The 102,265-nt window shown below is 45.2% G+C and overlaps 15 protein-coding genes and 1 non-coding gene across 43 annotated transcripts; 10 read left to right on the top strand and 6 right to left on the bottom strand.

Moving 5' to 3' along the window:
* Positions 1-1,361: 1,361 nt before the first annotated feature.
* LOC108151438 (peptidyl-prolyl cis-trans isomerase D) lies at positions 1,362-2,963 on the top strand. Its single transcript, XM_017280048.2, has 4 exons — positions 1,362-1,559; positions 1,639-1,883; positions 1,954-2,274; positions 2,333-2,963. The coding sequence occupies exons 1-4, from the start codon at positions 1,478-1,480 to the stop codon at positions 2,837-2,839; spliced, it is 1,155 nt and encodes a 384-aa protein (XP_017135537.1). The 5' UTR covers positions 1,362-1,477; the 3' UTR covers positions 2,840-2,963.
* Positions 2,964-2,987: 24 nt separating this feature from the next.
* LOC108151436 (protein furry) lies at positions 2,988-52,552 on the bottom strand. Of its 12 annotated transcripts, none has more exons than XM_033386724.1 (30): positions 52,129-52,552; positions 42,810-44,473; positions 42,081-42,421; positions 40,623-42,019; positions 40,315-40,549; positions 40,073-40,255; positions 37,595-37,738; positions 35,903-36,070; positions 35,685-35,834; positions 35,432-35,601; positions 35,197-35,351; positions 35,018-35,128; positions 34,795-34,949; positions 32,556-32,719; positions 13,025-13,144; positions 12,799-12,932; positions 12,614-12,712; positions 12,409-12,543; positions 12,172-12,343; positions 11,999-12,104; positions 11,600-11,935; positions 7,109-8,708; positions 6,535-7,041; positions 5,843-6,463; positions 5,513-5,542; positions 5,239-5,286; positions 4,166-5,125; positions 3,862-4,107; positions 3,431-3,797; positions 2,988-3,369 (listed from the first exon to the last, which is right to left on the bottom strand). In XM_033386724.1, the coding sequence occupies exons 1-30, from the start codon at positions 52,205-52,207 to the stop codon at positions 3,185-3,187; spliced, it is 10,782 nt and encodes a 3,593-aa protein (XP_033242615.1). In that variant the 5' UTR covers positions 52,208-52,552; the 3' UTR covers positions 2,988-3,184. The 12 variants fall into 12 exon arrangements, with proteins under 12 accessions (XP_033242615.1, XP_033242619.1, XP_017135529.1 ...); XM_033386725.1 differs by having other exon boundaries at positions 3,185-3,366; XM_033386726.1 differs by lacking the exon at positions 52,129-52,552 and adding an exon at positions 48,486-49,069 and having other exon boundaries at positions 3,185-3,369.
* LOC108151440 (serine protease 1-like) lies at positions 8,941-9,865 on the top strand. The gene has a single exon (XM_017280049.2). It carries the CDS (start codon positions 8,967-8,969, stop codon positions 9,747-9,749), a length of 783 nt encoding a protein of 260 aa, XP_017135538.1. The 5' UTR covers positions 8,941-8,966; the 3' UTR covers positions 9,750-9,865.
* On the top strand, positions 10,427-11,355 carry LOC108151441 (serine protease 1-like). Its single transcript, XM_017280050.2, has one exon. It carries the CDS (start codon positions 10,455-10,457, stop codon positions 11,229-11,231), a length of 777 nt encoding a protein of 258 aa, XP_017135539.1. The 5' UTR covers positions 10,427-10,454; the 3' UTR covers positions 11,232-11,355.
* Positions 13,690-30,357, top strand: LOC108151437 (galanin-like G-protein coupled receptor npr-9). The gene is made up of 7 exons (XM_017280047.2): positions 13,690-15,344; positions 20,583-20,725; positions 20,840-21,069; positions 21,497-21,621; positions 23,696-23,814; positions 23,888-23,958; positions 30,038-30,357. Exons 1-7 carry the CDS (start codon positions 14,631-14,633, stop codon positions 30,133-30,135), a joined length of 1,500 nt encoding a protein of 499 aa, XP_017135536.1. The 5' UTR covers positions 13,690-14,630; the 3' UTR covers positions 30,136-30,357.
* A 166-nt stretch (positions 52,553-52,718) lies between the features above and the next one.
* Positions 52,719-54,177, top strand: LOC108152983 (UPF0046 protein C25E10.12). The gene is made up of 3 exons (XM_033386733.1): positions 52,719-52,833; positions 53,033-53,092; positions 53,154-54,177. The coding sequence occupies exon 3, from the start codon at positions 53,161-53,163 to the stop codon at positions 54,070-54,072; it is 912 nt and encodes a 303-aa protein (XP_033242624.1). The 5' UTR covers positions 52,719-52,833; positions 53,033-53,092; positions 53,154-53,160; the 3' UTR covers positions 54,073-54,177.
* Positions 54,114-56,219, top strand: LOC108152982 (tubulin alpha-4 chain). The gene is made up of 3 exons (XM_017282708.2): positions 54,114-54,354; positions 54,419-54,448; positions 54,751-56,219. The coding sequence occupies exons 1-3, from the start codon at positions 54,232-54,234 to the stop codon at positions 56,140-56,142; spliced, it is 1,545 nt and encodes a 514-aa protein (XP_017138197.1). The 5' UTR covers positions 54,114-54,231; the 3' UTR covers positions 56,143-56,219.
* Positions 56,220-56,548: 329 nt separating this feature from the next.
* On the top strand, positions 56,549-57,723 carry LOC108152984. The gene is made up of 2 exons (XM_017282710.2): positions 56,549-57,547; positions 57,613-57,723. The coding sequence occupies exon 1, from the start codon at positions 56,650-56,652 to the stop codon at positions 57,523-57,525; it is 876 nt and encodes a 291-aa protein (XP_017138199.1). The 5' UTR covers positions 56,549-56,649; the 3' UTR covers positions 57,526-57,547; positions 57,613-57,723.
* A 532-nt stretch (positions 57,724-58,255) lies between these two features.
* On the bottom strand, positions 58,256-70,911 carry LOC108152532 (ribose-phosphate pyrophosphokinase 2). 8 transcript variants are annotated; one of them, XM_033386730.1, is made up of 9 exons: positions 70,805-70,911; positions 68,704-68,929; positions 63,647-63,830; positions 62,775-62,840; positions 60,512-60,622; positions 59,393-59,517; positions 59,126-59,324; positions 58,934-59,068; positions 58,256-58,870 (listed from the first exon to the last, which is right to left on the bottom strand). In XM_033386730.1, the coding sequence occupies exons 2-9, from the start codon at positions 68,919-68,921 to the stop codon at positions 58,778-58,780; spliced, it is 1,131 nt and encodes a 376-aa protein (XP_033242621.1). In that variant the 5' UTR covers positions 68,922-68,929; positions 70,805-70,911; the 3' UTR covers positions 58,256-58,777. The 8 variants fall into 8 exon arrangements, with proteins under 8 accessions (XP_033242621.1, XP_017137428.1, XP_017137429.1 ...); XM_017281939.2 differs by lacking the exon at positions 70,805-70,911 and adding an exon at positions 69,771-69,822; XM_017281940.2 differs by lacking the exon at positions 70,805-70,911 and adding an exon at positions 69,771-69,822 and having other exon boundaries at positions 60,512-60,610.
* Positions 59,556-60,197, top strand: LOC108152535 (sperm flagellar protein 1-like). Its single transcript, XM_033386736.1, has 2 exons — positions 59,556-60,039; positions 60,103-60,197. The coding sequence occupies exon 1, from the start codon at positions 59,596-59,598 to the stop codon at positions 60,037-60,039; it is 444 nt and encodes a 147-aa protein (XP_033242627.1). The 5' UTR covers positions 59,556-59,595; the 3' UTR covers positions 60,103-60,197.
* A 1,760-nt stretch (positions 70,912-72,671) lies between the features above and the next one.
* Positions 72,672-74,130, top strand: LOC108152534 (ubiquitin-conjugating enzyme E2-22 kDa). Its single transcript, XM_017281943.2, has 3 exons — positions 72,672-72,977; positions 73,244-73,396; positions 73,457-74,130. Exons 1-3 carry the CDS (start codon positions 72,915-72,917, stop codon positions 73,838-73,840), a joined length of 600 nt encoding a protein of 199 aa, XP_017137432.1. The 5' UTR covers positions 72,672-72,914; the 3' UTR covers positions 73,841-74,130.
* LOC108152531 (uncharacterized protein KIAA1841 homolog) lies at positions 74,019-77,587 on the bottom strand. 2 transcript variants are annotated; one of them, XM_017281936.2, is made up of 5 exons: positions 76,686-77,587; positions 75,678-76,629; positions 75,380-75,617; positions 75,102-75,324; positions 74,019-75,045 (listed from the first exon to the last, which is right to left on the bottom strand). In XM_017281936.2, exons 1-5 carry the CDS (start codon positions 77,570-77,572, stop codon positions 74,694-74,696), a joined length of 2,652 nt encoding a protein of 883 aa, XP_017137425.1. In that variant the 5' UTR covers positions 77,573-77,587; the 3' UTR covers positions 74,019-74,693. The 2 variants fall into 2 exon arrangements, with proteins under 2 accessions (XP_017137425.1, XP_033242620.1); XM_033386729.1 differs by having other exon boundaries at positions 75,395-75,617; positions 76,686-77,491.
* A 341-nt stretch (positions 77,588-77,928) lies between these two features.
* Positions 77,929-80,773, bottom strand: LOC108153133 (eukaryotic translation initiation factor 4E1). Of its 9 annotated transcripts, none has more exons than XM_017282922.2 (8): positions 80,612-80,773; positions 79,856-79,891; positions 79,225-79,305; positions 78,737-79,122; positions 78,578-78,677; positions 78,425-78,512; positions 78,201-78,360; positions 77,929-78,126 (listed from the first exon to the last, which is right to left on the bottom strand). In XM_017282922.2, the coding sequence occupies exons 1-8, from the start codon at positions 80,633-80,635 to the stop codon at positions 78,123-78,125; spliced, it is 879 nt and encodes a 292-aa protein (XP_017138411.1). In that variant the 5' UTR covers positions 80,636-80,773; the 3' UTR covers positions 77,929-78,122. The 9 variants fall into 9 exon arrangements, with proteins under 9 accessions (XP_017138411.1, XP_017138410.1, XP_017138414.1 ...); XM_017282921.2 differs by having other exon boundaries at positions 77,929-78,113; positions 80,612-80,771; XM_017282925.2 differs by lacking the exon at positions 79,856-79,891 and having other exon boundaries at positions 77,929-78,113; positions 80,612-80,771.
* Positions 80,774-82,330: 1,557 nt separating this feature from the next.
* LOC108153134 (sentrin-specific protease 1-like) lies at positions 82,331-83,422 on the bottom strand. Its single transcript, XM_017282929.2, has 3 exons — positions 83,317-83,422; positions 83,094-83,256; positions 82,331-82,955 (listed from the first exon to the last, which is right to left on the bottom strand). Exons 2-3 carry the CDS (start codon positions 83,211-83,213, stop codon positions 82,341-82,343), a joined length of 735 nt encoding a protein of 244 aa, XP_017138418.1. The 5' UTR covers positions 83,214-83,256; positions 83,317-83,422; the 3' UTR covers positions 82,331-82,340.
* A 3,588-nt stretch (positions 83,423-87,010) lies between these two features.
* On the top strand, positions 87,011-101,581 carry LOC108152915 (elongation of very long chain fatty acids protein 6). Its single transcript, XM_017282592.2, has 4 exons — positions 87,011-87,181; positions 88,498-88,772; positions 99,096-99,233; positions 99,401-101,581. Exons 2-4 carry the CDS (start codon positions 88,591-88,593, stop codon positions 100,017-100,019), a joined length of 939 nt encoding a protein of 312 aa, XP_017138081.1. The 5' UTR covers positions 87,011-87,181; positions 88,498-88,590; the 3' UTR covers positions 100,020-101,581.
* On the bottom strand, positions 96,482-96,696 carry LOC117186845. The gene has a single exon (XR_004471719.1). It is a non-coding gene; the product is annotated as a U12 minor spliceosomal RNA (small nuclear RNA).
* Positions 101,582-102,265: the final 684 nt, after the last annotated feature.

The following is a 102,265-nucleotide window of genomic DNA, read 5'->3' as shown; positions in this document are numbered from 1 at the left end:
CCCAAAAGATGCACCCCTTGTTTTAAAAGGTATATTTAAGAACAAACGGTATAGAAACTTCCATACGCAGGTTTTTTAATTTTCGCTCTCATACCGTATTTCAGTGCATCATATATTCCACTGGATCGCATTTAAATCCTTGTCGCTCACTTCACTTTCAAACAATTTCTATTTGGCGCTCAAGTTTGGTGGGGACTCTCTTTGTTTTGGGATTTGCTCTCTATTTCGTAATGGGATATCCTTTCTTCGTGGAGGGATTTTTCCTCGCCACAATGTCCATTTTCAGCTCAACAATGTCCCTACATTCCATACTCACTTACGACCTTTTTTGTTTAAACCTTGTTTTAGACACAATAAAACAAAAAAGAGTACCTATAAGTGACTAATCTTGTAGAAAATTGATTCAGCAATCATATAAAATTATCTGGGAAAAACTGAAAGATCTATATAGCTGAGAATATTCGACGGAAGAAAGAATAACCAAGAATTAGTCGTCATAACCGGTTGACAACATTGAGTCCAATTCCATGCACACATACCCTGGGGGAAATGGATGTTATAGAGTTGTGAATATGTTTGTCATCCCAGGCAAAAACAATTTATTTTCAATATATTTTAATGTTATTCAATATTATTTAATATTATTTTCAATATTTCAACGATTTTTCTTCTTGCAGAGACCAAGAATAGGTATCAGGATCGAGATCATATACTCATCACTCATCATATACATGAATATGTCTAAAAAATGTCAATTTGAGAAAAGGTCTTTATTAGTTACGTTTTATTTTCATATCAATATTTATACCTTCATATAAAATTAACAAAATAGGGTATACAAAGGCCTATACTACGGCTTACACGCAATATAGCGACTCTTTTTTTGTTGAACTTTTCGTTTAAACCTTTTTTTACAATAAATACAATAAAAGCAAGGATTAAAAACTATCCAATCTTGTAGAAAATTTATTCATCAATGGGATAAAACTATGTGGGCATTGCTGAGAAATTTAGTTAGTCAGCATTATTCAATGGAATAACAAAATTGAGCAATTTTCTTTTTCGTTTGTCTTGATTGACCTATTTCGCTACTTGTTTTTTGTTTGACTTATTTCGCTAAAACCTCTTTTTACGCAAAATGCAATAAAAGCATGTATTAAGAATACACCAGTTAAGTAGAAAATTGATTCATCAATCGTATAAAATTATGATGCCATGGCTAGATGTTCTATATAGCTAGTAATATTTGACGGAATATCAAAAACGAGGGATATGTATAACAGAACTTGACTTTGTCAGTATATTAACGGTATATTTTTAAGACGACACGGTATATGTCGGTATATTTCTGAAGGTTGGACGGTATCTCTTATCGATAAGTCCGCTAGCCATTTAGTTTTTAGTTATTAATTATATTAATTTAAATAAAGCACAACAACAATTCCTTAAGTTGAATTGCCCGCCGGGCAGCACAAACATGGATGGACGAAAATTGCTGCAACCTGTCAGGGCAACCAATCCTATTGTCTTCATGGACATTGACATTGGCCTGGAAGATGGTGAGCTGATATTGGATATTGGGCCACAGATGCAGGACATCTCATCTCCATGCCAACCTCATTTTTTCGTATGTCACAGCGGGACGCATGGTAATTGAGCTGCGCAAGGATGTTGTGCCAAAGACAGCGGAAAATTTCCGCGCTCTGTGTACGGGCGAGTGCGGCATCGGGCAGCTGGGACAGCCTTTGCACTACAAGGGGAATCGCTTTCACAGAATTAAGCGGGTGTTCGCTGCGCAAAGCGGGGATGTGGTGAAGAACGATGGCACCAGCGGCGAGAGCATCTATGGGCCCGTATTCGAGGACGAAAACTTTCAGCTGACGGTGAGTGAACAATGAATTCGAAGAGTATCTTAGGCCCACTAATGATGTAACGTTGAATCTCCGGTCGCAGCACAACGAGGAGGGGGTGGTGAGCATGGCCAACTACGGCTCCCCAAACACCAACAACTCGCAGTTCTTCGTGACGGCCGTGGGATGCGAGAATCTAAACGGTATCAATGTAGTTGTGGGTCGCGTTCTGCGAGGTCTGGGCATTGTAGCCGAAATGGAACTGAATTGCAACAATGAGGGAGACCCCACGACGGAGATTGTGATAAGGAACTGCGGTGAGCTGGATCCAGGAGAAGCCTGGGGCATCGAGTGCAGCGACGAGACCCCAGACAAGCTCCCGCCCTACCCAATGGACTGGACGGGCAAGCTTGATAAGTGCACAGTAAGTTAATGAAATTGCAATGCTCATTGGATTCCTCACTCACTCCCTCCCCTTGCAGTCGGATGAAGCGGTGGATCTGCTCACGGGCGTTCGGCAATCGGGAAATCACTTCTATAAGCTGGGTCGTTACCAGGAAGCTCGTGCCAAATACCGCAAGGCAAATCGTTACTATCACTATCTGAGCAACCAGTTCGGCTGGCAGCCACTGAGAAACCTTAAAAAGACCTCCTCTGACGATGCGAGTATGAGGAAGCTTGAAGCGTTCTTCACTGTTAACAGCATAAACTCGGCCGCTGTCGATCTTAAGTTGGGAAACTATACGAGTGCCAAATACGATTGCTCCGAGGCCATTCGATTGGATCCCCGATGCAGCAAAGCCTTCTACAGGCGGGGGCAGGCACATCGCGCCTTGCGCAACTACGAGGAGGCCATCAACGATCTTAAGAGTGCCCACGCTCTCCTTCCGGAAAACAAGCAGATCCTAAATGAACTGAATGCCACCAAGCAGCTCCTGGCTGAGTACAACCGACAGCAGCGAAAAGCGCTAAAAAATCTCTTTGCATAGTTTCGGGAATGTGTGTTTTTGTTGATGGCGCGGCGCTCTTGTGTGTAAATGTAAATACTTATTAATAAATCTTTTTGAGTTACGAGTAACAAAAGTCAGTGGACTTCCACAAACAAATACGAAATCCCATGTTCTTCTTTCGGGAGAGTAAATTATGGATTGCGCTCTTTAATTGATAAATATATATGCATAATTAGATCGTACCTAAAACACATTTGATCGCACACAATAATAATGATCGCTTACGTACATTGTAGTGTCTACAATGCTGCTTACGGGCTAACAGATAAAAAAAAAAATAAGTAGCTTAGATATGCTTTATATTTAGTCTACGTATAGTCATATTTAAAGATTTGTCACAATGTCCTGTTCGCTGCGATGCAGATTGCCGGAGGCGCTGCTTGCCGAGTAGCTTTTCATGCTGATCTCCATGTTGGTCAGGGCGCTAGATACGTGATACAAGTTCTCCGAGAGAATTGCATATACCTCGAACAGTTCCGAATCCGATTTGGACACGATAAAGGCTTCTGCTGAAGGAGAGAAAGCAAGTAAGTGTGGTTCATGGAGTTGGTTTTGGATTTCTGGGCATACCCGTGCGGTCCTTCATGATGCCATGCGCATAAGCATTCAATATAACCGACATCTCATCGCATTTCATTCGACTGTCCAGGTTACTATAGCTGAACAGGGTCAGGTTCTGATCTCCGGCAGCGACCAGCGTCGACACCCGCCGATACTGACGCACATGGGCAATGGCACTGGGCCAGCGCTGCAGATCAATGTGCTCGTGCAGAGCCGACTCGAACTCCTCCTGAGTCATGGGCAGGCCGGGCGAGGGAGTTGGCGTGTGCTCGCCCTCCGTGGATGTTGAAGATTCCAGGCAATCCAGCTCGGCTTCGCTGGTGTAACGCACCAGAGCATCGCGAACCAGAGCATAGAGATCGGATATGTCATGCATCTGCAATGAGAATGATTAGAGATTATATAACACCGATCTTCGTTTGGATCTCTCGTTCACTTACGTCTTCGTTGATGCGGAAATGGTTAACCACATTCGAGGATATCTTGTGATTCGACTCAATAAGCAGAAGCAGCTGAAACATCAGCTTGTACAAAGAGCGTCCCAGGTCCAAGACCACCTCGGTGGAGGCTGGATCAAATGGCATGTACGCTATGCTGGAGCAGCTGGGTAGCTCCAAACCGGAAGCAGCCACATCGGATTCGTTGAAGAGCGACAGCTTACAACTGGTCTTCACCGCGTCCAGGCACTGGAATAAACAAATTATAATGAAAATGTCTCTATTGGTAAACATTTGATTACATTACCTCCAAGACCTGGTCTTTGCGGTCGAAGAATGTCTCCAAATGCTCTTGCACTTCCAGCACATTGAAGCGCAGCGTCTCGAACAGCTTTGGGGTAGTCGCTTGCTGCTCACTGCACCACACCTGGGGAGGATCAGCCCGAGAGCTCAGCAGGTCGGTAAATAGAGAGATACGATTGCCCAGCTGGGAGCCAATGCCCGTAAAGAACTTCTTTGCCTCCTTTGAAATGCTAATCGTCTTGAAGGTTATCTCCTTGACCAGCCTGTAGAGCTGCTGCAGAAGCTCCGAGGTATGAGCCGAGGGCTGGTTCACCAGCATGGCCTGCAACTGTCGCCGCCAGTTTTCCTCCGCCTCATCCCGAATGGCGGCACCGAATCTTATGATCCCCGGTAAATGCGGCGAGGCGTTGCATGGCGTAATGTCGCCAAGGTCCCCGGCGCTGGAGCCACTGGTGTCACTCCGCGAGACCGAGTTGCGACGCCTCCTCTCACGCAGACTGAGGGATGTTGGCGGCACAGCACTGTAGCCGGACTTTAGGAACGACTGGCGATGATCCTCATCCAGGGGGGACTCGGATTCGGCTTCTTCATCGGAGGAATCGTCCGCAGTCTGTCGTTTGCGCTTGCTCAGTATCGGTGTCTTGTCACTGAAGCTGTCTTCCAGGGCTGAGGAATGGCCTCCCTTGATGGAGCCGCCGATGCCACTGCCGCAGTTCAGACGGTCCTCATCGCCCTCGAACAACTGATGGCGACGCACGCCCCAGTTGAAGTTGTCTGTGGACTCGCCGGCAATGCTGTCCTCGTACTCGAGGAAGTCAAAGTCCTTGAAGACGGTAAAGTCTGGCTGGCCATCGTCGCGACGCGAGCCGCTGCTCAGATCGCCCTGGGGACCCGAGGTCTCCTCGGTGGAAGAGGCGGCAGACGACTGCCGTTCCATCAGATCCGATGACTGGCTAAAGATGACCTGTGGGACAGTGGTTAGAGTGGCAGAGATTAGTACGACTCTGAGCAATACGGGAGGGTTAAACATTCAGGGATTATAGTAGAGTAGTAGAGTTAAATAGAGATAAAGCTTACGCTTTGTCTGGTGGCAATCGATCCGGTTAGTAGTGACGTGCTTAACGACTAAATGTGTTCCCAGATAAACGAACAGAGTAAACAAAAGGTACAGTTTGAAACAAAACACATGCACAACATGGAAATGAAAATGGCAATGGTATAACGATCAAGCGAATGGCGGTTCGGCAGGCAGTACGAAATAAAAGCTACTACATGCGATCTTATCGTACATATATCATACACAGAAAAGCAAAAAAAAACGAGTCGCGGCACAGAGAAACGTGTCCTTTACCTTTGAGCAAATTGAGTTTATGAAATCGTCCTAGGATTGAGTACGAGTATGTTTCGATTTGGTATCGATTTGGTTTGATTGGTTAATGATGATAATGGCGTGTTAATTGGTTTGGTTTTTGGTTTGGATTTTGATTTTTGTTTTGTTTTACATGAAAGAAAAAGAGTTAGAAATAAATAATCGCATATGCATGAAGGCCACATCAGAGAGTAGAGTACAGTAGAGAGGGATTAGGATAGCTCTAGGGGAGCCTAAGGCATGCACCTGGCTATGTACAAGCAGCAGCCGAATGCTGAAGCAGCTCCAGCTCCCTTCGAAGCACACACTTACCGATGGCGACTTGGGCAGGCCGACACGCTGGCCACAGGTGGTCAGCAGGTTGACCAGACACTCACGCACGCGACACTGCGACATCCAGGGCCGCTTCCAACCACTCAGGGGCACGGTATCCGCCGGCGACAGGCTTGCACTGCGCCGGGGCGAGTTCGGGGTGCCCACCAGGCTGCTCCCGGCTCCGATCGCATGCTGCTGCTGGTGCTGGGCAGCAGCCGCCGCGGCAATGGCCGCCACATTCGATTGGGCGCGTTGCTGCTGCAGCTGTGCATTGGCCTGCTGCTGTGCACTGGGCGCCACTGTCACCGTTGTGGCATTGGTCAGGGTGGAGTTCAGCGAAGAGCTGCCCGTGGTGGAGGCAGCTCCGACCGGGACGGACTCCTCGTTCTTGAGCAGGATGCGGCGGCCGATGAGTGGCGTTTGCGAGACGTCGAAGGTGAACTCCATGGTGCGACCGGCCAGTTCCTTTTTACAGAACATATCCGAGTCCGGATATGCGCCATAGAAGGAGAACGATAAGCCGGCGCTGCTGCCGTCGCTGGGCGGCACCACTTGCAGCGAGGAGCTGCGCGTCACGATCAGCTTGAGGATCTTCAGCGAGTCCTTCCAGTTGACCGTCTGGGAAAAAACATACAGCAATAATATGAATATTCAGCTCTTGGGAGAACACTTTTCCATGACCGACTTACATCCAAGTATTTTCCGATGGCTCGCAAGAGATCCGCATTGATGGTCTGGGCCTGGGGGGCCGACAGGTCGACATAGTGCAGCATGCAGTGGATGACATTCAAAACGGGCACCTGCACCTGCTGCGGACCCTTCTCCAGCACCTCGATGAGGAAGGCCACCATGTGGAGGCCCATGTGGGCGTACGTGTCATGCAGATACTTCACCACGCACTTTGTCCACTGGAAGGACTCCTTGCAGAAGGTCTTGCGGCTGTACAGCAACATCACGGTGCCCAGGTTCTCGAGCTTGGCCCCCAACTCCGTCGACACCTGCGCAATGTTCTCGGCACTGCGTATGCAGATCTCGTTGGCGTCCTCGTAGTGCAACAGCATGTACGGCAGTAGCGCAATGACGTTCATGGGGAAGGCGCAACTCTGGGTCGGATCGCACACGGGCAGGGTAAGCAGTGGTGCAAACTGGGAGAGCAACGTGATCGTCGGCTCGTAGGTGGCACTGTGAGTGCAGCCCTAGAATACAAATATAATTCGATTAGTACTTTTCTAGTTACACCTTTCTACTTTTGAGAACACGTACCTTCAGGAGCAGCGCATGCACACCCGGATAGGCCGTCCACTTGAGCTGCTGCTGCAGCTTCTCCACCTTGTCCCTCGCATCTGGACGGTCGAGCGGCAGGCGGTGTAGCACTCTGGTCAGCAGGCGCAGAGCCAGCATGAACTCGTGCTCGTAGTCCGACTCCAGCAACGACACCGATAGCCAAAATAGCTGCGCCAATATCGTCATTTTGTCGTCTTGCGTGGCCGTGTCGCCCAGCATCTTCAGGCTCTGGGCGCTACGGGATCGCGACAGGGCCGAGCCTGCGCCCATTCCCACTCCGCCGACACCGAACTTGCAGACAACGCTGCGCTCGAGGTCGATGCCGGAGGCGCGGTTCCTGAGCTCCACCTGCTTGTCGCAAGGCGAGTTGTTGGCCTTGCGACCGCAGTAGGAGACCGAGTAGCTGGTGCTGCGTCCATGGCTGGGGATCGAGTAGTTGGACGACTGAGGCGTCATGCCCGAGGGCGATTTCTTGCCGGGCAGGATGGAATTAGGACCGCCGTCCTTGTTGTTCAGATTGGGTGTGCTCTTGAAGATGTCCTTCATCACATCCAGCGGCCGGAAGTCCGAGTCCAGGCTATCCACGGCCGCTTCCAGAGTGAGCAAAAGCTCCGTTACATAACCCTGCATGTCCTCGCCCTGCTCGGCCACCGTCTCCACCAGCCTGGAGAGTATTTCCGACAGCATGCGCGAGTTGATCGGGACATTCAGGGCCCGGAATATCTGCAGGCAACGACCGGCATAGTGGCGCGAGGAGCACGAGAGTCCCAGCTGCAGGGCGGTCTGTGCCCAGCGTTCGGGGATGCGAGCCTGTGGATAGCTGTCCGCGAACACCTTCACCATGTGCTTGAGGAAGCAGCTCAGCTGCTCCGCTGACTTGACGGCCCACACCTTGGCGGTGATGTCCTCGTAGTTCCACAGCGGCTGGCACGTGTCCTGCGCAAGGAACTTCAGCAGGCTCTTGATAACGTGGGCTATGGGCATGCTCGGGCCGGGCTGGGGCGGTGCATGCTCGTCCGCGTGGATGAGCGGCACCTCCGAGTTCTCCGAATTGTTCGGGTTGATTTGCAGGGCGGCAGGTGTGGCTGCCAGACCCGAGGGCGTGGCATTGGCGCTTGTCTGGCAGCCAGATGCCTGCTGCACGTTATGCGGCGTTTGCGGCAGATTCTGCTGATTGGAGCTGGAGTGCGCCGCAATGATGGTGGAGCTTGACAGATTGTGCTGCAGGGCATATGCCGCTGCCTGGGGGCTCACGTGCAGCAGATAGCTGTCGAACTGCTGGTGGAGCTCCGTGAAATTGTTGTCGATCACGGGCAGGGCGGGCACGGTCAGGCCCAGGTCGAGTTTGCTCGTCTCGCTGTTCAGCAGGATGCGGGCCACGGTCAGGTGATCGTTGTGCTCGGCCAGCACGATCAGCAGGTTAACGCACAGCTGCTTGCAGTGCTCCCGCACTATGATGCGCGTGTGGTCCAGGCCCAGGAACAGAATGTGCAGCATCAGTGGCAGGTGCAGCGTCCAGTCGATGCCCGGAATCCCATCTACCACGATGTCTGTGAGCAGCATCACGGCCACGTTGCATCTGCAAATGAGAGAAAGATGAGGATGAGATGGGACTCTGAGTTTCTAAAGAGTTTCTTCCATTAATTACATTTGCAGAATGTCATTAGGAGCCATTAGGGGTCAAAGATACTGATATCTTGCGGTGTCAGCTTCTATCGCTAATTACCCCCTAGCCGAAGTACTTCCCAGACAGAATATACCATGTTAAGAGAACCCTTACCCAAATCGTATATAAGCTGGGAGCCAGCCCAGTGGATATCCAAGTTCCTGTGCAATCATGAAACTATCGTTGGCAGTTTTGTTTTTGGCTTCTGCTTTAGCATTCGCTAAAGGCAATCGTACTGAGGATCTAAGCCCGGATAACGTGATCGTCAATGGCTATCCAGCCTACGAAGGCAAGGCTCCCTACATTGTTGGCCTCTTCCTGTTCACGGACGGCAGCAACAGCGCAGCCGTCGGGGCAGGCAGCGTGATATCCCATAACTGGGTCCTGACCGCGGCCCACTGCCTCACCACGGACTCAGTGGACATCCACTACGGATCGAATCGGGGCTGGAACGGCCTGTACAAGCACCACGTCAGGAAGGAGAACTTCATCCGTCATCCAGGCTTTGGCAACTCGGCTGGCCACGACATCGGCCTCATCCGCACTCCGTATGTGGAGTACACCAACGTTGTCAACAGGATCCCCCTTCCGAAGTTTGGACAAAAGGGAGAACGCTTCGTGAACTGGTGGACCGTCCTTTGCGGCTGGGGTGGCATGGCCAATGGCAATCTCGCTGACTGGCTCCAGTGCATGGACGTGCAGATCATCAGCAACGACGAGTGTGCCAGGAGCTACGGCTCTGTGGCCAGCACCGACATGTGCACCAGGCTGTCGGATGGCAAGAGTGCCTGCGGTGGTGACTCTGGTGGCCCTCTGGTCACACACGACAATCCCACCCAGGTGGGCGTTATAACCTTTGCCTCCGGCAACTGTAAGAGTGGACCTTCCGGCTACACCCGTGTCACCGATCACTTGGACTGGATACGCGAAAAATCCGGAGTGGCCTATTACTAACTTTGGTCATAGCTGCTCGACGAAACATGCTTTCCTTTATTTTTTTTCTTTTCTTTCAATATATAAATAAATATTTTTTTCGGTGTAATTGACACCGCGAGCATTCAAAAACAGTACGTAACTTTGACGGTTCATTGGGCTCTGGTGCACTATGATGGATCCATGATTCGTACACGCATACAACATGGCACACAAATTCGTTCGGACAGCGGTTGAACATATGAAAAGACTTTGTTCAAGTGCTTACATATTGTATATCGACTTATGCTCAAGACACACACAATCAGCAAATATATTTCATTCTTTCATTCACTTTCACTCACCGATCGCCAAAAATCTTTCCATAGATTTCCATAGTGATAGCGATTTTTGGGCGACCACACTGGAAAAAGCCAAAGTAAACCAATTCTCGAGCAATTAAATGTATAGTGAAGAGTCTCTATGGTGCTTATAGTGCTTATCGGCATAAAAATCAATGAATTCTAAGTACTGGTGACTAACTAATAAAACTTTGCTTCGTGTACTTCAAAAGAGACCACACTGGTCCCAGTAGAAACACCACATTATTAAATAAAATAAAATAAATAAAAAAATAACGTTATCTGCACAGATAAGAGGCAAAATACTTATAGCCTCCGGTAGCAGCTACCAAATGGTATATAAGATCGCACCCAACCCCATGGAGATCTAAGTTCCAGCTTAACCATGAGGCTATCGTGCGCAATTCTACTGTTGGCCTCCGCCTTGGCTTTTGCTAGTGGAAGTCCCACTTTCAATCGTACCGAACGAATTGTCAATGGCTATCCAGCCAACGAAGGCAAGGCTCCCTACATTGTCGGCCTGTTCCTGCTCAACGACGGCAGCAACAGCGCAGCCGTCGGGGCTGGCACCATAATATCCAACACTTGGGTTCTGACGGCGGCCCACTGCCTCACCACGGACTCCGTGGACATCAACTACGGCTCAAACTGGGGCTGGAACGGCCTGTACAAGCACAACGTCAGGAGGGAGAACTTTATCCTTCATCCAGGCTTTGGCAACTCGGATGGCCACGACATCGGCCTCATCCGCACTCCGTATGTGGAGTTCACCAATGTGGTCAGCAGCATTCCTCTCCCGAAGTTCGACCAACAGGGAGATCGCTTCGAGGGCTGGTGGTGCGTCGCCTGCGGCTGGGGAGGCATGGACAATGGCAATCTCGCTGACTGGCTCCAGTGCATCGACGTGCAGATCATCAGCAACAATGAGTGTGCCCAATCCTATGGCTCTGTGGCCAGCACTGACATGTGCACAAGACAGTCGGACGGACGGTCCGTCTGCGGTGGCGACTCTGGTGGCCCTCTGGTCACGCAGGACAGCCCAATGCTGGTGGGCGTGATAACCTTTGCCTCCACCTCGTGCAAGAATGGACCTTCCGGCTACACCCGTGTCACCGATCACTTGGAATGGATTCGCGATAACTCAGGAGTGGCCTATTACTAACTTTGATCATCTGTTCTTGTAATAATTTACCACGTCTCTGTGTGGCTATACTAAAGTAATGAGTATTTCGAAAGACCTGCCAATTCGTTACATATACCACTCTTTTCTTTGATTGATAAATGAATGATTGATGCGTTGTTTCTTAAGGCGTATGTAAACACTAGCCAGTTCTTAGCCATTGAAATGGACGGGGCAGAATATTACACATATTTCTCGGTAGAAAATTCCAATTAATGACTTATCGAGTAGCCCCCATACTTCGAGGGGCCACGAGGCTGCAAAATATTCCCTATTCGTTCTACCTTGGTAACAAGAACACAGAAGACCTGTCTGCTTGTCCGCTACCGCTACTGTGATTAGGCACTCACCGATGGAATCCGCTGATGGGTAGACTGACATCCGGCAAGAATTCGGTGAGTGGTGCAAAGTATCCCCCATATTCGGGCATGGGCAGCGGATGTGGGTGGGCATTTGTTGGCGCATCCGAGGTACCGCGCAGCTCCACATTCTCCTCCTGTCGCAGTTCCGGGTCGTTGATCAGTATGTCCTCCGGTCGGGGCAGTATAGACGGACCAGAGGCGGCCCGTATCTTGTCTGCACCGCGCGGCGGGCGACTTCCACCAGAACCGGGCGTGACTGCAGCGGCGGCTGCGGCAGCTGCAGCTTGGGTATAGGCTCGAATGCCGCTGTCCGACTTGCAGGTTCTGCGGGTGGGATGAACATTAGTTGGAGAGCCTTAAAGGAGATAACATCTCTCAGAAACTTGCCCAATTTTAATGGGATCCTCGCCGCTGTGGCGTTTGGTGTGTATGGTGCCCTTTTCGACTGCCAAATCTTGAATCCGGGAGTCATTAATACCGCCCACAGCTTGGCCTGCCAGTCGTGAATGGAATAAATGTTAATATTGAGAAAGAGAGAGAGAGCTGATTTCTAGAGCTACCATCGGCACTGTGACTGGAGGCCTTCCGCATGCTGGTCAGCCGGTAGAAGGGAGGCGTCTCCGTACGCTCAATCAGACAGTTCAGAGTCTCGACGGTCTGCAGCTCGGCCATGAGCTCGTCCAGCAGTCGATCCGGACAACTCCGAGCGAGATAGAGAGCCACTCGCTTTGCCTGGTAACAGAAGACGAAGATAAGCGTCTTCTCTTTTTCAAAACAAATCCTACAGAATATCTTACATAGGGCAGCAGCTCGGTGGGGGCCATGCCGCTCATGATGACCAGATAGCGCAGGATGACCTTCAGATTGTTGGGCCAGAACTGACACAAGGTGCCCCACAGCTCCTCGATGTCGCGCGGATGGGCATCGGAGAACTGCAATCCCGCCGCGGAAGATTAAAGGCGATTAAAGATTGAAAGCGACAACGACAAGAGTCTGTCCTACCTTGGAGGTGATGTAAAAGAGATTATTCAGAATCATTTCCGTAGCCTCTGTGGAGCCAGTGCCCTCGCGGCGCCCTCGTGTGCCCGAGTCCGGAAAGTACTGCCGGAAGAGAGCAGGAAACGAACGTTAGAATCGAGTCGGAGAGCATTTCGGAAGGAAGCAATTTCGTGCCCCCACTCGCTTACCATAATGTAGGAGAGAGGCGTGGCTGGTGGCACACTCGTGGCCACCAGCTCCATGTTCTGCAACCAGGGCAGCAGACACTGCAGCAGCAGGGCGCGCACATCCTCGCGGGCACTCTGAAACCGATGGGTTATTTCTGCAAGCGCCAACCCAGAAACAAATACAAAATAACGATTCAAGTCTTTGCTGGAGGAACAGGAGGGGGCGTAGGCAGCCACATCCACTCACCCGATAAGATGGACATGGTGAGCTCTGGCCGGAGCTGGGCCAGCTGCTTGGAGAGGAATCGCTGCGACCGGCAGTAGGCGCTGCTCAGGAGCACATCCAGAGTTCCCACCTTGTCGTCTTCTGCAATCAAACAGGAGAAGAGAAAAGTTAGATGAGGGAAACAAATACGATAGGAAAAAGCCCAACCCAAGCCCATGGCGAAGCTCTGGACACGACCAACGTCCGCAGGCGACTGTGGCCAGCTCCCAGCTTTTTCCCCCACTTGGCAACACATGGTCTTGGGCGCATTCCAGTGCTGCCGCAAAAGCTTTCCCCACTAGCCAAAGCCGGCAACATGAATGGCGGCTTGCTATTGTTTGGTTTCCCGCCCGGCAAGGGGCCCCACAAGATGCTCCTTGTCTTGCCGCCAAAATGGCGTTCGCCTGCTAACAATGCTGCTGGGCTAATCCCCCAGCGAGGTGCCCGGACACTTGTTGGCATTCCTGCCAGCCCTGACCTTGTAACCTGTTGAATTTATGAATGAAAGCCAGCCACTGCGTCGGCGCCGACAGCAGCAGCACAGCAGCAGCGGCGGCACGAGGAAAAGAGCTTTCGTTTGGCGCCTTCCAACGGGGCGGCCCCCATCAGACGTCAGGAGTCGTTTATAAGGCCGCCGTTGCCATTGTCTCGGCTTAGTTGCGCACTCATTGTCCTGCTGGCTGGTCGAATTGGCCAGAAGGGAAACCAGATCCAGTCAAAGACTCAGAGCCAGAGCCAGAGCCGGAACCAGAGCTCAAAACTCCAGAAGTCCATTGAGAACTCTTATCCAATAAAATATCCCCTCACATTTAATTCCACGAATCCCTACTTTATCCAGCCACAAGTAAAAACTTTAATCAAAAAGTTTTGGCATTCGAAAAAATTAAAATTCAAATTAAAAATAAAAATAAAACTAGACCGCCAAGAAGCCAGCGGTGGGCCAACAGATCAGCAGGCGAGCAGAAGTTTTCCGGGAAAAACTTTGAATATGTGGCAAAAGTTTTGAAGTCCACCTGAAAATATACTTTGTTGTGCTTTTGTTTACTTCATTACGGAATTCGCGCGAAAGATTTCCCGCTGATAATGAGCTTGGGGGGGAAAAACTAAGTGCACGGCAATCGAAAGTTCGAATAACTTTTTTTTTTGGTGGAAGCATGCTACAACAGTGTACTCTATGCCAAAGAATGGAATCTCTAGAATACGAATCTCAAGTGCAGGAAACACTCAATTAAAGCACTTGGTGGCGTGTGTGGTCGGAACTCTTAATTGTTTGGCTTGACAAGTGCTTGTCTGAAGAAAAGGCGAAAGAGGCGAAAAGGTGGCGGAGTGGAATGGCAAAACCACAAATTAGTTTGCCAAAAAAAGCCAATTATCGCCTGCCAGAGAGAGAGAGAGAGAGAGAGACAAATGTTTTTGTTTGAGTTTGAGCGAAAAGTGTAAGTGAAAAATGCAATTAATTAGTTGTATCTCTAAATAAACAACAAAATAAAACCACAAGAGACCGAAGAGAACTCTCTCAAAGACAGAAAACACAGTGCGAAATGGTTTAAAGATACAGATCAAAACATTGGCAGCATTATCTAGCACCATGGACATGGATTATATGGAGGCCATAGCCAGCAGCAGCAGCGGCGGCGGCGGCGGCAGTGGCAGTGGCAGTGGCAGCAACATATCAACATCAGAAGCCACAACAGCCTTCAGCGATGGCAATGCAACGGCGGAAAACGGCGGGAACGCAAGCTTGGCCGTCGGCACAACGCCCGACTCTACGGATTACATGTCCGGCGATGATGAGGAGATGCTGCGCATCGCCTTCTTTATCGGGGACTTTGTGCACCAGTACTACATTCCGATACTCTGCTGCACGGGCAGCATCGGCAACATCCTCTCCGTGTTTGTCTTCTTCAAGACGAAGCTACGGAAGCTATCGTCGAGCTTCTACCTGGCGGCGCTGGCCGTGAGCGACACCTGCTTTCTGGGCGGGCTCTTTGCCCAGTGGCTGAACTTCCTCAATGTGGACATCTACAACAAGAACTACTTCTGCCAGTTCTTCACGTTCTTCAGCTACCTGGCCAGCTTCTGTTCGGTGTGGTTTGTGGTGGCCTTCACCGTGGAGCGCTTCATAGCGGTCATCTATCCATTGAAGCGCCAGACCATGTGCACTGTCCGGCGGGCGAAGATAGTGCTCGCGTGCCTGACTCTGGCCGGATGTCTGCACTGTCTGCCCTACATCCTGATTGCCAAGCCCGTCTTTATACCCAAGTTAAATGCCACTATTTGTGATCTCAACACGGAATATAAAGTGAGTATCGTATCCCAACATCCGCACAGGCATACGCATACGCATACGAATACGCATACGCATACGCACCGGTGTACGGTCGTGGGGGAAATACTTTTTGTGTTTGATGTAGTATACTAAACATATAGAATGTTTTTCTGGTTGATGCAGACGTCTTCCTGTCACACATCAAAATCCAACTTCATCAAACGCATTCTTCCGTTGCCTAGAATTTTTCATTTGGGCTGCCATTGGTAACGCCACTCTTTGAGCGAACGAGAGGTGCGTTTGCGGGCCACCCATACTTACAATGTATGGATGGATGAATGGATGGGTTCCTGGTATTCGTGAATTTTTGCTCTGCCATTAGTATTGTTATTGGAATTTGCCATGCATTGAGATGGGTAAGGCGCAGAATGTGTTTTCGTTTGTGCACAAATAAATGGCCTACCGAATTGTTTTCAAAATATCTCAAAATTACAATCAAAGCATATCCATTGGCTGGTTGGTAGGGGGAAATGGGGACCAGTAACCCTTCTGTCATCGCCATTTACTCCAGCTGTACCTTTGAACCGCTTATATCGTTCGAGTCCCTCGTTACTTTCGCTTCCCATGGCACTGACACTCTTGTCAATTAACCCGGGCCCAGTCCCAATCCCAAACCCAATAAATGTCGTTAAGATATGCGGCTCACGCTTCCCCCCACCGGCAGGAGACTAAGGAGACGATAATTTGGAGAGAACTGGAGCAATTAGTCAATTAGTGGGTCGAATACATATACCGCTGCGTGGGCTGTGTTGTGCGGACAAATTAACCATTTATTAGCGGAAGAAAAGGCCGCCACAAATTATCCCCCGAATATGTGTCACCAAGACAGCGTCAGCGTCAGCAAGTCAAAAATGCCAAAAGGCCAACACAATAAAAAGACTGGCGACTGCACAGTACCCTCTTCTACAAGCTCCCCCAAACAGAAACTGAAAAATAATTTCAACAACAAAGAACCATCTTTATATCTGGGCATCTATTTTTATTTGTTTTGGCTGCCATTACGATTCGCTTTTTATATTTATGATTTGTTTGTAGTTCTCTCTAAATAATGTCTATAATATGTGGGCTGCCATGAAATGCTTAAGATTTTAATGGAGGAAACTGTAATTATTGGCTGGTCATAGCTTTATTTATTCCCTGGGATCTACTACTTCTGCCTGAACCCAATATACCCTTTTAGTTCCTTGTGGTTTGGCAAAAGATATAAAAAACAAAGGAACGCTTGTAATTCGTAAAGCAAGGCAAATACTTTTCATGGACACCAGACCCAGGGAAAGGAAGCGAGGAGTGGGATTGTGAGTGGGTGTGGGTGTGGGACTGGGACTGGGAATGACAGGACAACCCAAAGCCGCAGCGCGTGTTCTCGGCCTGGGTGTGTCTTGGCCCCAGTCCCCGTCTCCGTCCCTGTCCCCGTCCCTATCCCCGTCCCTATCCCCGTCCCTGACCGTGCTCTTTTCCAGGCACATCCGATGGCAATTGGTTCTGTTCAGTGACAATTTCAATTCGCTTGCCCCGATAAATCTCGAATTTCATTTTATTTCTCAGCTGTTTGCTGTTCGTTCTTTCGGTTCGCTTCTTGCACGGTTCAAGTCACGCTTTTTAGGCGGCCTGAAATTCAATGCTAATTTCGGTGTGTACCCAGACACACTGTAAGTCAAACAGGGGGCTCTCCCACAGGACATAGGACTTGGGACAAGGACAAGGTGTATGACGTACAGCAAAGGAAACACAAGACGGGGCCTATTAGCAAAATTGGCCAAACAATGAAGCGTAAAGAGTCGCGCCTACTTACGACTTAGCGAGGACAAAAGACAACAGACAACTGACAACAGACAGCCCATGGATGATGGATGATAGACATACATATGTATGGCAATACACTCATACATCCATACAGATACAGGATATAGGGCTATAGGGATATTCAAATTCAATCAGCCGCGTGTATAGAGATATAACAGGACTCCTGCCATCCTGCCTCCTGCCATCCGCCCGACTGACTGCCAACAGATGGCGCTTCACTTGTCTGAAGACCACGAAATTATGCGCGGTTTCTCCTTTGGTCCTCTGACAACTGGCAGGATGCCAGGATTCCAGGATGGATGGGAGCAATTGAGTGGCAAAAGAATGCCTGGAGTAGACTCCCCCCCACCACGACATTTTGCGGTTTTGGAATATTGGAAAATGGGGAACACACACAGTCGCCGTGTCCTAGGGAGGGACCATAAATTTTAAAACAGACATCGGTTCTTAGCTGTAAATAGACGTTCTGCACTTGGCGGTTGGCATATTGAAAGAAACAAATCATTGGGTAATAGCATCAGCAGCAGCAGCAGAAGGGGGCTCCTCGCATCTCCCCTTGGCGGGCAGCTGATGCTGCCTCCGTTGCGGCAAGAAGCACTCCAAGTTGACACTCACGAGGGTACTGCTCTCAGTCTCAGTCGCTGTCGCTGTCTCTGACTCTGAATGGGATTCTAATGAATCGACAGACATATTATGGCACTCTTGTGGTGCTCTGAAATCATTGTTTAAGTTGACGAAAGGTAATTTTGCGATTCGTGCGAATCGAAAGCCCATATAAAAGCCTGCCAGCTGCAGAAATTTAAGAAAATGGCCTCAAATTAAATATCATTTAAGTAACAGCAGCAGCGGCAGCCTCACTTTTAGCCTCTGGCGATCTCTGGCCATCTCTGATGGGGGTCAGCAGCAGTAGGAGCAGCAGGCGCAGCAAGTTTATCCCTTTGATGTGTTACTGGGAGCAGATGCAAAGCCAAATTGAAATCGAGCAGAGAAACAGAAGGCTAAACGGTCACAGGAAGTGTCTAAGAAGTCTTATGGGCTAATTTCCAGCTCCGGCCCCGGGGCAGACCCACATGTGTGTCGACCGGCATAGATACTCTGGCTGCTCGTTAAACATTTTTGCAATTTTGTGCAGATTTTTAATGGCTCAATGCATACTACAGTTTGATAATGGAAAGGAAGGCAGGCAGGAAGGAGGGAGGGAGGGGCTCAACATCATCCATAGCGTATGAAGAAGGCCGGCCACTGGCCATCGAGGCGGTCGGTCAAAGGCAGGAGCCAATAAGAATTAAGTTTCAATTGGAATTAGTTATACGGTCATAACAGTTCCGTGTACGGGTATCATGAGCATCAAATACCAGCAGCAACATCAACGTCGTCTGCTGATTGAAAATTTACGAGCTATTACACTTTGATCCACTCGACACACACACAATAAAAATACAACAACACACGAGCCGTAAAATATTGACGGGGAGGAGCAGGACCCAGGAGCCAGTAAACCCAACAATAGCCAACAACAAATGGGAGAAGTAAATAAATTTAATGCTTTTGGTCAAGTCGCCCGGCTTTTGCCTGCTATGACAGTCCATTTCAGGACCGTCCGAGATGTTTACAAGCCCTGAGGACTCCCTCCCCCACCTTCCCATGGGGGAAATGGTCAAAGCCAAATAAAATATCCAATCAATAGATCATTCAGCCTACGGTCAAGCCCCCCCCCATGCCCCCATGCGATGCCGAGAAATAGCACTCGTATACGCAATATATCATATATAATTCATATAATAATTATAATAGAAAAATCCTACACCTTTTTGGGGCCTCACTTTTTGGCCTTTGGCTGACGCAAAAAGGACGAAGGAAATTTTGATGAGAATCATCATTTGAAAATGATTTAAAAGTTTCCAGAAGAAAAAAAAGAGACAACAAATTGGCTGCCGGCAAAGCTCCTGAAATTTATGCCCAATATAAAATGTATTTCAGCGGCAGCTCTATGATGAATGGATGGATGGATGGATGGTTACTTGTTAAACAATTTTGATTTCATTCCTCTCTGCTGGCGATTAACATATTCTGAATGGTTATGAAACATGCTTGCCAACACTTGAAATTATGTAAATGGAATTACAACAAGCCCCCTCTGATGAGGATGATTACGATGATTGCGAGTGCAGACAACGGACAAGGGACAATGGACAACAGACAACCATGTGAAGTGGGGCTTAAACTCCATCTTTAAAGTGGGTTGGCCTTAAATTTTAACCAGAGACCGAGAGACGGAGTGACGGAGAGACCAGCATGTTTAATTAGACAAAAAGCAGCAAATGGCTCCTTCCCATAGAATAATAATGCGCTTATGCTTACGCTCCTATCCATTTTTGGTTAATTGTGATTGAAACAAATGGCATTGTTTGCTCCGGACATTAGCCAGAAGCACAATGGAACAGAACAGAGCAGGACTGAGCAGAGCTCGACGGCCGGATGGCCATTCGCCCGCCCACATCTGTCCGATGGATAAGTCCCAGTGTCCTGGGACATTACAGATTGAACATTTCAGACATGAAAATATGCAGGCGGCCAGGAATTTATCTGGCTAGAACCCTGAACCGAGGGCAAGTGGTCGGGTCTCGACTGGCTTCAGCGGAGTGTGAAATGCAACGACTACTGGGTACTCAGCAATGGAATATAACCAATCTGATAAATAATATCTGTTTCATTATACCCCCTCCCTTCCAAGGAAGCACAGACTTAAATGGGATTGATTCCACCTTTCTTTTGCCCCTTAACTACGTCCCACACGAATACAATAACAGTATCCCTTTCTTCTTGATCTCTTCGATTACCGGGTATAATAAGTGGGGAAAAGCGCGGGGAAAATAGTTTTTCGACAAGGCATTCGAGCCAAAGGCTTGGCTTTCCCCACCCACCTCCCACCCTGCCGCTTCGTCGAGATGGAAAGTATGTCAAGAGAGAGAGAGAGAGAGAGGGAACTTATCAGTGGACCTAGAAATAATTCCATTTAATATCTCGCCACCAAGTGTATGCAAATTAGTAGAGGCTTTCCTTTCAGCACACAAAGAGCGAAGGAAAATCAAAAGAAAAACTCTTCTGGAAAAACTTCAAATTGCTGAGTTTCGAGGCTTCGTTTAAAGCGAAATTTTCTTCCAATTTAAGCCGGGTTTCACTGGCCACTGGTGGCCCAGTTTTTTCAATTGGATTATTTGCAGCTTTTGGCGGGGAAAATGCACAGCAAACTAGATAAGAGTCCACCCAGCCCTGTGGACTCTGGGGAGCAGTGTGTGCAGGACTAAATTACGTATATGGCCATGTTGATTAGACCACAAAGCAAATCGAATTATCACCCTGAATAACAACTCTTTCTGGCTTCTGTTTGTGTTTGCCATTTTGCAGGAGCAACTGGCCCTGTTCAACTACTGGGACTCGATTGTCGTCTATGCGGTGCCCTTCACCACCATCGCCGTGCTGAACACCTGCACGGGCTGCACGGTGTGGAAGTTTGCCACCGTCCGACGGACCCTCACCATGCACAGGATGTGAGTTGATTGTTTGGCCTATGTCTCATTCGATTTGCATTAGCATATGCCCCTGGGCAATGGACACTTGGACGTAACATGACAAATAAACATATATTTTGTTGTGTCCTTCAGGAAGCCGCAGACAACCAGCATGCCATCGAGTTCAACGAGCCCCTCGGCAGTCGCCTCGTATCGCATTTCGGCATCATTGAAGCGCCAGAAGTCCACTGGCACGCATCCGAGTGGACAGCACAGTGTGGCCAGGCAGCAGGAGGAGCACCAGCACCAGCACCAGCAGGAGCACCAGCAGCAGCATCATATAAACAGTTGTCAGCACCATTGCGAGATTACCAAGAAGTCAGGTGAGAGCGAGCGATGACTTCTCATTCGGAAAACAACATATCTATGACACTCGCCCGACACTTTGGAACGAGATTTTCTTCCCAGAAAAAGAGGAGAAAAAGTTAACAAGGCACGGGCCCGGGCACGGCCAAAGTTTCTTTTAAGCCATTTAAGTTTCAGTTGGAATTTTTTTGAGTCAATTAACAGAGAAGAGGGCACACTGTCTCAGCATGTGACATTTAAGAATCGCAAAAAACTCATCCAAAAGGGCCATCCCGTCATTCTGTGCACCAACTTCTCCCTGGCACTGACACTGACACAGACACAGACACAGAACTGTCAAACAATTTAGCAACTATTATATAATTTGCAACTAATTACAACTGCTGTCAACTCAACTCCTTAACTCACTGAATTTTTATCTTGCCTTCCCTTGTCTCTTTAAAGATCGTCGCCATAAGGTGCAGAACTCGTCGCAGCTGAAGGTCACCAAAATGCTGCTCATTGTCTCGACGGTTTTCGTGTGCTTGAATCTGCCAAGCTGCCTGCTGCGCATCGAGGCCTACTGGGAGGTAAGTAATGTGGAAATGCTGATACCTGATTTCTGATTACTTCGAATGCAGCAGAGAATAAAAGAGCTGGCTGGCTGGCTGACTGACTGACCGGATGCACTCCCACTGCAGCTTTTTTTTTTTGAGGAAAACAATCCCTCCTTAACCTTTACCAATTGTGTGCGTCGAGACAATGGTCTTGCCTCGGCTCCTTGACCCAAATAATTAGATCAATATGGGGACGGGTCGTTATTCAGGCATCCGTAATGCCTCAGAACAGGAAAGTTGTGTTCTTATTGCTGGCTCTCCGCGTCGGCAGCTGTCCTTTGTTAATTATTTGCCCACAAATGCCGAGGTCCAGGCCCAGTCCCAGATCCAGGGAAAACAGGTCGTCCCGTGGTTATGGCAACGACAAACTATTCTCAGAGCCGTATCCAGAGCCAATGGATGTGTAATATTCTTTTTCCCTAATGATCCTGCTACAGCTCCATCCTTCCTTTTGCTTTGGCCCCCAAATTCCTTGTTTAATGCATGAATTACATCAAAAGGCAAAACATACACTCGTATTAATGCCTTCGCCAGAGACAGCCAGCGACTGCCTGCCCGACAGCCATCCTGCTTTCCCGCCATCCTGCCTGACTGCTGCTGGCATGGCAAAGGGCTGGCTCCCCTCCGCTCCGCTCCACATAGGTGTTAATTAGCCTTTAATTAGTTTGTGCACTTCGGAGGCACTCGCAAACCGTAAAAATAAAATCAGTTTCATGTATAAATAAAGCCTCAACTGGGGGCTGGGCGATGCAGAGATTTATGCCCTTTCAACGAGTGAGATATGTTCATAATGATTAGCAAAAAATACAAGGGACTACTATTATTGCTTTGTGCCATAAAAGCATAATTGGAATTTATTTGAGATTTGCTCAGGCACAACACAATTTTACAAGCAATTAGCAAAAATTCATTAGAGAAATATTGTTTCCATATTGCTATTCCCTGCAAGGCCTTGGCAAAAAAAACCTTCTGCTTGGCCAGCAAGGAAATTCATCAGTTTTCTTGTCTCTCTGTCGGTGTGGGGAGGGCTCAGTCCCTCAGTCCATAAAAGCTGAGCCGTGCTGATGGGCCATTCGGCTATTTCCCAGAACTTCTGCCGCATGCCGCATGCCTCAAGTTGTCACAGCCTCTGACAGATTTTTCGTATGCAAAACACACTTTCCGTTCGGACAGTCGGTCAAATGAATAAATTTTGGTTCAGAACACACAGGATGAAACAAAAAGAAAACAATCCACACCGAAGTTTCAATCGCCACAAAAAACAGAGGCAAACTTTATCTGAATGAATCATTGAATATGCAGTTGCAAATTTGCAGGACTGTTCTGGACTGGTTCTGATTACAAATGAATCCGTGGGGGGATCGAAAACCCAATGCCTAATGTATATCCAATATCCAACAAACACATATCCTCCGGCCCAAATCTAAAGCTGTGCTCTAAAGGGCAAACAAATATGCTCTTCCGGCAGGGTAGTCGTTCAAATTGCTTTTCACACCCAAGTTCACATGCCAACTTAAAAATGGGCCAGAACTCAGACATTGATTGCGACACAAAGTTAATTGAGTGGAAGGAAAGAGGCTCTTCGACAGCCATATAAACACACTGTGTCTTTGCGTATCCCATTTGTAGTTCAACAGGTCAACGAGGGGTCCGGGCAGGGGCATCTGGCACGTGTCCGTGCATGCATATGTATGATGGATGGATGGATGGATGGGCGGATGGAGGGAAGCTGCATAGAGCGAATAGATGCCAAAGCCCTGTACCTGTAACTAATGACACAAAGCACGCATTATCATAGCCATTGGCAATTAGTGAATTATGTTCCCCATTCCCCCAACGATTCGGTTTGAACTCTGCTCAGGGCCCAAAGCGGTGCACAGTCCGTTGTCAGGGGGGGGTCAGGACGTGGGCCGGTTCATAAATATAATTGTATCCAATGGCAGCGAGGCAGCAGGCGGGGCAGCCAGCAGCCAGAAGGCTCTAATTGACGCATGTACTTCATTCTAAGGTGATTTCGTTTTTACTATCTCCCACTCCCCCTTTGCAGACCGAATCGGCCAGGAATGAGAACTCAACAATTGCTTTGCAATATATATTTCACGCTTTCTTCATCACGAATTTCGGCATCAATTTTGTGCTCTACTGCGTCAGCGGACAGAATTTTCGGTAAGTAAATCTCCCGCAAATTATCGCAAGTAAATATTTCACCGTTCACTCCCCCCCGCCCCTGCCACCACAGCAAAGCAGTACTGAGCATTTTCCGGCGAGTCTCCGCCGCCCAGCGAGAGGCGGGCAACACTCAGGTGACAGGTGAGTCGGGAATTTCAGACACATTTTAATCACACACGGAAACTGAAGTGCAAATTCAATATTCGACAAATACGATTTTCGTATTTCGACGACCTTCGAATTTAATTGGTTTGAATTTAACCGGCGAACAGATGTCGCAGCTCATTGTCTGGGCTCGTCCTCAAATACGAGGAGTAATTACAGCAGAATCATTTCAATTAAGTGGATTCGGGGTATCTTTTTAGGCATCCAATTAAAGGAAGGATTAAAGGAAAGGAAAACTCAATTGGCAAGCAGAAGATAATGCGTTGGGAGGTGGGGTGGAGCCCTCTTCTGCAGGCAGCATTGCTATCAATCAATAAGGTCCCTATCTATCTATCTATCTATCTATCTAAGAAATATAATAGAAATACCAACAACAAAGTTCAATTAGAATACAAATCCAGCGAATCTAATAGGATAGACATAGACCCCTCTGGCAATCGAAGTTCAACGCTTAAGTACACCTCAATTCAAGTTCTGAAAAGTGCTTCCCTTCTTTGGTCTGGGCTTAAATTTCCGCAAGGAAAAGCCCTCGAGTCAGAAGACTTAGCGGCAAAGAAAACTTTCTACAATTTACTTTTAAGCTTTCCTTAAAGCTGACTAAGTCCTGCAGATCCTGCAATCGCCAACAGGACTGCGTCCGACAGCTGCAGTTTAACCGCAAAAAAAAACACAAGAGAAAAAAGGCTGTCGCAGAGAGGAGGATGCGGGGCACTGGCTGGTCCTTTGGTGGGTGGCCTTTGCCGATTAGATCCGCTTTAAGATGCCGCCATGGAGTGACGAATCCACTTTGCAACTATATCCTATAGGAAATATATACAAATAATTATCATTGGAGGTTCCGCTCGCTCTGGTGGTGCCTGCTAGGGCAACAAAATTCCAGATAAACTGAACAAAAGCCAAACATATCTCAAATGAGAGCAAAATAAACAGAAACAGATGTCACCAGCAGAAGAGCTAAGGACGGAGATGGGGCAAGGGATTAAACAGAGACCACTCCAACTTTCTCCGCATCATTTTCAGTGTCAGCAGCTGGAAAATGAAATTCAGCAATGCAATTTGCCATGGGGCTGGGCTCGAAGGGGAGCCAGTAGCAGAGGCTGGGGTCCGAGGGACCCCGGAAACCCTGTTGCAGGATCACTAATTGCTGTCATGTTGTTGTTATGTTGGCCAGGGCGAAACTTTTGCAATAAACGCCCGCCCCGGTCAGGGCTTTACAGCTCCGGCTTATTGAGTCGCTGCCCCTCCACGAAGGCAAACAAATCAGCATCCGTCACTGTGCCACTTTTCCCTAGTTCTGGTTCTGTTAAGGAAATGTGCCAGGGAAATGACGCGTAAAACTAGCGGGAAGGACGGCTCCGAGCGGTCGGTTTATTGAACCCTAGTTGCTCCCTTTATTTAGGTCTCTTATTCCCACAAAAAAAAGGCAAAATTCGCAGAGTTTTAGTTTTGTTTAAGCCATTAAGGAGAGCAGCTTAAAAAGCATTTTCTTCGATGAATATGCACTAGCTTTGAACCATCCAACCCAACAATGTCTTAGAAAAGGGAAAGGCACTATTAGGAAATATTATTTCTCAATGGGTATCAATTTTTAATGCACTAAAGTCTGCCTCACATCAAATGTTGCTCCATAGTTTGGTGTGTGCCGTGCCACCGATATGGATTCAATATTAATTCAAATTCAAATTTATTCTTTTATAGCTTTGAGTGAGGTCGAGAGGCACTGGAGGCACTTGATCCCCGAGCAGACAGTGGTTGCTTCCTTTCTTTGTCTCGGTCTCCTCTCTGAGTAGTCGTTAAATTTAGTTTTACGATTCCCGGAGCCGAACCTTTGGGAGAGGCATCAATTTTTAATTTCTTACTAAAGGCAGGGAGTGCCAATCTCTTAGGCACTCATCCCTCCCCGTCCCCATCCCCGTCTCGGTTCCCCCTCCCCACTCACTGGTTTGATTGGAAGCCATCAAAATGTTCTTTATATTTATTCTAAAATATGGTTTTTCGTCGGCTGTTAATTAAAAGTGTTTGCCGATTCATTAAGGGCGAACAAAGGCCACACGGTTACCCAACGAATTGCAGCCAGTGCTGCAGAAGGAGCACCGAAGGTTGCAAGGAGCTGTAGACAAATGTGGCAAAAGAGAATGTGAAAAGCAAATCAAATTAAATGAAATCTACAACCGGCGGTAGGCTTCTGGCCTCCGAAAAAGATCAAACGGGATGGAGTCGTTCGTCGTGTGCTCGGTGCAAATATTGACAGCCTTTAAATACCCAAGGTGTCAGTGTTTGTTTGAGGGGGACGGAGTGGCAGTGGCAGTGGCAGTGGGAGTGTGTGGCAGGCAGCATTGTCGAGCAGTTGCAGTGCAGCACATGGAATTACATTCTAGAATTCCAAAACACACGGCAGGAGAGTTATTAAAATAATGGCTATTTGTTGTTTGTGAAACTGTTGGTTCCTTTGGCATTTTGTTTGCTTTTTTGTTTTCTGAACTCCAAGCCCGGAGCCGGGGGCGGAGTGGCTCTTTGAGAGCGCTTTAAAGTTGTTTTTCCCAGGAAACAGTCGCCACGCCATATCACATCCTATGCCAATGGGAAAACTGAATTGGATTCCCATAAGCGGAAACAAAGCCTCGTTGAGCTGGCGCTTTTAATGAGGAAATCGCTTTCCTGAAAGTGCCTGATGGCTACCTATTCATGGCCAATCCGCACCTAATCACGGCCCAAGGCGGGGCTCGTATCTTGAGTTTTCGCAAATACATTTTCTTCTTGGCATTTTTCGCCAGGCATTACTCATACGCCCCGCGGTACGTGCGCTGAATGCAATAGCCACAATAGAAAGACTCTCGCGGGTCGCACTCGTCGGTCTGTCCGTCTGTCCGTCTGTCCGTCCGTCCGTCTGCTCCTTCGCTCTCATTACGGTGTTGCTTATTGGCCATAAATTACCGAAGCCTCCTGTCACGTTCTCCACACGCCCCCATCCCCCCTCTCTCTGTCTGTGTCTGTGTGCCCCCAGCCCCCAAGTCAATCAGTGCACGTCTCTGGAGAAGCGGTGCGAGTGCCACTCGCTTCAGTCTCTCGAAGTGCCTCCAATGCCGCCATTCAAGCATGCCACAACTGATAAAAGTAAATCTGATGCAGTTCTAGACAATGGTGCTACCTCGGTAAGACAATCCTCGGCAGGGAGGATGTTTTCTGTATTAAAATACCAAAGAATTGCTTCAAATTTTAGACGATTGAATAACTATGAAGAAAAGACAACCGTTTTTCAAATATGAGGTCCATTTTGGTCCATCAAGTGATCGCCTCAATAAAATGCCCGCTTTTTGCTGCGTTTTTCATCAAATTTTCGAGCCTCTCGGAGGCTATAGCGATGATTGCGGCACGAATGCCTGCCTTGAGCTCGTCAAAGGTATGAGGCTTTGCTTTTCAAAAACCTCACAAAAATAGGGCCGGAGGAGTCAAATCTGAATACCTGAATAGCCAATCAATATTTCCATTTTTCGATACCAGACGTCCAGGGAAGTTTCGTTGTAAAAAGTGAACTGTTTGGTTTACAGTGTGGCATGGGGCAACGTTTTGTTGAAACCAGTAACCGTTGAGACCTTTTTCAAGCATTTCGACAACTCAAAGACTATTTCAGCGCACTGTTTCGGTGTAAAACTTCACTGAACTGACGTTTCCAACACTGGTATTCTAATGAAATACGGCGCACCCCGGCGTACATCCGCTGACGAGTATTTAAACCTTGTGAGAGGTTTTATACCTGAAGAGATGTTTCCCTTAGCCAAAACTTGTCCATTTAAAACGTTCTAATGGGCTGTAGTTTTGAAATTTTTAGAAATCATTTCCGTACCATAGCCGATAACCATTTTTCTACAGGGTACGTGGTTAGTTTCTGGAAATTTATTAAGTGGATTGCCTAATAATGCTGGATTTTCCCCTACAAAATGCTGGTTCTCTTCATGAACTGAACGTGCCCTGGGACCCTGTTGATATCCATGCCTAGAGGGCAAAGTCCACTCGCGAGACAGTCCTGGGAGAGTTCCCGCACAGAACAGAGCCGAATCGAGTGCTACACAACATTTCACTTAAGCTTTCGATGATGTCTTGCCAGCTCTTGAGAGTAGAAGTTAAACTTGTGATGACGTGAGAAGTCGTTGCCTTTTGTGTGGCCGACTGTATAATTTATATAATAATTCAGTGAATAAAAAGCTGACACACAAAAGGAGATACGTCAAGGACAGCCCGAGGAACGTCATCATTAATCTTGCCAGCCCCCAAATATCCACACACATGGCAATCATCTTAAAAAATGTTGAAGAAAACGCCACAAAAGCCTGACGACAGAAGGAGAGGCAGCAAGGAGCACCTCCTCGAGTCGCTAAAGTGGCGAAAGGCTATTTATATTCCACGGTTGCGTAAGATACATTTAAAATAATTAAAAAAGGAAGTCAGGAAGCCTGCAAAAAATGTATGTACCACAGTGTCGAGCATATAATTTTGGCTTTAATTTAGAATATTTATGAGTGTTTCGGGGGGGGCGGGAAGAGGTTTAGTCTGTCTGTCTGTACAATTGGATCGGCTGAAAATAGCTGCTGCCAAGGATAATCATGATGGCCCTGCGGCAGAGATCTTGAATGAACAAACAAACACACTCAAAAAAAAAAAAAAAAAAAAGAAAACAAACAAACAATTCGGGTGGACTGGAGCGGAGAAGCATTCAATGGAAATTGCCTTTGGCTAAATTATATTGGCACTTTTATGCGAGTATTTTAAGGGATACGTTCTATACAATGTACGGTGTACGGAATACGGATGATTGATTAGCTCAGATTGCCGTGAAATACAATACAATATTCGAGTGAAAAAAGGGCAAGACACAATGAGGGGAACGATACTGAGATATTCTTTTAAATTAGCCTCATTTGGAATATTCCATGCAAAATGATTGCCATATTTGGCTTTCAATTGGATATCACCCAAAAAAGCGAAAAACGAAAAACGTGTTTCGTACCCATCAGCAGTCAGCAGGTGAAATCACCCACAAATAAGCTTTTGGAGTGGCAATAAGCCCCCCCCCCCATTGAATCGGGATCACAATATCGGGACCAGAAACCCAAAATACCGAATTTATAGTCTGCTTTTGTGCCATTACAGAACTCCGGAAATGTGGTCGTAAATCGCGGCTTTGTGAATGTCCAACAACCAAATAAACGACACCTAAATATGGAAAAGCCCAAATAGGATTTTGGCCAAGCGATTAGTATACTGATTGATGGACCATTTCAATGCCAAATGCTTCATAAAATCCGTGATGAGTGGTCCATCAATATCAGGGGGGTGCTTGAGGGGCTTTAAGCTCTGAATTTGAAAGGAATTTCAATTAAATGTGTGTAAAAGGATAGGTTACCAAAAGGTTCAAGTCCCTGCACTATAATCCTTTCGACTAATGAGAATTGATATGGCAGAGCAGAGCATGCTAAAAATCAAATTCAAGTCCCCTCTCAGTGTGGCATAGGGAAAGAGATCTATCAACTATGGGTTGCTCGTGTCCTGGATACAAAGCAGTGCACGAGGACTTCCCTTTATGGAAGACGGAATGAATTGGTACTTCCTTAACAAAACAGCATCTGCATTGCACTTTGTGATGCACAGGAGCAAGACGTATTCTGCAAATAGTCGAGTAGGAAGCGTAACTTGGCAAACAATCATGTTTTCTAATTAACCATAACTGCATACCCAGGATCCCATTACCATAGTTATTACCAGCATCAATAGAGCTGGCACGAATCAATCTCGGAGTGTGTGATTATTGACTGAACCCCTCCTCCATTACACGGACACGTATACGACACGTGGACCCATTAAGAAAATGCCAAACCATTTAATGAATTTTCGCTTTGGAAATTTTAATTCTAGGGAATGGGATAGAAAGATTTTAATATAAGTACACGAGGCGGTATGCGGGAGGTATCAAAGGGCCCCCTCTCTTTCTCTCCCCCCCTCTATTTCTGCTTGGTTTTTTCCCAACTTTTAGTCACTTTCTTTCTGTTCTCTTTGACAGTGTCGGAATATTGCCGCAATACTGGCACCTCTACCCGTCGGCGGATGATGACGCAGCACTGCTGGAACGAAATGCACGAGTTGCATCCACTCAAGTGAGGCAAGTGAGACAAGCGGGTGCGAAGCTATAAAGCAGCTGCCATGCCTCCACCACTTGTGAGAGGCGAATAGCGAATGGCAAATGGAGGGAAAAAGCGCCCGGGGATGGATAAGCAGGAATTTCGATTTTAATTAGATCGCAGCAAACGAAACACACAAAAAATACACGAAACAAAAAACAAACAAAAAACAGCAAAGATAAAGCACACAAAAAACGAAAAGTCCGAGAAAAAAAAAATTTGTATTCAGAGGAATACAAAACACAAAAAAAAACCAAAAAAAAAGAAAGAAAAGGTGCAGGGGAAATTTGTTTGTGATGTTTGCCAAGGCCAAGTAAAAGGAAATTGCACAAAAATTAAAAAGCAAGCTAGCTAAAAAAAAAAAACAACATTAAAACAAAACAAAAGTAGACAAAAATCTCCATTTATAAGTGTTTAAATAACCGCGTAGATCTACAAAGGAATCAACTCTTTTTTTTCGCTTAATTAAATCCCAATTTTAGCCTAATTCCAATCGAAAATCCGTGAAATTGGAATCTAATTGGAAATGTCAATATCGCAAAGATGAAATAATACCAAACAAAAACCAAATATCAATTTATGGCAGTTTATTCGAGCGATGTGTAAATGTAATAAATGTTAATTTCGTTAAATTGGAAGCCGACAATTGTGTTTTAATTGGATTTCCGAATGGCCATAATTGCTATTTAAATCATTCTCATTTTCCAATTGATTTAACCTGATTAATCCCCTCCCCCGCATCATCCCACCACTTTGAATGGGGGCTCAATGGGACTTTTCATTTGGCAATTCGGCAACTTACGGACAATTGAATTGGCGAAATGAGATCTCATCCTTATTTACTTATCCCTCGAGGCTCGAGCTTATCCCCCGCCCACACAGCTTGTCCGATGGAGGCCTGATATTAAAATTTTACCTTTCTGAGGTGGATGGCGGGGCATGGCGCATGGAGCACGAAGGATGCATCAACAGCGTCAACAAGGGAGGGAGGAAACTTCATCAGCTTAGTGCAAATACAGGTCAAAAAGGTCAAAGGAGGACCTTACATTTTTCTGACAGTTTCGAATGTGTGGGTGGGGCTGCCTGGGTAATGCTATTTGGGTAAACAGCCCAAAATCCCAAGACAAGCCACTCGCCAAGTTTTGTGTTTTCCCCCCAAAAAACACAAGTAATGCTGGAGTGTAATCTATATAATTATAGAGTCGCCTCCGTCGATTCGAGGCTTAACTGGGGGCACAAGGCAAACGGAAGTTTCAATTTCTGAAGACAAAGGCTCTCAAGGACCAGGATTAAAATATACGAGTACAAGTTCGAGTGCACACTCCCACAGAAATCGAAAATCGAAAGTAAAAGCGAAATGTAAACAAGCTTCAATCCAATCAAAGAAAAAGAAAAAGAAAAACGAACGGTGGGTACAATTTACGCATCCTTAGGAGCAGCAGAATCGTATCTTATCCCAAAGCTTCTTATGTAATGCAATAAAATACACACGCAATCCCAACACACACACACACACACCTCCAGAGGAAACAGCATCAATAAGGTGTATGAAATTAAAATGCAAAATACAAACATCAGCAAGAAAAATAAACAACACTTGACGCTTGACGCTTGAAACTTGACGCACTGGGAAATGTTGCGGGGAAAATGGGATGGCAGGAGTAACCTCTTCGACTGCGGGAGACAGTCTTTAGGGTCTTTGGGCCCATCACAAGCTCGGATTTGGGCCCTGAGATGGGGCTGAGGGGCCACCAACTCAAACACAAACACATTGTGAACACATTAAGGATTACGGCGAGCAGTGCCAGTGCGAAGCCTTAATTTCAGGGGAAATAATTCCAGCGGATGCCGTCGGTTACCTGATAATATATTCTGCCCATGAAAAACCCAGTAAACTCGACTCCAAACTACTTTGACTTCACTTTAGTTACACAGCTTTGACTTCATAAGTTGATTGAGAAATAAACGAAGGCAGTTTCAACTTAATTCCAATTTGTTTAAGTACATTCGAGCTTCTTTTTCTCAATGAGGTACATGTTACAAAGGGCAGAAGCAGCTTCAAACCTGAAAGGCTACCTCTAATTACTTGTTAATTTCAAGTTTTTTAGGTTACTGTTTTAGCATCTTAGTTTATAGAAAACCCTTGCAGTTGGCTCGTATTTCTTTTCACAGCTTCTCCTCTCGTTGCAGACCCAAAAGAAAAGCCAACTGTTTGATTTACTTAGCATGAACATTGTTGCAGCGCCCACCTTTTCTCTTACAAGATCCAATCCCCCGGGACGAAAGTTTTGCGCCAAGTCTTAGACAGCATTTTCATTTTATTTCGCGCACCAGCACCAACCAGCACCATCCATCACCAGTTGTTTGTTTTGTTGCCATGTCAATAGGAAGAGCTCATACCTTTCTCGCTGTCGTTGTGCAGGGTCCCGACGACACTGCCAAAGAAGCGCTTGTCCAGGATCTGCAGCAGCTGCAGGGCGGTGGCATGCACCTCCACGCGCGGACAACCCGTCATCAGGAGCGTCACGGTTATCACCGATGTGTAATGGTCGCACGGATATTCCCTGCAATACAAAAATACCAAATTCATGTTAAAAAATAGCCTCAATAAACGTACAAGTGGAAGAGTGGCTTCCCAGAGTATTTTAATGACTTGTTGACTTGTGGACGACTGGCGTTCGTCTTGAGTTTAAGCACAATTTTAATTATCCCACAGAGCGGGCAGAGGCAATGCAATTAAGACCCATTTAAATGTCGAAGCATACCTCCAACTTATTGTCTGCGTTTACGGGTATGCACAAGTCTATGCACATGTCCGCGCCCCTCCGCAGTTGGTGCCCTGGGCAACAGCATTTGGAGGACACTCCACACGACTTACCATGCGAAGTCCCACATGCAAGTGAATATTTTACGCAAATCGATTTTCGCTTTACATTCGCACACACGATACACGTGGAGGCAGGCAACAAAGTACCGGGTTTTAATACCTATTATTAGTCGTTGTGTTTACGGGCGTGTGTTGTACTTGGCTGTCCCAGGACCTGGCACTCATAAGGAAGGAAAGACACCGAAAGATAGCGCCACCAAAGATAGATCTCTCCACTTACAAAACATCTCTGCCACTTACACACTTCTCTCGGCGAATCTCGCACACAAGAGGCGATAAATGGTGTGCGGAAGAGCAAAAACTTTAAGTTCACAAAACCAATTGGCCTTTTCAGCGCATTCCTGTTGGGCGTTAAGATCAAAGTTCATGGCCAAATTGCCGGCCATTTGTCAGACCCAAATTGCCCTTCGATAAGCCGGGCCACCACCAGCAGACCCGCAGACCCGCGAAGCCACCAGCAAGACACAATATTCCGATATAATCAATCAATTTCTGCCTCAAGTTCGTTGGAATTTGCGTTTCCTTTCTGCTCTGTCAAGGATTTTTCAAGTCTTGTTCAACAATTTAAAGTTATCCGGCCCGCTTTTCCACGCTCTGTCCAATAAAATGTGAAATATTTCCGTTTTTTATGTGGCTGCCACATGCACTCTGTTGCAGCTAGAGAGACTCTTCCCCAATCAAATGCCTGGCATAGGTCTGCAGAAAAAGTAAAAAAGAATCTTCCACGCTTGCTCTTCTCTCACATTAAATCCCAGACACGAGGTCCAGCCGACAAAGATACAAAGGCCCTGGTGCCGCAATCTTCCCTGATCACATCCTCGATTTGGAAAAACCGCATAACTAGTGTTTGCCTTGGTTACGATAAGAGGCAGGGGATTCAATGAACCAAATGCCAGAGACACATGCACAGTGGAAACTTTAAATTGCGGCGAGACTGCGGCAGAGACTGAGGCTGAGATTAATGTGGCAGACGGGCAAATAGGCTTCCATGAAATTTACATGCAAACCAATTATCAAACTGAATTGTGCTCGGCAACGTGTTGCTTCTGACTGAAACTCGTTTGCTGCGGTGTGCCGCGGTGACATCGTGTAAAATTAACAAACATCAAAAGCAAAGTGGTATCTCCTTTGCCGCAACTTTCAAAACTACACGAGACACGGCGAGTGCGTATATCTGTGGCTCCACAAACGACTGTTCCCTGGACTGTTCCGTTGGCATCCCTTTTCCTTGGATTTCCAAAGTTCATTCGTGAAACATTCGCCGCCTGTGTCTTGGCGTGCATTAAATGCAATGAGCCATGCATGCGGCTGTCATATTAATGTTTATCTACGAAATGCTCCTGTTCTCCTCGTGTTCTGGCCAACATTATGGGGGAAAGTGAAAAATAAGGAGCGGAAATAAAAATCGTGCATGGCCTGAACAAATAGGCTGTCAGACACTCGTGCCCCGCATTGTGGGCTCTAGTGTGTGTCTGCGTGCGTATAAATTTAAAGCGATTCCATTGTCGACAGACACGTGAAACGATACTTAAGTGCCCCCCAGAGCGGCCTCTGCCATGGAGGCTGGAAATGAGCTTACGAGCGATGTGGGGCACGGAGGCAGTGGAGGATAACGGGCTGAAACAAATTAAAACGGGGGCATACGGGCACGGGAAGGGGCACGTAAGGCGCTTAAACATTAAGCGCTGCTACCTCCGTCCCCCGTCCGCCCTCCACCCTGCATGTACGCCTTCACCCCCTCAATTCACTTACTTGGCACTGAAGATCGAGGCCAGGGCCAGGAAGCAGGCATCCGCTTCGCGTGGAGTCGATGTATAGCAACGATCGATGACCCACTCAAGGAGCTGGCCCATATCCGGGTTGGATTCCAGCAGCAGCACCACCGTATCCCGAGCCAATTGGTAGATCTGTTGGTGGTGTAAGAACGGAAATATGTGTATGTTTCAGTGAGTGTGTGTGTGGGCGGGGGTGTTACCTTCTCGTCCTTTGAGGTTAGCAGCAGATCCAGCCACTTGTATATGATGCCATCGTCTTGCAGGTGCGGCGCATAGAAGATATGGCCGCAGCAGAGCAAAGCGGACATGGCCTGGGGCGCGAAAACTTGGTTAAGACTTTTGGGAATCGATGGGTGGGTTCGTTGTGGATTATACTTGCCTGCAGGGCGCTGAACTGCAGCTTCTCCTCCTCGAGGGTCTGGCCAATCTGCGATGTAATGCTCAGCGGCTTGGAGAAGCTGCCGCACCACGTGGCAAACAAATTGAAAAGATTACGCTTCAGGTCGCGCGACAGCAGCGTGGCACAGGATTCCACTAACATAAGGCGAAAAGAATAGGCGGCAATCAGTCTTGCTACAGATGGGACAGATACATATATTCCTTTGAGGGCTTACATGAGAAGTTCTTAATCATTTTGCGTATGAAATTGCAAAAGTGCGCCTTCACCTCGCGTATGCTGAGGTTGTCCTTGTCCGTTTCGGCCATCAAATAGGCCATGGCGCCCTCGATATACTCGACAAAGGTCGGATGCAGCGACATCGTGTCACGTTCCAGCACGCAGGTGCTGCAAAATGACGGTTGACGAAAACTTTCTAATGAGGGCCGCACACTTCAATGCTTCAATGGGCACCAATCATGGGTACGCACCTCACTCCAAAGGTACCATTCTCGGCAATCTTCTCCAGGACTCTTACCACCTGCAGGCGCAGGGCATCGCGACGGCGTCTCCTTCTCATGTTCTCCTGCTTGCGATCGACTGCCTCACGTATGTACAGCACCAGCTCCTCCATCAGATCCCTGCCAGAGGGACAGCCAAATTGTTGAATAAATGCTACAAATTGAGGGGCAAACGATTCAGTGCTTACTTGAGAGCGTCGTGGTTTATCAGGCCCAGTGCATTGACGGCGGCATCCCGCACATCGACGACCTCGCAGCGCAGTAGGGGCACCACCAGCTTGTAGAGGGCATGGGGCGAGGCGCTGCCCATGGCAGACTTGTCACTGCGATCGGCGTTCAGGGAGTCCGGCGATGAGCTGTAAAACAAATTTATAGCCAGGGATTTTTAGTGTCAAACAGTGTTGACGGGGCGCCAAGAAGAGCTCTCCCCGGAGGGCCAGTACTCGTAATCTCTGTTAATGTGGTTCTTGTTCGACTTTGTCGTGTCGTCTGTGTCGCCTTGGCAGGGTCGTGGGTCGTGGTTCGTGGGTCGTGGTCGTGCCATCCATCATTAACCAAAGGTCCATAAAGTTTATTTAGGCTTAAAACGATGCACACGGGCCTGGCTCTTAAATTTATTTGCTGGCAGGCTCTCGACAGAATTGTTCACTTTTTCCACAGACGGACGTTCAATATGTATACATGTATATCTATAGAGGGTACAATACAATCCTTCTTCTCCTGCATTCCAACGATAAACATTATGAATATTAAATTCGAAATCTGTTTTTCAATTAAAAAGCAATGCACAAAATACAAAAACACCACTCTGGGGGTTGCGTGTGGTCTTCCTTTCTTTGCTTCGGTGAACATTTGAAAATTTACACAGACACAGAGAGGCAGAGAGAAGCATCAATAGAGGCAGCCGCAACAGAAGAGGGGCTACGAATAATAATAATAAATGACAGCAAGCAAATAACAATCTTTCTTTCTTTTGTTCATTTTCTCTTTAATTTTTCTCTTCTGGTTTTTTCACTGCTGCACACAACGCCAGAAAAACGAAACCAAAGCCAAGGAAAGCTCTTGCGGAGGATGTTTTTTTGTGTGTGTGGGGAGGGAGTGCGGGGGACTGGCGCTATTTGAAAAATAAATATACTTGTCTTAAAATTATTTTTCAGCACACAGCAAACAAGGGGGCGTGACCGGTTTGGGTGGTTGTGGGGGGGAAGGCGGCAAAGAAACGAGCAAATTGTTTGGCAAATTATATGGCAACCACTCGACACGAAATCAGGCCAATAGAAACGTGAGAGCCAAAGGAAAATACATAAATTCATATGTGAAAACAAGCAAGAAATTTAGGAGTCAAAGCGTAGACAAAATAGACAGGCCGAAGGCTTACAATACTCCCTAGAGGGGAGGCAACGTATATGATATAATAAAAGCTTGCAGAAAATAAACAACAACTTGAAGATTTTTTGAGCCTAAGCTAAATAACTGGGATTGTTAAATAGTTTTCAACTTTATGATACTAAATTATATCAAATTTAATTCGAATCGAGTAAATCGAGTGCTTTCCACCACGAAAAGAGCCACTTCTACTGCCATCCTCCCATTCCAAATACACAAATCCACATAACAAAAAACAGCATTTTGAAAACTAAGAATGGAAATTACTGGTTCGAGAGAGCATCAGAGCAAATATTAATTTCAAAACGACATTCTAAAAAATTCAATTACATGCCAAAAGCTACACAAAAAACACGGGGGAAAACAAGCACACAGAACTATCGGATAATTAAATATAAATATATAATATATTGGTGTTTGTATATAAAGGTTGTGTTGTTTATACAAGACATGGAAATTGGTATTTTGATTTTAGTTTTTATTATTTGCTTTACCCGAGTCGCTTCTGGCGCGCCTCTTTGCGTCCGTAGGAGAGCGGCAGCGTGAAACGCGTGACAATTCCCTCGGGCCCAAAGACATTGGATGGTATATTGTCCAGGGAATCGGACAGCGAACGCGAGTCCGACTGATCTTGCAAACTATAAATTACAATATTCCATATAGATATCGAAACAAACATCAAAGTACGTGAATGCGGACAGTGTTTCATGGACATGGATGGGTGTTGGTTGGTTGGTTGGTTGGTGGATTCATGGTTTTGCATGATCGACATTTTATTAACGCAGCTTTCGGCAAATATTAAATAGTTTTTGCCAAACTGTTTGCTCTTCTCTACAATGGGAATGGATGCATGGTGGGGTTCTCTGAACGAATATGCGCGTGTGTGTGATTTGTTTGTGTGAGTGTGTGTGTGGACATGGGCGGTGGGGGTGGACGTGGTCATGGGCATACAATTCGAGTACATACAATGGGGGTGTGTGTGTTTTTCTCTGAATGTGGCTTTTTCCGGTTCAGCGTTTTTTTTTTTTTTTTGTGCGTTTGTAAAATCCCATATATTTTATTGACATTTACCCTTTGGGTCAACATTTGTAAATGGATGCGGATGGAAAATGGTTTTCATGAGTGCAATTTTTACAGATTATAATCCAGTTATATTCAAATTAAATCACTCAACGTACTCTAAGATGTAAAAAACGAGACTAAAATACCAAAAATATATTTTTTACATACATTCTAAATGCAATAACGAATAGCCACATTATTTAAATCGTAAAGCTGCCTATTAATATGCTAAATAATATGACTATAAGGCTTTCGCTTAATCATTTCACTCTCATAAGCGGGAAGCTCTATTTGATTCGAACTAATCCTCATTCTCGTATGTAAACCCATCTAATGTGCGGCATCATTCAGGGTTTACACGTGACTGAGAGCTTTTTAATCCTTGAAATAAAGTTCAAAAAAGCAGTGTCAAACAGCAGCCTATCTTGCCTGAATGAACAGACAACTATAGATAGACTATAACTCTAGATCAATCAATAGTAGTTTTAAACATAAAAACGACAGTCCAGTGTTATATGTGAGGGGAAGCATATCAATCGTTAAATTCCAGTATAAAAGGCACTATACCATAAAACTCCCCATATTCTTTCCCTTTTTAAACAGAGTATATGCCATATAAAGTGTCTGTCTACTAAAGCGATTCATCCATCAACCTGTACGAATTACCTGTAGCTGACAGCATCTCTGTGTTTGAAAGCCACAACAACTTATTTTTGCACACAAGAAAAGACTTTAATTTGATTTAATTAGTTCAATTTGCTAATGAATAGCAATTAAATGATAGACCAGACTCCTTTTGACATTCACCAGAGAGATGCCAAGCCCTTTCTCACCCCAAAAGCATAGCTGGTCTCCTCTCCCCCGATTTATGCATTTATAAAAATAGGTACAAGCTGCTATTTATAAAATTGGAAGTGCATTCAGCAGGGCATAGAAATAAGCTACTGCCATTACTATTTTTAGTACCCTAACCCTAACCTTGGTGCCCTCCAAGTTTTCACTGCTGGTCATAGTTCAACCATCACCAATCCATCTATCCATCTATCTATCTATCATATTTCCCCACCCCAGCCATTTTGGAGCGTGTACTTAATTATAAACAAACTAATCAAAGCGAGTACCCAAATATTGACACTGGGACGATACTCTGTTTGCTTATCCTTCGACACACGACACTGAATGACATTAACTACACTTTAAATATGCTAATTTTATGCAGCATGCATTGTAAAACACAACAACTAAATCTACGCCACGTGGCGTGTGGGTAACATTGAAGGGCGACATTAAAATATATTAAATTGCATTCAAATATCTAATTAACGAGTAATTTTGCAAATGGAGAGGGTGGACAGAGTTGAATTAATGCAAAATCTCACATATCCCCAAATATGTATAAAACAAACAGAAAACTAATGTTTGTGTGTGTGGCTGACAGTGAAAAATTGTATGCAGATTTTTAGATAGGATGGTGTGAGTGTGTGTGGGGATGCATGATGCACAGACAGACCCAAAAACACCACCACCACCGCAACCACCGCAACCACCGCAACCACCGCAACCACTGCACTCCACACAGAACCGCAGTGAATGCGGGAGCAAAGCTAGCGAGATGCAGAGACAAATAATACAGGGGACACGGGATAGGGACACGGGACACGGGACACAGGACACTGATAAAAATAACATTCAAATGCGAGATATCAGATGCAACCCGAGATGCTTTCGTGCAGAATGTACGAGTACGAGTAATTGAATGCGCAACATAAATGAATGTTAATCAAACAAATATAAAATGAAGTGTGTCTGCTTTGTGGATCTGTTGCTGGAGTTGAGTTTCAGGTGAGAGAAGGTTGAATGCTATCGTGGGGGTGGGGTGGTGGATGCCTGAAGGCCACCCACATACATACCTCAAGCTCAGGTCGGGGGAGGCACAGCGCACCGCTACGCTGGGAATTTGCGGCACCAGGCGCATTGCGCAGGCCACCTGATTGCGCCACAAGCGTAGATAGGAATCCTTTTGGCTCTCGGTGGGCACTTTCTTGGTGGGCGCCGAGCTGCGCAGCAATGAGGCGCGATTGTCGCTAACGGGGCTGCAAAGAAGGCCAGCATTAAACGATTTTCCAGAGTCTAAAGTCATGCTGAGACTTACGTGGGATCTATGACACTGTAGAGGGCATTGAGTCGGGTAAAGCAAATGGGCCAGGCCTGGGCCACAGCTGATGGGCACTGCTGCAGGATGCGCTGACGTTCCAACAGGCCAAACAGACAGGTGGCCCAGGGATCGAATGGCGGCTGTGGAGTGGAGGCAATGGCGGCAGCAGCAGCTGCCGCTGAGCTGCTGGCCTGAGACAAGTTGAGCGTGGATGTGGAAGACTTTGAGTTGTCTGTGAGAGTGAGATGTGGAGGAAGGTTAGATTGGATTACAAAGGACTGGTGCTACCGCTCCCATTCGCTTACCGTCTGTGAGTCCTGCCAGCCAGACGCCACTCGAGCGCTCGGCTATCCACTGCAGGTCAATGCAGTTGGCATTGAGTATGGCCGTCTTCTCCGTTTGCGGCAACAGTGGCAGACACTTCTCCACAATCGGTGGCACACAGCGGTCCATGACATCGATGAGTGGCGGCTCGGTTTCGGGTATGCCCAGGGCCCGCATCAGATTCTTGACCTCCTTGAGAATCATGGCGGCCAGCTTCCGCAAATACGGACGATAGTTACAGAGCAGCACCAGGGCGAAGCCCTCGACAAAATGGAGCGTGGTGGCCAAGGGTATCTCGTTCTTCTTGTTCGCATCGCTGGCCATATTCAGCACCGTGTGCTGAGTGATGCTGGACATGCCGCTGGATGTGGTGATGCTGCTGGCAGCACTGCTTGCGGTATTTAGGTGCTGCTGCTTCGACAGCTGACTGCTGGTGGTATCCTTGCTGGCCACGGTAGCAGTTGCAGCTGCTGCTGCTGCTGCCACAGTCGGAGCTGTCGCCACTGCCGCTGCCTTTGGCTGTGCTGCGTTGGCCCCATTGGCCGTGCCACCGCTGGGGGCACTACTCTGGGCACTGGTCGTATTGTTGCCATTCACATTGATCGCACAGCGCCAAATGTTGAGGAAAACGAACAAGATGCGTGTGCAGTTCTCCAACAGCTGCGGATAGGTGTCGGTGACGTCGCGCACCAGAAACTGGGTGTAACCGTGCACGACATCCTGACGCCAATCCGGGAAGTCAATGACCAGCGTCTGCAGCGACTGGTGCGTCAGTATGCGCAGCTCCTCGTCCATGTGGACGGTCAGGCGGGACAGCAGATCGACCAGCTCGTGGGCGGTCATCGTGTCGGGTATCAGGCGTGGAACAGCGGCCACACACGTTCGGAAAAGATCAATGCGCGGCTTCCGCTCCCCCGATAACATCTCGTCCGGCTCCTTGTTCTGGTTCTGCGTGTTGGTCATCATCAGCGGTCGGCCGTAATGCACGTCCAGGGCCCGCAGTATGTCCACGAACACCCTTCGCACGTGCGGAAAGTACGTGGACATGCCGATGCTACGTGCCGTGTCATCGGTCAGCATCTTGTTGATGTAGGTCCGCTTCACCCGCAACGTGTTGCCCGATGGCAGCACCGGCACAGTCCGGGGCATCGGCGGTTCGCCGTCCTTCTGCTGCAGCGAGTCGGCAACGACCAGGAAGGCTCGCAGGCCAATGCTCATGCGCTCTGGATTGAGTATCAGCTTTATGGATCGCCCCACGCACAGCAGATCGTAGACAATCTCACGCATCGCAAAGTCCAGACGCTCCTGGGCGATGAATTGGATGATCTTCACGAAGATATTCAGCGGCGTGTCGCGTGGTACAACGCCCTTGGAGCCTCTGTTTTTGGAAGAAAGTGCAATTAGAAAAGCAAATGACTTTCGGCCGGCCATGAACTCACTTCGGAAAGAGCGAGTTAACAATGCTCTGGAGGCGGGAATGCGTGGCCGAGTTGGATTCGCACTTGATGCGTATCATGTAGACCCACAGCAGGCGGTAGAGCGACTCCAGGGCCACGCGACTCATTTTGGCATCGCGGTTCTTCAGATTGCTCAGGCACATGGCCAGGAAGTAGTGCCAATTAGTCAGGAAGAAGGTCTTCTGCGAGACGCACAGCAGGCAGGTGACCAGCGGAAAGAGTGCCAGTCGATGCTTGGACTTTGTGGAGGCATCCAACGTCTGTACATACAACAGCTCCACAAAGTTCTTCACACAAGGGACATTCACCTCGTTTTTGACGGCCTGCCAAGGGCGAGAAAAAGGATCAAGTAATATAGGAGGCATGAACATTTCCAGTCATTAATCCACCCGGTACTCGAAGTGTTTAGGAATACATATATCAGTGCCCCTTCCATGCGCTTACTCATTCTCTCTCCTAATCGTGCAGTGTGAGCATCCTTTCGGAAGGGAGCGAGATAGAGAGAGAGACATATGTGAAAGGGAGGATAAGCGAAGTGCAGGAACTAGCATTAGAACAAAGCTAGCGGTCCTTGCACCCCTCTTTCTCTCTAAGTTTTCCCCCCCCCCCCCCCCCCGAGATCGCGGAGAGATCTCTCCTTCCACGCATCAACCAACCAATCACGTAGGTATGCACTGACTGAGTACCGGGCCGCGGATCGTTATTACTTACCGCCGCTACCGGCACCAAGATCTCCACAAAGAGTCCGGCCAGGGCATGCTTGATATCCTTGTCCTTGACCTCCTGGAAGTACTGGCCGCACTCGTGCATGAACTGAAACGAGGCCTCAAACTCCTCGATGGGCACCATCTTGACGCGAAAGAACTTCATGCCCATCAGCAGGCTGATGATGCTCTGGGTGGTCGTTGGTGAGGCCTCCTTGGCGCGCAGCTCCTTCAGTTCGCTCATGAAACGCTTGCGCACCGACGCAAAGCGACTTTGGGCCAGGACGCCAATCACCTCCGCATAGAGATCGGCGATCATGTGTATGTTGTGGGCATTCGGGTTGTTCTGTAGGCCATCCTTGTACTTGAAGTGCTTGAAGGCGAGGTTCTCGATGCTGCGCACCAGATCCTCGTGCCCCGGATGGAACGGCAGCTGCTTGAGTATCTCAATCAGGGCCAAACAGAATATAAACTCCACTGCCGCCTCGCGACGCTGCAGCTGGAAGTCCAGGTCCGCGGGCTTGTTGTTGTTGCTGTTGGCAGACGCCTGCGCGCTGCTGGTGGGCGGCGGTTTCTTGAGATCATTCTTAATCTCCATGTCGGACAGCTGGCGGCGATGCCACGCAAGCAGCGTGTGCAGCAGCGAGGGCAGACAGTGCTCGGCCACCGATCCCAAGGCCGAGAGCAGCTGATCAAACTGCTGATCCTCGCCGCGCTGCAGTAGTTTCGAGAGGTTCTTGTCCGCACTCTCCAGCATCACGAGCTCGATCTTCTTCTCCGCCTGGGCGGTGAAATCGCTAAAGAGGTTCCGCATCACAATTTCACCGGGACGCGGAGCTCCAGAGAGCTCCACGCCGGCCACACTCGCCGCCAGAGCGTGCATCTCCGCCTGCGTGTAGCTGGGCAGGACGTTGATGATGGAGCTCCTCGAGTGGGCGCCCCACGGCAACAGTGACTGCCGCTGTGGTATGACCAAAGCCGGTGGTGAGGCGTAACTCTGGCGATTGGCAGGCACACTCTGGTAGGCAATAGCCGGCGATGGCGATGCCGAAGCCGATGCCGAGGCCGATGCAGATGCAGATGCGGATGCAGATGACGATGAGATTAGCTCTAGACTGCTCACTGGCAGCTGCTGCAGCTGCTGGTGCGACTGCTGCTGCTGGTACTCCAGTTGCTGCTGTGATTCATATTCGATCCCATAGGGATACTCATCGCCCGGCAGTTGGTAATTAATGGGCGACGTGGTGCCGCCGCTTCCAGTGCTGCTCGGACCATTCCGACTGGTCTTTGGCGTTGAGGTATACTCGGCTGAGTTTATGGAATGACGCTGCTGCTGTCCACCGCCACTGCCGCCCGGGGATCCCGCGTTTGCGCTACTGCTGCTGTTGTCCACCAGTTGCTGCTGCTGCTGCTGCTGCGTTGTTTCGCTGTTATCGACGGTATCGCCACCGCCAACGCTGCCGACAGCCAGAGTCGCCTGATAAGCATCTTCCTGGAAAGCAGCATTACGCTGTGGGCTCTTTGTGGGTGTTGCTCCTCCTACCCCTACCCCTACTCCTACTCCTACTCCTACTCCTCCTCCGGTTGTATTGGGACTGGCACTAGTGGAGGGCGAACCGCCGCCGACTGCAGAGTCATTTAGGTGTTGCTCATTTGGGTTTTGATTTGTGCCTAAAAAAGGGGGGAATAAGTTTGTTTTAATTTCGATTCGATTCTTTTCTTCAACTCTTTCTAAATGGATTTGCTAAAAATGATTCATTCTACGCACAAATCATACAATAAATTACGCCTAGCGCTCATGTGTATAAGAAATTATGAATTTTTGGTTGATTTGTGGCATTTTTTTGTTACCCAAACAAAAACTCTGGTCTTAGGACACGCCTATAAAATGTAATCTGTAAATAGAAATTATCATCATCATCATCATAAACATCATCATTATCACAAGATGTGGGGGTGTGAGGTGTAGGGGAGTGTCTGTAACACGCCCCAAAAACCGAAAGAATAACACTCCCTTTTTACGCGTCCGATTCTGGACTTTGGTTCTAAATTGAGTTTCGTTGCGGTGGCTATCATCCGACGTATAACTTGGCGGTTTTATATCTTAATTGGCAAGACTGTTATAACTGTTTTCGCCTGACATCGTCGTCCATATGGCCTGTTTGATTGATGGCATTCCCATTCCCATTCTCTCCAGCCCAACCCCCAACCGAAAAAACACTCTTCAAAATCAAAATATGCAAAACAATAATTACAATACACGATTCCCCCGCCATATCTCTCATATCTCTGATCTCTTTTTTTGTGGTGCCGATAAGGGTTCAAAACAAAATCGAAATTCCAACTAAAAACGAGAGGGAAAACGACATGGAGGAGGGTTGTGTGGTTTCAAGGAAAAACCAATTAAAAGGGCCAGAAACTTCGTAGGAAATTGATCATGACATCGATGTCGATTACTGAGAACTTTCTGCCTCGTATGACGCGGCGAATGACGTTAATTCGCTGTAGAAATTTCCCACAAGCGAATTGACACATGCGTTTCGATTGACACGAACAGAGATCGATGTAATAATTTTGGAAGGAATATTGTACTGCTTGAACCCAAAAAATCAGCTGTTCTTAAACCCGATGCTCAAAAAGAGTGGAGGAAGTGGATGTGCGTGACGTTCTTCTCAAAAGGAACCGTTTATATATTTTCTTGATCAGCATCAATAGCCGAATCGATTGAGCCTTGTCTCAGAGACTATCAGAGCTAGGAGCAAAGAAATTTTGTGTGCAGATTCCTGTGATATCCCACTAAATCAAGTTAATTTCAACGCTCCTTTCCCCACCCGCAAAGCACACAAATCTGTGGCATCAACAATTTAAAAGATACCATACGGATCAGATCGGATTAGTATTATAGCCAGAAGGAAGAAATCAATTTGCAGTGGCTACGCAACGCCTTCCACGTGCTTTCTCATTATCTGTCTCTCTCTCACACACTCTTCGTCGTGTAATGTGTTGCGCCCTCTAGAGGAGGGTACGACACGAAGTTTCTCCTCGTTTTTCTTTTGGAATAAACCGAAACCATTCCCATTTTTTGAGCCACTCTCATTGTTGTCCCATTTCGCTTCAGGCGTAAATAATATTTTGTGTGGTATTTTTTGTTTTTAAATGTGTGCATTTCATTGATAGTTTTAATCATATTTTCATATCAATCATTGGCCTTCATGTCGCTAATTTTCGTGCAGTTAAAGATAAAGAAATACAACTGGGCAATGCAATGAAAAAATTAACGACTTTCACGGTAATAAAATGAATAGATACGCTGATGAATACTACCTATACTTTATTATACAAGGTATAGTACTTTACTATCTCTATTCTTTAGAACATCCAATGCCTTTCATTGAATCAATAATAGCCAGGTATTCCTGCTCTTTGAGGTCAACAAAAATCATCTATAAATTATCTGTGAGGGGCTCATACATATCACATTCAAGGGCAACATTCAAATTCCTTTCCTCTGGATTGTTCCCTTTTAAAATCGAAGTCAATCAATAGAATGTCCTCTGTGGCAGCGGCTCAGAGTCAAGTACAATTGTCGCTGGTGCCCCCGGCGGATAAATAATGGATGCCCCAACGATATGCCATGTGTCATGCGGCATGCGGAATGTAAGAGCCGTGTGGCCGTGACGTAGTTTCAGCTGTTTAGAAGTTCGGTGCCCAAAAGCCAGACCAAAACGAAGGTCCGTTAAAGTTCAGGGTAAAGGTTGCTCCGTTCCGTTGTCGCTTTCGGTGAATAATTGATCAAATTGGAAGTACAAGGGCGATTGCAGGAACGACTGACGAGGGACGAGGTACATAAAGGTTTAGGGGCTTATCCTCGATTGTCAGGAAGAACAAGCATTGAAAAATGTTCAAAAGAAATAGCCCAAAAAGGAATATGTAAACGACATGAATGTTCTGTGTGCAATCATCAATGGCAGTTTAGACACAATAATGTGTGCGGGAGGGGAAAAACAACTGAAAAATGTTTGACATGTGGGAGAGAAAATGGGAAATATCTGACGGCCCCACACACCAATGAAATCTCAAACAAAAAAATGCTAAAAACATATGTATGCATGTACAAACCGATATGCATATACTGTGAGTATTCCCATTCGTATTATTAATAACGTATTAGCACGCTCGCTCCCAAATCTTCCGTCCTCCCAACGGTTCGGAATCGTTCTTATAAAAGTTCTTTGGATGTGTCATATAACAACAACGACAGCACACTCGTCCCCCGAAGAGCACACCCACTTCCAAGAGGGGCGTGCGACGAACCCGAAAACACACATACGAATGAATGTATCTCTCGCTCTCGCCAACCGATTCATCAGATACATCGCACTGGGCCAAGCTAAAACCAAAGTAAAGCGGAACAAAATAACACAAACGAAATACAAAAAAAAAAAACTGCAACAGCGTCAGAAAAACAATCAAATGTCTCGAAGAAAAGATACCTATTACGGGCTCAAAATCTGGAAATCTTTGAGATCTAAGCATTTAAAAATGGATCGTTTATTCAGACTCCATGTGGTGCATGCCTTCCGCACATCCCATATACATCTCTTCCACACTCTATACGTTAGGGTATCAAGAACCTACAAAGGAGGAATATTTTACGTTTTTCTTTTCTTTTTTCAAAATTCATTGGAAAATTGTTTTTTTTTTGTTTTTTTTTTGTTTTTTTTTAATGTCGTTGTTGAAAATTTCAAGTATGCCATAGATTTTCGCTTTGTTTTTCCAAGAGATCTTTCAGTCGTTATTTATGAGAAAATCATGAAAAGTTCAAGGGTTCAAGTGTTATTTATTCGACGATACTTAGAGGGAAATCAACACAAAAAAACACACACACACACAAACATGTCTTTTAGTTTGCCAAATGATTATAGCGAATGCAAAAATAAATAAACTATGTGTTAATTGTAAAATCGGTGAATAATAAAATAATAAATTAAATCAAAGATGGGATTTTGAAAGATCAGTGCGATATTTATAGGAAAAAAAGGAGAACAAAGATTTGTAGATAGATATGAAAAAAGGCAAAGGCAACTAATTGTCAGATTGGGGCTTTTCTAGGCTAGAAGTGGCCCAAAACAATGGCAATTATAAATCAAATCACTATATATAATCGCTATCTAATCGAACCAAAGCATTAATCCATCAAACAACCTCCCATTTGTGCCCCTCATTTAACACCATTTTGGGGAATCGATTATCTGCGTTCTATGGTGACAGCAAAATCAATTTAATTTATATGGTATTTTGAAATCATTCCGATAAGATATCAACGTTCGATGGCGAAATAACATGTAAAGAAATATTCTTTTGTCTACCTCCAATATCCCTTTGAACTTCATACAGTATATCTACGAATATATACTGTACATACTATAGGTATCTTCATTGACTTGAACTTCAACAGACAGTCGATGTAAAACCTTCGAATTGTTTATCACTTTTTTTTTTTCTTTATCATCATTTAACCCCAGCCAACACTTCCTCAATACTTAATTTTGCTTACATTCTTATTTATATTTTTGTTTTTATCAGTTTTCGTGTAAATACGTATAGTAGTCATATGCCCCACAGATGTACATACATACATACATATATATAAATATGAACGATAGAAGTACAGACCACAAACCTTTTAGTTTTTTTGGTGTCCATTGAAAATTCCATAACATGAAAGTGGAGCATAAATTTGTCAAGGAATCACAGCTGGGAAAATGATATTCGGGCAGATTTACAACGAAATGCGATCGGCGCGAGATGAGAGGGTAGTGCAATTATAGTGCTTAACACTAATTAACACAGAATTTTGATTTTGCTTCTGCTTGCAATTAGAGGCACGTGACGTGATCTGTTGTTACATTTATTAATTGCAGTCACTATCCTCTGGATTGGGGGACTAGATTGTCTTTGGGATTAATCGTATAAGGCTGATAAGGCCCGCATTCAATTGTGTCACTGGGTCAGTCAGCACTCGAAAGGTTTACTTGGAATTGAATTAGTGTTAGTCCGAAAATTTGTTTACTTTTTTGTTTATATGATTGTTATTATGGTTGTAATATTCTGCGGCTTGCTAATAGTTTTTATGCTAATCAGACAGAGAAATAATGAGCTCAGCGTTTTCGAAAAATCTAAAACGAATCGTTTTTTGTTTTTACGAGTATGTGACTGTGACTGTGGGGCTTTGCTGTGATGTCAAATTACGGAATGAGGCAATTTGAATTTAATTATTTGCCTTTAAGACCGATTTCTATATAGAAGCACGCACACGCACACACACACAAATCTATCCAATAGATAGATATATAGATATATTCTATATAGTTGTCTATATGTACAGTATATTGGGGGAGACGGGATGGGGTGGGGACGGGGCGGGACGGGACGCACGTTAAATCCAAAATAAAAAGTTCCTCAATACCGAAACCGTAGAATGCAAAAATGCGGACAGAACGAACGCTACGGCGACGACGACGACGAATTTCGACTGCGGCGAAAACGAAAACGAACCGAAAAAGCAAACGGGCGAACGTTCGGCGATGACGGCGAAAAAGTGAGCAACTCGCGCAAGCTCGAAATCAAAACAAACGATTATTTTGTCTATTTAAAATTATGATTAACAATTGCGAGAGAGACGGCGACAGAGACAGAGACAGGGAGCAGCAGAGCAAGAGAGCACTAGAGAAGAATATAAGCTAGCAAGAAAGTGCAAGAGAAAGAGAGAGGGAGAGGGAGACGGAGCAGCTAGCAGAGAGAGATTAAGTAGCGGTGCCGTGCCGGAACAGCTGTTGTTTTTGCGGCGAGCCAAAAACTGCTCATACGACGCGTTGTACGAAATGAGAGATGATTAAGCTAAATGCTGCTCATTTGTTTGTTTATTTGTTTGTTGCTTACGGATTCGAATTCTAACTGATTAGCATTGTTAGTGCTTATGGCATTCGCATTAGCTTCAATTAGGGGGAGGGAGAGATAGAGAACACAGCATGTGCTAAATGGAAAACTTTCCGCCCTTTTTTCTGTCCCGCAGAGCGGCAGAGCGGAGGCAAGGCCAACACTTTCAGGGAGCGAGCGCCCTTAACCCAAAAAGTGTGCAAAGAAATTTCAAGGAGAGATTAGGGATCTGCATATGTGTGTGTGTGTACTTTGTAACGCCTTGGATGGGTGTAACTATTGTAAAAACCATTTGAAGGAGAGATTAGGAATCTGACAGCGAAAGGGTGCAACGCATTTACAGTCCACATTGCTTACAGTCCCAAGGAAAGATTGGATATGCAAATGTTATAGTCGGTTATCCTCTCTCTTGAAGTCTCTGTTCTCAGATCCGTAACATCCTTTGCTTTATTTAATGACTAAATCACTAATTTATGTAATTTAAAATTATCCATTTGAAATTCGGTTTACTTTTTCGACTAAAAGAAATGACATCTTAGATCTTTGGAACTTTGACCACTTCTCTGCCTCTCGGCCTCCTGTGGATGTTCTCTTTTATAGAATTGCAAATTTCGAAGAAAATTTACATATTTCAAAAACAGGGAAATCGCAAACAAACCAAAAAAAAAAAAGAAACAATACAATGCCCATTTTGTAACAACAAACAACAACTAAATTGATTATGTATGTACAGCCCCAGATGGGGGTCTAAATACTGATGTTTGCGTGGGAAATTAGCACTTGGCCGGCCGGCCACTGGCCACTGCCCACTGCCCAACTGGCACTTTCCAGCCTTTCCATTTGAACATTATTGGTTTGTGAAATTAGTTAACTGCTTTTATTGCAAATTACATCACGCCCACCGCCGCATAAGCAATGGGAGAAGCAGCGCGGTGTTGAAGGAAACTAACGTCAAACACGCGATTCGAGAAGGCAAGCCACACGCGACCGGAACGCACTTTACACCCGCTATATAAGCACTTGAGAACGCACTTGATGATGGTTTTGGTTTGGCTTTGTTTTTTGGTGGAGGGGGTGGTTCAATGCGAGGGTATTGGTTGTACTTGGCAGCTCGACGGCGGGCAAACAAATGAGCTGAGGGCCCGACCCCGGCGGCACTGCTTTTGGAGCTCTCAAACTTATGCAATTTTGCACAGGTGATGGTAACGACGCCTCGACATTTGACTGTGCCAGGCGGACGGATAGGCAGGCGGAATTTTCTAATTTTGCCACACTGCGCTACAAAGTCCGTTGGATAACTGCCAGGTTGTGGCCCCAGTCCCAGACCGAACCCCGAGCACAACCCATTGACGCCAGACGTTTGCTGCTGCTGCTGCTGCTGCTGGTGCTTCTGCTGCTGCTCTTTACTCTGTTTTTGTGCTGAATGTCATTATCAAGGTTTATTTGATATATTTTCCCGCCTTTTTGATTTGTCTTCTTGTTTTTGCGTGTGAATGAAATGTGCAACAGAGATAGCAGCACAGAGAGAGGAAGAGCGTGAGTGAGGCACGCGCCAAATGGTTCGTGTCAGGGCTTAACATAGCGGTAAATCAATCTGAACGGGATAATGAAAAATTGCGTGGCGCACAAAATGTTGAGTCAATAAATTGGAGAGAAACCGAAAGGCCTCTGGAGACTCACGCCAAGAACACTCCAGACGCGAGGACAGTGGTACGAGAGTAATTTATTCGAATGTGAAAATGGGCATAGATGTAATATCTTCTCTGTCTTTCGATCAATCAGAGATAGAGTTAAGAGAGTAAATATATACCTTTATTATAATTAAAAGCCCAAGGCAAACGTTTGCTAAGGTGCGAAGTTAGTACTAGAGATATCTCTCATACATTTTCCACTTCCAATAAATGCCCTTTTTTATAATATTTACCCCACTGTTCAACAGTGAATAAAAAACCATAAATTGTTGTATTTGATTATGTGCTCACATGTCTGTATGTGTGTCTGCGAGTCGAGTGTCGTATGACTGCGTGTGTGCGTGTGCAATCAAAGTGAATCATCACTTAAGCAATGAGGAAGACAGAGCAAACAAACAAACGGATAAACAGATGCAAAAGCGCCGACGCAGACAGCTAAATGTGGAAAGAGGAGGGGAAAGAGACGACCGAAAGCTGTGCACTGTTAACTGTAAATGCGATATCACACACACACAGACAGGGGCAGAACGATTGTGGCCTGGTAGGTGGGCGTAAACAATTAGCAGCGACTGCAGCAAAAAAGAAACGCAGCTAATTACAAAAAAGCTGCACCCAGGCGGCAGACCAGAAAAAAAACACACACACTTAAGTGCTTTTGGCCAGAAATAGAACATTTACAGCCCGACCGACACTCACCTGCGACGCCGCCTCCTACTCCACCATTACCACCGTCCAGGGAAAGTAAATCCTCCTGCAGCTCCAGCTGCTCCTCCATTTGCCGTAATTTCGGGGGGGCCTGGGAAACGAACACGCCTCGTACAATCAATTGGCAATGTTACAATTGGTTTTTTCGCAAAAAACATGAGTCTGGTAAAGTTGCAGCTGCGGCCATTTTTTTTGCCTCCCAAAGTCGGGGCATGCGGATTGTTTTCCTTAATGCTGTGCACTCCAGTTGCACTCAGTTGCGGTTGGGAACACTTTTACACGGTGGTATAACTATTTTCCTATGCTTTTATTCTATTTGGGTCACCTTTTGTTTAATTTTAAATGAAAATTGTACAAATAGTAGAAGTAGAGAGAAGATCAGCTGTTTTTTGTTTATGCAGCGCTGCCACCTGGTCGTACAACAGCTGAAGATGTAATATCGATTAGTATCGTAATGATATCGTCAGCTGGTATGACGTCCCACATCTAAAAAGCATGTATGTACAAACATACATATGTAGTCGACATGTCTAGTTACCTTGTAGTTACTTGGTGATATTGCCAAATCAAGGAATATTATTATAAATAAATATGTAACCCAATTCTGACCAGTCTGTTTTTAAAATACACCCCCAAAAATTCTGAAACGTGAAGAATTTCAGCGCAGTTCAGGTGACAGATATCGGCGATTTTTTGGTAATTAAAATGGACGGATGATCTGCAAGGAGAATTCACAAACCGTAATTTAAAACAGCCCGCCTTAATCGAATATCGATGAATATCTTAATAATTATCGGCGGCCAGCTGATATGACGTCACGACACAAATTTTGACTAATACATGGACTAAATACACCAAATACATAACTAAACATTAATAAATGTCTCCTAATCAGCGTTCAGCGATGCGCTGGCGATTGCACTGACTTGCCAAAACGGTGCGCCACAAAGAAATAGTGAGTTCTCCCTGCAGTCACTCCCCCGTTTACCGGTCCTAATTCCGTGAAACTTTTGAAGAAAAACAATGGAAATGCCGACAGTGCCCGTTCATCCGTTAAGCAGCGATCCAACTGCCGCGTGGAAGGACATCAGCAAGACGCAGCGCGTCATCAAGGTGACAATGAAGCCTCCAACGAATGCGGTGGCGGCCAACAAGGCGCGCGTGGTCTGTATGTCCGACACGCACTCCCTGACGCCGTACATCAAATTCGATGTGCCCGATGGTGACATCTTCATCCACGCAGGGGACTTCACCAAGTGCGGCCAGCTGGAAGAGGTGGAGGAGTTCAACACGTGGATCGGGGCCCTGCCGCATCGGCACAAGATCGTGATTGCTGGCAATCACGAGCTTAGCTTCGACCGAACGTTCACGCATCCTTTTCAGAACAACGCCAAGGGACACTCGAGCACCAAGCACACGGGCATGTCCATCTTGGACGACCTGCCGACCCTGGGCAATGCCAAGGAGAGCATGGAGAGCGCCGTTCAGACGCAGAATATCCGAGAGGTTCTCACCAATTGCACGTACTTGGAGGACGAGCTGCTGGAGTTGTGGGGCGTCCGCATCTACGGCTCGCCCTGGCAGCCAGAGTTTTGTCGCTGGGCCTTCAATGTGCCGCGCGGTGCCGCCTGTCTGGAGAAGTGGAACCAAGTGCCTGCGGGCGTCGATATACTCGTCACCCATACGCCACCAGTGGGCCATGGCGATCTGTGCTGCTCCGGCGTGCGGGCCGGCTGCGTGGAGCTACTCTCCACGGTCCAGCAGCGGGTGAAGCCCAAGTACCATGTGTTCGGCCATGTCCACGAGGGCTATGGCATCACCAGCGACGGGCGGATCATATATGTGAATGCCTCTACATGCGACATAAATTATTTACCCAACAATCCCCCCATTGTGTTCGATGTGACGCTCCCACCTGGCATCAGCAAGGATTAGTCCAAGTCCTAGTACCAGCCATGATATTATTTACATATATTTTTAAGTTTTTGAAAATGATTTTGAAACCGATAAATGCTCATTAAAATCCGAGTTTAAAACCGATTGTACCGATCGCAACTGGATTGCAGCCCCTCCCCATGACTGCAGTTTGGATGGATGGCAGCGCTGCTGCAGTTTGATATTCCTCTTTGCGCGCAATCCGTAACGGTGCTCTTCCAAGTACTTTTCGAGCGGCGTGGACGGACAAGCAAAAGGAGAACAAGAAGATATCCAAAAGTCGTGGAAGTCATTCGTGTCCCGTGGCCCTTGAAAATTGATTTTAAATTGTATTTCTATATTTTAGCTGTGCAAAAAGTATAAAAGACATAAAATGGTGAGATTTATATAAAGATCTGTCGAATAAAACGCACAAAACATAATGGTTAAAAAAAAGTATTAATCAAGCAAAAAAATATGCTGGAAAGTCGCTTCTATGTGAATTTTCCAGCAGACCAGAGATATCTTTAATTAAATATTGATGGGATTCTAAAACAAAGTAAGATCGTGAAATCTTCAGATGATCTTCCAAAGAGCTTTCCTGCCCCGAAATTGTTGTAATTTTCCTAACCTCCAACAATGGCGGCGACCTCTCTGTTTCTCCTTCTCTATCGTTCGTTTCGCTCTCCCTCTTTTTAGCGCGAAGTCATCTCCATCCAGATCGGGCAGTGCGGCATCCAGATAGGGAATTCCTGCTGGGAGCTGTACCTCCTCGAGCACGGCATCAATTTCGATGGCAGCCCCAAGACCAAGGAGGAGCTGGTGGCCAGCGGTAGCAGCGCCAGCGTGGGGCACGACACCACGGCCAACGATGCACGGACCTTCTTCACGGAGACGGGCAACGGAAAGCAGGTTCCACGCTCCATATTCATCGACCTGGAGCCGACGGTCATCGATGATGTGCGGAACGGACCCATGCGAAGTCTATACCATCCGGAGCAGCTGATCTCGGGAAAGGAGGATGCGGCCAACAACTATGCGCGCGGACGCTACTCCATTGGTAAGGAGGTGATCGACAAGGTGACGTCGCGGCTGCAGAAGATCGCCGAGCAATGTGACAGCCTGCAGGGCTTCCTCATCTTCCACTCGCTGGGCGGAGGCACTGGCTCCGGGTTCACCTCGCTGATGGTGGAGCGCCTCTCAACCGACTACAGCAAGAAGTGTAAGCTGGACTTTGCGGTTTACCCCTCGCCAAAGGTCTCCACGGCCGTGGTGGAGCCCTACAACGCCCTGCTGACCACCCACTCGACCCTTGAGCACTCGGACTGCGTCTTCATGGTGGACAACGAGGCTATCTACGATATCTGCAACAACAGCCTGGGTGTGGACCGGCCGGCCTATCTCAATCTGAATCGGCTGATCGCCCAGATTGTCAGCTCCACGACGGCCTCCCTGCGATTCAATGGCTCCATGAACGTGGATCTCAACGAATTCCAAACGAATCTGGTACCCTTTCCGCGGATCCACTTCCCCCTGGTGGCCTACGCCCCGCTGATGTCCGCCGCGCGGGCTGCTCACGAGCAGCACGCCATCACGACGCTGACCAACGCCTGCTTCGAGGCCTCCAACATGATGGTCAAGTGCGATCCGCGGGCCGGCAAATTCATGGCCTGCTGCATGCTCTACCGTGGCGATGTGGTGCCCAAGGATGTCAATGCCGCCGTGTCGGCCATCAAGTCGAAGCGGCACATCCAGTTTGTCGACTGGTGTCCCACCGGCTTCAAGATCGGCATCAACTACGAGAAGCCAGCCTTCGTCCCCAACGGAGATCTGGCCCCCACGTCCCGTGCCTGCTGCATGCTCTCCAACACCACGGCCATCTCGGTGGCCTTCTCCAGTCTGTCGTACAAGTTCGATCTGATGTTCAAGAAGCGAGCCTTCGTCCACTGGTACGTCGGCGAGGGCATGGAGGAGGGAGAGTTCACAGAGGCGCGCGAGAACATTGCCGTGCTGGAGCGCGACTTCGAGGAGGTCGGCCTGGACAATTTGGACGACGTAGGAGGCGATGACGAGGATTTCGATGAGTACTGAGACCAGATCGAAAACACAAAATATTTCATCTTAATTATGTAAATAAATGAATATCGTCTGGAAACGAATCAAATGTATTCAGAAATGGATTTTTCAACGGCTAGGGCTGGAGATTAGGGATGGGCTATCCATAGTACCAATAAGAAGAATAGGAACCATGTAAATCCATAAATAAGTACAAATTTATATTGAAAAGAAAGAGATTAAAGAATAGTTTCTTAGGGGAATTTGAGAATTATTTGGAACCCTTTAATGAATCTCTCTAAAGATACCATCTGTTGTAGAAACCATCCAAATTGGAAGATTAACAAGGATCAGCATCAATATCTTCGAGGGAACAGATACGAAGCGATAAAACAAAATCATCTAGTGTTCATTGGGACAACCTTCGAGCGTTACGAGCATATTCATTTCAAATCATTTCGGAAGACGAAACCTAGCACAACGTTACAGAAAATTGTTACAGAAAACAAAAAATTATTTTTTTAAAATCTAAACTCCTACAAAATGTCGCACATTCGTCATCTTGGTCCCGACGAAGATAGAAATCTTAATCAGTGGCTCAAGGAGCAATGCATCTATCTGAATATCAAGAAGAGACGCGAACTCTCAGATGTCCTTCCGGTTGCCATAATTGTGAAGAAGTTCTACACACGATTGGTGGACCTGAATCCGTACACTCCCTTACGGAACAGTGTGGCTCTCAAGTTGAAGAATTGGGAGATTTTCAATGCGAGAGTTCTTAAGAAACTGAACATAAAGCTGTCCGAATCAGACCTAATGGAGCTCGCCCAAGGCAGAAAAGGGGCTATAGAGTCGCTATTCTACGACCTTTTCGTGGCGGACAGAAGCATCAAGACACCCAGAGAGTCAAGGACACCCGACGAGCCATTGAAGATACTGAAAAAGACGCCTGAGGGACACATCATGTCGTTGAAGCAACGCAAAGAAGCGTTGCTGAAACGCTTAGAATCGTTGCAGAAATCTAGCGAGTCGTTGAATTCGAAGTCACCGACATTCATCATGAGGCAGCCCGCCTCATTCCAGGACTTTACGTTGAAGTCGAGGTCACTAACCTTCAACAGCTTCTCAAGGCCAGCCCCAGTGCTGGAATTGTCGGAGATGTTAATCGTCGATGCTGGGCAAACGATCAACGGCAAGATGCTGGAGATGCCGTACCACGTTGTACCTTACGATACTTACGAGAAGGACATGCGTGCAAGCGTTGCAAAGGACGCCTTTATTAACAGACTAGAAGAGAAAACTAAATATATGAAAGACGTTATAAATTTAAAAGACAGCCGTATCGACGAACTGATGAGCCAAATGAGTAAGCTATCGGTGAAATTGTTACAGACGAATACAAGTTTTAAGGAAAATTAGGAGAAGGCCAAAAAGATGCAAGGTACGCTTAGCTCGCAGACATTCCTCAAATGATATTTTAAATCCTTTTCTACTCCTTTCTTTTAGACTTTGCGAATTCCTGAAAACGCCAACATATACTTTTCAATGTTCATTTTAGTTTTTAAAACATATTGTTTGGATCCTGTAAAAAATAAAATTATATAATACACATATGTGATGTGTCTTTGCTAATTTTTTAGAGATGATTGGTAGATCTATTCTAAATAAAAATTGTACCTTTTGGTCACATATGAATATCGGTCGCTGGGGTCAATCGATTATTGGAAATTTGGAATGGAACAGTTTCGTATCGTAATCAGCTCTTTTACCTTTCATCGAGTAAAACTATTTTTGATTAGTTTTCTGTAATATTTTTTTTGTATATTTTCTTTAGTTTTTTTGTTGATTGGGTTTTTGTTTTGTTGTTAATTATTTTTTTAACGCCTATTTGCTATTTTCTTGTTTTCAATTGTATTTTGTTTTCTCTTATCTTTTGTTTTACTTAATTTTACTAGAATTTATTTTGTTGTTTTACTTTGAACTTGCAAGTTACTTTGCGTTTTCAATTTTCTTTGTTGAGTTTGTCGCTTCTCTGCTCAAGGACTTACATAGATTAAAGAAGCATCCAAAATTTGTTGCACAGTGTAAAACTACAATATTCTTGTTGTGTGTGTGAGTGTTTGTGTATGTAGGGAGGTGTGTGTGTATATATATATCTTCTACAGTGTTTTTTTTTTTTTTTTTGTTTATCTATATATCTAAATTTCTCTCTAAGAGCAGGCCAATGTGTACGTACACCAAAATGGGGTTCCAAAATTGGAATTCTCTTGAGAATCGGAAAAAGGGGATTGAACAAAACTCTTCATTTACAAAAGGAAAGCAATGGAAATAGTGTACTTTTGTGGGTGTTTGTGTGGGTGTGTGTGTATGTGTGTTATATTTAGGCTCTATTCAGTAGATAATTACATAATGACGTTTTTCATTTCCCTCCCCCCGGATCTACTCTGCTTTTGCTTTCAATTACATTAGTTAATCCATAAAAAATATATAACGATGATGATGGCAAAATATGTATGTTTCAAGTTGTTTTATGTTTTATGTTGTTGGTGTTGCATTTGCATTTTCTGCAGTTTAAATTGTTATTCAAGTTGGGTGGTGGTTAGATTGTTGTGGTTGTGGTTGTTCTGGTGTTTCGCTGCTGCTGCTCTAAATTGGTGCCCTAGTCGTGGGTTTAGTATGGAACATTTGAGAAGAGATACGACACACTCTCGCCATTGTGTGTCCGTCTGACGGCCTCGGCGAACATCATCGATACATCAATGCACTGCAATGAGAAAAAATGATGGATTAGCGAAGGCAAAAATAGGAAACTTAGATGAGGACTCACCTGGATCTTGGGACAATCGCGCATGTGTCCATCCTGTGGTATGGTATTGGTCACAACGACCGCCTCGAAACAGGCGTTGTTGATCCGCGAGATCGCCGGACCAGAGAAAATGCCATGCGTCAGTATGGCATACACCTGAAATACGGGAATACGTATGAGACGAGACCTACTACATAGAGCATAAGTGCATACCTTCGTGGCTCCAGCCTCGACCAGACGATCGGCGGCATGGACAATGGTGCCGCATGTATCGGCCATATCATCGACCAGAATGGCAATCTTGTCCTTCACATCGCCCACCAACACCATCGAGGCCACCTCATTGGCCTTCTTGCGCTCCTTGTGTATCAGAGCGAACTCCACATTCAAGCGATCTGCAATCGACGTGACACTAGAAGGGAAATTCAATACCAATTATAGCAATAAATAAACCATATAAATCTGAAATTAACAGCTTACCGCTTGGCACCGCCAGCATCGGGCGAGACAATGATCGAGTTTTTCCATTCGGGAATGTTCTCTTTGATCCACTTGAGTACCGCTGGCTCGGCATAGAGATTATCAACTGGTATATCAAAGAAACCCTGGTGAAACGAGAGAAAACAAAAACAAATCATCGAGTGTTCAGTGTCAAATCAGTTTGGAATCGAAATTCCAACAAAATGTCACACATTCGTCAGCTCAATCCCTGTGAATCCAGAGATCTGCATCTGTGGCTCGAGGAGCAAGGCATCGATCTAAATGCCAAGAAAAGAGTCAAGTTCTCCGATGTTCTGCCGGTGGCCACAATTGCCCAGACGTTCTACCCTCGTCTGGTGGACCTGATTCACTACACTCCCTCACGGCACAGTGTGGCCAACAAGCTGCAGAACTGGAAGGTTTTTAATTTTACGGTTCTCAAGAAACTGAACATAACTCTGACCGAAACATACATGAAGGAGCTCGCTCAAGGCCAGGTGGGAGCGATCGAGCTGCTGTTCTACGAACTCTTCGTCCGTCCGGTTAAGATACCCAGCGAGGAAGATCGAGACTATACTACAGGAAAACCTGATCAAATCGAAACATCTTTCGGATCTGAATATGGATCCAAGACGACCCAAGAATGAGTAAGCTTAGTTCGCGGATATCCCTCAAATGGTGTTTTAATCCTTTGATACTCCTTTCCTCAGTTCCTGGCAATGCCTTTGGGTTTTGGGTTTGGGTTTTGCAAGAAAAAACAATATTTAGCAAATTAAAAATCAAAGAAAAGCAAATTACCTTATCGCAAATGAGTTTCTGACAAATCAAATATCGATAGGGAAAAGACCTCGAAAAAATGCGACGATAACAAGAAGACTATGTACTTTGTATACACTATATTAAAGTTTTCTTGTGAACTAACTAGTTGTAATATTGGTCTCCCCTGAATACCATACCTACTATATGTCTCCTCTTTGATATTTTACGATTGGAGATTGTATCTTTTATGAGGCCTAATGCCTAACGTCATAGAACAGTGGCATCTGAGCGGAAACTCGAACTTCTCCCCGTCAAGAGACATTTCTCAGTGTTCTCAGTATTTGTTCTGATTCGACTTACCTGAATCTGTGAGGCGTGTAAATCCATGGTTATGATATGATCGGCACCGGCAACGGACAGCATGTTGGCCACCAATTTGGCCGAGATGGGCGCACGACTCTGTGCATTGACCAGCGTAGGAAAAAGAGAGGCAATGGAAAGTTAACATTAGCGCAGCTAGTAAGGTGGGGCTGCCTCCTGAGCGGAGGAGGGTGTGGTGGGGCTTAGGGCTAGAGGCATTATGAGGAGAGTAAACCAATGAAAATCAAAATCGAACATGGACACACATACATATAGTATATAGTATATAGTACACATATAAACCAACAAAGAGGCTGAGCGTTCCAATGTATAATATAATTCATAGACAAAAGAGACTTTCGCTTGCGACAACACAAAGGACAAAACTATATATGTGTGTGCGGTGGTGCACCCCAAAAAAGATGAGCTGAGAGCGAAGACCACTGGATGGGATATCCACATACAAAGGATGAGAGTGCGACTTCAGTTAGAGGTAAATTGAATGATCGGTTAATTATACGGAAACGCAAGTACTTTTCTGGTTATCCCAATTTTCGGTTGTTGTTGTTGTTGGCATGCAAAAATACGATTACTAATTGTGATTGGAATTGGAGCTGGAATAGGGTTTGCTGGGGTTTGCTGGGGTTTGCTAGGGTTTGGGATATGCTTCTATTAGACGGATAAAATCATCCTCGGGGGGATATCAACTCAAAGGAATCAAAACATAAAACGAACGCAACAAAGCAAAAGTCTGAAGCAATTTTATTTGTTTTCCGGGCGGGCTGCAGCAGCACTACAAAACAATGCCCGGGCGGGATAAAGAACCCATTTATCCAAACATCAGCTGCCCTGGGCACTGGGCACTGGGGCAACTCACGACTACTCACAGTATATTGTTTGGCTGAAAACTCCTAAGTTTACGAGTATTTTTATCGAAATTTTGTATTGGTATTTTTTTGGGTATATTTTGTTTTTTGATGAAAGACAGATACAGAGAGACGGAGATTATAAAAAGAAAAAGAAAAAAAGAAGAGAACATAAAAATGTCAGAATAATTAAAGAATTGAATTTTAAAATTAAAATTAGCTTTTGGAAAACGGATGGGCGGGTCGGGTCGGTCGGACAGGGACAGGTTGTGTCAAGGTTGAAGGAGTGTCTTCTTCTCTTAGGCTTAGGATTAGTTAACAAAGATTGAAGAAATATTTTGGGGAAACGGCATTATCAATTCATCGACTCAGTTCCATTCTACGAGCATACGCAGATCTCCATATACTATTCAGCTGAATGTCAAGAAACTCATTTTCAGTTCAATGAAATCTGCTGTGTTTATAGATTGTTTATAGATTATTGTTGTATCAGTTACAGCAATGAACAATATTTGTGCAATTCGCGAATGTAACGACCCGGGTTCACAGCACCGCCACCCATCCGTTGACGTCAAAAATGAATAGATTATCTGTACCGAATGGAATGGAAAAACTCAATTAAATCGAAAACAAGCCTGTTGCCAGGCACCGATAGGAGGGGATCCCAAAAGTGCAAGATCACAACAATCAACAGATCACCACCAATCCAACGATCCAACGATCCAACGATCCACAGCACAACACACAAATATATGTTTATTTATTACAATATGCGGATTAATTATGTATGTATGTACATTTTCATATTTGTTTAATTAAATTTAATTTAATTTTTCTTTGTTGCAATGCAGCGCTTGCCAAAAACGAGACCAAAGCCAAAATCAAACAAACAAAACATTTTATGGGGAGGGGGGGAAAATGTGGAAAATTTTGGTTATTTTGTTGCCAATTGAAACGATTAGTTTCTTCCGGTAAGGGATAGGTCTTTACGAGGGTGGGGTGGGGAGGTAGGTTTCTTGGGTATATTACATGCAGGCGGCAGACAAAAAGCGATTTATCTCTAGAGAAACTTGTTGTTGTTGTTGTCATTGTTGTTGTTAACCCAGAGACGGCGACCCGGGTGAGAGATTCGATTCGATTCCTTTTTGTTTATTTATTTATTTATTTTTTATTTTTTTTGGGGTGAGAGAAATGAGAGATATCTGAGAGGATGAGAGAGTTATTGCCATGGTTTATTCCTTTTAGAGTTGAACTTTTTTTGTTTTTTTAGAAAATCAATTTTCAATTCCCATTATTGTTGTATTGTATATAGAACATAAAAATGTGAGATATAAGTAGGTGAGAGTTGGTTTTGTTTTTGTTTTGTTTTGCTAGATAAAAGAAGGAAAGGTAAATACCCTAAATTTCCAATCGTAGTTTTTCTTGGCTAGTTTGTTCTCCTCTTTATCCTCACCGCCAGCCAACTTTGCGAAGAATCAGAGAGTACATCAGGAGAAAAACGGAGAAACAAAGAGAGAGAGAGAGAACACAGAGAGAAAGAGAGAGAGCGAGGAGAGGCAAACACACACACACACGCAGGGTGGGAAGAGACAGAGCGGGGGGCAGATAGCGGGAGAGAGACAGGCAGAGAGAGCGAGAGAGCGAGCGTGGCACGGAAATATATAAAAATATATAAATTAAATATTAAATACTAAATGGAGGAGAAAATTATATAAAATATTCATCAAAAATTCACATAAAATTAATGTCAACAAATTTTCCACATTTTCCAATTACGTGCTTTTGGGATTTTAGCTTTTGCTATTGCTATTGCTTTTGGTTTTTGGTTTTGGTTTTTGTTTTGGTTTTGCATTTGTTTATCCAGCTTAGCTTTCTTGCAAATTGAATTCAAATTTTTTAACAAAATGCACTAGCAACATACACACACACAGATAGTATATATAGAGTGAGAGAGAGAGAGAGATACATAGAATTATAGTATCCAAAGACATACAAGTATAGATATAGAAGATTATACGGATTTATACAGATATAAACAATCGAGCTAAACACTGGAAAACAATCATCGAAGGGGAAAGCATACTCTTTCTTAGCTTTTCCCTCGAAAAATAGTATCGAGTTTCATCTGTTTTTGTGTGTGCTTTAATTTTAGAAGATCTATGTTTTGGTTTATTTTATTGCACGTACTGTACATACTAGATAGTAGGTTGGTTCGGTTTGTTTTTCTGGGGATAAGCGCAGAGCACAGATCATGTTGAGGCAAACCTACCTTATCTTTTTTGTCTTGGCGGGCATATGGAAAGCAAGGAATCACAGCTGTAACACGAGAGGCTGAGGCGATCTTGCACGCATTGATCATGATCAGCAGCTCCATCAAATTGTCGTTGATCTCCCCGGAGCCGGACTGCACGATGTAAACATCCTCGCCGCGCACCGATTCTCCAATTTCCACGCTGCAAACAAAATATAGAGTTACAGATTCAGATTCAGTTTCAGATTCTTGTTAAAGAGACAGACAGACATAAACAGTTTTTCATTTCTCAATTATTTTGTTTGTTTTGTTTATGCGATTGGATATTTCTATTGTTTGGAGCGCCGCTCGCATTTCTCGTCAAGTAATCATTTTCTTCTCCCTCGACATTATGATTTATGGATAATCTTTACATGGCACTCCCCAATGGAAACCCAATACCATGTGAAACCCTGTTTCAAGACACACACAGCACAAATGGCGTATGAGTTATTCCTTTGCCAGACGCTAACGTTGAAATTTCTAATTCGTTTATTATTTTTATTTTGTATACATTAGGTTTCGGGTCTACAGTTCCTTAGAAGTCTATAGATTTAATAAATGTTAATGCAATTATCGGATCTAATGTGCTAGATTGCTCTAGAGATTGTGGGCAAGGGGAAGGAAGGTAATACCTTTGTACAGCCCATACAGTAGCATCTGTTCACTAATTAAACAAATTATGACAGCTGTCACAAACAAATATGAACTAAGGGTTTCTATTCTAGTATTCTATTGTATAGCGCGCCATTTTTTTCTTTGTAAGAAATACGAATAGAATGTGTGTAATATATTTAGGTATTTATTAATGTTCATAAAGCAATCAGCAATTAAGAAATCAATTTCTTTCAATAAAACAATTTTCAACCAATTCTGTTTCTCTTTCATCGTTTGTCTTCTTTTTTTTTTGGCGTTCGTTTGCTTATAGTTTTGTTGTCTTTTGTAAACCATTCCAAGGTTAATTGAATTACATGACGGGAGAATTTCCAACTACCCCATTTACCCCATCCCAAGCGCCCCCGACCCGAGTCCTAAGCCCACTCTCACGACCACTCCCCGACTATCGATTGAACGACCTGTGAAAATGTAGCCAACGAACATCATAAATCATTGGTGTCAACGTTTCGAGTTTATCGTTATCGTTACCCTATAAAACAAACTGGATCGGATCTCAATGCAATTTCAGGTCCCAATCAGGTGGCCAGATGTTTATAGCGGAGAGTGTTTGGGAGATCAGGAGTTCCACAAAGAGTCATATTTTGTTCGTATTTTGTTATTTGAATGTAGTGTAAGTCTTTGTCTACATTCGTACCTCTTCATACCTCTTATGTAGAGGGTAGCAATAAGGTAGCATGCTACAAAGGCTGCAAGTTTTCAAACAATAAGAAAATAAAAATAAAAAACACTGGAACATCAGCTGTTCGATTGAGTAATTATTTCTCTGTGGTCCCATATCTATGCCAAATTCTCGACGCCACTCACACGTAGTACAACCTATTTTTGCCAGAGCTTATCAACACACACAGAAAATTCTATTGACCGGCTTTATTTTTTTTTTTGGTTGGGGATTTTCTTATCAACCGGCTGGGAGACTCTGATCCTCGGTCAGCAGGTTTTTTCTGGCTGCTAAATGCAGCGATTTCATCACCCCCTGTCCGGATGCAATTCGGCGTAAAATTAATGCATTTTTGAAGAGATTGCTCGGACATGACTCTGTCCTAGGTCTCTGTGGCCGTGTCTGTGGCAGAGGCAAACACTTTCACCGCCATGACATTGCTGGCATGCCGGCAACATGGGACACCCGTACACACTGGGGAGGCATTGGCTGGGATACACGGGTACGAGCGGGGCACAGTCGAGGCAGCAATTGGCAGCTGGCCAAAAAGTGTCGCATTGTCCGCGTAACAGAAGCAGAAGAACCATCCATCCGCAGCAGCTGTTTTTTTGGCCGGCCGTCAAATAGAATCTGCTATATTTCATTTCGTTTTCTTTTGTTTTTTATATATTTTTATCTGTTTCTTTGCCGGGCGGACGGTTGGATCAGTCAGTCTCAGGTCTGTCTGCCTGCCCTGCCCCTGTGATAATGTAAGCCAAAAAGCAAAGCCAAGCGAATCTCTCAGCGCCGAAGATCATACACCCTTGGCGATTGGGCAGGGGGAGAATTGAATGTTTATTAAGCTAATTATAGTTACAAGTTGTGTGTTGATTGAAAGTTGGCGGAGATGTGGACTGCGCAATGTATAGTGCGATCGTGGTGATTTTTAGCGTTTCAAACATCTGATCAAAGGTACAATGCTCTTTAAAATGTAGGAAACGAAACACGAAGGAAAACGAAACCAAAAGAATAGAAACAATAAACTGGTTACCACACGAAACCCCAATCTCGCTCGCTCTCTCCCTCTCTGTCTCTCTAACCCACTAAGCTTATCTCAGTCCAACAGAATCAAAATCGCTTTCGCTTAGTTTGTGTTATCAGCTGGCTCTCGAAAACCACCCGCCCTCCCTGATACTTAGGATACTCAACGACCTCACAAGTCAGACACGCAAATTCCTTATCGATCAAACTTTACAGTCGAAAACGGGGGTAGAGAACAGAACACAAACTAAAAATTGCTTTGTAATTGACATTTTGTGGGGGAGGGGCTTTTACGAAAGAAGCTTGGAAAAGTTTTGGATTGCGTGCTCTCTGGAACCTTCAAATCGTCGACGAACCACTTAGGGTTCATGGAATTTGGTAATTTCCATTGGCTTTTCCCTTACCAAAGGTCATTTGTTTTACTGGGAAGGGTATTGAGAAGTGGGGGCTGTGGTGGCATTTACCGACAGATAAACTTTTAATGCCTGAAATATTAATCACTTTATTGGATCACGTGTGACCCAAAAAAAAAAAAAACTATAAAAAACAGGAATGAGCGATTCACGCTATTCGAAAGAATTTTTTCGGTATTCTATACTATCCTATACTTTTAGTATTGGAATAACACGTGTTTCATGATTTTCTTTATTCTATAATTCCTTTCCGCTCTTTTCAATTTGAATAATAGTTTAAGCGGTGTTCCGTTTTGCTAGGTTGTTATCCTCCATTATCATGGCCTGACCAAAAGAAAAAAAAGAAGCCAATTTGTGTCAGTCATAATATAATAATCTGAACATTTGTACAGTGATGTCAGTGATGTCATCTGAGCGCCCTTCAATTGACTATAATCTGGACTAGAGCTTGATCTCTAGATCCCAGACGGAACAACATCATCGGCATCATCATGAGCATTATCATCTATTGCTATCAGGAATCGTAATCAAGACAAATGCAAAGGTTGACCCGTTACAACAAACAGCTAGAAATGGAGCAAGAAGAGCGCACATACATAACTGTCTCCTGATGAGAGCATAACGCGCCAGAACATGCCCGAGAAGAGAGACCACGAAAACAAAGCCGACAAGTGCAAAACAACAGCAGCAACAACCACTATGCACACACGTGGGGGTCTGACGTTTGGTGAGAGCGAGCGCCACATCGAGAGAACATCCAAAGAGAACAGTAGCAGCAGCAGCAGCGCCAATAGAAAATATGCGGGGGAGGCGCAGTCGATGTCGATGTCGACGTCGCGACGTCTGCTGACTGCTGTCAGTAGTGCTCTTCTGTCGCTTTTTCTGGCCTCTCTTTGCCTGTCTCTCATTCTCCCACTCTCAGTCAGCAAACGAAAAACGTGACAGAGACGTGGTGTTGTGGTTTTCTACTCGTAGGCTTTTGATACCTTCGATAAGGTATTTTCGTTTTCACAACAGTTTGATACTTTGTAGGTTCTATGGTATAGGTAGACATGGTTTCATCGACGTTTTTAATGCAGGCTATCTCTGGCTCTATTCGGAATCGAGACGTGTACTAGTAAAAGCTACTGATGTATGGAAGATGCCGAGACATTACTCGGGACGATCATTCTTGAAGATGAAAGGGTATGCAATGATTCGAAACCCCGCTAGGTGCGTTGCCCTTTCTTGCTCTTTCCTTTGTGGCCCACCTTTGCATGCGTGAGTGTGTGTGCGAGTGCGAGTGCGAGCATAACAAAAACACGCACACTGTCAAACGCATATCATGTCAAAAAGCTTAGCGCGTATTATAACCTCTATTTTCGTTTTTTTCTCGTTCTTCTTCTACCGCTCGCCACTAATTGTTTGCTAATGTTTCCATTTTGTCATTTTCATAAAATCTTTTTCTACGGCTCGTTTTGATAAGGAAACGGTGGAAAAACTCTCTGGATTTTAGTTATTGTTTGTTGCACAGCTGATTGGCTGGGTGTTGGTGTGTGTGTGTGTGTGCGAGATAGAGAGAGCAAAAAGCAGAGAGGAAAGAAACAGAAAGCGTGCATGCCGCAAGTCTAGACACACACGCACACACTCGCTCACTTAAAGCAACACATACACAGCTGCTAATTTAATTAAAAATATAAAATAAATACAATTTCTTCTTTAGATCTTTTGTGGTTGGGCTACACTTTACACTTCTTTATTTAATTTTTGGCGAAAATTGCACGCGACATTGGCAATGTTGCCGTGCCAGCCGAAAAGAATGAGAGAGAGAGAGCCTCTCACACACACTCGAAAAGGCACACTCACGCTACACACACGCGGCAGGGCCAGCCAGGCAAACGACAAAGACGGTGTACAGTCCACTTGTTAAATCAATAAAAATAAAAAGAAATCAACCAAAAAAAACTGCCACAAACTTTAAGAAAAACCATCAAGGCTTTCCACTCAAGTCGGGATCGAAACTGAGGCACATTCTTGTCCCCCGGTGAAGGGCCCCGCTTTCGAAGGCGGGCAACCTTCAGCGAATGTCAAGGACCACTGGGCACTGGATAGCCTCTAGCACATGTCTCTCACGAGACACAATTTTTCTTAGCATTCAATTAGCACTTGGTATACATACGCCCGAAGGACTTTTTCACCTGGGATCGGTTCACTTTTTGTTTTTTAAGTTTTCACTTTTTTGAGATTTAATAATTTTTTTCCAACGAAAAAAAATATTTAAGTCTTACCAGGTTTCCAAGTTGCTAAACTTCTTGGTGACCACCTTGCCGAGATCGATGCCCAGGCGATCGACGATGCGCTGGGCCAGGTCCGGATGCGAGGTGCCCGAAAACACTTTAATGTTCGGCATTCTGGAGTGGATTAAATTTAGAGTACCAGCCTGTTTCTCCAAATTGTCTCGGATCAAACTTCTAGCGCGTATCGGATTAGCAGAACGTACTGGCATCACACAATCTACGAGTAGAAGTTTTTATTATAAATTTTTTTTGCAAAAGCAGAGCGCCATCGGGCAGCGACGTCGCCGCCCCATCTGTGAAGGTGCATGGTTGTGTTTGTGTGGAGCAGAGAGTGAGAAAGAGCGCCAGAACCGCTTGTAAGAGAACAGCGGCGCATGTAAGCATCAGAACCTAAAATGCGCTCTCTCACACTTACGACAGTTTTTCATTCATATATTGCAACGCCAGCGTCGGAAGCAGCAGCGTAAAAGCTTGCCGCGTGAGTGTATGTGTGTGTGTGAGAGCGACAAAACTCGAAAGCCACCCCAAGCTCGGCCATGTGATTTTTTGACGTGTGCTCTTCCCGCGTTAGAGCTGGAAAAGAATCGATGTTTGCGTGGATCTAATCGATTGAGTAGCAGTCGATGTTTTTTTTAGATTATTGGTAATTTGTTTATTTCCAAAGTTTTTATTTAAAAAGAATTAATTAATTTGAGCCAAAATAAATAGTTTCTAACAATTTTAGTTGCTCCTTAACATCCAAAATTGATCCTCCATCCTTCTTCTTTTTGATCTGATCTACTACCGCTCTGATATTTCTACGGTTTTTAACACTGCGTCCTCGCAAACAAACCAAAAATTCTGGCAATGATGAGAGTCCTCTTTCAAACTCTCTCTTTCGCACAGCATGAGCATAAAAAATATGCTGGCATGCCAACAGGCGCGCGCCAAAAAGCTCTCCTCACGGCGGCCAACGAACAGCTGTTCGTTGCATGTCCCCGAAGTGGCCATGCAATTTACACACACAGTCACACGCGGTATATTAGAAGGATATTGGCTAGATATGTATATTTACGCACCATTTGTCTCGGGTTCGGAGCATTTCTTATCTGACATACTGTACCCAGGAGTCGAAATTCTGCTCGTGTCTCGTTTGTGAGGTAAGCGGCGACTGAAACACCGTTTTGTTGTGCCAGTCCCACAACAAGTCGTACGCAGGTCGGTCTCTCTCTCTATCTCTCTGCCGGATAGACAGCTGTTTGTCTAGTTAATGCAATATTTCCAAGAAACTTGGAGATATGGGCAGCAGCAGAAGCAGCACCTGAGCGCAGCAGCGGCAGCGAGCAAGAAAATGGAACTAAGCGCTGTACAACATGGCGTATGCGTCCATCACACATAAACAGGGGAAAGCACAGGGATGAAGAGAGCCAAAGAAAGTGGGTGACAAAGGATGATGCGCAGTTGAATGCAGAAGGGAAGCTTTCCAATTGCCCCAGCACAACTTTTGTGTGCTTTCACTCTCTTTCCCTTGCTCACGGCCAGCTGTTTTATAGTAAACGGAGGGCGGGAATCTGTTGTTTTGGATACTATATGTAGGTATGTACCTCATGTTGCACTTGAGATTGAAAGAAATTTGAAATATTCTGGGCCAATCAAACCCACTAAAGCTCTATGGGTTAATCTTGTTTTTGCCATCAATCATACGCCCCCATCCACATCTCCTCTACCTGACACTGCCTCGCTTGGCCGAGAACAGTCTATCCATCAATGGGGGGCTCGTCTTGCTGTTGTTGTACAACTGTACTTGAGATTCTGTACATGAACAGAAGAATGCCAGATCAGCGATTTGTCAAATGCTTTGCGTGTCTAAATATAAATGAACTAAAGCTAAATGCTGACGCACTCTCCACAGTATTATCCCTGAGGCTGACGCAAGTGGCCGTTCCAAATGCTAAACAAAGCGAGGTGCCGCAAATAGTGGATGTGGATGCGCCCGAAACCACGTGCCGCATTTCGAGACGCACGTTTTTCCACGAAGACAAGAAAAAACTCAACACTCATGCCCAAACAAACAGGCAGACACAGATAGGACAGATATTGAGACATTACTTACTTGAAACATGTGCAGAGGCAATTAGGGTCGCAATTACTGGTTCACGCAAAAAAAATATTTATTGTTTTATGATAAACACACTATTGAGATGGTCTTTGGGGAGGTTGTTCTCTGTTCTCTGTTCCCACAAAATGCAGCCGATTCTCCGAAAATGCAAAAGCTAAATGAATCCGAGCTGATGGTGTCAGCAGAAAGAGCCAACCAGCGGGAGCGAGCGAAGTTTTGAAGTTTTGGTGTGGACAGAGAGGGAGAGAGAGAGAGAGACCGACCACGGAACCAGATAACGCTTTAGGGGAGAGAGAGAAACCGCAGGAAAGAGAGCCGGCGTATGTACATACATATGCTAGCTTTTTGCTGTTTGTATCGGTCATTCCAACACGTGTGCTCCCAGCAAACAATTTCTGTCGGAGAGCCCCCATCGGCTGCTCGTCCTGATGCGTGAAGTGCCTGCTGGGTTATTCTCGATCCGAGTTGTTGCTTCCATACACACGCGCTTTTTTGGACACGTTTTGGGAGCTTTGTTTGTTCCCGGGCAAAACGTGAACGGAACCCAAAGGAGAATTAATAAATTCAAGGTTACTCGTTCCGGATATACCCTTTATGTAGGTCGACTATACTATATACTCTCACTGCATTGGCACTGATCAACAGAGATGGCTGACCCCAAACCATAGACAAACGGTAGATAGGAGCACAACTACTTTTGAGCCTTATATACCCCAAACATCTAGCATAAACATGAGCTCGTGTAGCATAATGAGTGATATTTCTATTCTTTCAGACTGTTGCCAAGGCGTAGGCCCCTCGCCTGAGAAGTACAAAACTTAGATTTGTTTATAAGAGGCAAAACGGGTTTCGTATTTCAGACAGACCGCATACAAGGCAGGTACGTAATGAAACCATCTTGCTAAGGTTATAAGAATAAGTTGTGTTCTGTGCTCAAGATCAGAGACGCCATGGAAAATAACCTTAGCTCTGTACCAATGGAAGGCTGCGGCTGATCGAATTGAAGGTATTTCTGTGGAGTGGAGGTTTTTTGCCCCGAATACGAAACAAGTTCGATAAGAAAACTATTTTTGAGTGGGTTGCAAATATCATTGTAAGCCAAAAAAAAAAAAAAAAAAATTCTTTACTTTGTCCAGCTTTAATGTTACCCAATTAAAATTGTATACCTAAAATATATGTACATACACATATGCTATTATTATTTCATGGAGATTATTCGACGCATTTTGCATTGTGCATATGCATTTCTTAAGTTTTGGGTTCAATATTCTCCTTAACAGAATTACAAATGTGCCAAGATATGGTTATCCAAAGCCTAAATTGTTAATAGAATCTAGCAATGAACAAGTCTTGATATTTTGTTTAAAGGCATTAGCTTAGAAATAATTTATGGCAGATAAGGAATATAAACCAACAACACAATGCAAGCAATGCAACCAGAATTGAGCAAAAGGAAAATCAAATGAGACAGAATTTGTAATTAAAGATGCTATGAATGAATTTTATGATTGTGTGGTGGAGACTCTATTGGGGGAAGTCAAAACTGTATGCTTTTGTCTACGATTTTTTTTTCAATTTTATGCCGGAAAATGGTATTTTGACTATGTGAATGTTGTGAATGTTATTTTGAAAAAGAACGCCAATAAGTTTCGCTTATCGCACAAAAATACCGATAGGTTTTTAAGCTATCCCTGTGCATCGATAAGTAGAATATGAAAAGTCGCGGGGTATTCCTGGTCTAAAACTACAGAAAAATAGTGGAATTTCTAGCGAACGCAGAAAAAGTAGTTACTTTAATTAAAATTCCAAAATCCTATCGGACAAACATATATCGATAAGTTTTTATATCGATATAACTATATATCATTTTAACATCAAAAAGACAGAATAATAGTGTCAAAAATCAGTTGAAAAACATTCTAGCAATTCACACATTTTTCTTTGTCGTGTGTTGTGTGTTGCTAGTACGTATTATAGAAATTATTAACCAAATTACCAATTATCAGTCGGAAAGCGGAGCCAGGCGTATTTTACGCAACTAAACTTGGAGCAATTGCAGATATTGCAGAAGCAACAACAAGAACTATAGAACCACACAACCATCATGGCGAATATGGCTGTATCACGCATTAAGCGCGAATTCAAGGAAGTTATGCGCAGCGAGGAGGTAAGTAGAAGCGATCAGGATGTGGACATGTGATGGCCAGAGACTTACCCGTATGGCCAGCGTCACCACTGCCAGCGGCAGTGGCTGTGGTGGAAGCAGCTTCGGACTTTGTTTCCATTTTTGGCGCGCGACAGTGTTGTGGGTACTTGGGGTTTCTGCTTCTTGTCCAGTTCTTGGGAACATGAGACGAGTGTGGAGAAGCCGCACTAATACGGGCAAGCAATAATATAACTTTCCAAATAATTTCGTATCATTCTCTTTGACAGATCGTGCAGTGCTCTATAAAAATAGAACTTGTCAATGACAGTTGGACAGAGCTTCGGGGCGAAATAGCTGGCCCCCCCGACACGCCCTACGAGGGGGGGAAGTTCATACTGGAAATTAAAGTGCCCGAGACATATCCCTTTAATCCGCCAAAGGTGGGTATCCCTAACGCAGGCTAAAGGTAGATGGCTAAAGCAAACTGCATCTTGTCGCAGGTTCGGTTTATCACACGCATTTGGCACCCGAACATTTCATCTGTGACTGGAGCCATTTGCCTGGACATACTAAAGGACAACTGGGCAGCGGCGATGACGCTGCGCACAGTGTTGCTGTCCCTGCAGGCCTTGCTGGCCGCTGCCGAACCGGATGATCCACAGGACGCCGTGGTGGCATACCAGTTTAAGGACAAGTATGATCTGTTTCTGCTTACTGCCAAGCACTGGACCAATGCATACGCAGGCGGTCCCCACACCTTTCCCGATTGTGATTCAAAAATCCAACGTCTCAGGGATATGGGCGTGGACGAGCATGATGCACGCGGCGTCCTCTCTAAAGAGAACTGGAACTTGGAAAAGGCCACGGAGTGCCTGTTCAGTTAGCTTGCTAAGAACAGAGTAGTAACACATCAACAATAGCCACACCTCCCGAAAATACCACTAAATTCAAGCCGCCGTCACAACCGATTCGATTATTATTTATGCAAAATTTGGGATTAACAGCACAGGCAGCAGAAGTGCTAGCAGCACGGAGACATGAGATCCGTTTTTCAATTTGCTATATGCTTTACAACATCAAAATTTCCGGCCCCACTCGCACACAACATATATATGGTGTAAGTGGGTTATTTGGTTTAAAGTACGCATAAACATTTCATGATGACTTATTTAAATGATTGTGCTTTGATTCGTTGTATTTTACATTTGGTCGCCGGGTCTCCTGCTACAGGTTGAGCCTTAGGCACTGCCCGCGATCCTCTAAATCATGTGTTATATTTCTGTGCGAGTCCCTGAAACCAGGGGGGGGCCTCCGTCTATATATATTTTTGTTCTATGTGCCGTCGCATTTATTGTAATAGCCTGTTCTACAACTATTTTTTTTTTAACCCCAAAAAGAAAATGATTTTAAAAACAAATTTAGAAATGTATAACAAATCCAAGTCTTTGTAAATTGCGTTAAGTTAAATAAATAAATACAAAAAATGAAGAATTGCATGATAATGTTGATTTTTTTGCATTATCCATATTCCAAAAGAAAACGCATTCTACCTACTCCTCTTAACTCTTATGAACTTAACTTTTCCCATTTGAATATTTAATTTTGATATTTTTAATTTGCGCTAAACATTTTACTAGAACATTGGTGACTAAACATTTTGTCTACGATCTTTGCTAAGAAATTTATATGTGTGCATAACGATTTCTACGCCACCCGATCAGACCGATGATCTGATTCCTACTTGTGCTTTTGCTTGGACATGACCAAACCCATGGACCCACCGCCAGCAACGACCGAGCCCAGGCATAGGTTGCTGCCGCTGTTCTGGGCCAGACCAGTCGCATTGGCGCCCTGGACATTGTGGTTGTTGTGACGTTGCTTGATCATCTCCTTCCACTCGCATTCAAGGCGGACATAGGTGCCACCCAGGGGCTGGGCATTTTGCACCAGAGACGGATCGTTGCCGGTTTTCTTGGTCACATAGGTGGCCACTTGCTTCATGATCTTCTCCTCAAAGTCGCGCTGATGATCCTGGTTGCTGCGAGCCGACAGCTCGCCGGACCAGAAGCGACCCGACACCTCGGTGGGACTGGGAAGACATAAACATATATTAGGTTTATCCTGAATAAGATATACTGGATATACCGCTTGCGTTTCTTCTTTCCGCGTGCTTTTCTGGGCGGTGGACGATGCTCCGACTCGCAGCCATCGCTGCTGGAGCTGTAGTCCTCATCGTCATGCAAATTACGCATCTTGGGGCGCAGACAGCGAGCGTCCTCCTCACTGGTGGATGTCGTCTCAGAGTCGGTGCTGGTGTCCATTTGGTAGCGCGAGGGACGCATCCGTCGGCTCACACGATGATTGGTCACTGTGGAGCACAGATTGAGAGAGCGGTTATCAGCGGGCTGCCGGACCACACCCACCCTTCTTCAACACACTGTCCATGCAGAGTTGCGGCAGCAGACCCTGTCGGCAGCGCTGTGGCGTCAACGAGATGCCCTGCCAACCGGGGCTGATCTCGCCGGCGGCGGCCATCTCCTGGACCCTCAAAGGCGGCATCTCACACAGCGCGTAGTTCTCGCCCACAAGCTGGGCAATGGCCAGAATGGCACGCTCACGATCGGTCTCCACCAGGACACTGTGCTCCCGGAACTGGCAGCCCTAAGAAGGAGTACAAACAAGCAGATTAGACCAGAATCCAGTTCTTTTCCTGCCACATACATTGGGTCCTGGCAGGGTCTCATAGCGAAAGGCTTGCTGACCACAGCAGGCGAAGCGTCCAGATGGTCCAGCAGTGTCCACCGGCCCCAGAAATTGGGGTGCCCCCGGATGGAAGCGGCACCAGTTCATCTGGTAGACGGGAAAGTGCGCCTCGCAGGTGCAGCAGTAGAGATAGTGGCAGCTGCCCCACAGCTTCCAGTAGACCTTGCGCCAGGACTTCAGCTCCTTGAAGAGCTGCATGATGTAGATGTTGAGGTCCCAGTTGGGATCCCGCACATGATGGCTCATTAGCTGACCCCAGCGGTTCAGCCGGATGTTGCTGGGCACACAGCTGACATAGGACTTCATGGTGTTGGTCACGCAACTGAAGCAGCGAGCACAGCGGAAGAGGCCCGACATGCTGTAGAAGTGGCCACGCAAGGCCTCTGGATCCGGCTCACACAGCGACTGGATCAGTTTGGTCCAGAGCCGTGGAGTTACGCGCTCCTTCTTGTCCCGCACCATCTCCAGCTCCAGGTTCGTAAACATGGCGGCCAGACGGGTGACCAGGGCATCGTTGAGGCACGACAGATTAGTGGACGTGCGCACCACCTCGCTTAGATGGGCATGACAGAAGGCCAGGCACTCGAGGAGCAGTGGCTCCATTTGCAGAAAGCTGGCCGAGACCAGAATAGGCACCACATTGTTTCCATCCAGTTGAGGGCCAGAAGCGGCGGCGCTGCTCTGCCCCGGGCCGGGCATGTCTTGGCTCTGGGCACTGTGCTTGATCCACTTCATCAGCCAGTCAAATATTAAAATGTCGCAGTGAACGGATATGTCCATCTCCTCCAGACGCTGGCCGGCAGTCACATCGGCAAAGTACCCCATCTTGCTGACCAACAGATGCTGAGGGCAGGTGAAATCTCGGGAGGTGTTCTTTACCTCGTCGCAGACATGAATCACGACCTCGGGCCTGAAGGAATAGAAAAGGATTAAAGATTTCCTAGATAGCTATTCAGAACTACAGACTCCTTTTTCTCCTGCCTCGAATGTTTGCCGTCCTTGAGCAGCATCACGGACTTGCGCCTGACCGTGGGATTCACGGTAGGCTTGGCAATCGGCTCCTTGACCAGAGCACGCACCATGCTGTTGGAGGATGAAGGCTCCGGATGCAGGGATCCATCAGTGGCCGTCTGCTGCAGGCACGGTGCTGAAGCAGTCGTCGATAAGGATGAATGCACATGGGCAATCTCTGTCATAGACTTGGCTGCCCCCATCGGAAGTGTGGACGTGTTGGTGGGTGTCGGTGTGGGCAGTGTAAGAACCTCCTTCGGAAACAGCTGCTGTTTGGTCTTCCCTCGTCCGCTAGATGTTAACGCCGTGGGCACTGGAACTGGACAGACAAAGGACAGCACCGAGTCTAGAATGCCCTCATTGATGACGGAATCCAATTGCTCGGTCAGCTTTGGGTGGAGGCCGTGGTAGGTGGCGTCGGTTCTCTTGTGGACGTGGCCAGAACGTAGGCTGGATTTTTGCTCGCCCAACACACTGCCACGACTGTCATCCCGAGTGTTTGAGTGGCGATAGCTGCGCTTGAGCCCCAGGAGCTCGTTTACCAGATGATTGTCAGCCAAATTATTGAAATCCATCTCGTCATTTTTTGAATTTCGCTTGGACGCCCCTTGGCCCCCCTCCATGGGCGGCACTGGCTCCCTAGTATGTGGTTTTGCCATATCTGCTTTCGCTATCATATCGTTAACATGACAAGAAAGCTTCAAAAACTCCAGAAATTCGTTCAAACTGATTTGAAACTCGGCGCCGGCATCGACAGATTTTTGCGCCTGCTTTGACGGCGGCTCCTCTGGCTGGGCGGATGCCGCCCCAGCAGCTGCCTCGTCGGAGCTTCCTTTTTGCATCCTCGCAGATGCACAAATCGATTTGCATTATGCATATTGATTGATTTTACGGTTGCTATAACAAAATAACAAAATAATGGTGTTATGGTGCTGCAAAGACAGAGATAGCATGAGAGCAAGACAGCAGTTCTTTCGTTTCATCCAAATAAAAGCTGCCTGCTGTGGCTGGTTTTCACACATGCGGCACGAATACGCCAGAAATGCAGCTCTGTGGTTACGACAGATAAATATTGATACAAAATGGCAAAATTTCCGGTTCTGTAGCAGCCCATTTCCAATAAGGACAAATCCATTCTAGGATTCATTCCAAATACGGACCATACACCCAAGAGAATGCAATTAAAACAACCTATATGTTCCTTTTTTAGTGTACGCGTGTTTATTTTTCGTATGTTCCAATAATGTTTTCTACAGAATACGGGTTGATGTTGTGTTGGTCGATTTTTGCAACGATGTTAAAGCGTAGTAGTGTTTCTGTTTCTGTTTCGGTTTCGGTTTCTTTTTCATTTCGGGGGTCTTGGACATATGTTACGATTAAGTTCTGTTGGGTTTAACTATTATTAATAAGAGGCAATGAAAATAAATTAAAGTCTTAGGTAACGACTGGCGAGCATGGCCCGCCACTTACAATGTGTAGATAGATTTCACGTTGGATCCCTGCTTGACCATGGTATCCTTGTGAAGTTGATACTGCAGCGAGCTCTGGCGTCCCAGACGCAAGGCATCGCGCAGCTTGTGGCCAATCTCCAGAGCAGCTTCCTCGTTGTTTCCATCGGCTGTCCAAATGGCTAAGAGAAGAGCGCGGCACAGGGTTAGCCAAGGGTTTCATAGAATGGACATTGATTTACTTACAGATTTTGTTACTCTTGGCACGAATATTAACGACAGCACCACAAATCTGATCCGAATGATCAAAGGCCTCTCCAATCAGGCACAGCAACTGATGGATAAGTTAATATTGGATTTAATAGTTGTCGAGTGATATACAATAACTCTACCGCTTACCACATCGAGCCACAAATTATCCAAATCGGTCTTTGAACTCTTGTTGAGGGTGATCACCCAGCGACCGCCCTGCTTGTTGGCAGCATCCTCCCACATGGGGCTGGAAGATGAAGAAATCAATAGTTATACGGATTGCTGCCACACCCTTTTGCCACTCACCGTATTCCCTTCTTGAAGAGCGAGTAATCACTGCCCAGTTTGATCTCAGATGGAGGCTTGATATGGTTGTATAGACTCCAGAAGTCCTCGACGGCATCAAAGCTTGTGATCTCATTCTGCATGTCCTCCCAGGACTTTGAACGATCGTTCTCCAAGTACCAGAGAGTCCATGTGTTGTGTAGAGGGTGCTTGAACAGATGCTCTGTGCGAACATCGTCACCGGCCTCGGTAGGCTTGGCCTCATCCTTAGGCTGAGCTAGAGTTGCCGGGGCCGGGGCCGGATCCGCGTCAGGGTCGGCAACAGCAACTGCTGGAGTGGGCTCCGGGCGTCCAGGGGCAACTGTGTTGGCAACCGGGTTGCCACCCTCGGTGGTGGGAGCACTGGTCTGTGGGGCAGAGAGCAAAAGAAACAAAGAGAGTGGAAAAGAGATTAGCAAACTGTTGTGGGTATACGCTCAGCGGAACCGAGTTCGGGTTGGGATGTTTACTTTGAACATAGACTTGGGATTGGCAAAGTTCTTCATTCTGTGAAAGTCGCTCTGCATGTTGGTGGCCGTGTGTGGATGATTCTGTGGCGATTTGATTTGATTTCGATTAGATTCTTGATTCTTCACGCTGCTTCTGCCCGGAGGAGAGACGATCAGTCGCTGATTCACTTGTCGCTATCGTTTGTCTGTGTCCGTGTTCTCTGTGAGTGTGTGCTGTGCTGTGCTGCGAGCGAGCGAAGCTTTTTCTGTTTCTTTCGTTTCTCGTTTCTCTTGTGTGTAAATGGCGGCCGGGTGGAATTACTTGCTGATTTTTTTTTATATCTGACTGCACCGCACAGGGTTTAAACGGCCTGGAGATCGAGTGCTTGCTATTCACTTGTTTTTCAATTTGGCAAAAAAAAAAAACAACAAAAATAATAATTGGCAAAAAAACTTGTTAAACTTGTTGTAAATGGAAGTGCCGTATGTCAGAGTTTGCGTTGTCCGGTGACCCGATTTACTTTTGCGGCACAATTTTCTTTGTTCGATTCGAAAAAATAAATTTTAACAAAAAAAATTATTTTCTTCGCAATCCTTGAAAAAATTATTCGACACGAAAGTGAAGTTGCTCTTACAACACTTCTACACTCACATGCACGCACGTATTTGACACAAAAACACAGATTGCCTGTTGGAAAAATTTGTAGGTAGTTTTGAGTTAAAGAGTTTTCACTGAAAATTCTGCCAGATTCGAGCAGAACAAAAAGTTTCTAGCAAAGTTTTGACTGGGTCGCGAGGCGTCAACGCGGATTACCAAAAAAAGTTGAAGAGAAGACGAGAGAAAAGAAAAGCAACGGTTCAGTTCAAGCGATGCTCGGATGACTATGAAAGTCGTGGTCGGCGGCCGTCGCCATGCCAGAAATTATTTAACTGTTGTTCGCTGCCGAGGTTTCTCTGTTGCTTATTGCAGTAATTTACTTTTTTGTTTCTCTGCTTTACCTATTTATGCTGTATATACACACATGCACACACAACACATACAAGTACAACCGATAGCGATGTGAGTGCGATTGTCTTGACAAATTCCAGGGAGCAGCGAAAAAAGTGTGGTATGCAAAAGTGAGCGTAACCGCGAGAGAGCGAGAGAGTAATGACGTTGACAACAGCAAACGTGCAAATAACAATTAACAATTTTGCTAATTGCGTGCAAAACTGCGGGTGATTTACTGATTGGATTTGGTGAATGAGAAGAGTCGTCCTCTGCGATGATGCCACGCCAACGCCAGCTGCACGCTTTTGCTCGACTGTTTTTTCCGTCCCCCTCTTGTGCAACAACCCTGTTTAGCAGCCTGTGTGTGCCACGGCTGACTCTAAAACCATGCGGCTATTTTTTCCTATTTGCGCTTACCTTCTCTGTCTCCGACACTACCATGGTTGTCGCTCTTAGCGCGTGGTTAACAAAAACTTAAATACGCACTTGATTTGCGTAAAAGACTAGCAGTTTATTTAGTTTTACTAAATTCTTAGCTAAACTTTTTTATTTTTATTTAGACCGACTACTAGAGCAGTGTGACCGCGGATTTATCGATAAAATATACCGTCCAACCCTCAGAAATATACCGAAACATACCGCCTCATTTTCAAAATATACCGTAAATATACTGACGAATTCAAGTTCTGTTATACATATTCCTCGTTTTTGATATTTCGTCGAATATTACAAGCTATATAGAGTTTTCAGCTTTGCCCATTTAGCTTTATCCCATCGATGAATACATTTTCTACAACTTTAAATTGCTTGTAAGTATTGTATTTTGACTAAATCACGGTTTACAAATTAATGTTGCCGCAACATTGTGAATGGAATGAGACTCATTGTTGTCAATCGGGTAAAAGAGGTCCTTACCCGATTCAAGTTCAGTTATCGATACTATCGACTGGTTACGAGTGGTGCGCGCCAAATCTAACTTTTTTAAATGTGAGCGACAAGGATTTAAATGTTGTCAACCGGGCCATTACCGATTCAACAAATACGACGATTCCCTCGATACGAATTTTAATCTTCTGTCGAATATCAACATTGCAAGCCTTGCAATGAGCATCGACTGCATTTTTACTTCTGCAGAGCCATGTCTTTGTATCGGGTTGAGACTCCCACTCTTGTCTGTACTTTTGTTTAAAATCTTTGCTCATTATTTTGTATAGCTCTCATATTTTTATATGATTAATGAATCAAGTTTTAATTTTGTTTACATTGTTTATAAAAACGGGCCTTAAGCAGAAAGGGTCAACAGCAATTTCCACTAAATTAGTTTCCTTACATGCGAACTACACGCCAACTACACATTTGCCACAATTTAGCAACAATTTTATGTAACTACCAAAAGCGACACCTGAAGGGGAACTTGACCATTTAAGACCCCTATATTTAAACAGTTCAACGACTTGAGGTAAATGGCGGCAATTATTACTGATTTTCAATTCTTCTTGTAGATCAGATCCATCTTGTGCTTCTTCTTTACTTACAAAACACCCCTCGATATCTTTCACCTGAACTGCGCTAAAATTGCTAAATTTACATTATTTTCGGTGTCCGTCAAGGATTGGTTTCATATGGTTTCATTCGTCGATTTTGATATTCGATTTGATAGTACTAGCTAGCTAGGACTTCCACACCTGAACACGCAAAATGTCGTTAATATCTTTGAAACAGAGACTGACTAGTTTCTGCATTCATTGGAGCCTGCGCTGACAAACATCAAATCGAAGTCACTTATTACAGATTTGTGTTTAAATAATTTATATTATACATTTGTGTATTATTGTTACATATTATATTTCTTGTTTGCTTAAAGTATGTTATTTATATTGTTATTCGCATGTATTAATTAATGTGTATTCACGTTTAATTATGTGGAGCTATCTTTGGTTCATGGACCATAGATTTAGTAACTTGTAGAAGTTTTTGTTCAACAAAGGGATGGGATCAGATCAGTTTCATTTGTGTAGTGTGTGCTTGGGAAGCGCTCCTGCAAAAGAATTCTATGTCTAACTCTATTCGTTTTTTCTTTTTTATTGCTTAATTCCATAAGGGTGCAGCTTGTAGGGTGAGGAGACTGTAGTACTATTGGCGAGTACTATTTCCACAGCTGCCCATGAACAATCTCCAGTATCATTTTCTTACGAAAATAGCTCATGTGCTCCTGATTGAATGTCAGCGGCTTTCCCCGAGTTATATATTCGGCTGTCATACAGCAAAACACACCGCAGTCTGATCCGTTCGTTTGTTGCGGACCATTCAACACATTTTCAATCCTAAAGCCGCTCAAGTCGTACTGCACCTTGCGCTTGTCTAGCGACTCGGCAATAATGTAGTTCTTAAGGACATCCAGGACGATGTCATTCGGATTTCCAAGCGAATCGTAGTAGAAGATAGTCTTATTTTTCAAGTGTATGATGGCCATGCACCAATGAATAAGATTGCAGTGCACAGGCACTAGAATGATGTCCTTGCTGAGCACATCAATCTTACGCGTCCAGCGCTTCACACCATCGAACCCGACCTCGAAGACGCGTCCCAGAAAGACTGTGCTCATGCTGTAGACACTGGGCAGAATTCCCTCCTTCTGCTGCGAACGTTCGATGAGCAGATTCATATAGAAATTGATCACTGTGTCGTTCATCCAGCTGAGGTCGGTCAGTGTGCGAATATCTTTTTTAGTAATTGTAAGCGAATATATTCTGATAAGAGGCTGCAAACAGATCAGATCAGAACAGGACAGACGCATGCATTAGAAGGGTGAGGTAATTTGGCATGGAATGGAGCGAGACAGTGATCCTATTCGAATCAGAAATCTGCATATAGATATATTATAGATGGCAGTGCTTACAGCATTGTCTGGGCCTGTCACTATGTCTTGCAGCTCCTGCAACTGCTCATCGGTGATTGGAATAAAATCAGTTTCCTTCTCGAAATCATCGCGAAAGAATAGGCCGCTGAAGTGCTGCATTGCCTGGACTTCTTCCTGATACTCTGTTTTGCTTGCCGCAGACCTAAGGAAGCAACACATAATCATAAACTATTCAAAAACTCTCTCTTTATCCTCCACTCACTGTTCCTGCTTGCTATCGGAAGACGCTACCAAAAAACATGCTGTCCACAAGGCGATACTTGAAAAAATAGGAGCTCTCTTGTTTTTCGGCACTACAACTAATTCAAAGCAAAGGACAATAAATACTAGGTTGTTGAGGAGAATTAGTTGAAATACTTATGAACGCTTCCTTCAAGTATCGTAGAAATATGGTGCTGGGGTTTCAGTTCCGTCGCCGGTGCCGGTGCCAGCTGCCACGCGACGCTCTTCGCTGCTTGGAGGAACCGTCGCCGGTTCCGGCTACTTCAGTGGCAGGTCCATCTTTCGCATGTGTCCAGCTGAAGAGGTTACGCAGTTTGTTCAAGAACTCCAAGCTCATCGAATCGCTTGCAAGTTTCTGGGCGAACGCAATGTCCTCGTGCAAGGCTATCAATGGGGGCAACTAGTCGGGGGTCAGCTAGTGCTCCGACTCCGCCAGCAGCCTCTACCACAGCTCAATGAGTCTGTCCTTGCTTATGCAATGTCGATCAGGTTTTTGGTTCTGGGAGTCTTTGAAAATCGCTTGATAGTCGCTCCAATGCGATATAGAGCCTGGTAAAGGTCCTCAACGATGACGCGCTTCTGTTCTTGTTCTTGACCTGGATCTAGAACCTCAAAATTTCCTTCGTCAAAATCCGTTTGGGTTCCCTTTGTTTTCTTCTCAACGGCATCAATGGCTGGGTAAGGACCAGACTGTGGCGATTCCACGAGATCTGCGGTGCGGGGCCAGCAAGTGCCTCTTCATGAAAAAACAGTGACAGTGCCTGTTCAGGAAGGGACAATGACAGCGCCGCCTCTGTCCGCAAATTTAGTACAGACACGGCATCTGGCTGCTACTGTTCGATTGGATGGCGACTCTGCTGCAGAAACTCTTCTCCAGCCGTGTGCTGGTGGGACTGCAGATTCTCTTCGACGGCCTCCTGCTGAGGCCCGGTTGAGAGGCTCTGCTGCACAACTTCTTCTCGAGCCGTTGACTGGTAGGACTGTAGTATCTGTTTGACAGCCTCCTCTTCTGTTATTTCACGTCCACATCGGTATTTATGTGATATAAATGGATGTTGAATTCGGCGGTTACGTTTATTTTGAATACATAACAATATTAAAGCCGATGACGATTGTTGTTCTGTTCATTTGAACCGCCCGCATGTTGCCGGCAAAGGAACTGCTCTAGTAACTATCGTAGCAAATAAGATTTGGCGGAACTTTTTCGTTGGAAGCCAATATCAATACAAGATAAATTGAAGCGAAGCGCTTTTGTCGAATGAGAAACCGATCATTTACATGTGGCGTCGAACTTTTGTCAGATATCGATTTGACATCATACATTTTGCATGTAGCTTACATGTCACATTGCAATACATTGACTGAGTATCTTGACACTCAGCTTTTCAGTAATATTAAACAGGATATCAAAATCAAGGAATATGTGAATATACAAATATATTTTGATAATGAGACACTATATTTCGGTGTATATATATTTTTCTCATCCAATCGGTTTTTAGCTCACTTTGCCACTTTAAATCACTTTGAATCGGTGTGAATCGGTTTACAGCAATGAGTCTGAGTCTCAACGTTATTACCGTTGGCAACATTACATTTCTATGGACCAGCAACATGTTCCGCGGATTGAGAAGCACTCTGCACAAAACATGCTTTTTCAAACTTCGCGCTCAAAAATTCCCATTGCCAAGCAACTCTTCAAATCGGTTATTGGCCATGCTGTAACGTTTATTACATGTAGCAAAATGTATATACATGTCAAATGTAGAAAAATTCTCGAAGTTGAGATCCACACTTTGCGCATCTCTAGAATTTCAGATAAAATATGCGATAAATTTCAAATTCCAGCTGAAAACAAATAAGTTTGCTTTCTGCATATACCCTAGGGTCAAGGATATTATAGAATGAGGAAATGTTTGTCATCTCAGGCTTCAATGAATGCAGAAACTAGTCAGTCTCATTCTATCTCAACGAAATTTGCAGTTAATGGTCTTCTTAAGGAGACCCAGAATTGGTATTGGGCTCGAGATATCTACTATATATGGAAAAGGTATAATTTAAGTTTCAAAGCAGCTTGGAAAAGAGACTTGTTAAATTATCTAAGGATATAGGATATACAAATGTCCATAACCGTAGCTGAATCCTGTTGACCTGCAACAATGTTGTTACACGCTCTAATTATACCCGATACTCAAAATGAGTATTGGGGTATATTAGATTTGTGGTAAAAGTGGATGTGTGTAACGTCCACAAGGAATCGTTTCCGACCCCATAAAGTATATATATTCTGGATCAGCATCAATAGCCGAGTCGATTGAGCCCTGTCTGTCCGTCCGTCCGTCCGTCCGTCTGTCCGTCCCCTTCAGCGCCTAGTGCTCAAAGACTATAAGATCTAGAGCAACGATGTTTTGGATCCAGACTTCTGTGATATGTCACTGCTACAAGTATATTTCAAAACTTCGCCCCGCCCACTTCCGCCCCCACAAAGGACGAAAATCTGTGGCATCTACATTTTTAAAGATACGATAAAACCAAAAACGTAGAATCGTAGAGGATGACTATATGTTCTAGAGTGTAAAATCTCAACCAGATCGTATAATTATTATAGCCAGAATCAAGAAAACAATTTCATTCTTTCTCGCTCTGTCTCTCTCTAACACACAGGTTTCATGGTCGGTTTTGCCAATTGCAAAATATGAGTTCAAGGATCTCAGAACCTATAAGAGCCAGAGCAACCAAATTTGGTATCCACACTCCTGTGATATCGGACCTTGACCGTTTCGTGTCCAAATTTCGCCACACCCCCTTTCGCCCCCGCAAAGGACGAAAATTCTGGGGATCCACAAATCTCAGAGACTATCCGCACTTCTGTTAGATCTCACTATAAAACGTATATCTCAGAATTTCGCCCCACCCCCTTCCGCCCCCACAAAGGACGAAAATCTGTTGCATCCATATCTATATATAATGACCATGTCTATCAGATTGCTGAATCTGGATCAGATCGGATCATTTTTGTAGCCAAAAGCAAGAAATCAATTTTCAGTGGCTACGCAGCGCCCGACGTCACGCTCAGACTGATTTTCTGTCTCTCTCGCACGCACTCTTTGTCGTGTCGTTTAATATTAGCGGCGTCTGCCGGAGGAGAGCCATACTGACTTAGTATCGGGTATAACTGTAGAGTTGCGGTGTCCGCAGCAACTCACAACGTTCCACCTCGTTTTTTGTTGGCCTTAGTAGTTTAAACCGTATCTTAGACGCAATCTAATAAAGGGGAGTCCTTAAAACTAACCAATGTTGTACAAAATCGATCCATCAGACGAATAAAATTCAATTTTTATCGCTGAAGGTCCTAGTTATAAAGTTATATAAGACAGAATATCAAAATTGAGGAATACGATCTCCGACTAATTAACCCATTTTTGACCAGGCGGGTATTTGAATATTCCTACGAAAATTATGAAGCTTTAAGCGCAATTCAGGTGCAATTATAGAGTTTTTTTTTGTAATTAAGGAGGAAGGGTGGGATGGATCTTCAGAAAGATTTTACAAACAGTATTATTTCTCGCGGTTGAACCGAAGTGGTTCACCTGTCTTATTGAGGGGGGCTAAGTGGGTTAAGCACAAAACAGAGCGGCAAAATGAATGGCCTTGCCACCCACCGCTCGCCGCATTATTTTTTCGATTCCACCCCGTGCAGACCGTTTTCGCGGGCCGTTGCGTGCCGCCAGAGAGAGAGTTACTGGGGAAAAAGTGTATAAAAGTGTAGCTCGTGCGTTGAACGCCCAATAACAAATTTGGCTTTCGCAGGGCATATTGATATTGCGAATAATATCAGTTCGAAAGTAAATATCGGTAGAACAGTGTTTGTTTTAGTTACAAATGTTCCCAATTCCAATCCTATCTCGTGTCGCCGGTGCACTCGTTGATGTTTTTTTGTGGTGGTTTTGCTTCGTTTTTTTTTGTTTCCTGTTGAGACTGCACGATGCTGTCGCAAGATAAAAGAGAGTGAAAGAGAGCAGAGAATTCGCCAGGCTTTTTGCTGATTTAACGTGTATTTTTATCCGTACATATTCCATGTTTGTGTGTTTAAATCGATTACATCGTATTCGTAGCATCACATTTCGACTGAAAAAATGGGAGAGAGAGAACGAGCAAACAAGAGCAAGAAGATGAATGTAAAACAGAACGCGTGTTTTTTGCAACATATGTAGATGAGTGTGTGGGAGAGAGAAAGAGAGGGGAGCAGAGCTCCGGCATAAATAATGGTGTGATGTTTTTTCAAAGCATAAAATAAAACAGTCCCAAAAACCGCTAGGGCCCACGTTCAAAAATTTCACTAGAAATTTATGAAAGCGCTCGCGCAGCTACTGGCGAAAAAAAACCGGATATGTTAAAGCTTTGCGGTGCTTGGCTGCCGTTAAAAGCGAAGCTTACAACAAATTGAAATGACTGCGTTTGTGTGAGAGTGAGATAGAGTATGTGTGTGGCATGTGTGTGAAGTCGCGTGTCTGGCATGCAATTAGGCATATTTCCCCTCCCTCCGGTCCCTTCCACTCCCTTCTGCTGGCAGCCCGCTGCCACCGGCACCTGCTTATGTGCACTCTCTTAAAGTTCTTTTTCGCACGAGAGAGAGATGGCCACCAGACTGTCGCTCTCCCACCACCACCACCACCACACCACCCACCCAATCGCCTGCCTGCCTGCCCCTCTAGTGATAGTTGTTTGTGTATCTACATATGTATGTACGCACGGCGAGATGATGGTGAGGTGTGAAAAGGAAGATGACCATAAAGTGTGCGCCACGCCATTCATGAATGGGATGCACTTGTGCGGGCGTCTGCAGGCGGCAGAGCGAGATAGAGGGAGAGAGTGCTGATGTTGATGCTGGTGGGAGAACGGATTTATTTTTGCAAAATCAATGGAATCCATGGGAAGGAGGTGTCAGGTGGTGGACCAAAGGGGAAAGGAAGGTCGTAATCTGAGTTCGGTCCGAGGGAAATTTATGCGCGCACTTTAAGTTGAAGCCTAGAAAAACGGGTTGGGTTGTAAAAGTTCCCCATTCCGAGAGTGGAATTAAAATGCAAGGCATCGTGTAACATTATACAATATACAGTACAAACCAATCTAATCGAGAATCTGAAATCTACTCTCCCCACAGCTTAACTTGAACCAGAACCATAGCCAGAACCCGATCCAAACATAAACACCACCAGCGACGCAACGCAGAAGACCACCCACCACACCCACCAAAATGATTAACATGGACATAAGTGTGACGCCCAACTACTCGTATATTTTCGATTTCGAGAACGATTTCATACACCAGCGGACACGCAAATGGATGCTGGAGAACTGGACATGGGTGTTCTACTACTGCGGCATCTATATGCTTGTGATATTCGGTGGTCAGCACTTTATGCAAAATCGTCCAAGGTGAGTCTTATATACCATCAAAACAAGAGAAACATGTGTTCCCTGCCAGCTCCCATCTTATGCATTCGATGCAGAGTCTGCATTATTCGCATGCCTCAAGAACTTTTGCATTGCTTGAACCTTGACTTGGAGCGGCAGCCCTCTCTCTACCCCTCTCTGTCTCTCTCTCTCTCTCTCTCTCTGACCATCTATCTTCTCTCCCTTGTGGGATGGAAGAACCGAACCTTTGTTTCCCTCCACTAATTGCAAGCTCACACATCTCCAACGCCCACATAGAAATTTGACTTTGACCAGCAGCAGTAGCAGCATCTGGCAACGAACGGTAGTTTAGTGCTGTTCTGTCTCCCTCTACAGAACACAGTACGATGTGCGGTAGTTACCGGCAAAAGGCAATAGTTCTATCTCGCTCAAACTGCAGACTGCTGCCTCCCTGCTTGCCTGGCTGCTGACTTCATTCAATTTTCTGAGAGGAGAGCCATAACTACATATTTATGCAGGGTACTCTCAGCGAATATGGGTATATTGAACTCCCATTTTACGAGGCTGGCAATTATTTAAATGTAGAGTGTAGAGTGCAGTGTATTGGCATATCCGTTTAGCAGAGTTTTGAATACCGAAAGGTTTCTAAATATGTATGTATAGCTCTTATTATCTTTTAGTGGGTATCCTTCGGTCGGGTATCAGTAGAGAATCAGTACCCTTTGATTTGCATTTTCGTTGCTGTCATTTAATTAAATTTCTCGTCTGATTTGTTGCCAGCACACAAGTGTGCTGCGATTGATTGTTGTAATCGCGGTCAGCCGCTGAGTTCCACCATACCACCGTCATGTAATTATATAAGATTACAGTTAATCAATCTCTTAATTTTAAGCCGTCAAGGCATGCCGCCACTCGAGAGTCCACTCCACTCCACTCCGCCGGACAATTCCCGGTAATCGAATGCCAAATCACACTTCCACTTGCGAATAAAAATCACGGGAAAAGGATTTACACAGCGGGCGGAACATGCAAAGAGCCAGAGATAAAACCGAAAGGAAACGACAACTAATTCCAAACCTTTTAAAAACATTTCATTCCTGCAATTTTCGAGGAAATTTTAAGCAAACCATCATCTGATTGTCTGCTGCGATTGATTCAATTGGGGGGTATTCGTGTTCGACGATTGTTTCGTTTCGTTTCGTTTTAATTCTGGCGTTGTTTGCCTTTTGTTTTCTCTCTGCTGCGTCTCCCTGTCCCTGTATTTCTAATTGTCGTCATCAAGATTTGTGGCCAAATTAAGTTACGCTCGTGACATGCCATGTATGGCCTCCCAAACTCCAGGCTATTTTGTTATACCCGCTACTCAAAATGAGTATTGGGGTATATTAGATTTGTGGTGAAAATGGATGTGTGTAACGTCCAGAAGGAATCGTTTCCGACCCCATAAAGTATATATATTATTGATCATCAATAGCCGAGTCCATTGAGCCATGTCTGTCTGTCCGTCTGTCTGTCTGTCCGTCTGTCTGTCTGTCCGTCTGTCCGTCCGTCCGTCTGTCCGTCCCTATCAGCGCCTAGTGCTCAAAGACTATAAGAGCTAGAGCAACGACGTTTTGTATCCAGACTTCTGTGATATGTCACTGTTAAAAGTATATTTCAAAACTTTGCTCCGCCCACTTCCGCCCTCACAAATGGCGAAAATCTTTGGGATCCACAATTTCAAAGATACGAGAAAACAGAAAAGTACAGAAAGCAGTATCGTAGAGGATGACTATATGTTCTAGAGTGTAAAATCTGAACGAGATCGTATAATTATTATAGGCAGAATCAAGAAAACAATTTCATTCTATCTCGCTCTGTCTCTCTCTAACACACAGGTTTCATGGTCGGCTTTGCCTATTGCAAAATATAAGTTCCTAGATCTCAGAGACTATAAAAGCTAGAGCAACCAAATTTTTTATCCACACTTATGAGATATCGGACCTTGACTAGTTTGTTTCAAAATTTCGCCACACCCCCTTCCGCCCCCGCAAAGGACGAAAATCTGTGGCATCCACAATATTGAAGATACGAGAATACAAGATACGCACAATCATAGAGAATGAACGTATCTATGAGATTGCTGATCTGGATCAGATCGGATCATTTTATAGCCAAAAGGAACAGATTAATTTGCAGTGGCTACGCAGCGCCCGACGACATGTTCAGACACGTTTTCTGTCTCTCCCGCACGCACACATTGTCGCTCAATGTAGCCATACTGACTATGTATCGGGTATACATAAATGTAGAGTTGCGGTCGCCGCAGCAACTCACAACGTTCCCCCACGTTTTTGTTTTGTTAGATCATAATTTGCACGTCTTGTCTGTGAACTGTTTTTGGATGGTTTCAAGCCACTTTTAATTTCACTCCCCTTAATCTTCAACCTTTTCTCCACTCCAAGCCGAAAATATTTGTTTACGAGTCTAGTGCAATATTCAGAGAGACATTCCAATGCACACACACGCGCCCTTTGAGTTGCACAGAGGCTTGGCCCTTGGCCCTTGGATTGGATTGGGTCTATGGATGGATGGATGGATGGATGGATCTGTCGGCTATTTTTGTTGTTGTTAACTTTACTTTACACTTGAATGTTTTGTGGAGATGCGATGCGATGCGATGCCGTTTAAATATTTACGCACATGTCGCACGGAGACGAAAGCCATCAAAAAAAAGTACAGAAAGGTGTGAATTGAACGCAACAATCCAAAATGCAGCGGTATGGGGGGGATTGTTGGATCTCAAACCAAACTGCGTCATCTTTTTGGGAGGGCGGGGGTGTTGTAACCCCTCTTCCACGTGCGTACTCTTAATTTTTTGATTTCGAGTCTTCTGAGGCTCTGTGATTTCGTGTTTGTGTGCACAGATTCGGTGTAGATATCAAATCGCAACTGCTGTATCGCTATGCACATACCTACACGGTATAGGTATAGACAGCGGTCTGTTCGGCTCCGTTATCAGTGGACTGGACTGACTGTCTCCATGCTCCACGAGGCTTCAGCGCGGAAAAGGCCATCCGTCCGTCTGTTTGTCGGCGTGTGTATGGATGAACATTGTTGTGGTGCCCGCCACCGCCGCCTTATCATCCGAACACGCCACAGCCACATTGCCCCAGGCCAGGCAAAGCGCTCCCCAAACACACTATACTCGTGTTTATGCCCCCCACACACATATTTTTAGTACTGTTCGGCTGGCCGGTCGTAATTGCTTATGATATCATTTGTGCCATGATTCAGAAGAAAAAATGTGCGAGGGATTGATTGTAAAGCATACAGAGGCATACAGTGGTCTCTTTCCATCAGCGGATCGGCTTGCCTGTACCAATTTGTATCACTTGAAACTTGAGAGCTTTCCGTCGATGGAGGGCTTGTACTGTACGTATCCCATCGCTGCATTTGAACATTCATTTAGTGCATATATTTAAAGAGCGAACTACACGTAGAATTGGGTTACTGGACACACTGCAGCCCCAAAGCAACACCACCGAAGTGGTGTTTCAAACAGAACAGCCATTAAAGTCATTAAACTGATTAGAACTGCGGTGCAAACCAATACAGTACGATATCGTACGCCGGTTTACATACCTACCCTACATACCATACCATACCATACCATACCATACCATACCGTTTGAGGTACAAAGTACACACGGAACCTTCTGCTTCTCCTTCTCCAGAGGGGGAGCGCGTACAAGACATGCAAGAAGTGGGTGTGTCCCGGTTCCGTTCCCCGTGTTAGGGTTACTGGGGGGGTTGACTGGGGACTGGGGACTGGGGACAGGACATGACATGACATGATGACTGTACTACCAGGCAGTACATTCCCTTTTTGTAGCTATTCTACACCCAGAGAAAAAAGCACTGAGGTTAAAATAGTTAAACTTAGATTAAAGCGTGTTTACGAATACAATATTCGTAAAGAGATAATGCTTTCACATACATTTTAAGATTAATATATTTCCTACAGGTTGAATACATTGCGTTTATTTTAAAGTGTACGTTACTTTTTATTGTAGTACATTTTTAATGTTTAAATCTAAATGTTTTTCTTTTTATTATGGCCATTTTTTCCTTGAGCATCCACTGGATGTACACTGAACGAATTCGAAAAGCTGCAAATAGAAAGAGAACCTGCTGTATGTCTCCGCAAGCTTGCAATCGGTTTCGCGCGACATGCGGCAGCGCCCCTCGGTCGGTGGCTGAGTTCATTGACGCAGTCATTGCATATCCAACGTCCAACTATCTTTTAAAGTGTTGCGAACTATTTTTGCTTTAATGTGTAACATTTTATCACTTGTTAGGTAAACTCTGTTGACCTCTGTCCCTGTTCCCCTTTGTGTGTGTGTGTGTGTGTGTTTGCGAACCTTAGACTTTGAGTGTGGTGCGGTGTGTCTCCACTTTTAGGGAGATCGAACCAATGGGCGTACATTCGAAGTTATCTGTAAACAAAAGATGAGTATATGCCGGGGGTTTTCCTTTTCTACACACACACAAACACATATCGTATTATATGTATATATATTTTGATGGATTGAGTCATTCCCATGGCCGTGGCCTGTGAAATTTCTCCGTTTTATTTTTATCAGCAAATGAGTTAATCGGAACTCCATAAGTGTGCGCTGTACATGGTTTACCCCTCGCCATTTAAGCCACCTTTTCTCTGGGCTATAATGATGTCCTTCCATCACGCAAGCTCCTCCAGAAAATGACTAAGGGAAACGCGAATATGCGGAAGTTTTGCAATTGAATTGCAACAATTGTATAACAATTTGTGAATCAATACGAGTAGGTAATTGCAGCGCTGCGCAGCGATGACTTGACTTGACTTTGGGGTCGAGTCTTGCGGTGGGCGGTGTTGGGTGGGGGGAAGGTGTCGAGGGGTTGTCGGTTGTTCGAGTTCAACAATTGCAATTAAACTTGCAATTAGCAATTACAAGGCAGCATTTAGTGGACAACAAAATGCCACAAAGCTAAAGGGAAGGAAATCAACGCCAGAAAGTGAAACTTCATTTGAATTGACTTTGCTTTTGCCCGTTACTTGATACTACTTTATAGGAATGTGCACACACACACACATACATACATACAGGTGTATGTGTATGTGTATATATTAAACAAGAAATTAACAACAACCGTTAAAGCAACAGACGTGGAAATGGAAGGAGTGACGAGCAAATCTGGTTAAAGTATGTCAACAAAAAACCGAATTTCTTTATAGGCTCTCTTTCCCTCTGTGTTTGTCTTTGGTCTGTGGATCTTCCGCAACGAAAGCTCTCACCGCCGAAAGAGAGTCTGTCTGTCGGCCCGTCTGCCCTTTGCTCTCGTTTCCTCTTCACCATCTTTCTCTGTCTCCCTCTCCCTCTCGCTCTGGAATCATGCCACATTTACACTTTTACTTTCCACCTGTTTTCGTTGGAAGCACCAACTGGTTTTTTTTCGTAGCTACTAAATTTTGTATTTCTTTGGGATTTCTGTTGATCGAAATTCTGTCGTTTTTGTGTGTTTGTGATGCACCTGGAATCTGGAACCGGGACCCTGGCACCTGGCACCTGGCACCTGGCACCTGGGTGTCGTGTCCCTCCCGCTTACAGTCAATACACACAATCATATCATACAGAATAAAGATTGAGGGAAATAAGCTTCCGGATATCAAATGGAGCAATGGTTCATCGGGTCAAAGGGAGTTCATGTGAGAGATATCAGCATTAATTAGCGGATGATCACCTGATAGACAAGATTAATGAGGTTAATAAGGGATAAACATACAATAAGCGCCACTAATAGATCATGGAACCTCTTTTAGGCCTTAGATCTTTCTTTCTGCAGAACTCGACTCGACTATGCGACCCTTGAACCCACTTACCTATCATATTTGACTTTCGTAAGCCTTTCACAACTTGGATAAAAGCAGTTAACGATAAAAAAACTTGGTCAATGCCTCTGAGACCCACCAATCATCTGGTGGTCTGTGAACCCCAAAGTATAATGAATAATAATTATAATGAATATAAAATTCAACCGAAAGAGCAAAAACTTAATTAATGCCACAACATAATCGTAGTTCCAGTCCCACTCGAAATTTTTGCAAGCCACAAGCAAAAAAAGGTTGCAAAAAAAAAAACACAAAACAGAAACAAAAGAAAACTAAAAGTGAGACAATGTCTGGCTATATATCGGGGGTACATGCATATACATATACATATATTTACATGCATACATATGCAAAAATCAACCTGTAAAACCATCGCCCAAGCCAAAAACTAAACCAAACCAAAGACCCGCGACAACCCTGGTAAAGCCGAGACCCCGCCGTCAACCCCAGACAACAGACAACAATCAATTGGACAATATTTGTTGCTTTGGGGCTTGCATAATGCTCTCTCTCTATCTCCCTTTCTGACTCCGCTCTTTCAAGCCTTCTTTTGTTTATATGTTTTGCCAAATACCGGTTTTCACTCTTTCTCTGCGAAATTTCCTCTCCTCTCTTTGCTTATGCAATTTTTCGCTGAAAGAAAAGAAAGTTCCACACACCACCGCACAGAAGAAAACAAACGAGGGGGAACGTTGTGAGTTGCTGCGGACACCGCAACTCTACGGTTATACCCGATACTAAGTCAGTATGGCTCTCCTCCGGCAGACGCCGCTAATATTAAACGACACGACAAAGAGTGCGTGCGAGAGAGACAGAAAATCAGTCTGAGCGTGACGTCGGGCGCTGCGTAGCCACTGCAAATTGATTTGTTCCTATTGGCTATAAAAATGATCTGATCTGATCCAGATTTAGCAATCTGATAGATATGGTCATTATCTATGATTCTGCGTTTTTAGTTTTCTCGAATGTGCAATATTGTGGATGCAACAGATTTTCGTCCTTTGTGTAGGCGGAAGGGGGTGGGGCGAAATTTTGAGATATACGTTTTATAGTGGTTACTCTAGCCTTAATAGTCTCTGAGATTTGTGGATGCCCCAGATTTTCGTCCTTTGCGGGGGCGGAAGGGGGTGTGGCGAAATTTTGATACAAAACGGTCAAGGGCCGATATCACAGGAGTGTGGATACCAAAATTGGTTGCCCTGGCTCTTATAGGTTCTGAGATCCTTGAACTCATATTTTGCAATTGGCAAAACCGACCATGAAACCTGTGTGTTAGAGAGAGACAGAGCGAGAAAGAATGAAATTGTTTTCTTGATTCTGGCTATAATAATTATACGATCTGGTTCAGATTTTGCACTCTAGATGATATAGTCATCTTCTACGATTCTGCGTTTTTAGTTTTCTCGTACCGTCGAAATTGTGGATGCCACAGATTTTCGTCCTTGCGGGGGCGGAAGGGACTGGCGCGAAATTTTGAAATATACGTGCAAAAGTGACATATTACAGAAGTTTGAATACAAAATGTCGTTGCTCTAGCTCTTATAGTCTTTGAGCACTAGGCGCTCATAGGGACGGACAGACAGACAGGGCTCAATCGACTCGGCTATTGATGCTGATCAAGAATATGGGGTCGGAAACGATTCCTTCTGGACGTTACACACATCCACTTTTACCACAAATCTAATATACCCCAATACTCATTTTGAGTATCGGGTATAAAAAGATGTCCACCGTCAGTCGCGATTATTCGGCAAATTATGAAATATATGTTTTATCGGGCAGATCGCAAACACTCCAACCGGCGGCGGTGGTCCCCCCCCCATCCAGCAGCGTTCCCCGACACAAAAGTAGGTGCCGGTTCCTGCCGCCAAATGGGAGGGGCCGTGCCGGCAAAGCAGGGGGCGACCTGTGCCCGTGCAAAAATTTAGGCCTCAAGGGAGCGGCTTCTGAGGGCCGCCCCTTTGCCTAGAAGCCAAATACTACCAAGCGATTAGCAAGGCGGATTGGTTTTCCTTACTCATTAATTTCAGGCACGAAGATTCACAGGCCCTGCAGCCGGCAGCTGATGCACTGGCCGCTAGAACCAGTTGGGAATTGTTAGTGCAGGCGAAACGAAGCTTTTCGAAGCCTTTTCTGGGGCGGCTTTTCGGGCAGGAGAGCAATGGGAGCGAGCAGGAACCAAGAGTGAACCTTCCTTTCGTTGATTTTGCCTGGTCTCAACAAAGACACAATTTACAGACAGGTGACTGTTGGGGCTACTCCGACTGTTCCTTCCGCATCCTCTCCAGGGAACTTCCCAGGACGCCGCTGCCTCCAGCATTGAACCTGTGGCATATGGCAATGCCGGGGCACTCGGGGCACCAGTCCTCTTCCTTATGGCCGAAGCAGCCCTGTCCGCTCGGCGCCTGGCAATGCTTAGGCCTCCTTCCAACTCAGCTTGCTAGTAGTAGTGTGTGTGTGTGTGTGTGCGTGTGTGCGTGTGTGCGTGTGTTTCCTCTCTCCTGGGAATTGAGCTTAATTGTGATTAATGGAAATGACTGCTTAAGAAAATCTTAAACTGGTATTCAGAGCACAAGGAATTTCAATTCTTTAGTTTCTTTAGTTGAACATTTCCGCTTCCAGAATGAAAAACACAAACACACACACACACACATACACATGTGTAGAGAAACGCAGCTTAATTGTCTATTACAGTGTGGTGGGGTGGGGTGGGGTTGTAGGTAGGGGGACACTTATAGCTATGCAAATCCGTTGTTGGCTGGGCTCGCAAATTTGAGTGAGCTTTTTGTATGCCACAATCGTCTTGCACTACGCCGCACAAAAATCTTTCCTTTTTTATGGCGTCTGGCGGCTGGCGGCGTTTCGTAATTTCTCGCTATCGATCGCAATTGTTTTTTTGTTTTGTTTTTGTTTCTATGTTGTTGGAGTTGGTGGCGATTTTAATAATGAGAACAAATACATACATATGTACTTTTCTGTGAGATTATGCGACGGGACAGATTTTCTTTTCTCTGAACAGGTGGTGGTTTTTTTTTTTGTTTTTTTGGTGCTAAGAATCACGCGGCCCAAAAACTATTCCCACATTCTCTCTTATCACAGGTATTTTTCTGTGTGTTTTTGGCCAGGTGTTTGCGTGTTAGTGTGTGTGTGTGTGTGTGGAATGATTTTTTTTATGAGTAATTTATGGCTGACTGGCCGATTGGCTGGGATCGATAAGGGTTTGGGTTCGCTGATTAGTCTGCCGTTAAGAGGCTAATTCTCATAGATTGCGCACTATTTCATTACTAATTTTTGCCGATTAACGCAAAGCAATACTCGAAAGGGTATGTTGTGAATGGGGCCGTGATTCAGCTAGACTAACGTCGTTGACTGATATCGCCCGTCAGACAATGTCTGTGATTCACTCCGTTTCCCGTTTCCCGCTTTCCGTTCCCAGAACCCCAAAAAACTTCTTCTTTCAGAGAACTCTCAAGTGGTGCGGTGCTGTGCGATCATTAAAATTCGAAACCTGTCTTGGGCAAAACGAAAATCAAAGAAATTTTAATGGATTCCCTCCTCCATGCCTCTACAAAACTCGTATGGTGGAGGCACGTGGCAGGCTGATTTGATTGTTTCTGCAATTGCTTTGAGGGCAAGAAGGTTATCGAGGCGTTTCTTTGACCTTGCCCAACATTTTTCCAAACAATTCAAGAAATTCATAAATACATATGTTGATGCCGGAAGCTGGAAGTCGTTAAAAGTCATTATTAATCTGTGTGGCTGTTTGGCTGTTTCTGTCCTTCCTGAAGGGTATACAATCTGGGGCACGATCTCGTGACAAAACAATGTCTAAAAATGCATCGAACGATCGTGATAGGTACATCATAAAGTGACCTAACAACCGACAACCACACGCTGCTCTAAGCTCCAGCCAGTAGTCAGTTTTATAGAATGATTTCTGTCTGGGATTATAGCCCCCCTGATCACTGGAACGATCATTTTGGCGGTCAATTACTTGAGCAAACTTCACTCGGAGTTTCACTTTGCGGTGACCTTTTTTCCACGGTTGGAAAAGGGGGTTGGGCCGTCGCTAGTGCTGTCATTGCATTGCACAAATATATACAGTATATATAGTACATAAAGCACTTGATCTTTGACTGTCACGCTCGTTTGGGCCCGATCCCTGTTGGCCCCCACACAGGCAAAATAGGCAATATAATTGAAAAATTTTCAAAGGTTTTGTTGACTTTCGGCTTTGGTTCGCTGTTGTATTTTCATGTGCGATTTCTCGGTTATTATTGGCTTTGGGTAAATATTGAGTGTTCCCTAGAGAGAGAGAGAGAGAGAGAACTACACTCCGCTTTGGAGAAACTTCTAGAATTTAGGAAGTGCTTTCTTCTAACCTACGTATGTATGTGGATATTTATTAAACATTCTCATTGTTCTTGTTGCAGATTTCAGCTTCGTGGCCCGCTCATCATATGGAACACAATGCTGGCGATGTTCAGCATCATGGGTGCTGCCCGCACGGCGCCGGAACTGCTCCATGTGCTCCGTCACTACGGACTTTTCCACTCTGTCTGTGTGCCCAGGTTAGTACCAATCCCCAATCACCGATCCGCAATCAGATTCAAGGTTGCTTTTGCATACAATGAACCCCAGAGCTGTTGAAACTTGATTGGGTGGATTAGGTGGATTGTGCTCCCCTTTCGATTGCGACCGATATTTCACCCCCTGTTCTCTCTCCCCGCAACGACAGCTACATCGAGCAAGATCGCGTGTGCGGATTCTGGACCTGGCTGTTTGTGCTCAGCAAGCTGCCGGAGCTGGGGGACACGATATTCATAGTGCTGCGCAAGCAGCCGCTTATCTTCCTGCACTGGTACCACCACATCACCGTGCTGATCTACTCGTGGTTCAGCTACACGGAGTACACCAGCTCGGCGCGCTGGTTCATCGTTATGAACTACTGCGTGCACTCGGTGATGTACAGCTACTATGCACTGAAGGCTGCCCGCTTCAATCCACCGCGCTTCATCGCCATGATCATCACGTCCCTGCAGCTGACGCAGATGATCATCGGGTGTGCGATCAATGTGTGGGCCAATGGCTTCCTGAAGACCCACGGCACACAGTCGTGCAACATCTCGCAGCGCAACATCAACCTCTCCATTGCCATGTACTTTAGCTACTTTGTCCTATTCGCGCGATTCTTCTATAAGGTGTACCTGTCGCCGGGCGGCAACAAGAGCCGTCGCATGGCTGCCACTCTCGCCGGCCAGAATGCGGTCAAGCAGCCGGTGGACCACATCTCCTCATCGGGCGGCACTCAGTCAGAGGATCAGGCCGCCTATCTGCGCAAGGCCAAGGCGCAGTAAGCAACAGCAGCAGCAGAAAGAGGAGGGGCAGGAGCAGGAGCAGGACCGGAAAGAGCAGCGGCAGGAGGATCTGTTAACGGCTAAGGATGGCTAAGGATTTATTTATGTAGCGGTGTACACGTTGTTTTTTAATTTTAACCCCAGGGCCAGCCAGCAGCACACACACACACACACACACAAACACACAAACAGACAGACAGACAGAAATTCTAGAATTTGTAAGCATAAAGTTGAAACAGGTTGACAGGCATATATCCCCCCTATACTGTACTATATATCTGGATAATGTATATAAGAAAAAAGACAACCTCGAGAGCTGTATGGCATAGGAGTAGGAGTAGGAGTAGCAGTAGGAGTAGGCGGAGAGACTGTGGAACATGTACGTCGTACACTTAGCTGCTATATAGACTCTGTAAGGAATGTTGGAATGAGGCATCCTTCTATATATGTATAAGGAAGACGGAAATGATTGTATCCCCAGATCAGATCAGGCAGTTCTGTCTATAGCGGGGATCTAGAGTTATATAGAGATAGCCACACCACGACACCACCACACCAGAAACATTCACATTCACACACTTCTTTTCTCCATAAAGCAGTCTCAAAGATTCCCCTCCGCAAATACAGATTCGGTACAGTTGTAGTGTGCTGTTGAGTCCCAAAAAGAAACAAAAAAAAGGTAGTATATATATATATATATACATATATATATGTATATACCGGTTTATATATATTATTTAACTTGCAGATTTATTGACAGCCTCCCGAATTGATGTAGATTTTCGATTGCATTGCGATATTTGCGTTGTCTTCTCAGGTGGGATTTGTGTTGCCTCCTAAGTTAGTTAGAAATTCTCAAGAACACACGCTGTACCCCCCTCTAGTGTATCTAAGGGATATAGATATTCAGGCAGAATAGGCGTAGCGAAAGCGTGGGGTCGGGTCTGAGAACTTTGTACTCTAAGTCTATATACATATACAATATATATTTATAAAACTATCTAAATGGAATATTAACGAAGCAAAGAAACAGAAACGGAAGCAAAACAGAAGACACTATAAGTTAGAATATTGTTCCACGAACCACGATCCACGAGCGTAAATCGCAAATCGTTTTGTAATGTAATAAATTGTTTTTTTAAAAAGTGCAGTGCATCCATTTAACACCACCATTTAACACACCACGCAAAGATGAAGGCATTATATATTATATTCAGAGTTCTGTTAGGGGAAGGCATTTATTTAGTTAACCTTTGCATAGGATTTTGGATACTTTGTCACAGAAAACGATAACCGATAACGAAAACGTACAGTTTCTACACACAAAAGGAAGTCCTTGAACGTAACAAAAGCTTAAATTATATATATTTATATTTGTAAGCAAAAGAGAATGTTGATATGAATATGGATATGGATATGGATATGAGAAGGCGAAAAGCAAGAGAGAGAAAGAGATAAACCATGGAAATGAAAAGCAAAAAGTCCTACTTGAAAAGTTAATTTAGTGTAAACGAGGAAACTGCAACTGAAACTGAAACCGAAAAAGGAAAAGAAAAAGAAACCGAAAGATGATCGAAAGATGATCGGGTGAGTGCGGGAGGATACGATAGGATAGGATCCCGATGATAGACGATGCGCCGTAGTGGTAGAAATTGAAACGAACAAAATTTAACTTTTTTGTCGGGTATAGATACTAAACAAAAGTGAAGAACAAAACAAAAGCAAAAAATGTTTGAAAATGCTAAACAAAACCAACGGATAAATAAAACGTAACAAAAGGAAAAGGATGGAAAAACAAACAAATTCATGTGTTTCACTTGGTTGCGGGAATGGGATTGGGCGCCCTACTTTCCGCCTCGGAGGCCATCCCATTTGGTTGTGGAAAAGCCGCAAATCATTCACTTTCACTGAATCCCATTCTGGTGTTGGCCTAAACGATATGGCCGGGTGGCGCCTGAATAACGAAATTTTCACTTTTGGTATACCTGGGGCATGATCTCGTCTCGCAAACCCTTCGTGAGGAGCAACACAGTGCCAACATAATCAAAATTAATCGAATCCCTTACAATATCGCGCTTCCAATCTGGGGACCAATTTATAAAGGTGTTCTCGTCTGTCCATGTATATCAGATTCTCGTCTGACCATGTATATCAGATTGCCGAATCTGGTCCAGATCGGATCATTATTATAGCCACAAGAAACAAATTCAATTACATTGGCTATGCCACCCCATCCACGCTTCCAA

This window comes from Drosophila miranda, chromosome XR (assembly GCF_003369915.1).
Source record: "Drosophila miranda strain MSH22 chromosome XR, D.miranda_PacBio2.1, whole genome shotgun sequence".
NCBI lineage: Eukaryota > Metazoa > Arthropoda > Insecta > Diptera > Drosophilidae > Drosophila > Drosophila miranda.
This window is presented reverse-complemented; position numbering and strand designations above follow the sequence as displayed.

Bases quoted from the DNA above. Each gene is read 5' to 3' on its own strand.
- LOC108153134 (XM_017282929.2), bottom strand. From the start codon at position 83,213: ATGCAGCACTTCAGCGGCCTATTCTTTCGCGATGATTTCGAGAAGGAA. The intron at 82,956-83,093 runs GTAAGCACTGCC...ATCTGTTTGCAG, and splicing joins TGACAGGCCCAGACAATGCT to CCTCTTATCAGAATATATTC.
- LOC108152534 (XM_017281943.2), top strand. From the start codon at position 72,915: ATGGCGAATATGGCTGTATCACGCATTAAGCGCGAATTCAAGGAAGTT. The intron at 72,978-73,243 runs GTAAGTAGAAGC...TCTCTTTGACAG, and splicing joins AAGTTATGCGCAGCGAGGAG to ATCGTGCAGTGCTCTATAAA. The intron at 73,397-73,456 runs GTGGGTATCCCT...ATCTTGTCGCAG, and splicing joins ATCCCTTTAATCCGCCAAAG to GTTCGGTTTATCACACGCAT.
- LOC108152915 (XM_017282592.2), top strand. From the start codon at position 88,591: ATGATTAACATGGACATAAGTGTGACGCCCAACTACTCGTATATTTTC. The intron at 88,773-99,095 runs GTGAGTCTTATA...TTCTTGTTGCAG, and splicing joins TTTATGCAAAATCGTCCAAG to ATTTCAGCTTCGTGGCCCGC. The intron at 99,234-99,400 runs GTTAGTACCAAT...CCGCAACGACAG, and splicing joins CACTCTGTCTGTGTGCCCAG to CTACATCGAGCAAGATCGCG.
- LOC108152982 (XM_017282708.2), top strand. From the start codon at position 54,232: ATGGCAGCGCTGCTGCAGTTTGATATTCCTCTTTGCGCGCAATCCGTA. The intron at 54,355-54,418 runs GTGGAAGTCATT...TCTATATTTTAG, and splicing joins CAAGAAGATATCCAAAAGTC to CTGTGCAAAAAGTATAAAAG. The intron at 54,449-54,750 runs GTGAGATTTATA...CCCTCTTTTTAG, and splicing joins AGTATAAAAGACATAAAATG to CGCGAAGTCATCTCCATCCA.
- LOC108151438 (XM_017280048.2), top strand. From the start codon at position 1,478: ATGGATGGACGAAAATTGCTGCAACCTGTCAGGGCAACCAATCCTATT. The intron at 1,560-1,638 runs GTGAGCTGATAT...CGTATGTCACAG, and splicing joins TGACATTGGCCTGGAAGATG to CGGGACGCATGGTAATTGAG. The intron at 2,275-2,332 runs GTAAGTTAATGA...CTCCCCTTGCAG, and splicing joins GCAAGCTTGATAAGTGCACA to TCGGATGAAGCGGTGGATCT.
- LOC108153133 (XM_017282921.2), bottom strand. From the start codon at position 80,635: ATGGTAGTGTCGGAGACAGAGAAG. The intron at 79,892-80,611 runs GTAAGCGCAAAT...TTTTTCCAACAG, and splicing joins TAGTGTCGGAGACAGAGAAG to GCAATCTGTGTTTTTGTGTC. The intron at 78,678-78,736 runs GTGAGTGGCAAA...TTCATCTTCCAG, and splicing joins CTCTTCAAGAAGGGAATACG to CCCCATGTGGGAGGATGCTG.
- LOC108152532 (XM_017281939.2), bottom strand. From the start codon at position 69,807: ATGTCAGATAAGAAATGCTCCGAACCCGAGACAAATG. The intron at 63,831-68,703 runs GTAAGACTTAAA...TTTTGTTTGCAG, and splicing joins TTTAGCAACTTGGAAACCTG to CGTGGAAATTGGAGAATCGG. The intron at 59,325-59,392 runs GTAAGCTGTTAA...TTTCCCTTCTAG, and splicing joins GATGCTGGCGGTGCCAAGCG to TGTCACGTCGATTGCAGATC.
- LOC108152984 (XM_017282710.2), top strand. From the start codon at position 56,650: ATGTCGCACATTCGTCATCTTGGTCCCGACGAAGATAGAAATCTTAAT.
- LOC108152983 (XM_033386733.1), top strand. From the start codon at position 53,161: ATGGAAATGCCGACAGTGCCCGTTCATCCGTTAAGCAGCGATCCAACT.
- LOC108152535 (XM_033386736.1), top strand. From the start codon at position 59,596: ATGTCACACATTCGTCAGCTCAATCCCTGTGAATCCAGAGATCTGCAT.
- LOC108151441 (XM_017280050.2), top strand. From the start codon at position 10,455: ATGAGGCTATCGTGCGCAATTCTACTGTTGGCCTCCGCCTTGGCTTTT.
- LOC108151436 (XM_033386724.1), bottom strand. From the start codon at position 52,207: ATGGAGGAGCAGCTGGAGCTGCAGGAGGATTTACTTTCCCTGGACGGT. The intron at 42,422-42,809 runs GTAAGTAATAAC...CGCCCTTGGCAG, and splicing joins TCTTGGTGCCGGTAGCGGCG to GCCGTCAAAAACGAGGTGAA. The intron at 35,602-35,684 runs GTGCGTACCCAT...GTCATTTTGCAG, and splicing joins AATGGTACCTTTGGAGTGAG to CACCTGCGTGCTGGAACGTG.
- LOC108152531 (XM_017281936.2), bottom strand. From the start codon at position 77,572: ATGCAAAAAGGAAGCTCCGACGAGGCAGCTGCTGGGGCGGCATCCGCC. The intron at 76,630-76,685 runs GTCTGTAGTTCT...CTATTCCTTCAG, and splicing joins TCGAGGCAGGAGAAAAAGGA to GCCCGAGGTCGTGATTCATG. The intron at 75,618-75,677 runs GTATGTGGCAGG...ACTCCTTCTTAG, and splicing joins AGACCCTGCCAGGACCCAAT to GGCTGCCAGTTCCGGGAGCA.
- LOC108151437 (XM_017280047.2), top strand. From the start codon at position 14,631: ATGGACATGGATTATATGGAGGCCATAGCCAGCAGCAGCAGCGGCGGC. The intron at 21,622-23,695 runs GTAAGTAATGTG...CCCCCTTTGCAG, and splicing joins GCATCGAGGCCTACTGGGAG to ACCGAATCGGCCAGGAATGA. The intron at 23,815-23,887 runs GTAAGTAAATCT...CTGCCACCACAG, and splicing joins GTCAGCGGACAGAATTTTCG to CAAAGCAGTACTGAGCATTT.
- LOC108151440 (XM_017280049.2), top strand. From the start codon at position 8,967: ATGAAACTATCGTTGGCAGTTTTGTTTTTGGCTTCTGCTTTAGCATTC.